General features: G+C 32.2%; 10 protein-coding genes and 4 non-coding genes across 26 annotated transcripts in view; 7 read left to right on the top strand and 7 right to left on the bottom strand.

Moving 5' to 3' along the window:
* LOC115891636 overlaps nt 1–19,054 on the top strand; it is a 78,977-nt gene extending 59,923 nt beyond the window's left edge. The window contains exons 2-3 of the mRNA XM_030912160.1: nt 16,976–17,184; nt 18,193–19,054. Of these exons, the coding sequence (XP_030768020.1) occupies nt 16,976–17,184; nt 18,193–18,825 (842 nt within the window). The 3' untranslated portion in view covers nt 18,826–19,054. The remainder of the gene's footprint in view (nt 1–16,975; nt 17,185–18,192) is intronic.
* Nucleotides 19,055–25,302: 6,248 nt separating this feature from the next.
* LOC115891635 (NAD kinase-like) lies at nt 25,303–61,074 on the bottom strand. Of its 7 annotated transcripts, none has more exons than XM_030912154.1 (9): nt 60,876–61,074; nt 56,520–56,725; nt 50,016–50,099; nt 32,791–32,920; nt 31,859–32,156; nt 31,069–31,317; nt 30,080–30,213; nt 29,893–29,975; nt 25,645–25,849 (listed from the first exon to the last, which is right to left on the bottom strand). In XM_030912154.1, the coding sequence occupies exons 2-9, from the start codon at nt 56,651–56,653 to the stop codon at nt 25,645–25,647; spliced, it is 1,317 nt and encodes a 438-aa protein (XP_030768014.1). In that variant the 5' UTR covers nt 56,654–56,725; nt 60,876–61,074. The 7 variants fall into 7 exon arrangements, with proteins under 7 accessions (XP_030768012.1, XP_030768019.1, XP_030768017.1 ...); XM_030912156.1 differs by lacking the exon at nt 60,876–61,074 and adding an exon at nt 60,544–60,764; XM_030912155.1 differs by lacking the exon at nt 60,876–61,074 and adding an exon at nt 57,291–57,371.
* Nucleotides 51,006–60,073, top strand: LOC115891634 (5-aminolevulinate synthase, erythroid-specific, mitochondrial-like). 3 transcript variants are annotated; one of them, XM_030912150.1, is made up of 7 exons: nt 51,062–51,087; nt 57,688–57,998; nt 58,055–58,180; nt 58,270–58,483; nt 58,544–59,106; nt 59,217–59,677; nt 59,873–60,073. In XM_030912150.1, the coding sequence occupies exons 2-7, from the start codon at nt 57,860–57,862 to the stop codon at nt 59,969–59,971; spliced, it is 1,602 nt and encodes a 533-aa protein (XP_030768010.1). In that variant the 5' UTR covers nt 51,062–51,087; nt 57,688–57,859; the 3' UTR covers nt 59,972–60,073. The 3 variants fall into 3 exon arrangements, with proteins under 3 accessions (XP_030768011.1, XP_030768010.1, XP_030768009.1); XM_030912149.1 differs by lacking the exon at nt 51,062–51,087 and having other exon boundaries at nt 57,584–57,998; XM_030912151.1 differs by lacking the exons at nt 57,688–57,998; nt 58,055–58,180 and having other exon boundaries at nt 51,006–51,087.
* Nucleotides 52,569–52,640, bottom strand: Trnae-uuc. Its single transcript has one exon. It is a non-coding gene; the product is annotated as a tRNA-Glu (tRNA).
* Trnae-cuc lies at nt 55,669–55,740 on the top strand. The gene has a single exon. It is a non-coding gene; the product is annotated as a tRNA-Glu (tRNA).
* Nucleotides 55,982–56,052, bottom strand: Trnag-ccc. The gene has a single exon. It is a non-coding gene; the product is annotated as a tRNA-Gly (tRNA).
* Trnak-uuu lies at nt 56,384–56,456 on the bottom strand. The gene has a single exon. It is a non-coding gene; the product is annotated as a tRNA-Lys (tRNA).
* A 305-nt stretch (nt 61,075–61,379) lies between the features above and the next one.
* On the top strand, nt 61,380–73,899 carry LOC115891633 (ralBP1-associated Eps domain-containing protein 1). The gene is made up of 9 exons (XM_030912148.1): nt 61,380–61,598; nt 61,879–62,263; nt 62,323–62,491; nt 62,610–62,712; nt 67,097–67,439; nt 69,606–69,864; nt 70,135–70,322; nt 72,313–72,415; nt 72,472–73,899. Exons 1-9 carry the CDS (start codon nt 61,449–61,451, stop codon nt 72,680–72,682), a joined length of 1,911 nt encoding a protein of 636 aa, XP_030768008.1. The 5' UTR covers nt 61,380–61,448; the 3' UTR covers nt 72,683–73,899.
* A 10,225-nt stretch (nt 73,900–84,124) lies between these two features.
* LOC115891632 lies at nt 84,125–94,201 on the bottom strand. Its single transcript, XM_030912147.1, has 3 exons — nt 94,023–94,201; nt 84,357–84,502; nt 84,125–84,292 (listed from the first exon to the last, which is right to left on the bottom strand). The coding sequence occupies exons 1-3, from the start codon at nt 94,086–94,088 to the stop codon at nt 84,211–84,213; spliced, it is 294 nt and encodes a 97-aa protein (XP_030768007.1). The 5' UTR covers nt 94,089–94,201; the 3' UTR covers nt 84,125–84,210.
* LOC115891629 (DNA damage-regulated autophagy modulator protein 1-like) lies at nt 85,276–92,811 on the top strand. Its single transcript, XM_030912143.1, has 5 exons — nt 85,276–85,830; nt 88,423–88,547; nt 88,716–88,939; nt 90,587–90,725; nt 92,572–92,811. The coding sequence occupies exons 1-5, from the start codon at nt 85,715–85,717 to the stop codon at nt 92,796–92,798; spliced, it is 831 nt and encodes a 276-aa protein (XP_030768003.1). The 5' UTR covers nt 85,276–85,714; the 3' UTR covers nt 92,799–92,811.
* A 3,493-nt stretch (nt 94,202–97,694) lies between the features above and the next one.
* Nucleotides 97,695–98,579, top strand: LOC115891630 (elongation factor 1-beta'-like). The gene is given in 3 exon segments (XM_030912145.1): nt 97,695–97,869; nt 97,943–98,306; nt 98,308–98,579. Coding segments are annotated over 3 exon segments (651 nt in total). The 5' UTR covers nt 97,695–97,789; the 3' UTR covers nt 98,515–98,579.
* Nucleotides 98,484–99,351, bottom strand: LOC115891631. Its single transcript, XM_030912146.1, has 2 exons — nt 98,945–99,351; nt 98,484–98,896 (listed from the first exon to the last, which is right to left on the bottom strand). The coding sequence occupies exons 1-2, from the start codon at nt 99,233–99,235 to the stop codon at nt 98,609–98,611; spliced, it is 579 nt and encodes a 192-aa protein (XP_030768006.1). The 5' UTR covers nt 99,236–99,351; the 3' UTR covers nt 98,484–98,608.
* Nucleotides 99,352–99,626: 275 nt separating this feature from the next.
* Nucleotides 99,627–104,632, top strand: LOC115891627 (myeloid leukemia factor). 3 transcript variants are annotated; one of them, XM_030912141.1, is made up of 6 exons: nt 99,627–99,799; nt 99,880–100,357; nt 100,432–100,574; nt 101,096–101,191; nt 101,905–101,944; nt 104,152–104,290. In XM_030912141.1, exons 1-5 carry the CDS (start codon nt 99,741–99,743, stop codon nt 101,921–101,923), a joined length of 795 nt encoding a protein of 264 aa, XP_030768001.1. In that variant the 5' UTR covers nt 99,627–99,740; the 3' UTR covers nt 101,924–101,944; nt 104,152–104,290. The 3 variants fall into 3 exon arrangements, with proteins under 3 accessions (XP_030768001.1, XP_030768000.1, XP_030768002.1); XM_030912140.1 differs by lacking the exon at nt 101,905–101,944 and having other exon boundaries at nt 104,152–104,632; XM_030912142.1 differs by lacking the exons at nt 101,096–101,191; nt 101,905–101,944 and having other exon boundaries at nt 104,152–104,632.
* Nucleotides 104,633–106,583: 1,951 nt separating this feature from the next.
* LOC115891622 (thioredoxin domain-containing protein 17-like) lies at nt 106,584–110,721 on the bottom strand. 3 transcript variants are annotated; one of them, XR_004051885.1, is made up of 4 exons: nt 110,622–110,721; nt 110,285–110,465; nt 110,002–110,108; nt 106,584–106,766 (listed from the first exon to the last, which is right to left on the bottom strand). XR_004051885.1 is itself a non-coding variant. In XM_030912137.1 (3 exons), exons 1-3 carry the CDS (start codon nt 110,516–110,518, stop codon nt 106,634–106,636), a joined length of 420 nt encoding a protein of 139 aa, XP_030767997.1. In that variant the 5' UTR covers nt 110,519–110,592; the 3' UTR covers nt 106,584–106,633. The 3 variants fall into 3 exon arrangements, 2 of the variants coding, with proteins under 2 accessions (XP_030767997.1, XP_030767996.1); XM_030912137.1 differs by lacking the exon at nt 110,622–110,721 and having other exon boundaries at nt 110,002–110,050; nt 110,281–110,592; XM_030912136.1 differs by lacking the exon at nt 110,622–110,721 and having other exon boundaries at nt 110,285–110,592.
* Between the last annotated feature and the right edge of the window lie 33,458 nt (nt 110,722–144,179).

Raw genomic sequence — 144,179 nt, 5'->3', positions numbered from 1 at the left:
CACGCTAGTTAGATACTACGGATCAATTATGTTGTAGAATACATGGAAAACATAATTATTCCTCGTATATGTAATTTTTTGGATTATATTCGACACTATTTTTTTCATATGACACAACACTGATGAAGGCTATAAACGTTAGCTATAAAGTTTTTTTTAAACCAAAAAAAAATAATGAAAAACCAAATGAAAACTTAATCAGCGTTTGTCCCGAACCTAAATCCCAAGAAAATCAAAAATTTTAGAATAATTTTACATATAAAATGACAGCGATCTTTATTTCATAGCCATCGCTGACGCCTTTTTTTCTATGATATTGTATTATTTGCAAATATAATTTTTCGAACATTGATGCTTGCAAAATATACATATAAATTTTGTGAATGCAAATAACAATATATCACTATTAGTAGATATTGAATGTTTTTTGTTAAATTAGATCGATTTTCAAACCCCAAAATTTAAAATATTTTACATTTCACCTATTATCTTATGTACCTATTCATTATTTGTATATTGTAAAACATTTGCTGCATTTGTATGGTTCATACTTTATTTGCCAAAGTATTTATTACTATAAATAGGTATATATATTGTATTTATTAACTGTATATTATGTATATTTCATGTAAACTATATCATTTTTAAAATACAAACCAAAAATACGAGGAATAATTATGTTTTCCATGTATTCTACAACATATTTATTAATTCGTGGTATCTAACTAGCGTGACGTCATAAATCTCGCTCCGTAGCTGTTCTATTAGAGACGGCATTCGTCTGATACTTAGAAATGTCAAAGACTGATGACATTTTACTACATTTTACTTTTGTCAATTATGACATTTCGCGTTGATTTTTGCAAGAAGAGGAAGAACTGTCACTTGTTTTATTAATTTCCTTTTCTATTTCACGAAAGTAAAAAGAGTTACCTATCTGATTCGTTCAGGCACTCATTTTAAAGAATATCAGTAACTTTTTGGATAGAGGGATTTTATATTTGCCATGTTGGTAAAAAATAACGGTCAAAATTCAAAGTTATTCATTTTATAGACTAGTCTGTGAAACGAATAACTTTGAATTTGACAGTTCCCGCGGGCTTTTCTAGTGTTAATTTTATTAGGTTAGCAAGTTGCGGCCATGCTGACGCAATGCCGTCTCTAATAGAACAGCCCTGGAGCGAGATTTTTGACGTCACGCTAGTTAGATACTACGGATTAATAAATATGTATTAATTAATAAATATATATGTTACTCTAAATGTCCCAAATGCGGCAAAAAACCTAGGATAAGCGCGCTAAACCTAGGATTTATCAAAAACATTAACTAATTAGGTTAGCCCGGTTATTTGGAGGGTGTTAATGCATTGGTTAGCCTGGTTATTTGGGGGTGTTAATGCATTGGTTAGGTGGTTATTTGGTGGGGTTGGTTGGTTTTTACTACCACTTGCTTTTGGTAAATCCTAGGTTTTACCGCATTTCGGACATTTACAGTAACATATATATTTAGTATATTTTATATGTAATTTTAATCATAACACTGATGAAGGCTATAATGTTAGCCGAAACCAAATGAAAAAAAAAATGAAAAACCAAATGAAAACTTAATCAGCGTTTTTCCCGAACCTAAATCCCAAGAAAATCAAAAATTTTAGAATAATTTTACATATAAAATGACAGCGATCTATATTTCATAGCCATCGCTGACGCCTTTTTTTCTATGATATTGTATTATTTGCAAATATAATTTTTCGAACATTGATACTTGCAAAATATGCATATAAATTTTGTGAATGTAAATAATAATACTATTAGTAGATGTTGAATGTTTTTTGTTAAATTAGATCGATTTTCAAACCCTCAAAATTAAAATATATTTTACATTTTACCCAATATCTGTATGGTTCATAGTTTATTTGCCAAAGTATTTATTACTATAAATAGGTATATATTTTATATTGTATTTATTAACTGTATATTAAGAATATTTTATGTAAACTATATCGTTTTTAAAATACAAACCAAAAATGCGAGGAATAAGTATGTTTCCATGTATTCTCCAAAATATTTATTAATCCGTATTATCTAACTATGTTTTCCATGTATTCCACAACATATTTATTGATTCGTAGTATCTAACTAGCGTGACGTCATAAATCTCGCTCCGAGGCTGTTCTATTAGAGACGGCATTGGTCTGATATTTAGAAATGTCAAAAGCTGATGACATTTTACTTTTGACAATTATGTCATTTCGAGTTGATTTTTGCAAGAAGAGGAAGAACTGTCACTTGTTTTATTATTTTCCTTTTCTATTTCACAAAAGTAAAAAGAGTTACCTATCTGATTCGTTCAGGCACTCAATTTAAAGAATATCAGTAACTTTTTTGACAGAGGGATTTTATATTTGCCATGTTGGTAAAAAATAACAGTCAAAATTCAAAGTTATTCATTTTATAGACTATATGCAATATAAGCTTTTCTCGTTTTCCTGTTATTACCGATTCTGAACCGTCCTAGAATTGTGATGCGTATGCGCAGAAGGAAATATGAAGACATTATTTCATTTGCGCATGCGCTGCAGAGTTCTAGGACGATTCAAAATCGGTAATAACAGGAAAACGAAAAAAGCTATAGATGTACGTTTTGTTTTATTGTAAATAATAAATAGCACTGAGACTGAGATGTCATTTAGATAAATCGCGATTTTTTAACGATAACATAGTGAATTATCAACCAGCAAGTCAGATTTTAAAGAAAAATCATTCAGAAAGATCTTCGGCAAGAAATTATTAACCAGGCAGAGGCGGCTACAGCACAAATACTGCCAGAAAAGTCTTGTGGCGTATATGATAGTGAATTCAAACAGACTAGTTTGTTATAACTTCAAAAACTCACGCGTGTGTTATTATTTATTTTATATGCATGTATACATGTGAGTAACGTCTGTAATATAAGTACACTGAAAAAAAGGATCTCTCAGTCGAAATGAATATGACTTTGACCCAAAAGATTGGCGCTTTTCAATAGGGCCAAGAACGACGTTTCTTTGCCCAAAGCATTAACTATCTTTTCATAAGCTTTAAAAAATTACTTTAGAGAATAGAAGAATCTATCAGTCCAAAGTATTTCACTCTTGACCCAAAATGAATATGCAAAGAAGTTCTTGCTACAAGAACAATAGTCTCTGTGATTCATGCAAAAATTCTTGATTGAAAAGGGACATTTCTTGATTAAAGAGACACTTTTCTTAAACCAATAGCGAATACTATTGACTCGACTAAAATTTATTATGATCTAAGAGAAGTCTATACATCATATACAGGCATATTACGAGGTATATTATTTTCTGATAAATTTAGGTTTTCTTGGTCTGTAGTAAGTAAAGTGATATTATTTTCCTCGATAGTAATTATTTCTGCTTCTTCACTCCTTGGTATTTTTTGGGGTGGTTCATCACTCTACAAATTACAAAGAAATTTTATATCACGATTAATCAAAGTAAAGCAAATAAATTATTACAATTATAAGCTTTGGTCACATTTTGAATTTTTTAATACGACGACTTGAAATTCTAAAATTTTTGTAATTATTTGCATAAAAAAATCGATACCTATATTCTTATTCTATCTATAGTCACACATGCATTATCTAAACAGGTGCATTAGGTAAATGTCTCTTACCTTCAAATATAGCAAATAAATGCTCTAATTTCCATTTTTTCAGAAACTCCTTTAAAGAATCCATATATCCTAAAATTTGTCCAAATAACAAATGCATATTAAAAAGCAAATTATGCAAAATTCCAAGTGGAAAATTCCAAGCAACAAAACCCGTGCGTACTATGTTGTACGACTGATCGGACTGCCGATGCCGACTGATTGTATATACCGTCCTTCGTCATCGTCTTTGCGTGTCGTTATTATTTTTCATCAAAAGAGTATTTAGCTATTGGAAAAATAGCCATGTTTCTTGAATGAAGTACTTCCTAGCGAATTTTTCTTATTATCTTAAAACAAAGTAACTTGCACTTGGTTGAATGAAAATAGATTCAAGAGAAATTTTCGAATTTTTCAAGAGAACCAGTTTTCTTGAGTTAAGAGAGTTTTTCTTCAGGCAAAATATTTTCTTTTACGCTAAAATAAATTCCCTTGTCACTATTTTTTTTTTCAAGAACGATGACGGCTTTAGTTCAAGTCTATCTTTTTTATCAGTGTATGGTGGCTGTTGGATAAAAATAGTTACTTCTTATAATTCAAACTTCTAAAATATTTTAGCTTGCTTAAAGAACACTCTGTGTATAGGTTGCATATCATTATCACCTGTAAAAAACTTTAACAATAATAATAACGTAATAACCCAAGAAAAATACCTACTCTTCACAGGCGTTGTTTAGCTATATAATTAATATTTGTTTAGATTTAAACAACGTACGTATGAAGTATGAAAATGTACGTAATGCGGAAGGCGATTCTTATTGTTCGTTGCGTCTTATTGTCTTGCGATTTGCTTGGAAGACAATGTGGCGAAAATAATTGAGGACGATCGTGCATTATTATCATCTCTGTTAATGTTAATGTTCGAGCTAATGCGCCAAGATTATAAATGATCCTTGATGCTATCTCGGAGAAGACATACGAATGACCTTTGGCGCAAAACATACGTCAATTAGGACAAATAAACATTTTTTTAATTAATTTTTAAAACAATGTATTATTTTTTATTTACAGTTTTTTTTTATCTTAGATAGGAACTGTCGAAACAAAAAATAACCATTTTATCCGATAGTCAAGCAGCACTGAAACTATCCATTCGAAGTTGGTCAGAGAAAATAAAGAAATAAAGTCCTCCTACTCTGGGTGCCTGCTCACCAAGGGATAGAAGATTGAATTATGATAGAATTATGATGAGTTATAACTCGCTATAACTCAAGAAAGTACTAACTGTAAACTACAGTAACGTAAACTACAACTACTGTATTACATTGTTTTAATTCCTTTATTTAGTACCTATATTTTTATCATTATACTGCATTTAAAGTACACACAATTCAAAATAGCTTTATCTAGGCTTGAATTTCAACAAAGTTTTTGTTTTAAAGTGTTTTATTTTTACTTAAGATAACAAATAGGATAACAATGTTTATACAGGCATTTAAAATTACCTTTTATCTTGGGTATTAGAAAAATCTATATTTAGTGGTACTCGTTATTTTTATTTTCTAATTATTTGTTTTCATTAAAAACATAACATTTTAACGAGTTTAAAATTATTGTAAATTGTTTAAAATCAGAACTCTAGTACTTATCATGGTTCTGTCTACTGAGTTTAAATTGTCTTTAAAATAGTTAATTTTTATACATTTTAATTTGTTTTTTCCTTTATTTTTAATTACTTCACAAAAATATTAATTTTTGACATGATTGGCAATATAAGAAAGTCATTTTAACGCCTAGGCATAAAAGTAGGAAAATATATTATTAAACTGACATAAAGTGTCAAATTCAACGAGCGTAACCATATTTTCTCAATATATAATTACATACAAGATATTACTTTTAAATATTTTTATAATATTTGGAATGTTTGAAATTTTTTAAAAAATATTTGTGGCGTTTGAAAAAAAAATAGCATGTTCTATTTTGAGTAAAAATTACTTTTTGTGGCTCGCCTGTATGTCAAATGTACAGCCTCACAACAAAAAGTCTAATTTTTACTCCTAATAAAACAATACCGGGTGCATCTCAAAAGTGGTTCACCCCTATAACTTTTTTATTTTTTCAGTTAAAAAAACGAGATTTGGTTTGTTAGTATATGACATAAATTAGGATTGATTGACGTATTCAATTTTTTTCGGTCACTTCCTGTTTCACCGGAAGTGACTACAACTTTTGGTTTTTAAATGGTACCTCCTGCATTTTTTACTTTATTCGATAGAAAATAACACTCCGAATAGAATGATATGTCAACTTTTGATATTTTCGCATATGGTATATTTGAAATCATAACTTACGGTTCGTAACGAAAATTTGACTCAATACCAAGTGTGTAGTATCAAATTATTCGTAAAAAAATGCTTTTTCCAAATATGCTAATGAGCCACCCTCGTTCCATTTGAAAAAATTGAGATATGATTAAAAATACAATTTGAGCATTTTCTAACTGGCCAGGACAAAACACTAAAAACATTAGACGATCAAATATATTATTCCAAGGCTCCTTGATTAAGAATTAGTGTTTTTAACATATAGCCATAGGCACTCTAGATTGAATTTTAAAATACATTTTTTTATTAAGCGAGAATATCAAAATTTGACATGTGATATGTCATTCTATTCAGAATGTCATTTTCTATCGAATAAAGTAAAAAAAATACCAAGGGTGCCATTTAAAAATCGAAAGTTGTAGTCGTTTCCGCTGAAACAGGAAGTGACCAAAAACAATTGAATACGTCAATCAATCCTAATTTATGTCATATACTAACATACCAAATCTCGTTTCTTTATTTAAAAAAAAACAAAAGAGTTATAGGGGTGAGCCACTTTTGAGACGCACCCTATTTACTATTATTTAAAAAAAAATATATGTCAAATGTCAACGTCAGCATTTATCATTATTGAGAATTTTTGAATGAAAAAAGCACATAATATTACTGATATATTCTTTGACAATATCCTCCTATGGTATAGTCTGTCTAACGAGCCCGAGAAGGTTTGGACAAACAACATTCAAAAAATGACAGAAATGACAATTTGCCTATGAATTAAAATGGCAGAAAGAAATAGTTTCGTTGCCTGTGAAAAAGAAACTGTCTCTGCTTTTATTCTTTTAACCTTTGAATAAGAAGACTAAGGAAGGAGCATAATGCTATCCATGTATTCATGCATGGTGGGCGGAAAAGCCACCATAAAAGCTCTCTAGGGTGGGGATCCTTGACAGTTCTGTTTGACGATTCATTTGACACATATGAATTTGATTTGAAATTTTGTGGATTTGTCAGTCTTTACGGAGCTTATTTTATGTTATTTATTATTTATTCTACTACTGATAGTTGTATAAAGGTAGTAAATCTAGATGGAAATTGTGGCAGAACTTAAATTAACACTGACACTATCGCGATTTATCGAAAAAGACTCTAAAATAGTTGGTTGTGTAGCGTGCGGTAGATCTCGGCAAAAATTGAGTGAAATAATGGAACAACTTTTCGCTAGTAAGTGACTATATAATATACATACGTGTAGTAAACCGATCATTTATGAAATTCACTTAAATTAACTAACTTATATATTTTTCTTGCATTTTAGCTTTTATTTATTACTTGTCAAAGATTAGATGTCAAAGAATTTAGATACGTTAATTTGACTTACCTGCTTCAGTAGCGTATCGGATGTTTGTGTTAATAAATACTTATTATAACTTATCTATTTTTATTAGAATTATATATTTTTATAACAATTTTAATAACTACCAACATTTATTCACAACGTAAAATAAAACAACAAATTATTGAGTCTACCCCACGTCTACCCTACATCATAGTTTTACATTTTTTAAATAAAATTAGAACGACACTGATAAACCGGAATTTAAGTCGGCCATATTTGAGGCCCACCGCGGTGTACCTAAGATTTTTGATATGCTCCTTCCTTAGTCTTCTTATTCAAAGCTTTTAACCATAGTAATAAGACAAGCGGGTTCGTTCAAACAATTCAAATTAACCCTATTTAAAATTCAAGAGACGCCTTTTATAGGCGTAAAAAATGTTGTGGTCGATTTGTATTCCGGGACAATCTAATTTTGGTCTCCGTCGTCTCGACCTTGACTTTGAGATCTTGTAACGTCGGTTTCACTGACAACTATATACAAGAAAAAAAATGTGAAACCACTTAGAAAACCAGCAATTTGCAGTGAATCACCGTGACCGTACCTGCAATTTAGTCTGTTTTTACTTTTATTATGGGGTAATTATAACAACAACAAAAAATGTCTAACCAGAAAAGAATAAATTATTTTCATGTTTTTAATCTGGGATGGATTGAACACTGCTCAAGTAAAATATTTTTGAAAATTATCCCTTTTTAAGATTCATAAAACAATTTCGCTGTAATTCAAGTGCTTTTTACAATTTTTAACACACTTTCTGTTTTTATCCTAGATCATATACAGGGTGGTCCGAACTGTATTCCGCAAACTTCGGCAGCATATTCTGCAGATAAAAATAAGTAAAAGTTCGTATAAATGTATGTCCTAAAATGCTTAGTTTCGAAGATACAGAGTGTAGAAATTTCATTTTTATTTCGATTTTTTCTAAATAATTTCTGAAGTAACGGCAATATTTGGATAAAAATTGGTGTATAGGAGTTTTTTTTGACATGATAAATATGATTTTGGTGTCAATATGATTCCCATTTGTAGGTGGCGCCACCTACATGTGTTTTAACTGTTTTGAAAAGTAATAACTTTTTGTCCGTACCTGTATAAAGGGTACTGAGTGAAAAATTATACATTTCCGTGACTTTTTACGTAAAAAATGTCTCTTGGTCAAAATCTCTACGAGTAACCGTTCTCAAGATATTTAGAATGGAAATAGTCAATACATGTCATTATTGACATGTATTGAAAAAATAAACAAGTTGAGTAGGTAGTTATTTGACTGAAGAAATAAATTCGGGCAATTTTTATTTTTAAAATTAATCCTAAATTTTTCTGCGAAAAAATGAAGATAAAACAGTTTCTGTTGAACTTTTGACACAAAAATATTTAAAATTTATGATTTTAGTCTAATAACTATTTAGTCAACATGTTTAATTTATGTCAATGATGACAAGTATTGATAGTTTCGATTCCAAATATCTCGAGAACCATAGACCTTGCTAGCCAATTTACTGTATGATTTAGGCCAATAACGTTTCCGTTAAAACTATTGTCTAAATATTCCCGAACAGCCAGGGTACTATATGTGCTGGGCAGCCATCCATTTGGTACCAAACTTCCTGATTTTCCTTAGCGGCATCATGTAAAGCACGTAAAATATGATTTTCGAATAGTTCCAGATAATATTCTGCATTTAAATTTCGTGTAAGTAATAATGGCCCGATAATATTGTGTCCGAATATCCCTGCCCAAACATTTACTTTCTGTGGATATTGCGTCCTTGTTTCGACAAACCTGTGTTGGTTTTCTTTGTTCCAATATCGATAATTTTGAACATTAGGTTCATTATTTAAGGTAAACGTGCATTCGTCAGTAAAACATATGTTTTTTTAAAAATTCCCTATCCGTGTTTGCTCTTTCCATCATATCAAAACAAAACGCCTGCCGCCGTATTTCGTCCCCATCTCGTACCTCTTGGTGCTTTTCATATTTGAAGGCATAGTATTTATGTCGTTTCAAAATTCGAAACGCTGTAGTGTGATCTATTGCTATTTCATCCTCAAGTTTCCTTGTGCTGATCTTTCCATCGTTCTCTTCCATGCACAATAAAACTTCCAAGTCGGTATCATTTCTTGCATCTTCTCTTTGTTCCTGCCTTGCTTCACATCTGTAGTTATTTATTAGGGTACCTTTGGTCTCAAATCTCTGGATATTCCTTGCGATTGTAGATTTTTGAGGTATCGGTCTATTCGGATACAGAGCAGCAAACATGTCCGACACCTTTTGATAATTATTTCCTTGATAATACCATTTAATTATCAATACTTTTTCTTCGGTAGTGTAATTCATGGCTAATATTTTCGATGTAGGTATGAGTTTTTAATAATAATAATAAAGCACTAAATAGATAAAATTCTCTGCTGCTCATAAGTAAATACAGGGTCATAGGAAAAGAGAAATATTTAAAGAGAAATCGGCGATAACTCGTAAACGGGCTAATCAAAAATATATAAAGTTATTCTTTTGAATGTGGGTTTTAGTGCTCTTCAATAAACCTAAATAGAATTATTCTCTAAAATAATTAGGGAAGCCAATAATTAACTCCATTAAAATTTACATGGGATTTCCTATGTCCCGCTCGACGATGGTATATAATGCTGTTTTAATATAAATATCATTTTCAATTTATTTCTGTAATCTATACATTTTCTGTTTCCTCAATAGCTTGCAAATTTTGTGGAATACCACTCAAAACATATACTTTTATGCAAATGCCTAATAATATTAACGCTTAAATTTATTTAAGAAGAGAAAACATTTTGAACCTAACCAACAATTCGTATTTATAGTGGTTTACAGTAATTTTGTTAAATTATACGAATATTCTCGTTGATTTTTGGTTTGAAATTAATATAATAATAATGTCCTCCAATGAAAATGCGAGTAGCTTAACTCAAATAATACTTCTCCATGCTTTTTAGGATAATTTCAAATAAATGAAAGTAACGATTTTAAATGAAATATTATAGATATAAAATCTCAAACTATCTCTGACAAAAAAAGAATACATATTAATTTCTATAGTGAAAGGGAAGAAATTTTCAAGACAGATGTCTGTCTATACGGTTTTAATTGATCTTGTGTTTTAAAGTATTGCATTTAATGAAGACCGTTCAAATACCTTAAGTGAATTCGCTAAACTAATAAGAACTTTAATTAAAATTTTTAACGAAATGTTTTACGATTTATCTCGTTTCTTCGTAGTAGCAAAAAACAAACAATAATTGTTTTAATTGTATTATACCGTTGCTAATTCCGCTAGGATCTTTGTACTTTTTATTATCAGAGATACGTCAAAAAACTGTTCTTTTCTCTGACGCCGCAATGGACACACTTACCTGAATTTTGTACGGACTTTGCATGTCTCGTGAGTACGTGTGAACAGTATCATAGTGTGCGAACACAGTGCAAGCAGGTTTGCCGCTTACTGGTAGTCAGCGCCAATCTGGGCACCTATTCTTGACATCGTTCGCAACTTTGCGTATACGCATCACGTGTATTGTTATAAACAGGGTATCCCAGAAATAAGTGCAAGTATTTTAAAGGGTGGTAGATCTCGATAAAAGAAACTCTTTATCGTTTTTCAAATAAGTTCAAAATAATGGAGTTATTTTACTTTGAAAATTTCCAAAAAAAAAATATTTTTTGCTAAAATTTTGAGACTCTTCTTCTTCATGTGACTTCTCCTCATCGGAGGTTGGCGACCATCAATTGGAATTCCTCCCTGTCTTGAGCCAAACGGATAATTGCACTGGCCTCTCCTATATTAAACCACTGGCGCAAATTCCGCAACCAGGAAAACCGTTTACGCCCGATGCCTCGTCGTCCTTCAATCTTTCCCTCAACGATCAGCTGTAGGAAACTCTATTTGTTATTTTGAAAAATATGACCAAAATATGCTGCTTTCCGTCGTTTTATTGTAGTCAATAGTTCTTGGTCCTTACACATTCTTTCCAATACTTCGAGATTTGTTTGACCACTGGATCTTTTCTGGATTTTCTTTCTTGTAAATTTGATCTACTACCTATGTTGCCATATTATCAAGAAATTATTTTTTTTTAAATAAAAACTAAAAAAAATTGCAAAAAAATTCCAAAAATATTTTCAAAAAATTCCGAATTTTCAAAAAAAAATTATTTAGAAAAAAACCTCATAGGCGTGTTTCTGGGGTTGAACTATACTACCAGTTAAGTTAAAATACTTGCATTTATTTCTGGGACACCCTGTATATGGTTACATAGTAGCGCCGCGCCGCGCCGCCTCGCGCTTATAACCTTGAAAAATTAAAGCGTGTTATCAAATCGGCTAGTTCACAGTGAAAGCAGGTAGGCGCCGTCAACCAGCGTTCATCGGCGTTCTCGCTTTTACCGGAACGAAAATTTATTTATTTCTGCTTTTGCACGCGCCGACGGCGCACAGAGGGTATTAAGAACTAAAAGTTGGCCAAAATTATGTTTTATGATTTTTTTGCTTTTTTGCTAGTAATATTAATTAGAGGAGGGGGTGCTAATATGGAACCCCATTTTGTTTTTCCTACACAATATTTTTTCCTCTACTCTGAAACCCGTTCCACCGATCAAATAGGGTCATTCTGTGCAAAGCCAAGCAATTGGATGAGGATGCTAGAACAAGAAAGTAATTTGTATATTATAGACGATATTTGAGCGAGGATGGGTGTTATAGGGTAAAGACTAATTCCTTTAAGAATCTATTTAAATCAATGTTTTTTTTGGCAGTGGCAAATATTGGCAAGATTTTTGTACATATTCCAAAGCTGGAGACTTTAAGCATTGAACGGATACTAATTTCCATGCGGAATATTGCCGAATAGTTTTACACCTTATAAAAAGCCTCTGATTTTTTAAATATAAAACATTATAAAGAAATAGAATAGAAGGAAACGTTTCAAAATAAAAATATGGCATAAACAGGACTTGCCAGCTGGCTCTGTATCCATCATGACAGTTATTATAAACAATTTGCAAAAAGCACTACAAACAATTCCACTTATTTTATACTTAGAAATATTCAGAATACACTCAAGATAATTCATACTTATAATTGAAATATATTATTTATTTGATAGTCAACTTACGACTTAAAAAAAGCTAATAAATGCGCTTACATTTAGTATTTATAGATTTGTATTCAGTTAAGATAAAAAATGAAAATAAAAATATTTCACTTTTGGCCAGGTTTATAGATCAAATACCCCTATGTGTGTAACCTATGAATATGGTTAGGTAAGGTTAGGTTAGTTAATCAGGTAAATTTCCTCTTAATTAACTACTTCCGAACCCTGCTCGCATCTCCGAAAAAGCCATTTAACAATACACGGCATATACGCAAAGTTACGCATCACGTGTATTGTTATATCGCTTTTTCGGAGATGCGAGATGCGAGCGATATTTGAAGATGCTAGTGGTCAAGAATAGGTCCCCAGAGACGGCGCTGGTTGCCGGAAAGCAGAAACCTGCCTCCACTATGTTCGTACCCATACGTGCAGGTCGCTTATTAGGAAACTAGCATGGGCGCCGGACAGGGGGGGGCAAGAGGGGGCATTTGCCCCCCCCCTCGGATCACTGAACCAATAAAAATAAAAGCTTCTTCTTACATCCATCTGTTACATCCATCTTCTTACATCCATCTGTAAAAAAAAATAATCATTATTATGAAATTGTTAGGTGTTGCCTGTAAAATTATAAAAAATGTGGTAATTATTGGGAAAACTGGAAATCGTCCGATTTTCACCAAAATTGGTATACACACTATTTTGAGGTCGTAGATTACGAATCTATTTTTTTCTTGGCGGTCTCTTACCGTTTTTCAGAAAAACGGAAAATTATTTCAACATTGAATTTTTCTTTATTTCGGCCCTATAAAGTAATAATTTCACTATATTTTCATTATATTATAGTTTATCTAAAAGCCACACTTGATTGGGGATAGAAAAGTGTCCAACATTTTACTGAAAAACACTTTTCTTAACAAAATAGCAAAGAAAATTGAGACCAGATGGAAGTTTGACATTTGATATATCCTTCTTTCTCTCTCCTATGTAATAAGAGAGACAAATATATTCTAGACCTAATCTAGAAATTTGAAAATTTACAACGTTGCCATATCTTCTATTTTTTCGGGTGATTAGGGATTTTAAATAAATTACCTATTATGAGATCGACAATAATTAAATATACACCTATATCCACAAAATTACGCGGAAGAGTTTTGATTGCATTGGTTTTAACTTCTTTGCGGAGGGGGTTAATCTTTTTTTAGTTAATCTAATAATATAACAACAAAAGATTAACACCCTCTGCATGGAAGTTGTAACCAATGCAATCAAAACTCTTTCGTGCAACTTCGTGGGTATAAATAGTCAGATCTCGTTGGTAAAATAGCAGTTATGGGAAGGAGCCGTTCTTCTGGCGACCGCCTTTCGTAATTCCAGAATGAGCGAAAAAAACACGCTAAATTTAGGTTTAGCATTGGCAACGTTGCTTTAAATGCCAGAAACACATAAACTTACTTCGGGTTTCTCTTATTACCGATTCTGAACCGTCCTAGAACTGTGATGCGTATGCGCAGAAGGAAATATGAAGACATTATTTCATTTGCGCATGCGCTGCAGAGTTCTTGGACGGTTCAGAATCGGTAATAACAAGAACCCGAACAAAGCTATAATCTAACATTTTCAGATTGTTTACAAATTTATTTTAGCAAATTTTCTCTATTATGCATAGAATTGGTTAAAAAAGTAACAGAAAATAGCAAAAACATTATTGATTATTGAATACCTAACAAAATATGTGCTAGAAAACCTTAAAAATATGAGAAATTAAGAAAAATTCGATATTGAAATTATTTTCCGTTTTTCTGAAAAACGGTAAGAGACCGCCAAGAAAAAAGATTCGCAACGTTCAGATTTGTAATCTACGACTTCAAAATAGGGTGTATACCAATTTTGGTGAAAATCGGACGATTTCCAGTTTTCCCAATAATTACCAAAAATGTCAATTTTTTATTCATTTTTACCTTGCCCCCCCCGTAAATTTCATTCTTCCGGCGCCCATGGAAACTAGTACTACCAGGGATGGGTAATGTAACAGAATAATTGTATTTTGTTACGTTTATTACGTGACAAATGTATTAAATTGTCCTAAACACAACATGTTCATATCAAATAAACTTTTAGTCACATGATTAAGCTTGACCGACACAGCGTTGCCCACTTTTACATATTTTCTTTTAATCAAAATATTTTAGGAAACAAAAATAAATTAATTATAAAATTATTATTTACATCATACTCACCTTCTTAACAGCACTGGAGGGACATAGAGAGGACTTAAGGGACGTAGATAATTCCTAAATTCTTTAGGTGTAAAAATAATCACTTTTCACGATAGCTGATTGTTCTACTGGGTGATTCACAATGAAACCTTAATATAAAGTTTATTTATTTGAATCTGTCCATATATGTGGCATTTGTAAATACATTTTTGGGGTCAAGGATCGGTATTTTAAATATTAGTATTATAACGAATAACGCTTTAAATGAAACTGTAAGCTTTATGATTTATCATTAATATTAAAATAAGTCATTGTTATTTAATTTTTGTATTAAAATAAATGATAGCATAATTACGATCTAAAACACTGAAATCTAAAAAATTTTAAACGGAATCTGATTTAAAAATTTGGACTTGTTTAATAATTTAATTTTTTTAACAACAAAATAGCTAAAAGGAAATAGCTACGTAGAATAAAATTGTGTTCTGGCCTTGGGAGGCTAACCAAAAACCGTTAACAATCTTTGACAATGAAATAAAATAAATATTTCCTACAAATTCAGAGTCCAAACGATTTTGATAAAAATGTAATAATTTTATCTTCCTATGTCTAATTTTAAATATATTTTATGGTGGTCCGCAACTATTAATACTTTTTAATTTTTTATATTTTATTCTAAAACTTTTACATTTTAGTTAAATATACCGTATGATCGAAAAAAAAACGGCGTCAGCGAGGGCTATGAAATGAAGATCGCTGTCATTTTATATGTAGAATGAGTGAGAGGGGGGTCAATTACTGCGATCTTAAAGATCTATTGTGCCCCCCTTCCTTGAGTTATAACTCATCATACCCATCATCATATAACCCATCTTTATATTAACCATTTTATATGGGAAATGTCATCGATCGTCATTTCCTAGCCAACTGGACGCCGTTTTTTTTCGATCATACGGTATTTAATTGTTTTTTTTTTCAACTAAATGAAGTCAAAAGTTTAAAAAAATGGGTCTTTTGTAATTATCTTCAAAAATAATGGTATTTAATAAATACTATATAAAATAATCGGACTTATGTTGATATAGAAAAAATCTTATTTTTACGTGAGAAATATCCCCACGAGAGACGACACATATTTTTCGAAAGACCCTGTATAAATCAAAAATACTATCTATCCTCATGTAACGACTCAAACGACTGTAATGCGTATGGTTCATTGAATTTGGACTATATATCCCTGCAGCAATGGTATTAATCTGCCAAGTACTTTCTCCACTAATAGGTACTTTCAGCACTAGTTCGATATCAAGTACGTTTTCCTTTATAAATCACCTAACCCAGTATTAAAACATAATTATCATTTGAATCAATATTATATCGTAATTTTCCTCTAATGATGTAACTGAAATTTAATTATTTTTTAATTATTGTACCTGCATTTCGAAGTACTGAGTAGTACGTCTAGCTCGAAGGTGAAACGTGGGACTTGTAGCTGCCAAATATGAACTGTGCTGATTTGGTGTTGGCTAACAGTACTACAATACCAAATTTTTAAAAAAGTATGTCAAAATTTGGTACAGTTTCTTTTTATCTTGAAGGAATAATAGATAGGTATAAGCCTAACTGGTACAAAACCAACGTATGATTTTATAGACATAGGTATAGACATTTCTTTTATATGATAATTTCTTTAATATGATAATTATTATAATATCCATCTAGTTATTGTAAATGACAAATAGTTCTCATATGATCGCAAATAGGTAACAAAAAACGACCCCAAAACGTTTAATGATACTCTCAATAGCGGTCCATTACCTTGACAAAGCTGTAGCAAAGGGGAAGACTGGAAAATATTATTCTTGTAGCGGTCACTATTACAAAATAGGGGTGCCGTTGCAGACGTAGAAGTTTAAATACGAGAAAAAATGTGCTATTATTATAGGGGACGTGTTATAATGGCTAGACAAGGCAGATCCTTTGTGTCTCGTCTTCCAGACGGTTGGCCGATTACCTAGGGGGCGCCACCATAGGTGGTGCCCCTTTCTACATCCCTGTCCTTATATCTCAAGGGATCCTTGAACAAACTACTTATTTCCTGTTTTACCATAACCGTTTTTCATTTTTAATATTAGTTATAGATTATAGAATAGACAAGATTTTAAAAAATATATTCTTTAAATGTATGTATTATAGGATCTTTTTAATTTTTGAATATACAACTAATTTTAGATATTATATTGGTTCCAGCTGAGCTGCTAGTAAAATGCAACACCGAAAAAAACTGGTACCACAGGCGAGTCCAGATACGAGGTGGTCTTCTATACGTATCCTCAACTCCAGGAGAACAAACTTCGACTGCTATGAGACTGCCTTTGAGGCATCTCAGCCTCCAGGCTGGACCCCAACCAAACAGCATAGCCATATGCAGAGGATCCAACATTGTTTTAACTTTACAGGTAAAGTTTTACACCGAATCAGATGCACAATTAAATTGTGCATCTGATTCACGTAAAATATACAGGGTGTTCCATTTAATATAACAAGTTATTGTCGTTTAAAGCTAGTAATTATTTAATATAAATTTTTAGGCACTCTGTATAAGGTAGTATAATTGTATCACCAGCGTTTTTTATCTTTTGATTGGTTTTCTAAAAATGCCTTTCTTCAAAATAGAAAAAACGCTGCGAAGAGTATCAAAATGTTGATTTATAATAACACTTTGACGTTTATACTATTACGTCAAAAGCAACTTTTTTCCAAAGCCTACCATGACTTCACTGAGGCGTCGTTTCTTATTCACTGTCATTGATATCTTAATTATTAAATATTAATACATCTCGTATTATGGTTTTCTGGTATATTATGTTGTCGATTTTAGAAAAAAGCTTATCTTTTCTATTTTATTTTTTATTAGAATGGTCATAATCAAGAGTGCTACTGTAACCGTGTTATATAAATAAGGTAATTAAGGGCTTATTTTTTCGCATTTATTATAATTTTGCTAATATCTTCGGTTTGAAAGACGATATCATTATGCGGTTTTTGCTGAATTTTTAAGCTTTTATTACTCTTTACTATCAGCTAAAATTACATATACTATCGCATTTATATTTTTTTTGAAAAAACGCGCAGTGTTTTCTAAATTGTAAGACAGCGCCCCCTAGCGTCTACATTCAAAAGCTTATTATTATTGTTTATACGGTATGATATAGAGTAAGAAACGCTCTTTTAAACGAGCCTCCGTTTGTTGGATTCCGTTCGTCCAGTCCGGAGGTATTAATATTTAAATAAAAGCAGATCTAACCTTCCTCCACCACTTTACTTTGGCAGATAGAGGAAAATGGTTCTAACAAAAAATATTCAAAATTTACTGAAGATTATGAAGCTATTATATATAGTACCGCTTATCTAGGCAAAATTTTGTAAAAATCAGTAACTTATACTTTGTCTTCTTTTGATTCTAGACCGTTGACAAGAAATCCTTCGACCAATGGGTGAAGATCCTAGCCATTGAACTGATCCGCCAAACTCCATTGGACGCTATCAAATACCTGGACATCCTCACCCTGGCCGAGTGCTGGACCAAGACTGCCGACCCTTGCCCAAAAGACTGGAACTTCAACAACATCACCCAAACCAAAACATCTCCCTCTATCAGCTACGACGTCCCCGATTCACCAAGGCGTTCAACCCGGATTCCTGACTGGCCTGAATCGCCTGCTGTTTCACCAGTAAAATCACCATCACAATCTTCGGAAAACACTGAGGAGGTTATAGAGACTTTACTGAAGAAATGTCAGAACGTTGAGACCTACGTGCCTGTCAAAGAAAAACTGTTTCTTTTTGAGTCGCTGTGTAAGATGGGGAGGAAGGTTAGGAGTTCAGAGGACGTGTCCTCTAGGGTGGACACGACTGCTATAACTAAAAGAGCGAAGTCTTGCCACGATCTGAGCAATATTCAGACTCATATCGCTGTGAGGGAGATATGTAAATACTTTGAGCATAGAGGTGGCGATGAGAAAGATAGGAGTATAACAGAGCAAAAAAATATTGGAGGACTGAGGCATTTGAGGTTTCAAAAATCAGTTACGACTTAAAATTTTTAGTGATATTTTTTTGTTAATATTCTCTAAAACGCAAGAAAATAACTTTTGAAACACTAGATTAAAATATTCTGGTTTTTAATATTTAAATTTTTTAGTGTTTCATTTTTAATTTATCCAGGGAAATATTCAGTTCTTTTGTAGAAGATGTTTAAAAAATCAATTAAAAAACGTCTGTATAATGCCATAGCCTAATCACCATTAGATCTTTTAAACAAAAAAATTAGACAGTCATTACTTTTGACACACTTAATCTCTATTACATGACAAGTAGATGACAAAATCACAGTCTCGCTCAATGATTAAAGAATTGTATTCTTTAGTCATTGGTCTTGCTCGTATACCGTACGATCGAGAAAAAGACGGCGTCCAGTTGGCATGGGAACGGTGACATTCCCAGGCCAACTGGATTTTATAACCATCACTGACGCCGTTTTTTAACCGTAAACCGTTTTAGCCCTAAGGTGATTGGACTATATCTTATTTTAACTATGAAATATAGCAAAAAAAGCTACTATAATAGGATCAGTAGTTTATACACTTATACAAGGTGAATGATTAAATAAGTGCAAATATTTTAACTGATAGTAACACAATTTAGGTTTTTAGCACAGGTTTTAGGTTACTCAGAGGTTTTTAGCAAAATGAAGGTACAAAATTTTCTATTTTTCTTGACATTTTGAAGGAAAATTAAAAGAAATCGTGCTGCAGGTTTATTTAGTATATTTCAACAGCCTAGACAAGCCTATGAATTTATTTAAGAAAAATGTTATTGAAATATTTGTATTTTTCTTTAATTTTTCAGTATATTTTGAAAATCTTTTAGAGCTGCAGGTTCAGCTGAAATTTTCTCAAAAATATTTCCTTAACCGTATAATAAAGGCATGCAATGTTGTCATTTCGTACATTACTTTGTATATACCCCTTTTGTATTTGAGGTGTGAAATTTAAAAAAAATAGTTAGATAACATACTTTCATGTAAATATGGCAACATAGATAGCCAATTTAATGTAGAAAAGAAAACAAACATGAATAAATCGGCGGCTCCCAAAATGTAAAGATTTTTTGTTTGTTTTTCACTTAAATAAGTTGAGTATTTTGGCCATAATTAAAACATGGAATATAGACATTTTTCTTATAGACAATATAGTTCTTTTATCAAGATTTGCACTTATTTAAGAAACATTGCTATTGCTCCCACTTAAAATCTGTCTCCTGATGACGTAATATCGGTTAATTTAATTTTTTTTCTGGCACCTGTGAGAATTCTACAAAAGAACTGCATCTATAAATAGATATTTATAAATTTTTACAGAAAAAAAAACATTTTAAATTGTTTAAATTTGTGATATTGTTCACAAGAACGTATTTTTTAAAATATCAAAAATATGAGTTTTCATCAGTAACCAAAACGGTCACAACGCCTGCTTCAATTTAAAATATTTTAGAAAATTAGGCGACCTAAAAATATTTAACAAAAAGTAACACAGGTTACACAAAATTTTCATCTAAATTTACCTTTGTTTCCGTCATTTTATGATTCGAAAATTAAGCAAGTTATTCACTAAATTTTTCATAACATTCAAAAAGACAAAAAATGACATATTCGATATACGGCCGTTAATATTAGAGACTAGATTCATGTTATTTAAGGATAAGTTACCATTTTTGAATTTTTATGCCATTTGTTACAAAATTTTAACGGATATAAGACGTTATGTGATATAAAATAAACCAATCGTAGATTATTAAGGTATCGTAATTACGAGTTATAAAGCGTTTATAATTTTTTATAATCTATTTGTTATACGAATAAGTATTTGTTATGATGTTTATCAGAATATAGAAAACTTTAATAAAAAGGTATGTTGTTTAATTAATATCTATTGCTTACTCATTTTTGAATTAAGAGCATTTTTTTTGTTCCTATTTATTATGCTTTAATACAGTATGCAACCAGCAATATGTTTAGTCCTAAACATAGTTCTATTTGATTCTCGACCTTATGTCACCTATTCTTAACGCTGAAATTAGATGAGCAGGTAGAGAGGGAATATCCTTAGGATGTAGTGTAATGTGAGTTGCATACATTAGGGCTTGATATCTAAATATTGCACTATATCGCTAGCCAGGAATAGAAATTGAAGCCAAATTTTTGAGATGGAGCTATACAAAATCCACATAAGTCGGTCCTTTTCGTTCAACAGCTTTGAACTACGCAAGCGTGAGTTTTGAGAGACGACGGGACGCGACAAGTCGGCAGCTTAGCTTAGTACTCATTTGGAATGTAGGCAGTGTTGCCATTCTGTTCCCCTATAAGTAACTGTCGAGTTAACAATCTGTATACAGACAGTTACTTATAGGGGAAAGAATGGCAACACTGACTATTGAGTAATACAGTATGCACTTATAGAATTTTCTACCGACTCGTCCCGTCGCGTCGTCTATCGACGAGCGGGCTGAGGTTGCCATATTTCAACCATAAAGCTCTTGCCGCGAGTAATAAACAAATTAACAACCTGTATATGGCTTCATGTATTATTTGATCACAAAGGCTAAAGAGTATAAAAAAACTTAAGCATTAAAAACATAAATAGTTTTATTTCAAAAATGAAAAACAATTATCTTTATCTATATGGTATATAAAAAAATTGTGTAGTTGGCACTTATTGCGTTAGCTCTATTGGTCGTTTGCCTAAAAATTACTTAAAACGGAGTGACCCATGCCAATACTTATTGTAATCTAAACCTTAACCACAACCGAGCTCTATATAAAAACAATTATAATAATTTATCTAAAATTGTATCACGGTAAAAGGCCAGAACAAAACAACCTCTAATATTATCTCACCTCAGATTAAAAACTCATAATCAACACGTATAAATAGATAAAAATAGTTTAAGTAAAATATTCTCAAGGAGATTAAATATTTATTTATTCGAAATAAAAAAACGTCCAGTGTCTAAAAAAACTCCACATAAAATAGGATTTTTTTAGTATTATGTTAGGCACAAATATAATCAGAGAACACAGATAGTTTTTGCTTATTTAAACACTCAAATTTGATATTCTTTATTAAAAATGTTGAAACGTGCTCTTATTTGTTAAAATTTTGAAAAATGTTGCAGTTTTGCATTCATTATCTACCTTCTAAATTTCGTCACCCTGTGATAATTTCTATTTTTGGTCAATATTATGAATATTTTGACTAGTCCCTGTATATTAACTTTTAATTTGAGAAAAGGCAAAAAAGTATTTTCAGATAACGCCTGCTTTTTGCTGTTAATGCTAATGTGGACGAGGCCTACTTTGTTTACCCGGAGTCCGAACTACGGTCTACAGCTATATCATCGTCAATGGCCTACCGACTTCGCGAGTATCGACTCTTATAGAAAGTCCTCTCTCAAATAGATGAATATAATATTTGTTAATCTGATGTATTAATCACTATTTCGCAAATACTTTGACTACAAACTGTTTATTATGCTTCAAAGTTTTATTTTTGTATCCATAGGTAAAAGTGAATATACAGGGATTGATCAAAATAATTAAAAAAATTATAAAAAATAGGAAATTATCGTATAAAATTTTAATAAAAAATTGGCACTTTTTGATATTTTTAATAAGAAATGTCAAAGTTGACAGAAAACTAAGTCGCTCAACTATCTCATACCATACTAAATTTTTGATTATAGAAAAGCAAAAACTTTACCTAACTTAATCTGTTTTTTAATCCCACTTTATGCAGATTTTTTAGAGACCCTGTATACATATTTTTATATTATTGCATTGCTTTTTGCTCTACTTGACAGTAGGATCAAAATAATGGAATATATGAAAACGAGTTTCGCATAATTTTTTATTCTTGATAAAAAAAGTCTCTGGACTCAGCAAACTGTTAATAAAGCAGTAAAAATTTGTTGTTTCTTATACAGGGGAACTTCGAAAAGTAAACACCACCAAAATATACCAAACAATATTTTGTTCATTGGCAGTTTGCTCATTTGTGAAGACTTTTATCAAGAGAAACTCAAAAGAAATAAAAATAATAATTTTTTTCATATACCCAAAAATATTTTGAATCTACTGTACAGTATGTCCCCGAATTGTCTTTACAAGAGGAAAAAAAACTTTTTTATTATTGACATTTTGAGAAATATTGTTCTATAATGTTAATCCCGTTCATACTTTTTCAAATATTCATACCGTTTTAGAGAAAATTGAAAAAAACGTGAAAATATGGTTGATTTGGTCCTAAAAACCAAATTTTTTAAAACGCGTTTCTATGGTAATATAAATTCGTTTTCGTCGATTGTTATTGATAGAATTAAAATTAACGTCATATTTTTTGTTGTTTTAAAATGTCAAAGAGCACAACATTATTTAGTTCAATATGACGTTAATCAAAATTAATATTAATCATCTATCAAAGAATGAAATCGAAATTATATTACCATAAAACCGCCTTTTAATTTTTAGGACCTAGAAAAAAAATCAACCATTTTTTCACGTTTTTTTTCAATTTCCTCTAAAACGGTATGGAAATTTGGAAAAGTATAAAAAAAAGTATAAAGTATATTAATCATTTTAGAACAAGCAAAAATTTTTGTGAAGAATGCACTTTTCTCAAAATCTCAATAATAAAAAAAGTTTTTTTTTCCTCCTGTAAAGGCAATCCGGGGACATACTGTATATTTAAGAAATTCCTAAAGTTTTATTTTAAATAAAATATAAATATTATTTGTACTAACAAATTAGAGGATTTTTTTGTCTGGCATTATCCATCTAACAAAATAATTTTCAAACCGATTATTTTTAAAATAACCGTCAAAAAAACTTTTTAACATAAATTATCTAATAACTTTTCGGTTTTCTTTGGTAGTTCTTGTTTTGCTAAAAAAAAGTAGTGTGATAGAAAGAGAGAGCAAATATAGAAAAACAGTCGCAAAAAAGACACTTGATGAAAACCGTTTAATCACAGTTGTATGTTTGTCTAACCAGTTGTGTTATTTTTTAAAATACTCGTAACTATCAAAAAAGAAACAGAATTTAAAAAAACCTGATTGGAAAAAAATTTAGGTTAAAATTCTCTGTCCAAAAAAATCCTATATCTGTGGGTATTTCGCCACTGCAAGAAAATCTACAAAATAAAATAGTTATTTTTTGTAAACACTGCTGTGTTAGGCGCAAAACATAGTGGAGCGACGAGGAGAGAGGCGAGCAAGCAGCGCTACGTCGCGTCCAAAACAAACCTGTGAAGACAAGTACGCGTGAACATAGTAAAGCGATCGTCGCGTCGGCAGCAAAAAAAATACAAAGAATAAAGAAAAAATTATTTAAAATATTTAAATTCAACTATTCGAGAACACTTTAGTTTTTTAAAACATATAGGTCTACAAAAATCGTTGCCGTTCTGTTAAAATGACATTATATCCAAGTTAAACTTCAAAATTAACAATTACTACCTGATAACAATTACTAAATAAGGTAAAACCAAAAAGCCCCAAACTTTCTATATGATTATTTTTTATTTTTACGTATGTTATGTTTATTTATGTTATGTTCTTTAAAATCAAAGAAGCGATTGCCATACATTACTAACATCTACAGATGCATGAGCAATACATTTAGTTTTATTAGATTATATTAAAATAATTGCCTCTTTTATTTTTATTTTAGAGGCTTTTATTTTTTTTGGGGGCTTTTTTAACGTCAAAATTATAATGAAAGAAGCTATAGTCTCTAATAAGAGAGGCTTTTTTAATACAATCTAATAAAAATAAAAAATGTATTGCTCATGCATCTGTAGATGTTAGTAATGTATGGCAATCGCTTCTTTGATTTTAAAGAACATAACATAAATAAACATAACATACTTAAAAAATAAAAATAATCATACAGAAAGTTTGGGGCTTTTTGGTTTTACCTGACTAAGTAATTGTTATCAGGTAGTAATTGTTAATTAACTTTTAACAGAACGTCAACGGTTTTTGTAGACGTATCTATTTTAAAAAACTAAAGTCTCGAATAGTTGAATTTAAATATTTTAAATAGTGTTGCGGACCCGTGTGGACTCGACCTAACCTAACTATATGTCCCGCCCTCAGATGACCTTAACATCGCATTAAAGAATAGACACCGTAATTCATTCGAAGTTTCGAGAAGAATCGAGTTCCACTGGAATGGAGTAGTACATACAAGAACATTCGAAACCTTCTCTATATGTATGCACCTAACGATCTATGGACTATTCGAGAAATCTTTAGCTGTGGGTATAAAAGCCGGCGGCTGGGGCCTGTAGAGGATGCAAAATTCAAAATAAATTCTTTCTAGATAAATAGTTGTAAATCGTTTGTAAATAGTTCTTTAAGTCTTTTATCGTTATTGTTTTTGTTAATTAGTGTTAAATAAATTGTGACCTTCTATCTACACAGAACCGACGAAAAACGTAACAATAGTTTTTTTTCTTTATTCTTTGCATTTTTTTTGCTTCCGACGACGGAAAGAGATAAATTTTCCGAAACGTTAAGCATTTTTTGTTCGTTAGGCAAATTTGTATATCTGTAAACCTAACTAGTAGTTTCCGATCGGATTGGAACGCAGCAGTGTCTATAAAAAATAACTATTTTATTTTGTAGATTTTCTTGCAGTGGCGAAATATCCATATAGGATTTTTTGGAGAGATGAATCCGCCACATAGGTATAGACATTTTTTAAAATTCTCTGGTTAAAAACTGGTTAGACGCGTACACTCTGTCACCGTATTGTAATAAATAAATTGCTGTTGTGTATTCGTTTTCAAAATGTATTTTTATTCTTTTTCGTTCAATTCCCTGTCGAGCGAGTCGAGCGTGTCGTTGGAACTGGAATGAGTGAGATCGGTGAGTTCGTCCAGGTGTTTCTGTCGTTTTCTGACGTTCCAGTGAAGGCACTCGGCTAGGGAGTCGAACCAATCGGTGATTTGGTCGTGCGCGCAGATGCTCGGCACGGGGTAGATAGACGTCGTGACTCGTAAACTGTCAAAGAATGAATATAATCAATATCATTGAAGAAAAAGACTAAGGAAAGAGTATACCGGGTGCGTATCAAAAGTGGCTCATTCATATAACTATTGTGCTTTTTCAGATAAAAAAAAACGAGATTTTGTATGTTAGTACAGTACATGACATAAATTAGGATTTCACCGGAAATGACTATAACTTTTGATTTTTAAATGTCAACCTTGGTATATTTTTACTTTATTCGATAGAAAAGTACACTCCGAATAGAATGACATAGCATATGTCAACTTTTGACATTTTCGCTTTAAAAAATAGTATTTTAAATTTCAATCTAGAGGTGGGAATTCTAGTTCCTTGGGAGGAACTAGTTCCTTAGTTCTAGTTCCTCCAGAGGAATAGTTCCTTGTACTAGGTCTTTAGTTCACAATAGTTCCCGACAAACATTGACATTCCCGTTGCTTGCTAATGGGTTTCGTTGTCAGTCAAAACTATTCACAGTATGATCTGTATAATTTTGATAATGTACGAAATATAACGAGACGTTGTAATTGCGTGTGTTAAAAACGTATAGGTAAGTTTTATTGCTGATAAAAAAATAAAAAGAAATTCAAATTAGAGTTTAAAAAACTGTACCATAAATCAATTGGAGCAAATAATACGAAAATTTTTTCAAGCTTTTTTTTTCATTTTTTGTATTCAGAATATCTAGTTCGTTTTATAAGATATTTCTTAATTTTAGGGACCTAAAGTGAAACATTCCGATAAAATATTCAAAGAACAAACTAAAATGAAAGACAGTATCCACGACAACTTTCAGGGGTAATTACACTGGTTGTGGAAACAGACAAGGCCGAATCCATGGTCGTCACCTTGTATTTTAATTAGTTCCTCTAGTTCCTCTCGGTCCGAGACAGGTAACATACGGCTGGCATTCCACTCCCGTCTAGCATCGCTACTATCGCGCTGACCGATTCGTACGTACACTAGTTTTTTATTTAGTTCCTCTAGGTCCGGATCCGGTAACATACGGCTGGCAGTCTCCACTCCTGCCTAGCATCGGGCTACGATCGCGCTGGCCGATCCGTCGCATATAATTATACCGTATGATCGAAAAAAAATGGCGTCCAGTTGGCTTGGAAATGATCATCGATGACATTTCCAATATAATTATATATATAAAATGACAGCGATCTTCATTTCATAGCCATCGCTGACGCCGTTTTATTCGATCATACGGTATTATCGGTCACAGTTTCGATCCCGGAATAAGTCCTGAGCATAGACAAACTAACAAAAGCAAGACGCGTCAACGCTGTACTGCAAAACGGTAACAAGTTTGATAAGAGTTTATTACCGCGCTTGCGTCAACTGGCCTTTTAGACGAGGAGGGTTTACTTATGGATTGTGTATTTTGTAGTAGCCTTTTAGACAAGGATGTTTAATTAAAAAGCGTTTATTAAAATCAAATAAATGTATTTCCATCGGTAAAATAAACAATAATTTCTGGACATAACAGATTAGTTATAAATTATCAGTTAAATAAACGAAAACGTATTCCTCTTATTAAAAAACTGATAAAAAAACAACAGTTATGGTAAACGAAATAAAAGCATTATTCTTCAAAAGGTACAAAAAATAATTATGTATGTTATAATATTAATAATAGGAACAATAATAAACATCTTAAAAATATACAACTTTTTCAAATATAAAACAGAAACATAAACTTCACATTTTCACAAGAATTTGCAAAAATATTAACATTTCGAGTCTAATATAAAATATAAAGCACGAAAATTCAAATCATAAAAAGATTAAAAAGATAAAGATTCTTATAACTTACAGTCAATTTGTAGGACCTTCGTTTTGTCTACGTTAGCGATGTAATCACAATAATATGTATAATCACAGTAATTATTATGTTCTTCATAAATGTAAAATGTATTAAATTATTTGTTTTCGTTTTGTACGCTAATAAAATAATAGTAATAAGCAAACAAAACGCAAAATCAGGAATTCAACAGTTCGTTCAAGGATGGTTCAAGGCAAAAACGTTTTTCGTTTTATTTATACTCTGTTTTTTTTCTCAGGTAAGATTTCGACAGACGATGACAGAAGAAAAGCAGATGACGTCCCATACCAATCTATTTATTTTACTAAAAAAAGTTTCTAATAATTTTTAAGTTATCTATGGATGGGTTTAAATATAAATCCGTCATGCGTCGTGTCTTGTTGTTTTTAACCAGTTTTATTGGTTTATTTAAAAAATGACAGATCGTATTTCAATTTTATTGGTTTGACGGAACGATGAACGACAAACGGACGCCGATGCGTATGAACTCGCCTTTAGATTTTTGTCATTTTTGACGTTTGTCAAAGTCTTGCCAAATCATAGGTTATAATTTTGTGTCAACTTTTGTTAAATACCCTGCGTTTTGGAAGATGATGCATTTTGATTCGTATTATTACGCGTGTTTTGTGTCTTTTGAAGTCAAGTGGAGGAAAAATCGAGTGAAAATTAACTGTAGACCCAGAGCACAGTTTATGGTTAATACTCGCCAGGCAGAAAGTCTTATACACCAATGAAGTTGCCATCGATAAAGTTTGTATACCATTTCGTCGTAGATAAGTGCATCTCGTATATGGTAGAAGGATCAAACTAAACACATACTAAAAACTGGAGCAGCTGTAAAATATCGACATCACACGATAGGTAAATAATGGATTTTAGTACTGCAGAAAAATAATGTCAAAAGGTAGGTACTGGTTTAAAAAAAATTAAGATTAAAGTTAATTAATCAACCTTTAAGGTATAAAATTTGGTAGGTGTTATTAATAAAATAGTTTGTTTTATTTACCTATGTTTTTTTATTTATTCCTGTGGAATATTACAAATTTGTATTTGTACATAAGTTATATTGATAAATATAATCATAAATGCGGGTAGTTTCATAAAGCTTGAAAGTAAATAATAGTTCTTTTTATATTTTTTGGTATGTAGTGTCTTGTTCTTGTTTGTTTTGTATTAACACATACCGTTTTTATTAAATAAAATAACTCGATTACATTTTTTCAGTTTTATACAGTTTTTTCACAATATTTTGAAGTAATCACTTGTCATCTTGTCAATCAAATTTTAAATATTTCCTGCTATGCGTTCCAGTTGTACCAACTTATTTCTTTGTAAAATAAAATAAACTACTTTGAAATTAAAATGACAGACACATCTATCACTGTCAAGGATCTTCTCGTTGGACAGACTATAGGTTAGGTTTGACGAGAGCGACTGCGCGATGATTTCTGACTCAACTGGCCAGCGCAAAAACAATAATTCGACTTCCTCAATGCTTTGAAAAGTCTTGCTTTTGTTAGTTTGTCTATGGTCCTGAGGAACTAGTTCTTTGAGAAACCGGGAACTAGTTCATTTCGGGGTCGGATAGTTCATTGGAACTAGTTCATTCACGAACTATACACACCTCTATTTCAATCTAGACTGGTTGTGTTAAAAATAAAAATGTTTATTAGGAGTCTTGGTTTTTCGTATCTCGTCCTGGCCGGTTAAAAGATGCCCAAATCGTATTTTTAATCATATCCTAATTTTTTCAAAGGAATGAGGGTGGCTCATTAGCATAATTTGGAAAAGCATTTTTTACGAATTTGGTACCACACACTTTGTATTTCGAGTCAAATTATCGTTATGAACCGCATGTTACAATTTCAAATAAACCATATGAGAAAATGTCAAAAGTTGACATATGATAAAGATATGTCATTCTATTCAGAGTATCATTTTCTATTGAGGGAAGTAAAAAAATACTGACGGTGTCATTTAAAAGTCAAAAGTTGTAGTCATTTCCGGTAAAACAGGAAGTGACCTAAAACAATTGAATACGTCAATCAATCCTAATTTATGTCATGTACTAACATACCAAATCTAATTTTTTTATGACAAAATAAAAAAGTTATAGGGGGTGAGCCGCTTTTGAGAGATATGTTAAAAATTTAACACACAGCAATATTAACGGTTATTTATGCAAAATATAAGGGAAAATACATACCTGTCACCGTGAACGAGTTCCTGCCGATTTCTGCCGTCAAAAGAAACCCACGACGTATTTCTACTTTCGGGAGAAACTGAAATCTGTAACAAAAAAATTCTCTAATAAACATATATTCGAAATTTTCAAGATATTGTACCCTAGCTTGGAAGAAAAATGTTATTAAATATATTAAAAGTATGTGTACCTTTAATTCGACTCCCGCAGGTACAACTATAGGCCTAAAACTTAAAGAATGGGGACAAATGGGGGTAACCATGATAGCTGGAACACTGGGGTGGATCATAGAGGCACCAGCAGCCACAGCATAGGCTGTACTTCCTGAAAAAAAATGAATTGCTTAAGATTCAGGGTTAAAAAACATGTTATGGTTTGAAAGACTTATTTTCATAGCAACTGTTAAAATTGCCTTTGATCTATCAAAAATATTAGATAAAATAGAACTTTAACCGCAAGGGTAGATTAAATGATAGTTTAACAGCGAGGATAAGTTAAAAACTTTATTTCTTCTCGCACGTTTTTTAATTGCTTCCATTTTTGAAAATTTTTGTATTCATTTTCATAAGTTATTCGGGATTTAAATGGAAGTAGTTTGGATATGGCGTTTGTCGCCTCAGCCTGAATATCTGTTGGTAATTTACTTATTTCGTTTTGAGCCATTTCTGACTTCAATTCAATCAGCAATCGACACGAAAGATAATTAAAAAATATTGACTCAAAACTGACAACTAAAGAGACTGCTTTATTTATTTGTCAAATTACATAGAAACCAACGCCAACCCAGCACAATATTTTTTCTACTCTTAATAAATTCCTTGAAATAATAATTTCTGAATATTTTTTAAAACGTAACTCGCTATGGAAAAAAATATTGTTTTACACACGACGATAAAATTGCATTATCGTCTCCCGAAATTAATTCACTCGCGATTTCATCGCTCGTAAATTAATCTTTTCGGTCAACGATAAAATACCATTTTATCGTCTTGTATAAAAAATAACTATTAAATTGTTTTAAACACTTTTTAACCCCACAGCTGGGATTATTCTTAAAATAGGTTTAAAACACTTGTTTTAAACTATGTTTTAAAATATAATACTGATATTATTGGTTATGAAATAAATTTGTTAAATACTTATTTCTAAAAAATATAGTATGATTGATTGGCTCCTCACCTGTGGGCGTGCTTACTATTAAGCCATCTCCTTGGACAGAAGTGATATGTTTCCCGTCCAAAAACAAATCGATGTTGGACAGATACGGAGACGGTCCCCTATCCACGACCACTTCGTTGAGCACCAGAAAACTCGAAGGCTTTTCTCTACAACATTCATCCTCGATTTTGCTAGAATTTTCCGTCTTGGAGTCGGATTTCTTCATCACAGTACACCTTAATCTACTTCTTAACGTTAAAGCCGCATGTCCTGATCAATACAATGAAAAAATGCGTTAGTAAATAATCGTTCAGCATTTAAAGTTTCATATAAAACTGATTAGGTATTTTTACACAAATAAAGTAGGAAATTAATGATAAAGGATTATACTATATCCGTATTGTAGCACATTTGTAGACAATTTCTTTATTTTTAAGATTTTGATGGTCAAACATCAAAAAAATATTCCTTATGTTTGGACTAAATTTTCTCGAAAATAAAGACACAATTTACAATTCCGCTACAATACGGAAATAGATTGAAGTTTTGTGATTACAGTGATATATAATTTATATGGTTTTGTAACAAATTGCTTTGCAAACCTTAATCAAGCCTTAATCAAAGCACGTGTGTTTGGAATTTTAGGTGTGGCTTAACACGACAGGATCGGGCTAAGCCTTAAGCAGATTTCTGAGTATAATATATATTTCCTTCGGCCACACACCCGCTTTACCCGACCTGGACAGTACAGCGTAATAGGCTCTTAAAACATAAATCTAGACGATTTAATAAAATTAAAAATCGTAGGTACCTTCAAGGACATTGTTCACTTGTTCCTGGAAATTGTCGAACCTAAAAGGCGTAAGGAACCCCAACGAACCCAGATGGAAAGCCATCACGGGCGGCACTGATTGCTGGAACAACTGACTGGCGTACAGCAGAGTTCCGTCTCCGCCCAAGCACACGATAAAGTCGATTTTGTCTGTCAGATCGTCCTTGCCTAGTCTGAACGTCATCAGGCGGTCTTTGAAGGTGGTGAACGACCCGATTTGGTCCAGGTGTGGGTCGTCCATGACGGCAGCCTCCACGAAAACCACCATTCGTTTTTCCTGGAAGAAAATACTAATTAGACTGGAGGCTAGCCCACATACGAGTGAAATTATTGAAATACTATTGTAATTATCTGTGTTCTTTAATTATGATAAAGATTTGGCGCCCAACGTGGGGCCTAATGTATCTATTTCTCTCTTGTTTGTCTTTCTTTCATATGTAGTCATGAAATCGCCCACTTTCTTTGTCGTTTGTGAATTTACATTTCTATTTGGTAATTGTTAAGATTTTCATGATTTGTTGATTAAAGTATTTTTTGACAAATCATGGTAGTTATGTCTGACAAAACAAATTTTCCTTTTTCCCAGTAGGACAAACTAAAGCCGTCGATTTTATAACTACAAATAAAATAAAGAGGCAAAAATAAGAAAGATATACATTGAGCCCCACGTTGGGCGCCAAATCCTACGATCTCTCCGTATTGCTGGTTGCGGCCCTGCACAACCGATTTCAAAGATTTTCATAGGATAGGGATAAACTCGTCATCATTAAGCGACATAGAAAGTTACAAAAGTATTTCAATAATTCGAATTAAATAGTTATTAAAAATAAAAAATAGTATACTAAAATACGGGTAAGTAAGAAATGGGCCTTATAATACGATTGACTAAAGTTTTAGTAATTACTTTTTACCTCTATGAGCCATTGAACCAACTGCACAAAAGGAAGGTACACTGCAGCATCTCTAACCTTCTTTATTACAAGAACTGTCAACGGAGGTTTGTACCATGTCAGTCTTTGGCTAGCCGGATCCTGTATCGTCCTGTAACATAATAATTGCTATTAAAACAAGTAAACAAGTACAACTAAAGTATAAAACTTGGTGTTACTTTGTCTATGTAGTTATGATTTCGTCAGAAGGCATCTAAAGAAAAAAACAACAGAACAAAGAAACATCTGTTTGTGAATCTCTATTTGTCACGCTTTTGTATACTTTGTAGATTTTATTTTAAAATGTTTACAATGTTAACTTAACTGTCATGACAGAAAAATCATATATAACACCTCTAGTATTATGAGATGTTTGCAATGTTAAATGGTTTCAATTTCAACCTTCAATAAGCAGAGTTCATGATTTAACATCATGATGTAAAAAAGTTATGACATGTGATGATTTGCAAAATTTTTGAATTGTCAAATTAAAAATATTTAAACAAATTTTACGCTTTTCATATTTTTTCATATTTTTACGCTTTTCATATTTGGTTTTGCCAATGGTATTAGCACTGGATATTTAAACTATGTTATTAGTGTCACAAGGTAACAAATGTTATTAGAAAATGATCCTTAAAATATTTTTATTTAATATATTTGGGGTTATATTACTTAAATATAACCCCACTATCAAGATATATGAGGGTACTTAATAATTATTATTATTAATCATAATATAAATAATTATATGACAACCAACTAAGAGTAATGAATTTTTTCCAAAATATTTCCATAATTCTCAGTAAATACGGGCAGATTAACACGAAAAACTCATATCAAACAAAAATGTTTACATTTTTTCTTAAATTACATAAAATAAAAAGAATTTTAGTCTTTATATCACATCAATTCTTAGAAATTATAAAAAGATCGACATGAAGAAGTGATATGGAGTAAAATTATTCTTTATAATATTTTTTCTTAAATTATATTATGATAAAGAAAAAAGTTTTAAATTACCATCACGTGAATTAAGACAAGAAAAATTATGCTATGTTCGTTTTTAGTAATGATAAACATTTTATCATTATTATTATAAATTATACAGTAATAGATCATTTTAATCGATAGAAACATAATATATTTATGTATCAAATGGCGATGTCATAAAAAACAAACAAGTTCTTTTATAAAACCGAGGCACCTAATTTAGTTATTTATAAAAAAAATTATCCATTATTACGACCATACATGCTTTCTTTTTCAATTTAATGGCGCTAATGACTTAATGACACATTTTTTAAATAAAAACATAAGTATCATAATAATTGATCAACAACGATGGAAATAGTTGGCAGTACTGTGTTTAGAGGAGTTTACGGCTCAACTTTCGTTTAGCTGCTTCCCCTAGGAGATGCAAGACCTTGTCGTTGGTGGGGAAGCTCCTGGTCAGGTGCTGGGGGGAATCCCCCCTAGCACTTGCCTTGGTCTAAGAAGCATCTCACTCATCGTCTTGTCCCTGACTGTAGTGTCGTGGCCAGGGAATCGCACCAAGACATATAACGATACCGCGCGGGGCTACGGACAGCCTCAACCTTGGGGCACCGGGGGCACCATTGTATTTACCCCTTACTTCTACATGCGGGGCTCTGTAGAAGTGGACCGACTTGTCCCCTAGCGACTCATGGGAACACTATGAGATCTAGTAATAATAGTAATAAAAACATCACCGGTGAAGCTGTGGGAAACCCCTAGCAACACTGGGAACAGTAACAATGAAAGTTCCAAGGGCCAAACCCAAAGAGAACTACAGGAGAGGTGGCTGACACTTGTGTGAGACCACCCTCCGCAAGTGGCATACTGAGTTACCACCTCCTCCAGGGTCGGGAGCCTACCTCCTACCTCTAAACCCAACAGGCGACATAAGCTACCGTTTCGTCTACCCGGCCTGGGTCGTAGCCCCTCGACTGTGAAGGACACGGGTCTCCGTAGGAAGTCCTGGGACTGTATGATGAGTTATAACTCAAGAAAGGAGGACACAATAGATCTCTAAGGTCGCAGAGATTAACCCCCCTCCGACTTATTCTAATTCGTTTAGCTGAAATCTGTTATATAAAAAATGACTTTATATATGCGTTCTAGAAGGCGTTAGGAGTACAAATATACAAAAATTTTCGTGCGGAAATGCGTCATTTTCATTTTTCGGACTTTAGTATAGCCGAAATCTGTTACATCAAAACTAGTCTTCGGGGTGTGTTTTAGACATTTTTTTAAACATAAAAACACAAAAAAGTTTTGGCGGAAATTTTTTATTTTTATTTTACATAAAAAAATGATTTGACTTTAGAATAACCGAAATCAGTTACATGAAAAATGGACTTATATACTTGTTTTATACGAGCCTTTACGAGCAAAGAAATACAAAAAAATTCCTATAAGTACCTCGGACTCGGAATGTTGCACTTATTCTTGTTTTTTATTAAAGCTTTACGTAAATAGGGCTGATTCAAAACAAAAAATCATTGGATCATGCAGTTTTCTTTTATATTTTAATAATTAACTGTGATTTTGCAAAAATATTAGATTGGTTAGCATTTGGGTGGCTTTGGTTAGCTTTTCTTTGTGGAGGGTGTTAAGCTGTGGTTTTTATATTTTAATAATTAACTGTGATTTTGTAAAAATATTATTAGATTTATTATTAGATTGGTTAGCATTTTACACACTTTTAAATTAGTTTTTTTTTGGTTCAAAAGTGATAAAAAGGTTTTTTTTTTATGTATTTATGCTTACAAAAATGGAAAATAAAAATGAAGCATTTCCGCAGGAAATTTTTTATTTTCCTGAGTTTGTAAACGCTTCTAAAAGGCAAAAATATATTTATTTTTTATATAACTGATTTCAGCTATTCTAAACTCTATTAAATGTTCTCAGAAAATGGATACAGTTTATTTCCACAGCAAAATTGTTATTTTCCTCAATTCGTGAATGCTTCTAAAAGGCAAAAATATATTTATTTTTTATATAACTGATTTCAGCTATTCTAAAGTCTAATAAATTTCCTTAGAAAATGAAAACAGCTTATTTCCGCAGGAAAATTTTTGTGTTTATATGTTCAGAAAAATATTAAAAATTAAACGCAAAATGTATTTTTTTATAGCAGATTTCAGTTATTCTAAAGTGCTTTTTTTTGTAATAACTGATTTCGGCTAAACGAAAATTGACCCTAATTTACGACTAGTGATTGGTACTGTTGCTAAAATAAATTATCGATCGACAAATTTTAGCAAACTATGCCAACTGAAGTCAATTTTTTTGGCTTTTATATATGTAGATATTTTTAACTGTGAAAATCAAAGCTCCATAGGCCGTACAGTACCACTAGCTTCTCTGTCGACGGTACTGTTCCAAGTCACACCTCAAAATAAACATTTAGAAAAACTTGTTATTATACACTCTCCCAAATGATCTAAAGTTCAACCACGCACATAATTATTTTTATTTAATAATTTATTCCGATATTGCTAACCTTTTCTGACCTTGGAATCGACAGATGATTACACAATAGAAAAAACTAGAAAATTGGAAAAAATTGAGGACGTAACCGCATAGGTTGAACGAATTTGAAAAATTACGCTGCCGTATGTAACGATGCGCCAATGGCGTACACTTGTGTGGTTAATTATAATTATTTTAATTACACTGCTTGACGAAAACGAGGGTGCAATCAACGTAACGTGTCCCCTTGTTTGTTTTTTCATAATAATCCCAATGTTCCAGTGCCTGTTTTGACGTCATCTGTTTTACACCAGGGGGGTGACAATGAAATAGGAAAATTGGAAACAGTCATTAATGTCATTCCTGTCATTTCCTGACGACAAGTATGGCCGCCGAGACAAGAACAGCAATATTTATTAACTATTGTCTATAACTTTACAGTTTAGAATTGACAGATTTGTTCTAGAACAAATTTCAAAAAGCGGTAGTAATGTTAAGAAGGTGTTTTGTTGATGTAAATAATAACTGTTTATACAGGGTGTTTCAAAACAAATGCGAAAAACTTCAGGGGGTGATTCCTTGTTCAAAATAAAGGGTAGTTTGCTTTATAAACGTTGGGTCAAAAGTCAACCATTAGGGAGATATCGCGGTACAAAGATGGCGGAAAATAATGTTTTTATTTTTTATCTTGAAAACGAAAAGAGATAGACTAATGAAATTTTATGGAAGCATTACTGTTATGAAAACACACTTTCAGGTAATTTTTTTACTTTTTTAAAATGATGTGGAAGGGGTTGAAATAAACACCCCTATCATTCCTGTTAATGAAATTTAAAAGAAAAATCTTAAGAAACTTTTTATCTCTTGTGTTTTTTGATAAAACTCACCGATTTGAAATTAAAAAATAAAATGTAAAGCATTACATGTCAGGACAAAAAACATTTTTAGATAAAAAGAATCTAGTCGGCCGCTGTCACTTTTTTTTAGGATGTTTCTAATATTGTTTTATTTGACATTACCCTACTGCAATACGTTATTATCTAGATTTTATTATTATTATCATTATTCACTAGATTCTTAATCTAAAAATATTTTTAGTCCTGACATGTAATGCTTTACATTTTATTTTTAATTTCAAATCGGTGAGTTTTATAAAAAAAAATACAAGAGATAAAAAAGTTTCTAAACAAACTAAACTATCCAAATTAAAGCATTTGCATGTATTTGATAAGATTTTCTTTGAATTTCGTTAACAAGAATGATAGGGGTAGTTTATTTCAACCTTCCACTCATTTTAAAGTGAAAAATTACCAGAAAGTGCTTTCATAACAGTGATGCTTCCATAAAATTTAGTGGTCTCTACCTTTCGTTTTCAATATTAAAATTAGAACATTTCTGTTTCCGCCATCTTTTGTTTACTGCGATATCTCCCTAATGGTTGACGCTGTGACGGTTACGTTTATGAACATGACTAAAGGTTTTTTGAACATGAATCACCCCCTGTATTTATTTTATTTGTTTCGAAACACCCTGTATATATTTATAATTAATATATTTCTGTTTCCTAAAATATTTTGTTTAAAGGACTATTAGAGCTACAATTTAAAAATATTTTTAAAAAATACAGAGTGTCGTAAATAAATAAAAAATATCAAAGTTGTATTTTTTAAATGGAACACCCTGAATATTATTACATTTTTAGTTTCTACGATTAAAGTAAAGGTAAATTTGATTAAGGTTTATTACACTTAAACCTTACCGTTTTTTAAATATTTTCAATTTTGTGAAATTGCAGTAAAAAATTTAAGGCTTCATTTCTCCAAGGGTATCAAAGTTTTTAACACTAAATATTTACTGAAGTCTATTTATTGATCAGTCATTGTGTCGCAATAATAAAAATAATACTACCTCATACAGAGTGTCTAAAAAATTATTTTAAATCATTTCTAGCTTTAAACGGCAATAACTTGTTTAATTTAAATGAAACGCCCTGTATATTTTAGGAGAATCAGATGCATAATTTAATTGTCTATCAAATTGTATTATACCACTGTTTACCTATCCCTTCAAGTTTTCGTAAAAAATGCATTTTCTTATAATTTAGACCTCATTTATCAATATACCCATGGAATATCGACATTTTAGATTGTTTTTAAAGCAACAAATGTACAAAATGTACAGGCTAGTAATATTATCGTTTTTAGCAAAATGATAATATTACTAACCCATATGTATGCAAAAAGAAAACTATTTAAATCTTTATAAAACCTAAACCCAAAACTTACAATTTGTAAAAATCTAATCGTTTAGCTACAATACTCCGTGTCGTATGTGGTGAACAACCCTGTATAAAAGCGCATCTATGTTTACTAATTTCTCTGAATTTATTTTATTCATTTATTGCGAGCAGTGTACATACGTTCTGGTACTTAGCCAGGCAGAACATTTTTACCGGCTCAAGGTAATTATTTTTTTTCACCTAAATAAACATAAAATTTTTAATTTTAACAATAACATTCTAAAATTACCAAAAAAAAACAATAACGATAGGGGTCATTCGAATATCACGCTGTACGCTGATGAATCAAATTTATTGATAAAAACAAAATCGATATTAATTAAGAACATTACAAAATAAAGCACTTAATTTTAAATTTATTAAATTTCGCGGCTTTGTAATTATTCATGATGAGAAGACATTTTTTATTTATTGAAATTTGGATAATATAATTAAAAAAAAATTGTGTTATTAACACCTCATAAAAGTAAAATATTTTTATACTTTGTTTTATGACTCTGACTCTTTGACTGACTTTTAAATTTGGACAGACGAAGACAGAAAAAAAGGATGGCGTCCATACCAATCCATTTATTTCACTAAAAAAAATATTCTAATATTTTTTAAGTTGACTATGAATACAGGGTTGTTCACCACATACGACGCGGAGTATTGTAGCTAAACTATTAGATTTTTGCAAATTGTAAGTTTTGGGTTCGTTGCAGGACTATTAGAGCTACAATTTAAAAATATTTTTACAAGATACAGAGTGTCCCAAATAAATAAAAAATATCAAAGTTGTCTTTTTTTAAACGGAACACCCTGTATATTATTACATTTTTAGTTTCTACGATTAAAATAAAGGTAAATTTGATTAAGGTTTAAAGCATTTTAATCTTACCGTTTTTGAAATATTTAGGTTTTTGTCAAAATACAGTAATAATTTTAATGCTTTATTTCTCTAGGCGTATTTAAGTTTTTAAAACCAAATATGGTACTGAAGTATTTCTATTTACCTATTTTTTGGTGTTGTAATAATAAAAATTATACTACCTTATACAGAGTGTCTAAAAATTTATTTTAAATAATAACTAGCTTTAAACGGCAATAACTTGTTTAATTTAAATGGAACACCCTGTATATTTTAGGAGAATCAAATGCACAATTTAATTGTCTATCAAATTATTTATATCAGTTTTTACAAATGTCTTCAGGTTTTCGTAGAAAATGCATTTTCTTTTAATTTAGACCTAAATTATCAATATACCCATGGGATATTGATATTTTTGATTATTTTTAAAGATATAACAAATATTTAAAGGGTACAGATACTAATATTGTCGATATAGTTCGTTTATGTCATTAAAAAATAAAAAATAATTGTTTAAATATTTATAAAAGAGGACCAATTAATATGATTCCAGTATTCAAACTACATTAATTGACTGTTTGCGTTGATTAATAAGAATTGCTCCAAATACTAAAAAACTAAATTTTGTATCTGTATTAGACAGTCTGGTAAAAAGTAACACCTTAAAAATTTTATTTCATTTTTTGACAAATACTTATTTATAACAACAGAGACGTTCATTTTCATAACTTATTATTATATTGATTTCTGATTCCAAATCCACATTTATTTAGAATAATCTATTAATTAACACCCTGTACATAAGTTATATTCAGAAATACAGGGTGAGTCTTAAATAAGCGCAAATATTTTCAGGGCTGGCAGATCTCGATAAAAGACACATATTATCACTTTATCGTTTTTCAAATAAGTCCAAAATAACCAAATTATCTTACTTCGAAAATATCCAAAAAAATATGTTTTGCTTAAATTTTGAAAACCACTAGATCTTGGAGATTTTCTTTCTTGTAAATTTAATCTACTACCTATGTTGCCATGCCATATTATCGAGAAATTATGGTTTTTAACTAAAAACTAACAAAATTTCCAAAAAATTCAAATTTTTTTTCGCGAAAATACCTCATAAGCGTTTTTCTGGGGTCAAAATATACCACCCCTAAAAATATTTACACTTATTGAAGACTCACCCTGTATAATAATAAATGCAGAGTGTTTCTTGAAGTTTGAAAGTAAGAAATAGTTTTTGTTATAGATTTTTTGTATGTAGTTTTTTATATTAACACATACCCTAAAATATTTTATTTTGTGAAAAAAGTCGAAGAAAACAATATCAATTAAACTTATCCAGATTTTTTTAGGTTCATCAAAATATTTTTTTCAAATACAACAACCAGACATACAAAGGTTTATTTACAGAAAATCGGGACACAAAAACGTTACGACACAACATACCTATAACGAAAAACATTACTGCAACAGTCTCTATTCTCCAGCAAAATCCCGTTCTTCACTATCACCCCTTCTCTGTCATACGTGACGTTATTGTTCACTTCCGATTGGGCCATTTTCCTCACATACTTCCCCTCCTCATCGCTGTGGCTCTCTTGTAAACATATTATATCACCCTCGGCTACCATGACGACTGTTTTAATATGTGTACACAAACAAAACCCGCGGTTTCTCACACAAAACTCACTCGGAAAATGCGATTTTGTATCGCTTTCAATTAACTTTTATTGTTTCATTTTAATCACTTGGGTCGGTGTATAATGATGGATATTAAAAGTCATTGTTTGAGTGAAAAAATCGGCATTTTTTTTGGTGCGAAAAACGCGAGTAGATGTGGACTTGACCGAGAAGTCCGCACAACTGAAATAATGTTCGATAAAAATTATTAACATTCGTGTGTTCATATGAGAACAGCGCACGAGTTTAGTGGGAACGAACTAGGACCGCTCGGTGCTTGAAATAGATAAAATTATCAAGAGATACAGGGTGGAGCTTCTCCTACGACGAGGAGGTTCCACGGAGAATTTGTATTGAAATGAAAACACACACTGATAAAAAAGATAGACTTGAACTAAAGTCGTCATCGTTCTTGAAAAAAAAAATTAGTGGCAAGAGAATTTATTTTAGCGTAAAAGAAAATATTTTGCCTGAAGAAAAACTCTCTTAACTCAAGAAAACTGGTTCTCTTGAAAAATTAAAAATTTCTCTTGAATCTATTTTCATTCAACCAAGTGCAAGTTACTTTGTTTTAAGATAATAAGAAAAATACGCTAGGAAGTACTTCATTCAAGAAACATGGCCATTTTTCCAACAGCTCCAATACTCTTTCCAATACTCTTTTGATGAAAAATAATAACGATAAGCAAAGACGATAACGAAGGTATATACAATCAGTCGGCAGTCCGATCAGTCGTACGTCGCATTTCATAGATCGCACATCATAGTACGCACGGGTTTTGTTGCTTGGAATTTTCCACTTGGAATTTTGCATAATTTGCTTTTTAAACGCATATCGTATAACAAATTAGTGATCGTTACTAACATGCATTTGCCATTTTTTATGGACAAATTTTAGGATATATGGATTCTTTAAAGGAGTTTCTGAAAAAATGGAAATTAGAGCATTTATTTGCTATATTTGAAGGTAAGAGACATTTACCTAATGCACATGTTTAGATCATGCATGCATGATTATAGATAGTATAAGAATATAGGTATCGATTTTTTTAAGCAAATAATTACAAAAATTTTAGAATTTCATTTCGTCGTATTAAAAAATTCAAAATGTGACCAAAGCTTATAATTTTAATGATTTATTTGCTTTACTTTTATTAATCGTGATGTAACATTTTTTTATAATTTGTAGAATGATGAACCACCCCAAAAAATACCAAGTAGGTAGTGAAGAAGCAGAAATAACTACTATCGAGGAAAATAATATCACTTTACTTACTACAGACTAGGAAAACCTAAAGTTATCAGAAAATAATATACCTCGTAATATGCCTGATATGATGTATAGACTTCTCTTAGTTCAAAATAAATTTTAGTTGAGTCAATAGTATTCGCTATTGATTTAAGAAAAGTGTCTCTTTAATCAAGAAATGTCCCTTTTCAATCAAGAATTTTTGCATGAATCAAAGAGACTATTGTTCTTGTAGCAAGAAGTCCTTTGCATATTAATTTTGGGTCAAGAGTGAAATACTTTAGACAGATAGATTATTCTATTCTCTAAAGTAATTTTTTAAAGCTTATGAAAAGATAGTTAATGCTTTGGGCAAAGAAACGTCGTTCTTGGCCCTATTGAAAAGCGCCAATCTTTTGGGTCAAAGTCATATTCATTTCGACTGAGAGATCCTTTTTTTCAGTGCAGCCACACAAAAAAAAAGAAAAGTGGTCTATGCTTTTCACCAGACCATCATATCCTTTAGTATTTTTCGACGCTGAGGACTATCACATCTCATTTTTTTCTAACCTCAAAAACTTGGTGAAAATCCGTAAAAATTCAATAAAACGTAGTAGGAAAAAATCGAAAAAAAAATGTTATGTCTAACACTATAAGCTAATGTAAATGGGTCGGATAAACTCAAAACACCCATCAGAATTGCGCTAGCATGTCTCATATTTTTCTAACCTCAAAAAACCTACCACAAATCATGATTTTAGGAAATCGCACGAATCTTAACCAAAACCGCCGTAGGGTTTTTTTTTGGGTCGATGATCATGAATCTGACGTCGGACGGAGAGAATTCAAAATGGCGGATCCAATATGGCCGATGCCAATTTCAAAAATCGCACGGATCTTAACCAAAACCGCCATAGGGTTCTTTTTTGGATCGCTGATCATGAATTTGACGTCGGATTCGCAAAATTTAAAATGGCGGATCCCATATGGCCGACCCCAAGAACGAAGTGGGTTCGATTCGAATCGGTCCCGCGCCCACTGGGTATATATCCCTATTCTAGGGATCCGCCATCTTAAATTTTGCCAATCCGACGTCAGATTCGCGATCAATGACCCATTTGACTTCAGATTCGCGATCAGCGACCCAAAAAACTCCCATATACTGATTTTGTTCGGATCGGTGTTTTTTTTTAAATTCGCGTCCGAAAAAAATATTTGATCCGCCATTTTGAATTTTGCGAATCCGACGTCAGATTCATGATCAGCGACCCAAAAAACCGCCATATGGCGGTGGTTTTGGTTAAGATCCGTGCGATTTTTTAAATTCGCATCGGCCATATTGGATCCGCTATTTTGAATTATCCCAATCATTAAAAAAATACAGGGTGGTCCGAACTGTTACTCGGGAAACTTCCACAGCATATTCTACAGGTAAAAATAACTAAAAGAGTTCAAATTTATACCCTAAAATGCTTCGTTTCGGAGATACAGGGTGTAAAAGTTTCATTGTACATATTTCAATTTTTTCTAAATCATTTCTGAACTAATGTCAATATTTGGATGAAAATTAGTGTCTGGGTGTTTTTTGACATGATAAATTTGATTTCGATGTCAATATGACTCCTACTTGTAGGGAGCTAAACCTACATACTTTTAACTAGTTTGAAGAGTAGTAACTTTTCGTCTGTACCTGTATAAAAGAACTGAGTGAAAAACTATGCGTTTCCGTTATTTTTTACGTAAAAAAGGCCTCTTGGTAAACATAGCTACGACTAAACAAGATACAATATACAAGACGTTCTCAAGATATTTGCCATATTAAAATGTAAAATATGTGTAATACATTTGACGAAAATATCTTTGGATGAAAAATCCGCGTTTATGTATTGAAAATTAATTCGTGCTAAACATAGAATAAACAACAAAAATAAAATTCCTTTTATAGGTACTGAATATGTCGTATGATCGAAAAAAATCGTTTAGTTGGCTTGAAACGCCGTTCTTTGTTTAATAATATAATATTATATTAAATTGTTTAACGATACAAAATCCGTATTATTTACGTACTGTACCCAAAATCCGTAAATCTACGGATTAATCAGTACTTCTGGCAACAATGTCTCCGGCAACCACTCACTCTGTCGACTGAAAGCAGAACTACGGTACATTATTCTTTATCCGCTGCTCTGTAAACGACTATCAGTGCGCAGCGGCGCGGCGCAGAGCTAAACTAAATCTCGGAATTCTCGGACAGGCTGACGGTAACGCCAACTACATCTCGGACAGATTTTATGCCACGAAATCGCCCATAAGGTTGCGCATCTTCTTATTTCTTCAATGAATGATGGTGGTTAAAATGGCACTATAATTCCTTTTTATTATTTTCGCACGTACGGTATATTTTAGAAACCACAAGAACCAATACACACATATTATGTATAATGGGACAAAAAAAGCAATTACACCCGCAATTTAAGAAAAGATAATAAACAATGTCTGTAACATTTGTTTACATTGAAACAAAGTCTTTAATTAATTTTCGAGATCAAATTAAATATTATCTATGTATATGTACATCCTGACAAATTATTATCAATCAGTTATCAAGGCCATTGAATCGTATCGATTTTTTATCGATAAACGTGTATACTCAGGTGCGTAACAGAAAACTATACTTCTACAAAAACTTATAAAGATTTAAACAATTTTAAAGAAAAATTTGGTATTAGCAAAAAAATGTATATACTATATACACATATTTTTTTAGTGATATTTTTTGAGCACCCTGTACGATACTAAAAAAAGTAAATTCAAATTTCTGGATATTGAATTTACGCACGTTGATTCCGAAACAATAAAATATATTTTTTGTTTGTAGACATTTTCAAAGAAAATCTGAAGAAAAACAGGTTAAATATGTATGTAGTTATAAACAAAACACCTTCAAGAAATAATGTATTCTTTAAACACCACAATACCTATAAAATCGGCAAGAAAGTACGTTTAAAACTAAGCACAATAACAAAAAAGTTATGTTAAATCTACCATTCCTTTAAATAGATTTGCCATTTTTAAAATACGACAAATTGTTTATAAATAGTTTGCTATTTTTGTAACAAGTAAGATATAGTCACATGGGAATTTAAGTCATTTATGCTAAAACCATACGATCGAGAAAAAAACGGCATCAATGAGGAACGACTATCGATAATTTTGGCGAAGTCAAGCCCTACTTGGCCCACACTCTTCTTTTTTTTAATGGCTCTTGCTGCCAGTTGGCCGTAAGAAGGTAATAATTTATTTTTACATTGAGTAAAAAAGATTTTTTTTCCATAGCTGTATCTATCAAAAATAGTACTTTAACCACAAGGGTAGATTAAATGATAGGAAATGCGAGGATAGGTTAAAAACTTTATTTCTTCTGGCACGGTTTTTAATTGCTTCCATTTCTGAAAATAAAATACCATTTTATCGTCTTGTATAAAAAATAACTATTAAATGGTGTAATTTAAAATTCGAGAAAAAATATTTTTTTTTAGGAATAGATTATTTAACGATTAGACCACACTGTATACTATAAGGTTCAAGAACCCACGAATTCTTTTTACTTATAGAGAATTATCATTCTAATTTTTCCTAACACCTTATAACAAACAAAAAAATAATAAATACACTAATTTTTCAGGCTTTGAAAACAGAAAACTTTTTAGTATATTTCCAGTACAAATTAATGTTTATATTGAAATATTTCCACCTTTATTTTTACTCTATGATACACATATAATTAAAAAAAATCACCAGGAAAACCACTTTAGGTAAAATATTCCCTTTATAAACATCATTAACAAAATAAAACTCCTTTTAAAGAGAAAATAATTCTCCAAAGAATCTAGCATAATTTTCATAATAAAATCACAACAGCTGTAAAAGCCAAGGCAAAAACAAATGAACGTTACATCATAGATGTTAAAAAACCATCTCTATTTCTGAATATGACTCAGCAATCCTATAGACAAATCTGCCATCTGATTACCGCATTTAGAAGGAACGTTAATTTGTAATCAATTTTCATTATTAAGTACAGTGAAATGGCGTCAGATCAAAAAGAACGGCGTCAAAGAAACCTCTGATATAATTTTAAACATCCTACTTTTTTACAAAGTTTAATTCTATTTATTATTTAAAAAAAAATACATAAATTGAAGACAGTCCTGTCCTGGCTAAATTAGTAAATATTAGAAACCTTGTCGGATCCGTAAAACAGAAATTTAATGCTACATGACTTGTAATTTATTTGACTGCATAAATACATAATTATGCTCGTCATATATGCATTACATTTGTATGGTAAATAAGTACATATTGTGGACAGTATATCAAGTACATACAACATACACATATCCATTATAATGTCTATTTAATTATTTAAAATTGTTTTTTTTAATTTTATTAACTAGTTAAATTCTGATTGCTTTCCAAATCATTTATTTGTTTACAATGTTTCAATACCGTAAAAAAATCTTTTGGCAAGCACTGTATATCGATTTTTTTAAATCATCGATATCAGTAATATCGATATTTTGAAATTATCGATATTTTAAAATTATAGGTAATTTTGAATATCGACACTTTTGATATAAATATTTCAAATTGTCCGTATTTTAAATAAACGATGTTTTAATATATCGATAGTTTTACACATTCCTACTTTCCATTAAAAAATCTCTGCCGTTGATAAACACGGGCGCTCATTATATCAAACGTCTTGGCGAGCGCTGTATATCGATTTTTTTTAAATCATCGATATCAGTAATATCGATATTTTGAAATTATCGATATTAATAAGATAGGTTTACACATTCCATAATCGATAGGTTTACACATTCCTACTTTCCATTAAAAATATCTGCGGTCGATAAACACAGGCACTCATTATATCAAACTTCTTGGCGAGCACTGTAAATACGACAAATTGTTTATAAATAGTTTGCTATTTTTGTAACAAGTAAGATATAGTCACATGGGAATTTAAGTCATTTATGCTAAAACCATACGATCGAGAAAAAAACGGCGTCAATGAGGAATGACTATCGATAATAATTTTGGCGAGGTCAAGCCCTACTTGGACCACACTCTTCTTTTTTTTAATGGCCCTTGCTGCCAGTTGGCCGTAAGAAGGTAATAATTTATTTTTACATTGAGTAAAAAATACTTTTTTTCCATAGATGTATCTATCAAAAATAGTACTTTAACCACAAGGGTAGATTAAATGATAGCCTTGTATATATATTTTGATAGGAAATGCAAGGATAGGTTAAAAACTTTATTTCTTCTCGCACGTTTTTTAATTGCTTCCATTTCTGAAAATAAAATTCCATTTTATCGTCTTGTATAAAAAATAACTAAAAACTTTTTAGGAATAGATTATTTAACGATTAGACCACACTGTATACTATAAGGTTCAAGAACCCACGAATTCTTTTAACTTATAGAGAATTATCATTCTAATTTTTCCTAACACCTTATAACAAACAAAAAAAATAATAAATACACTAATTTTTCAGGCTTTGAAAACAGAAAACTTTTTAGTATATTTCCAGTACAAATTAATGTTTATATTGAAATATTTCCACCTTTATTTTTACTCTATGATACACATATAATTAAAAAAAATCACCAGGAAAACCACTTTAGGTAAAATATTCCCTTTATAAACATCATTAACAAAATAAAACTCCTTTTAAAGAGAAAATAATTCTCCAAAGAATCTAGCATAATTTTCATAATAAAATCACAACAGCTGTAAAAGCCAAGGCAAAAACAAATGAACGTTACATCATAGATGTTAAAAAACCATCTCTATTTCTGAATGTGACTCAGCAATCCTATAGACAAATCTGCCACCTGATTATCTCATTTAGAAGGTACGTTAATTTGTAATCAATTTTCATTATTAAGTACACACAGTAAAATGGCATCAGATCAAAAAGAACGGCGTCAAAGAAGCCTCTAATATAATTTTTAACATACTACTTTTTTACAAAGTTTTATTCTATTTATTACTAAAAAAAATACATAAATAGAAGACAGTCCTGTCCTGACTAAACTAGTAAATATTAGAAACCTTGTCGGATCCGTAAAACAGAAATTTTATGCTACATGACTTGTAATTTATTTGACTGCATAAATACATAATTACGCTCGTCATATATGCATTACATTTGTATGGTAAATAAGTACATATGTATATTGTGTACAGTAAATCAAGTACATACACATATTCATTATAATGTCTATTTAATTATTTAAAATTGTTTTTTTTAATTTTATTAACTAGTTAAATTCTGATTGCTTTCCAAATCATTTATTTGTTTACAATGTTTCAATACCGTAAAAAAATCTTTTGGCAAGCACTCTATATAGCGATTTTTTTAAATCATCGATATCAGTAATATCGATATTTTGAAATTATCGATATTTTAAAATTATAGGTAATTTTGAATATCTATACTTTTGATATAAATATTTCAAATTGTCCGTATTTTAAATAAACGATGTTTTAATATATCGATAGTTTTACACATTCCTACTTTCCATTAAAAAATCTCTGCCGTTGATAAACACGGGCGCTCATTATATCAAACGTCTTGGCGAGCGCTGTATATCGATTTTTTTTAAATCATCGTTATCAGTAATATCGATATTTTGAAATTATCGATATTAATAAGATCGATATTTTAAAATTATAGGTAATTTTGAATATCGATACTTTAGATAAAAATATTTCAGATTGTCCGCATTTTAAATTAACGATATTTTAATATATCGATAGGTTTACACATTCCTAATTTCCATTAAAAAATCTCTGCCGTTGATAAACACGGGCGCTCATTATATCAAACTTCTTGGCGAGCTAATAAGATCGATATTTTAAAATTATAGGTAATTTTGAATATCGATACTTTTGATATAAATATTTCAAATTGTCCGTATTTTAAATAAACGATGTTTTAATATATCGACAGTTTTACACATTCCTACTTTCCATTAAAAATATCTGCGGTCGATAAACACAGGCACTCATTATATCAAACTTCTTGGCGAGCACTGTATATCGATTTTTAAATCATCGATATTTTCAAATTATCGATATTTCCAAATATCGATATAAAACTATCGACATTTTAAATTATCGATATTAACCATATCGATATTTTAAAATATCGATAGTTTTGCACATACCTATTTTAGTATCTCAAAATATCTATATTTTCAAATTATCGACATTTCTGAATATCGATATCAAACTATCGACATTTTAAAGTATCGATATTATACGTATCGATATTTTAAAATATCGATAGTTTTGCACATACCTATTTTAGTATCTCAAAATATCTATATTTTCAAATCATCGACATTTCTGAATATCGATATATCAAACTATCGACATTTTAAATTATCGATATCCGTCATATCGATATTTTAAAATATCGGTAGTTTTGCACATTCCTACTTTCTATTAAAAATTCTCTGACGTCGATAAAAACACGAGCTCATTATATAAAGTCAAAGGTTTAGTACGAAAATATCGCACATTGCGATTAGATTGCACACAAATGCATGCATATAAAAATAATACTTACATGACCATGGCCGAATTTTTCATTATGCGTCCGCATGGTCCGAAATGTTGGACTGGAGACGGCGCGTTCAGTGATCTAGTCCGTCTAGAACAAAAAAAAATAATCATATATAAGTTCAAAATATAGTTTATCCAGTAAGTAAATACGTAATTTTCTTGATAGACTACATTCAAAAAAAAAAACAGCAAAAATCTACTTATTGAACTAAAATGTTGAAACAACAACTGTTACTTCCTCTACAATAAAAAAAATACTGTACCCAGTGGAGAATAGATAGATAAAATAATACAAGTGTGAAATATAGTTCATCTAGTGAGATAATATATTATGGTTTTAACAGACGACGTCAAAAAATGACAGAAAAACACGCTATAGTTAAAATATAAACAACTGTCATTGTCATATCTTCTTTTGCTGAACAAACTATATCCATTTTAACGTATTTTCACACAACAAAAAATAATTTAAGTTTAAGATATGTTTAGAGTTCATTGTCACATCGAGTACATACCTAAAGTCTCACAGAAATAAGTAAACAGAGAGCACCTCAAAGGTATAAATAACATTAGTTTGTAGTCAACTTTCACTATAATCGCTATATTAAAATGAGATAAAAGACAACAGGAAAAAGATTTAGAAAACTGAACAAAATTCATAAATTCTATTTGGCAACCAAACAAAATTTACTTAGCAACAATGTTGCCAGATCGATAAGCAATAGGTACTACAATTATTATTATTATCTATAAACTAACTTCTCTTTAGGTTAACTTAATTCTCTGGACTTTAAACTATCCACTTTAAAGTATTTCCAGACAAAACACAACCCTAGTTACCTGTCAATTTCCTCCCTGTCCATCATACTAACGCATCGAGAAAACCCAGCACTGTTATTATTATTATTTGACTGCATTTCGAACGACGATTTTTTTCTAAAACAGCCGGTTGTTGGCAAAAGCGACTGCTATTGCACGAGAATATCGTGTTAAGCTCATGATGTGTAAACAAAGTAAAATAAAAATAGAGTTGTTTACGTTAGTACATGACATGAGTCTCGAGAGAGTGTTTAGCAGTAAGTATTTTTTTTAATCCTTTTAATTCGAGCGGTATTTAATATACAGGGTGGTCCGGAAACTTCGGCAGCATATTTTGCAGATAAAAATGAAAAATCAGTAAAAAAGTTCGTATAAACTTATGTCCTAAAATGCTTCGTTTTGGAGATACAGGGTGTAGAAGTTTTATTGTTATTTCGATTTTTTTCCTAATAAATTTTTGAACTAAATTCGATATTTGGATGAAAATTAGTATCTGGGTTCTGTTTTTTTTACATGAAAAATTTGATTTCGATGTGAATATAATTCCTACTTGTAGGGAACGCCAATTACATTTTTTAACTCTTTTGAAGAGTAATAACTTTTCGTCCGTCCCTGTATTACACTCCTGAGTGAAAAAAATATACATTTGTACCTTTTTCTACGTAAAAAATGCACCCTGTATCTCCGAAACGAAGCATTTTAAGACGTAAGTTTATACGAACTTTTTTACGTGCAGAATATGCTGTCCAAGTTTCCGGAATACCATTCGGACCACCCTGTATATATTTTAAGATAAAACTTTATAAAGAGTCTTATAAAAATATACAGGATGGTCAAATAATAATACTTTAACCGAGATATTGACCATTGGTCGCTTTTAAGGATGTTAGTATCTTATTTTGATTGGGACACCCATTATATTTTTTGGGTATTTCATGCAAAAATCATGTGTGTTCAAAATACTATGGATACTATTAAGGTTGTCTATACAGGGTGAGTCTTAAATAAGTGCAAATATTTTCAGGGATGGTATATTTCAACCCCAGGAACACGTCTATGAGGTTTTTTTCGCAAGAAAAAGATGTTGAAAATCATGCATTTTCTTTTAAATTTCACAGTATATTTTTCGAAAACTTTTTAGAACTGCCTGTTCACCGCAAATTTTCCCATGGTATAATTTCTTAACCTCTGATATTACCATAGTTACGGCTTTACTCTATTGTTACGGCACTAACAGAAAAAATCCGGTGGCTTTCAAATTTTTTTCAAAAAAAAATCATTTTTTTTTATTTTCCAAACTTAAATAACTCGGTTATTTTGGACTTATCTGAAAAATGGTAAAGAAAAAATATATTTCTTTTATCGAGATCTACCAGCCCTGAAAATATTTGCATTTATTTATGACTCACCCTGTATATCAATCAAAAAACAATGTTTCAACTTTCAAAATTGCTAAGATATTAAAAGTGGACTAGAGCATGTACGAACACCCTTTATACTGTTTATGACATATCCTAATAATCAACATATGTAGCTAAAAACGTCACATGATTAATGACAACCATAGACAAAATTTCAGTTGTTTTAGCATAAACTGTTTAAAAAATGTCGATGTGTTAAACACAAGTTATTTCTTTATTTACTAAGTAAAATAAATAAATTTTATTTTTTAATTTATATTCCATACCCTGTATATTATATTTAAGAGCTTTTTTAGAAAAAAAAAATAAAAAAGTTATTCCGGTACCGGGAATCGAACCCGAGCCTCCTGGGTGAAAGCCAGGTATCCTAGCCACTAGACCATACCGGAGTACGCTAAACATATTTACTGAACGTATTTAAAGACCTGAAAGATTTTTCACTGAACGAATAACAAATAATTAAGAATTAACTATTTAATTACATACAGCACTATTATAAATTCTATAATTCTATATCTCACACACGTTCAATCGAAAGTTCCTTTCAACCCAATCTATGCCTCGTAAAGCGTTTAAAATGAGGTCAGTGAAAAAATCGTTGACCTCCATCAAAAGCAGAATGAAAAAGCGCAACTTACGGCCAAGTTCCCGGTCTCCTGTGATGCGTGAGCTCTTCCCGGTCGATCTCGTCCAGTTTCGCCTCGAATTTCGCTATGTAGTGTTCACTGTGAGTCTTTTTGTTCACCAGACATGATAGGCGAAATTCTTGCTTCTCCGCCGACCTACATTTGTGCAGAGTTGGTAAATCGATGTCCGAGCCAACCCATAGCGTCGACATTTTTACATTTATTCAAATTTACCCAACATTCACATGAAAATTACAACATTTACTTCTTTTGTAACGAAAACGCGACTAGGTTATGTTTTGACGTTTCGGTTGAAACAGGTCAGCAGTGTTGCCACTACCAAAATTTTATTTTTCATAAATAACCCCGTCAAAAGTCTTTTTGGAGTATAAAAAGATACTTGAAACATGCAAACAACACAAGTCTTTATTAAACAGGATTTAACTACTAAATAAATTAATAAATATCGTTTATTAGTCTCAAAAAATAAAAATTTGATATTCAATAATGGAATAATACCGTGTGATCGAAAAAAATTGGTCAAGTGCGAGTCGGTACAACGTCATAGCATAGTACCGTATGATCAAAAAAAAACGGAGTCCAGTTGGCTTGGAAATGAACATCAATGACATTCCCCATTTAATTTTACATACAAAATGACAGCGATCTTCATTTCATAGCCATCGCTGACGCCGTTTTTATTCGATCATACGGTATAAGGAAACGTTTAATTTCCTTAAACTATAGTCATAGCAGCGTAAAGTCCTAACGCTTTAAACCACGCGGCCACCGAGGACTTGAAAGATTCTATGTAAAATTCTTACTTAAAAGATAATGTTTAGTGAAAGTATAGTCTGTCCAACGAGAAGATCCTTGACAGTGATAGATGTGTCTGTCATTTTAATTTCAAAGTAGTTTATTTTATTTTACAAAGAAATAAGTTGGTACAACTGGAACGCATAGCAGGAAATATTTAAAATTTGATTGACAAGATGACAAGTGATTACTTCAAAATATTGTGAAAAAAACTGTATAAAACTGAAAAAATGTAATCGAGTTATTTTATTTAATAAAAACGGTATGTGTTAAAACAAACAAGAACAAGACACTACATACCAAAAAAATATAAAAAAGAACTATTATTTACTTTCCAGCTTTATGAAACTACCCGCATTTGATTATATTTATCAATATAACTTATGTACAAATACAAATTTGTAATATTCCACAGGAATAAATAAAACAACATAGGTAAATAAAACAAACTATTTTATTAATAATAACACCTACCAAATTTTATACCTTAAAGGTTGATTAATTAACTTTAATCTTAATTTTTTTAAACCAGTACCTTTTGACATTATTTTTCTGCAGTACTAAAATCCATTATTTACCTATCGTGTGATGTCGATATTTTACAGCTACTCCAGTTTTTAGTATGTGTTTTGTTTGATCCTTCTACCATATACGAGATGCACTTATCTACGACGAAATGGTATACAAACTTTATCGATGGCAACTTCATTGGTGTATAAGACTTTCTGCCTGGGCAGCGAATATTAACCATAAACTGTGCTCTGGGTCTACAGTTAATTTTCACTCGATTTTCCTCCACTTGACTTCAAAAGACACAAAACACACGTAATAATACGAATCAAAATGCATCATCTTCCAAAACGCAGGGTATTTAACAAAAACAAAAGTTGACACAAAATTATAACCTATAATTTGGCAAGACTTTGACAAGCGTCAAAAATGACAAAAATCTAAAGGCGAGTTCCAAGGGCGAGTTCATACGCATCGGCGTCCGTTTGTCGTTCATCGTTCCGTCAAACCAATAAAATTGAAATACGATCTGTCATTTTTTAAATAAACCAATAAAACTGGTTAAAAACAATAAGACACGACGCATGACGGATTTATATTTAAACCCATCCATAGATAACTTAAAAATTATTAGAAACTTTTTTTAGTAAAATAAATAGATTGGTATGGGGCGTCATCTGCTTTTCTTCTGTCATCGTCTGTCGAAATCTTACCTGAGAAAAAAAACAGAGTATACTTTTTTATTTATAAACATTTATTTAATTCTGTTTTTAGTATTTGTTCTTATGCGGCAACATAGATACATTATCTGTAAAAATTTCAACTGTCTAGCTATAACGGTTCATAAGATAGACCTGTGTGACAGACAGACGGACAGCGAAGTCTTAGTAATAGGGTTCCCGTTTTTGCCCTTTGGGTATGGAACCCTAAAAACAGCGTCCAGTTGGCTGCGAAATGACGATAGCTCACGGAAGCTCACAAGAAAAAAACGTAACCTTTATACCTATATGTTGTCTGTCAAGACCTTTTATGAAAGCATGAAAATCGGTAGTATGAAAAGCATGAAAATCGGTAGAGTATTTTCGGTAGATCTACTGAAAAATCGTTAGAAGTGGCATCACCGCAGGTCAGGTGTGGATATCTATCTTTTTCTAGTTTATACAAAAGTGTGCCAAAAAAAGCAAAGAAAAAACATACCAAGATTAAATTTATTTAAAATATAACAGGTAATCCAATAAAGCTCACAATTTCAGTTTAAAGTAAATATTTACATTATTATTTATTTTTTTTATTTCGTATATGTATGATTTAATTATTGTATAATTTCGTCAACTAGTTCATTATGGTAATTTAGTTTTGGCATACCGTATTTTTTACAATTGATGAAATAATATGTAGAAGGAATAGAAAAATAATAATACACATCGTTCAGCTCTTTACTCAGTATTTCAGAAGTGTAAATATATCCGGTATGGTCTAGTGGCTAGGATACCTGGCTCTCACCCAGGAGGCTCGGGTTCGATTCCCGGTACCGGAATAACTTTTTTTAATTTTTTTTAATTAAAATTAAAAATTCACTTTTAAAAACCATTTTTGTTTTTAATTATTTTGCATAAAAATAAACTCAAAACGCGTAAAATAGTTGTATTTATCAAAATTTACAAAATTAGTAGTAAAAAAAGTATTTTAGTGAAATTAAAAGTTTCCTCCAATGAAAAATATAATTTCCATACATACAAAAATAAAAAAACGAAAATATTAATTTATGAAAAACTTAATGCACTGCCCGGGAATCGAACCCGGGTCGCAAGAATGGGAATCTTGCATGATACCACTACACCAGCAGTGCTTCAAGAGTAAAATTTGTGTAGCCCTTGTTAAACAAAATACACTTTGGCAACAAAAAAAAGATATTTTTTGTTATAATTTTTGCATTATATTATATTTTTTCGAATAACAAAAACAAAACAAATGGTATTTTGAAATAATCAGTCCTTTATTTAATCAAAACAATTTAACAAATTCAGAAATGTTTTTAAAAAAAATTGGTGGTTTATTATTTATTCTAGCTAGATGTTTCGAGTAACTCTAACTTGTTTAAATTCTATAAAAAATATACAGAAAATAATTAAAAACCGGTATTAAAATTACAATTGATTAAAAAAAAATAAAAAAAAGTCCGCCCGAGCAGGGACTTGAACCCTGGACCCTTGGATTAAAAGTCCAATGCTCTACCGACTGAGCTACCCGGGCGATGGAAATAACTTTCCTAAAAGACGTTTTTCAAATGAAAAGGTACTAGTTGTTTAAACTTACCTGAAAAGCTTTTGTTTTTCCGATAGGTTTTTCTTCAGAGGAAGTGGACTACCATCTGGTGAATTGTTACTCGAGTTTCTGAGACTTTCTTCAGCCACTATAGCCCTAGCTAACTGAAGATCGCATTCGTTCATTGTTGTTAACAGATTGTTTTTAATAACAATAACCGTTAACAATTAAGGGCTTTTTCGCTTCAGCTTCTTTACCTATTTAGAAAGTGCATTAATTATTAATCAATCTATAAAATGCAATAGGTATATTGTTTTAAATCTGTCTCTCTTGTAGGTACATTTTACAAATTTGGGTCATGGTATATTTCAAAATGCATTATGACCAATTTTTCAGTTGTTTTACCTTGATCATAGATGCCTTGATCTTACAAGAATAATATAACAGACGAGAGGTGTAGGATAGATATCAAGCTTTAACTCTGCTTTAAAACTAGTTTTTCATTATCTTGATTCATAATTTGCTTCAAATACTTTTAATTTATAGGTACCTACACCTACCTAGATATAGGTACTTCTTTATGGATGATTAGGTACAAATAAGCACAGAATACCAATTATAAGTACCGATATGGCTTTTAAAAAATGCAAAAAACAATCATGTATTTTTAATTTTTTTAATGACTCGGAAATCTTTTGTTGTTTAACCAGTTTTTTGAATTTTAAACTTATACCATCCTCTTCTTACCCACGGGTGACAAGTCTTCGGTTAATGAAATATGAAATTAAATATAAATAAAATAACATAAATAAAAGAACTTACGGAACATTTATTGTGTAGGTACTTTATATCCATTAGTACAACTTGAAGGAAGTTGATTTTATTGAACAAAAGTTGTTTTTTACACACTCTAACAATTCATACTGATTCAAAAAGTTGTTGGAAAGGATACAGTATCAAGTATTTGACCATGAGTGTTGGTTTTCTATATTGCACTTACTCAGTAATCGGTTTGTTGATTTAATATGGCAAAGGGCTTTTAATTAATCCTTATAATAACTTTTGTTATTAACTACAACACAAATATCGACTCTTTTTTCATTAAAATACATAGAGCTTCATAAAAACGTTTACGTGATATTACGATTTTAATAGAATATCTGTAATTAAGTTGTCTTTTTAATAATATTTAGTGCTAAAAAATTAATTTTAATTTTAGGGAAATTCAAATCAGTTAGAAATTATCACTTTTTATACAACCAGAAATACACGCATCATGAAATAGTATACAACCCAAAACACAGAGTATTGCAAATTGCAAATCTGAGGTTAGAAATAGAAAGTTTTGTTTGGATTTTTCTCAGACTTTTCCTTTCCTGAAAATTTCCAAAATGTCTTGCCCGTTTTTATCGAGATTTAACCAATCTTACGTGAAAAATTATGCACCAATTCTAATAAAAACGTACGGAAGCCAATGCCCGGTTATCTCCAGATCCATGAACCATATAGCTGGCGAAAACGAATCGCAAGGTATTCCTGTGTTTATATCGCTTTATTTATTTGAATTTCGATAATTTTTTATGCAGAGAAATTATCAACGGCATCAAAATGTCCTTTTTTAAAAAAAGTTCCCAATGCTGTTAAGGAAATAAAAACGGATGAGGTAATAGAGGTAAATCAAGAAAGGAAACCTACAAAACCTACTACTGATCGTAAGTAGTGAATCAATTCCATTACTACTTCTTAAAGATAAAAGGTAAATACTTATTGCGTTAGGTACTAAATCCGTTTTATTCTTTAGAAAACTTCGCGTACAACGAATTTTTCCAAGAACAGATTTTGAAAAAGAAAAAGGAGCATTCCTATAGGATTTTCAAAAAAGTTAATCGACTGGCCGGAGATGGACAATTTCCCAAAGCACTCGAGTACACTTCTGGAGAGAAACTAATTACTGTATGGTGTTCAAATGATTACTTAGGCATGTCTTGTCATCCTAGTGTTAAAAATGAAGTCAGGTAAACCACATTTAATTGCTGTTATAATCCCAGGTAACTAATTTAATATAATTTTGTTAGAAATGCTTTGGAGAAATTTGGTTGTGGCGCAGGAGGCACAAGGAATATTGCTGGAAACTCCATTCTACATGAAAACCTAGAAAAAACATTAGCAGGGCTCCATAAAAAAGAAGGGGCTCTGTTATTTACTTCGTGCTTTGTTGCAAACGACACAACCCTATTCACATTAGCAAAAGCCTTGCCAGGTTGCCACATTTTTTCCGATGCTGGTAACCACGCATCCATGATTCAAGGGATAAGAAATAGTCAGGTTCCGAAGCATATTTTTCGACATAACGATCCAGAACATTTGGAAGAGTTGCTTAAAAATGTCGATAAAGATGTTCCAAAAATAGTGGCTTTCGAAACGGTTCATTCAATGTCAGGGGCAGTGTGCCCTCTCGAAGAATTGTGTGATGTAACTCACAAATACGGGGGTTTGGCTTTTATTGATGAAGTCCATTCTATTGGGTTGTACGGTGAGCATGGAGCAGGTATTGGAGAAAGAGATGGTGTAATGCACAAGATGGATATAATATCGGGAACTTTAGGGAAAGCATTTGGCAACATTGGGGGATATATTGGTATAATATTTAAACAATGACTAAAGAATACAAGGACACTGGTTCCTTGTATTCTTTAGTCATTATATTTAAACCTCTATTAAAATGAAGTTTAAAATAATATTTTTCAGCTGCAGACTCAATTTTAATCGACACAGTTAGGTCTTACGGTGCTGGATTTATTTTTACCACCTCATTACCACCAACTGTCCTGGCTGGTGCTAAAAAAGCTGTTGAAATCCTCGCTTCTGATGAGGGAAGGATGTTGCGAAAAACACATCAAGAAAATGTGAAATATCTCAGAGAAAAACTGCTGGAATATGGGTTTCCTATTGAGCACACTCCAAGTCATATTATACCAATAAAAATAGGCGATCCTAAAAAATGTTCTGCAGTGAGCGATACCCTTTTAAGTGAAAAAGGTCATTATATTCAGGCAATTAACTATCCAACTGTCTCAAGAGGTCAGGAGAGATTAAGATTCGCCCCTACGCCTCACCATACGAAAGAAATGATGGATTTACTTGTGTCTGACTTGAAAGTAGTTTGGGAAAAATTGGAACTGCCATTCACCGGACTACAATGTAGAAAGGTTAGACTTTTTCTCTAAATATAGTCTCTCTAGAACGAGAATATATGACATTGACAGTTGTCTGTCTTTAAATCATAAGTAGATTGCCTTTTTTTTTGATTTTTTTATGTTCCCTGTCAAAATTTTATATTCTCTTGCTGGACAAATCGTAGATTATTCTTTGAGCTCTATATTTAAAGTGTGTTTTTTTTGTAGGAATGTCAGTTCTGTCAGAAACCGATTCTGTTTGATTACTACGAGTCTCGAGAAAAATGTACTATTCCAAACTGCCCAAATATCGCTTCAGCTGCGTAAACATATCTTTATATTATTACAGTTCAATTTACAAGCCTTAATAGAATTTGAATAGATAACTCATATTTAAAATATGTATTTGAATTAAAGGATTTAATTGTTGCTTGTTCTTTTTCTTGCTGGTGTTTTAATAAAGAATTCATTTTCATTTTATTTACATTAAATGATTTGTCAAATTGTTTTTTGTAGTTTTACAATAGTTGTTTGTTAATCTTTTTGTTTTAATGGTAATTAAAAGGTTTAAATCCTTTGTGATTATTATTTATTTATAACGATAGATGGTATTATTCAATTTCTTTAGTTCATGGATTTAAATATTTAAATTTTTATTGTTTATCTGGTTGCATATATGTAAAATTACAAAAAGAAGATAACGATAATTGGTAATTTTCATTGATCGTCAATAGATGACGCAAGTGCATTAAAAACAACAGGTGGAAATTTATGTTATTATTTTTCTAAAACAAATATTAAATAATACAGGATAATAGGATTATTGATAACTAAATATCAAATTTAAACATGGAACTAAGACTAAAATTACTTACAGGTACATATAAAAATACACTGACCTTAACCTTTATAATAGAAGAATAAAATTCCTATTATAGGCGTGTATCCACATTTTACTTCGATATTTTTGCCAGATTTCAATCATTTGATTTATATTTATTCTTTATGGATGTAACAAAATTCAAGAAATACACCCATTACGTTCTGTTTTGTTTTAAATTAAGAAAGAAATTCACCTGAATTTTTATCTTTAATAAACACGGAACTATACTGTAGTTTAACCAGTTTTCCGAATATTATACTCATTGACAACCTGCCTTATCTTTTGTGACAACTTTGTAGAGAAATCTGATGTAAATATAAATAAATTAACATAAATAAAGTCACTTACCGAACACCTGTTGCGTATTTTTCAATGTTGAATTATTACGATACTATTACAACTTTAAGGAAGCTTGATTTTATTACAACTGTAGTATTTTGTGCACCATTGCAAACGATACTGAATCAAGTCTTATTGGAAAGGACGATTTTAAGTATTTGACCATGAATATTTCTCTTCTATATTGTTTTTACTGGGGGATTGTGTGTGTGGTTTGCCGGCTTAACAGGTTTTGAATGGAAAAGGGTTTATATAGTTTTTGGTTTAATCGCTTCATGTTAAGTTAACATTCTTTTCTCTTTAAAATAATGCATTTTCCTTCTTTAAATTACATAAAATTCTAGAAAATCCTTAATGCGATTTTAATACTACACTATAATTTCAGTATTTCAGTTATTTATAATATTTTTCAGAGTTAAAAAAATTAATTTAAATTTTGAAGAAAAACTAGTAATTTTATTTCAAATCGTGAGAAATTGATTATACAACCCAAAATACAGTTACCTGTCAAAACTGCATTCTTTAATATAACCTCATTGTGCAAACATAAGAAAAAAACGTCAGACAACAAAAATGTAAAAAATGGATGAGTTACATCTGTCAGACACTTTCCAGCGATATTTTTCCGATATATTCCTTTGCTGCGACGAGGAAAAATCGGGAAAAGCGTCCCTCACAAGAACCATCGAACTGGTAAAGTCAGGAAATATCCCGGATGATGTGATTGCACAGGTAATTCACGTCCACTTGGCTAGTGTTATTGTTATCGTTTTTGCTATTTGGTATGATTATTTAATAGTTATTTAAATTATATTATAATTGACAGGATAAACCGTTTAAATTATAATTAGATTTGGATCAGTTTATAACGAAATATTACTGTTTTGAGTGCATTTTCAGTATGAACTTAATTGGCAAGTTAATTAATTCTGCAAACAGGTTGATAAAAAAGTATTTTGTTTGTTTTATTTTGGTATCACGTAAAAGGTCAAATTATTTTGTTTTCTCGTAGATAGCTGAGATATGCTGGACTCCTGGAACAAACTACTTAAACAAGAAACAGTTTTTTTCTGCCTTGAAACTTGTAGCCGCTTACCAGTCGAATCTTCCCATTCGCAATAACTTGATCAATAGCAAACTAGATCTGCCACTACCGCGATTTACTTGGGGCTCTTTCGATGCAGAAACTCCCATTCCAGATCTTATCGAATTGAGAAACGAACCAGAGTATAATACTGATTCAATTAGTACAGATTCCGAGGCAGATAGTGAGACTGTGAGATGTTCTCCAAACACTTCCAGTCCTGCATCTGACAGTCCAACACCGACAAATAGTGTGCAGGATCGAAATTGGGCTTGGCAAGGGCTGGTTTCAGAAGAACAACGACAGTTGTTAGGTAAATAAAAAACGTAGTGTTTTTTTATTGATTTTTTTTGTTATGTTTGTGTTTTTTAGAAGAAGAATCTTCGGATAGGCATAGCAGTGACGAGGATACAGATATTGCTAATGAAGTATGGGTAATAACTCCTGAACAAAAGGAATATTATACAAAACAGTTCAAACAACTACAAGAGAACACAAATGCTCTACTTGCTGGTCCAATTGCAAGAACGTTTTTTGAAAGGTAAACTGAATGACTTTTATTAAATGACAGAGAGAACTGTCACTGTCCTATATTCTCTTGTGGAATAGACTATAGTTATTTCAGGACTAATTATTAATGGGTTTTTATTTTGTTGTAGATCTCAATTACCGGTCCATGAGCTGAGAAAAATTTGGCAGCTAGCTGATGTGACCAAAGATGGAGCTCTGTCTTTGCAAGAATTCTGTACAGCTATGCATTTGGTTGGTATCAATTCGTCCAGAGAAATAAGTAATCCTAGAGGGTTCTAAAATATTTTTATACATCTTGTCATGTTATTATTGACCTTTTGCAGAGTTGATTCGTATTTCACATGAATACAGTTGAATATATGTTTATAATAAGCATAACAGAATTTTAAGAAAAAGAAATTAATTATATTTTTGCGGTTTAATTATCGTTTACAGGGTTCATTCACTAACTATAATAAAATAGTATTTTTCATCTGTCTGCCAACATTGTTAGGGGTGTTGGTTTAGGGGCTTTATTGAGATTTCTTTCTAAAATCAATATATTAACTGCAATTATAGGAAGGTTCGCTGGGTAAGAAAAGAAAAAATGGTCGTTTTTTTCTTTTTTGTTTTGTTAGGTTAGGACAGTTAAATGCCCATCCTTGATTATATCTTTTGGCCATCTCTTTTTATCCATTGTAATCGCTTATGAAATTTTATTTAACATTGTATTTTTTTTATTTTGTATGTATTAAATTTAGTTAAAAATATAACCTCACACAAATACCAGGTTTATTAAAAAATATTTTTTCGCTGTATTTAAAATTTTCTTCTGTAGTGAAGTTACAATTGATTTTAAACATGTTAGACAGTGCTACAGACAGCTTAATGGAAAATCAATTGTATTAAAAAGAGATAAACGTTTGGTTGATACATTTCTTCTATGCGGTATTGCCGGATTTTGCATCAAAATTTTAAACCGCACAAGTAGGCGTTTATGAAAAATGTTGCATCTAGGGTTGGAACTTTATTTTTCACAATTATTTACTCATTTTACTACAGATGTAATAGATTAAACCAGGGGGAATTTTAGTATACAAACGTAAGGAATTGCAGGGCAATTTTGAGGGAATTTAGAGAAATTGAGGGGTATTTCAAAGGAATTTGCAAACTTTTTGGTGTATTTCGGTGAATTTCAGAGATTTTTAGGTAATTTTTTCCGAAAGGGAATTTCATTGTACAAATTTTGGCAGTCGAGAGTATATTTAGCTAGTTGTTAGGTATATTACCTTCAGTGGCGGTTTCTTAATAAGAGCTGCAGAGCTGCAGCACTGGCTGAAAACACCGCCACAATTTTCTTTTCTAATAGATACCTAATTTTCTGATTCATACTTAAACTACCTATATAATTTTTATTTATCTTGAAATTCTTGAATAGTTCTCTGTATATTCAAACTCGTTGGCTTTGTCCATACGTCGATTATACCACCCTCTATCGCCCGACTACGGAATCAGCAAATCAGCTCCGCTCGACACGCGTCATAGGCTCGTTCACAGCCGATAGTCCTACGTCACACTTACGAAAAATAATGGGAGCACATGCAAATTTGGCCTTGAGTTGACCAATCGGAGAAGCAGAAACTATTAAATTCGTGCTGCACTTTTCGGGGTCCGGGTGATGTATTCTTGAACATAGGTTAATTTTTTCACTCAAGACAACACAAATAGTTCACTCAAGAATACTTTGGCGAATTAATTGATGAATTCACCCCCTAAAAATATTTGTTTCTGGACTTAGTCCTTAGCGAACGTGTGACAGTTACAGGTTATAAGTGCATAAAGTTTTGTTTGAAATCGATTCCAAATTAAATTATGGAAATTCCTATAAAATATAAAGACTTTTCGCGTTTGTCGATGGACGAAAAATTAGAAATTAAAGAAACTGGACGTCCAAAACCGGAATTAAATATAGAGTGTTCTTCGAAAAGCCGCGGCAAAACCTACATTAGAAAATTTAACGTAAACATTTATTCTAAGTACAATTGGATTTGCGGTTGTGACATTAAACATAAATTATTTTGTTTTACTTGTGTACTGTTTGGTGGTGATGTGCATTGGACAAGCCATGGTGTTAGTGACTTAACGCATTTAAGTGAAAAGGCTAAGGCTCATGAAAATTCAAAACAACACATAAGTAATGAGATTGCGTTTTGCCTTGTTAGGAAAAGTTAATATACAAGAACAACTTGACACGGCATTCTGGCAAAATATAGCTGTTCATAATGAAAAAGTTGCAAAAAAACAGGTTAGTGCTTTCAAAAATTTTAGATGCTATAAAATTTTGCGGCATGTTTGAGCTTGGATTAAGAGGCCACGATGAACGTGAAACTTCAAAAAATCCTGGAATTTTTCTAGGTCTTATCAATTATACTGCTGAACTGGATAAAACATTAAAAGAACATTTAGAATCCTCTACTGTTTTTAAAGGAACATCGAAAGAAATCCAGAACGATTTACTAGACTGCATTTTCGAAGTTTATCGAGAAACAGTTACCAGGGAAATACATGATGCGGATTTCTTGGGGGTTATGGCCGACGAAACCACCGACGTTTCTTCAAAACTTCAAACAGTTCTGGTTTTTCGTTATATTAAAGGAAGCACAGCAGTTGAGCGATTTTGGGGCTTTTTTACCAGCGCTCAACAAACAGCTGATTCGCTTAGCTCCCTCATTTTAAATGAACTCCAACCCTTGGTAGGGCAAAATCCAAATAAAATGATTGCTCAATCGTACGATGGTGCAGCAGTAATGAGCGGGAGACATGGAGGAGTTCAGGCTAAAATTAAGGCAAAATATCCCTTAGCTCATTTTGTGCATTGTTATGCACACAAGTTAAATTTAATAATGACACAAGCAGCCTCTCAAAACAGTGATGTTCGGATATTCTTTGGAAACCTCTCTGAAATACCAATATTTTTTTCTAACTCTAGTCAACGAGTCCATTTTTTGAATAAAGTAGTTGGGCGTAGAATTCCAAGATCTGTGCCCACTAGATGGAATTTTAAAAGCCGCACAGTAAATGTTGTTTTTGAATATAGGGAAGATTTGATAGAATGTATGGAAGAAATCGAAGAAACATCTGGTATTAATACTACGACAAAAAATCAGGCAGGAGCAATAAGAAGACTATTGCAAGAAAGATCGTTTGTCTTTTGGCTTACCCTATTTCACTACATTATGCCTCATGTAGATATTTTGTATAACGAACTACAAAAAAAGAATTATAGACTCCGTTGAAATCAGTCGCTGCTTGAAATTATTTAAGGAAAATATAACCACAATCAGAAACCAGAAAATGCATGAAATTATGGAAAAAGCAAAATCGTTTGAAAATATCATCGATACGAAAAGATTAAAATTTAATGATGAGACTTGGAAAATATCAGCTACTGAGGTTTGTGATGTTATAACTAATGTTGCCGAAGACCGATTTCAATATACTGACCAACTAAATGCTGCAAACCTGTTGATTTGCGAAAAATTTGAATGGTATGATTTGACCTTCCCCCAAGACAATTTCACAGAAACCATGAAATCATACCCCTTTTTAGAAAAGCAGAGGCTAAAAACAGAATTAACTGTTTTATACTCCAGTGAAGAATATAGAAACTTTTCGTCATGTGCTGTGCTACTTAACTTTCTAGTTAGTAACAATCTTCAAGAGGTATTTAGAGAAGTAATAAAATTATTAAAAATTCTTGTTACTATGCCAATGACTACCGTAGAGGCCGAGAGAGACTTCTCTACATTAAATCGTATTAAAACGTTTTTAAGAAGTACGATGTGCCAAGAGAGACTAAATGCTTTAGCATGCCTCACAATCGAGCAAAGACTAATTCGGTCCATATCAGACTTTAATGAACGTGTGATTGACAAGTTTGCCAAACAAAAGGACAGACGGATCGAGTTAATTTTTAAGAAAACGAGAAATAACTAATATTTGTGCGTCTTATTATTAAACTGTTATTTTGTTAATAGTGACTTTTGTGCTAAATCTCATTCATCTATACCAAGAACATTATTTTATTCTACTAGCTAAGCCGTTTGGGAATTCATCACTCGGTAAGTCTTTAAACTTGATAAAATCTTGATATTTATTTTTTGCAATTATGCAGCACTGTCTAGTGTAAAGGTCACGAGCCGCCACTGATTACCTTCATTTCAGTAGTATACGTGAAAGTTTTTAAAATAGTTTATTTTTTCTACACACATTTTCCTACAAACGTAAAAACCGGCAACACTGTATACCGCTTTTTATTTTGTCTCTCTGTCTGGCAACCGGTCATTTATATTTATCTCTGTCGCAACCATTAAAATACAGAGCACGCAGATGAAGTGACCAGACCTAGCATGCATTATTTATGTTAGCGATGTCTCTATCACTGGAAAAGTACTTGGAAGAAAATTATAATAAATCGAAAAAATATTAAGACTTTAACACCCTGTAGCTACGAAACAAAGCAGAATCCGACCTATGTTGATATGTAAAATAAATTTTATTTTTACGTGGGGAATCTCCCCACGAGAGATGGTACATGTTTTTTGAAACACCCTGTATATATTTCAATCTCTTTCAGGTTGTTCTTAGGAAACACAAAATCTCCATCCCCGACACGCTTCCATCCAGCCTCGTTCCCCAAAACGACCCTCTGCCCGTCATAAAAGCACCCCCCACTCCTCCCGAGCCAGAACCAATCCCCTCCCCCACCGCCAAGCCAACGAAAGAGACTGCCAAGGAATGGACGAAATTCGTGGACAGCCCCACCAGACCCGTATCTCCCGTCAATTTCGACTTTCAGATCGATCAGAACGATCCGGACCTGAGACACCCTGTGCCGAGAAGACTGACGCCCGAAATGGTGGCCGCAGCCAATGCGGCGCATGGTTGTCCGAATAGCGACGATGTACCCGATGCCATAGGTATATTCATACATACATTAGGGTGTCTGTTATTTCCCAAGTTGATTTTTTTTGCTGCCCCCCTCTGAAATTTTATTTTTTGGTCTAAAAAAATGATCCAACGTAAACAAGCTCTTAATTTTTAGGGTCCGGAACCAGGGTAAAAACGGGAACCCTATTACTAAGACTTCGCTGTCCGTCCGTCTGTCTGTCACAAAGGTTTATCTTATGAACCGTTATAGCTAGACAGTTGAAATTTTTACAGATAATGTATCTATGTTGCCGCATAAGAACAAATACTAAAAACAGAATTAAATAAATGTTTATAAATAAAAAAGTACTTTCACTGAACATTATATTTTAAGTAAGAATTTTACATAGAATCTTTCAAGTCCTCAGTGGCCGCGTGGTTTAAAGCGTTAGGACTTTACGCTGCTGTGACGTTGGAACCGTAGTAAGGGAGGTTCGAATCATAGTCTAGGTGACTTTTTTAATCGTTTTTTTATAATTTTTACTTATTTTTACATATTTATTATTGATTAATACAATTTTTAGTAATGTGTTTCTTCATTTTTTTAAATTACTTATACGCGCTTTAAAAATTTCAGATAAATCGGAAAAAAGTTTATAATAATATACTGTCTAATGTTGTATAGATAATGAATGGTACGGAACCCGTCGTGCGCGAGTCCGACTCGCACTTGACCAATTTTTAATTTAAACCGTTCCAGAATCATGACACTTTTCCTCTTTAAAAAATAACATGGGATTTTCTGACCTTTTGCATTTAATTAATTTTTTATCTCCAAAGCAAATGAACCTACAGCTTCGCCAAAGACATATTCTAATACAAAATTTTACGCTCTACAAAAAAGGTCTCTTTGGTTTTTTTCATAACTCAAAGGAATAAAAGTTATTCGCGATCAAAGTTATGCACATAGTTTCTAATCAAATTGTTCGATCATTCACTGCAAATTTTAATTGCGCCTTTTGATTTTGACTAAAAAGCATCCAGAGCCATACTTTTTTCAGTAAAACAATATTTATTTATCAACTTTAATATGGAAAACTAATACATATTGCGCCATCTATGATCAATTGATCGAAACTATAATTTAAGGATATTCTTTCGTTGCCTTTAAGTTGCCTTTCAGTGTTTGTAAATATGTGTGAATTGTGTGTGTCAATTGAAAAGAATGAACAAATTTCGAGTGGTTTTTATCTTAAATATTACTTATATCGAATTAATTAAATTAATTTAATTAATTAATAATTTAATCTTATCTTTTTAATCGTTTATTTTTATCTTAAATATTACTTGTATCGAATTAATTAAATTTAATTAATTAATAATTAATTTAATTAATTAATAGTTCATTTAATTAATTAATAATTACTTTAATTAATTAATAATTAATCTGCTTAATTAATAATTTAATTTAATTAATTCGAAACAAGTAATATTTAAGAGTCTATTACGCTGTACTGTTCGGGTCGCTCTCAGTCTCAGGGTCGGGTAAAGCGGGTCTGTGGCCGAAGGAAATACAAATTATATTTCAGAAATTCTTAGCCCGATCCTATCGTGTTAAGCTTCATTTTCATGCGTCCGTTATCCGTTGATACGATGGTCCGATATTAATTTTATTGGTTGACTTTAAAGACTTCAATTGGTTAGAAACGGTTATTCAATCAAAGTCTTTAAATTCAACCAATAAAATTAATATCGTATCATCGTATCGTCGGACAACCGATGCATGAAAATCAAGCTTTAAGCCACAACCAAAATTCCAAACACACGTGCTTTGATTAAGGCTTGATTACGCTTTGCAGAGCTTCAGCATTTGCCGTAAAATAGCGAGCAATTCGTTAGAAAACCTTATAAATTATATATCACTGTAATCACAAAACTTCAATCTATTTCCGTATTGTAACGGAATTTTAAATTATGTCTCTATTTTCGAGAAAATTTAGTCCAAACATAGGAATATTTTGTTGATGTTTGATCATCAAAATCTTAGAAATAGAGAAGTTGTCTAAAAATGTGCTACAATACGGATATAGTATAATCCTTTATCTTTAATTTCCTTCTTCTTTTGTGTAAAAATTAGTTACAGTTTTACATAAACTAGAATTTTTATAGCTTTCAGTTTCCTTCTTTGTATTAAAAAGTTATTATTATTATTACAGATCTACATAGTCCTAGAAAATCGGAAGGGATTCCCGGTTTCCAGTCGTTGTCTTCGAATAATCAACAACATAGTGCAATCCAGAGGCCCCAGCCTAAGAAGATTAATGCCAGGGGGCCGGGGGCTATACCTCCGCCTCCTGAGGAAGGCGGGCCTGTCAGTTTGCCGGCGTTTCCCCCCGTCAAGAAGGAGAAACCTCCGCCTCCGCCGCCAAGAACCTTTAAAACTCATGGAAGGAGTTCTTCGTTGGACCTTAATAGGTTTGCCATATTCTGTTTATTTATTCTACATAGAGAATAAAAAAACTTAGGATCATAAAATGTAGTTCGTGGATAAAACTATGTCACGCGTTATTACAGCCAACTTTGTTTCTATGAGTATACAGATTGTCCCAGAGGCTGTTTTTTCGTCCAAAAATTAAAAAAAAATCCCAAAAACGGTTAATGTATGAAAGTAACGTGAAAAAAAAATTATTAAGAACTTTTTAGGTGGATTATGTATGTTGTATTGTTTAATAATTTGTGTCTTAGGCTTACCAAACCTTCCGCACCTCCTATGGTACCCCCCAGGATAAGCCCAAGCGGTCAGATTAAGAAACTGCCCAATCAGAGATCAGAAGGAGATGGCGTGCCTTCTTTAGAAGGTACTGACGCATCTTTTGCTGATTTTAACAGATTTGAAAAGTACGAAAATGTCCAGGATGAACCAATATTTCCTGGTAAATATGCTTATTAAAATAAAAATAAAAATCTGAATTTCCATTTAAAATAGTTGACTTTTTATAGTTTTTTTTGAATGACATATTATACAGGGTTGTTCACCACATACGACACGGAGTATTGTAGCTAAACGATTATATTTTTACAAATTTCAAGTTTTGGGTTCGATGAAGGACTATTAGAGGTACAATTTAAAAATAATTTGACAAGATACAGAGTGTCCCAAATAAGTAAAAAATATCAAAGTTGTATTTTTTTAAATGGAACACCCTGTATATTATTACATTTTTAGTTTCTGCGATTAAAATAAAGGTATATTTGATTAAGGTTTATTATACTTAAACCTTACCGTTTTTGAAATATTTTCAATTTTGGGAAATTGCAGTAAAAATTTCAAGGCTTCATTTCTCCAAGGGTATCAAAGTTTTTAATACTAAATATTTACTGAAGTTTATTTATTGATCAGTTATTGTGTTGCAATAATAAAAATAATACTACCTTATACAGAGTGTCTAAAAATTTATTTTAAATAATTTCTAGCTTTAAACGCCAATAACTTCTTTAATTTAAATAGAACGCCCTGTATATTTTAGGAGAATCAGATGCACAATTTAATTGTCTATCAAATTGTATTATACTATTTTTTTACCTATCCCTTCAAGTTTTCGTAGAAAATGCATTTCATTATAATTTAGACCCTATTTATCAATATACCCATGGAATATTGACATTTTAGATTGTTTTTAAAGCAACAAATGTACAAAATGTACAGGCTAGTAATATTATCGTTTTTAGCAAAACGATAATATTACTAACCCATTTGTATGCAAAAAGAAAACTGTTTAAATCTTTATAAAAGAGTATACCATTAATTAAATATAACACCATTATTTCCGCCCATATACTAATTAATTACATACTTAATTGTGTTCGTTAATAAATTATTCTAAATAAATGTGGATTTGAGTCAGAAATCAATATAATAATAAGTTATCAAAATTAAAGTCTCTGTTGTTATAAATAAGTATTTATTAAAAATGAAATATCATTTTTAAGGTGTTTCTTTTATCACACTGTCTAATACCCATACAAAATTCAGTTTTTTAGTATTTGGAGCAATTATTATTAATCAACGCAAACAGTCAGTTAATGTAGTTTGAATACTGGAATCATATTAATTGGTCCCCTTTAACAAATATTTAAACAGTTTTTTTTTATTTTTTAATAAAATAAACAAATTGTATCGACAATATTAGTATCTGTACTCTTTAAAAATTTGGTACATCTTTAAAAATAATCTAAAATGTCAATATTCCATGGGTATATTGATAAATAAGTTCTAAATTACAAGAAAATGCATTTTCTATGGAAACTTAAAAAGATAGGTAAAAAATGGTATAATATAATTTGATAGACAATTAAATTGTGCATCTGATTCTCGTAAAATATACAAGGTGTTCCGTTTAAATGAAACAAGTTATTGCCATTTGAAGCTAATAATTATTTAAAATAAATTTTTAGGCACTCTGTATAAGGTAGTATTATTTTTATTATTGCAACAAAATAACTGATCAATAAATAAACTTCAGTAAATATTTAGTATTAAAAACTTTGATACCCTTGGAGAAATGAAGCCTTAAAATTTTTACTGCAATTTCACAAAATTGAAAATATTTCAAAAACGGTAAGGTTTAAGTATAATAAACCTTAATCAAATTTACCTTTATTTTAATCGTAGAAACTAAAAATGAAATAATATATAGGGTGTTGCATTTAAAAAAATACAACTTTGATATTTTTTACTTATTTGGGACACTCTGTATCTTGTAAAATTATTTTTAAATTGTACCTCTAATAGTCCTTAATCGAACCCAAAACTTACAATTTGTAAAAATCTCATCGTTTAGCTACAATACTCCGTGTCGTTTGTGGTGAACAACCCTGTATATTTTTATGAACACCCTGTATAATTTTTTTTTTATTTTTTAGGCGATCTGTACGAGGCAGAACGTAAAAAACTGTTTGCACAACTCTTTGCACAAGAACCAATCGAAGAACCTCCTAGGAAACATGGCGCTTTTGAAGTTTACAGGTACATACAATTTTTTTTATTTATTATAAAATTATTTAATTCCTAATAATTTACAGAAAACCTGGCAAGAGTGTATCCGGAGAAAAATCACCTTTGGACGCGCTGGAAGAAGAACAATGGCAAGAATTCGAGAGGTTACAAATCGAAAACACCGCACTCTTGCGGACGTGCCAGGAACTAAGCCAACAGTTGGCAGACCTGAAAGAGGACAAGATGAAACTGAAGGTTAAGCTGGAACAGTTGGAAGCGCTGCAAAACGGCGGATAGTTTTGAATATCGTGTTATACAGGATGTTATCGTAAACGTAATCTTGTAATTTTTCGGAAAAAAATGGGTTTTTATTGTCAATTCAATATTTTACCTTTTGTTTTAAATCAGCAGTATTTAAAAACCTCCAAACCTCCAAGTTCTTGTTTAAACTCAAAAAAAAATCTTGCTTAACTAGTCATAACTAAAAAAAAATATATTATGATGTTATGTAAATGAAGAATATCAACGTAAATCAAAATTTTTATTATTTTAAAATTATTAAATATAAAAAAAATGTGAACGAATTGAAAATTTTAACTAATGTTGAAAGTAACAAAAATATTAAATGTGATATAATAATTATTCTATTTTAGAAAAAGATGACATGTTGTAGGTCTGTATATTATTGATATCTTTTAAGTTTTTATTCATTAACTTTATACCTATAGCAAAGCCAAACAAAGTTGAATTGACGTTATCATTGGCAAGGCCAGTGCCACTTTGTTTGGATTATACTATATATACGTATATTTAGGTTGCCTAACCACACTTGTTATTAAGTATTAAATTTTGTATGCTTATTTTTATATCTCAGTATTTTACAAACATATACATTTTTTTTTCACAGAGTTTTACTTGTATAATACAGGGTGTTGTGAATTCGACTCTGATTTCTCATTATTTTGACTTTTTTTAATACTATTTCAACTCAAAAATAGCCCAAACAAATAATATGGGTGTCAAGAATTTTTAAAAATTGAAATTGTACAGTAATGGACAAAACTATGTACGTTTTTGAGGCAGGTCAAAATGGTGGTGCCTTAGTGGGAAGTTTATATAAATTTGCTTTCCGAAAAAGATTTTGACTGTTCTTGTACAATATGGAGGAATATTTTATGACGATGGTTGTCATTTTATATTGCAAAGCAAAGAAAATCATACAGTGGGTCAATTGAGTAAAATAAGTAAGTACTATTATTTCTTAAAAATTTAGTGTTTACTGTATATTAAATAATAACACAGGAAATTTTACTTTATTTACAAAAGAAAGCCTCAAATATACAGTGTGTTAACCTCAGAATTTTACTTCAAAATCAATCAAAAATTTTTCAAATAATAGTAATTTTCTTATTCAATTTTCCCAAATGATTTTATTAAAAACCTATTAAATAATTGTTATTAAATCATATAACAAATATATGTAAGATCTAAATGTTTCAATCCTCGAGTATATTAAAAAAAACATAGGCGTAGGTGAAGAGGTATTTTTTGTTATTTTTCAAAATATCACATAAAATGAATTTATGTTTCTTTTTTTGAAGTTATTATCACTACGCCCATGTGTGAACAGCTGTTAAATTTTCTAAGTTTATGGTCTCGTTGAATCTAGACTTTATTTAGTTTGAATATTGTATAAACATTGTATTTTAAAAATGAAATATACAGTCGGTACCTAAATAAATTTGATTTATTTCATAAAACTTATAGTTATTTGTAAATATATTTTAAAATGGCATAGAAAACATTACACATGAATTGACTAGATTAAATATAATATTGCAAATTTAGTTTTAAACTTAAAATACATTTAAATATTTGTTGACGTAGATTAGACACTTTTATTGGCTTATATTATTGCTGTAATGGTATATTTTGGTTTATTTGATCCTGAGAGGTACTTTGATGATTTGGAACTTGCTTTGAGTACTTCAAATCACAACCCATATAAGCCTTCAGTAAAATACTTTTGATTTCTTCTGTGGTTACGTTTTTTCTTGCAACTAATTCTAAGTTTTTGGAAAATTCCTCGTGAGCCAACATCCTGAAACAAAAAAAAATGTTCATAAAAATCTAATAACAATAAGATTATATTTAACTAGCATGTACCCGCGACTTCGTTCGCGTCGAATTAATCATTTGTAATGGTGATATGATAAAGCAAAGCAAGAATTTCCATTAACATACAAACTGGAGCAGAATCGTGGTTAATCAATTGCCCAACTTTTTGGAACACCCTGTATGATTTTTTAAAAAATTTCAAAATATGTAAAAAACAAAATAAATTATACGTGTCCAAGCGTTTTCCCGAAAGACTAACCGTTTTTTAAATAACAAATATTGTAATATTTGAGGGGCGTTTTCATCCTCTTGGAATTTGAGATTCGAGAAACCCTTCCTTATCGAACCTCTACACTCCACAGTCAATCCGTTTGCCAAAATCAGCATTAAACGTCAAGCAGCTTAAGCAGAATCGTGATTACTCAATGGTCATATTTTATGAAACACCCTGTATAAATTTTTAAAAAATCTTAAAATATGTAAAATAACAAAATAAAATATACGTGTTTAAGAATTTTTCCGAAAAACTCACCGGATTTTAAATAAAAAATATTTTAATATTTGAGGGATAGTTTCACCCCCTTAGAATTCCAGTTTCGAAAAATCCTTCCTTATCGAACCTGTGCACCCTAAAGTCAGTCTGTTTTCCAAAAATTAGCTTTTTACGTCAAGCGCTTTAAGCAGGATCGTGATTAATCAATGACCAGATTTTTCGAAACACTGTATACATTTTTAAAAAGTCTTAAAATATGTAAAAAACAAAATAAAATATACGTGGTCAAGCGTTTTTTCGGAAACTTGATCGTTTTTTAAATAAAAAATATGGTAATACTTGAGAGGTGGTTTCACCCTCTTGGAACTGGGATTTCGAAAAATCCCTTCTTATCGAACCACTACACCCTAGAATCAACCTGTATGCCAAAATTGAGCTTCTTACGTTGAGTGGTTTGAGCAGGAAGTGATTAATCAGTGAGTCACTTAAGAATTTTATATATTAGTATAGATTATTTGAGGGGCGTTTTCACCCTCTTGGAATTTGAGATTCGAGAAACCCCTCCTTATCGAACCTCTACACCACACAGTCAATCCGTTTGCCCAAAATCAGCTTTAAACGTCAAGCAGTTTAAGCAGAATCGTGATTACTCAATGGCCATATTTTATGAAACACCCTGTATAAATTTTTAAAAAATCTTAAAATATGTAAAACAACAAAATAAAATATACGTGTTTAAGAGTTTTTCCGAAAAACTCACCGGTTTTTAAATAAAAAATATTCTAATATTTAAGGGGTTGTTTCACCCCCTTAGAATTCGAGTTTCGAAAAATCCCTTCTTATCGAACCTCTACACCCTAAAGTCAATCCGTTTTCCAAATATCAGCTTTTTATGTCAAGCGCTTTAAGCAGGATCGTGATTAATCAATGATCAGATTTTTCGAAACATCCTGTATACATTTTTAAAAAATCTTAAAATATCTAAAAAAAGAAAATAAAATATACATGTTTAAGCGTTTTTTCGGAAACTTAACCGTTTTTTAAATAAAAAATATTCTAATATTCCACCCCTCTTTTTACCCCCTTAGGGGATGAATTTTAAAAAATCCTTTCTTATCTCACGTAAACATCATAAAAGGAACCCCTGTGCAAAATTTCAGCTTTCTAGGGTGAAGGGTTTGGTCTGGGCGTTGATGAGTCAGTGATCAGTCAGGACTTAGAGATTTATAGATATATATATATATATATCTACTGACTCTCAATTATATAAATGAAAGTATCTAGAAAAGAGTTTGATAGGTAAGCAACCTTAAAAATATCATACAATCGAGAAAAAAAACGGCGTCACAGACGGCTCGGGCATGATAGTCGAAAATAATTTTGACGAGGTCAAGCCCTAGCCGTCATTACTTGGCCCATACTCTTCTTTATTTTTTTAAGGCGTTTACTGCCACTTGGCCTTAAGAGTAAAAATTATTTTTAAATGGTGTAGTTTAAGAAAATACTAAAGAAAAAAATTGTTTCTAAGGTTTTTCTTTATACACATATATTTCTTTTTAAATACAGAATGACCCTGAATATCATTTAAGCGAATTATTTTTCAACTATACAGGGTGAGTCTTAAATAACTGCAATTATTTTCGGATCTACCAGTCTCGACAAAAGAAACATAATATTTTCTCTGCCGTTTTTCAAATAAATAAGTAAGTCCAAAATAACCAAGTTATTTTAGTTTGAAAATAAAAAAGATATTTTTTGGATAAATTTTGAGAACCACTAGATTTTTTCTGGATTTTATTTCATATAAATTTAATCTGCTGTCCGTGTTGCCATATTATCAAGATACTATGTTTTTTTAACAAAAAGAATTTAAAAAATCCAGAATTTTCTAGGAAAAAATACAAAATTTTCAATTTTTTTGAGGGAAAAACTCGAAGGCGTGTTTCTAGGGTATATTTGCACTTATTTAAGGTTCACACTGTATAGTGTAATTTAAAAAGTACAATAATATCATTTTTAAATTAGAAAAACGTTTTACATATTTGTTATTTTAATTTGCTCGCTACTTTTTTGGCCATCCTGTATATTATTCAATAATAGAAAAGATACTCAAATAAGTTTCGAGCATACGCATAGTATTCCTTTATGAGAATAAAACATGTTTTCGTTTTATTTAAAATATTTGTTGTTGTTAATATACATATTATACAGGGTGGTTCGAACTGTTTTCGCGAAACTTCGGCAGCATATTCTGCAGAATAAAATAAGTAAAAAAGTTCGTTTAAATATATACATAGTAAAAGTACTACCATTGCACGCAGGCCGCTATCTCCCGTTGGGGAGTTAATATCTAACCGACACATTCCGACAAGTCGGAATTAATTATCTCTGCGCTGGTGGTTGTCATTTTGTGGATCTGCCCAAGCTCACCTGATGATGGAGTAGGGCTCCGAAACCCGTAGTGAGAGCTGGTTGATCCACATTATGACAAACACAGCGTAGAATTAAATTTCTATATCAGCAGTTAAGTGGCAAGAATCCTGATATAATTTTATTAAATAATAATGTCTATAAACTAATGGCGATTTTGAAAATAGTTACTAACTGTCACTAGCAACAGTGTTACCAACTCCGGGATTTTATCCCTAAATTTGGGGAGAAAAAATCTATATGGGGATTTTTTTAGGGAGTAAAATTTTTTGGGGATATTTTTAGGGATAAAATTTCAATGGAATTTTACCGATACCAAAGAGGAGATAAGACCGCTACTGCTATTTTTGAAAATTAATAGGAAAGTATAAATAAAACAAAATAATTTATTTGTTTTAATCACCGAATCTTGGATAACAGTTGTGGGGATTTTAGTTGTTTGGATTTAAGAAGGTTTGATATTGCTTTAATGGAAAGTTTCGAACAGTTGGCTACATTGCTGTGATCAGACGTTTCAAGGTCAACCACTAAGAACACAAAAAACTGTTTATTTATTATTATTTATATTTTTTTTTCGGGATATTTTTTTTAGTTTTTTAGGGATATTTTGGGGATTTTTGATGCGAGCGTTTTAGATTTTTAGGGAGATAAATTTTTGAGAGTTGGGAACACTGACTAGCAAATTTCCATGGCTATAACAGCCATTTTGATTGCCATTTTATTTAAAAATCGCTTTTTATTCAAAATCTGAGATAGATAGGTATAGGAAACCCTAATATAGTTTGACAGAGCATTTGAATCTGCTTCGATTTATTTAAAAAAATACAGGGTGTTGTATTTGAAATAACAAAGTTTTTATGTAAAATAAATCCTTAAAATAGATCACCAATTTTTGGTACCCCTGTGTAAATATAAGGAAGCAATAACATTTTTCAGTAAAGTTTATTTCTTTACCTTTATAGCCAGCAAAAGAATTAATTGTGAAAAGAAATACACAGGGTGTAAAAAATCAATTCTTTTGTAGCATGCATATTTAAATATCTTTAAATATCTCAAAAACAAAAGATTTTAAACATATATAATATATTATAATAAATGTCTTATTTTGGGCCCAAGAAATTAAATAAAACACCGGGTGTGTTCCATAAGAAAAAATATAACTTTGGTATAGATCTTAGTTCTGAGACACGCTGTATATTTCAAAATAATTTTAAATTGTGCACATTGCCTCCCCACATATACCCATAAAATCTTTTGTTTCTACATCTTTCCGTTTTCGGATAATCAACCGAGGCGAATGAGGTGCGCCACCCTGTATAAACAAAACTGTGAGTTATTTCTACTATATCACTCAGTTATCTTCAAAGTTTGAAAGTTAGGTAGGTATAATAATATAATCTCCTTTTATTGGATAGCATTCGTATGTAATTATTTTTTATGGAAAAAATATTTTTCTTTTTTATTATTTTGGATGAATTTACAGCTAAATACTTTTTTTAAATAAACAATAATATTACCTGTGCTTCCCCTCAACATCTCCCTCTAAAACAATCTGACTTTGCCCATCTTCAATCGATGCATTTTGCACAATATCTTCATCTTGAGGTATCATTTTCAATAAAAAAAACACACGCACAAAGGGCAAGCCACCAAATATAAATTACACTCTATAAACCCAATTTAATCACTGACATGTTCTCGTTGATCTCATTAAAGGAAGTTACAGGACTTATCGCGTATGTTATATTATTTTTTATCGATCTCTAGCCATATGGAAGTTATTATTAGACTGAAACCAAACGGGATAAACAAAACTCCACTTTGTCGAGAGAGTTGCGACTAGAATAGACGCATATAGTATATGCGGAGGATAATAATGGGCTGAAAATGCTCTGGGCAAAGATGTAATTAAAATCAAAGGGGGATAGGTTTGGCGTGTATGGGGGTTGTTGATGCATCTGGCTCTCAGCTGTTCTCTGTACGTGCTAGAGTGGTCTGTAGATTTTTTGTGAGGGGTGGTTGGTTACAGATGAGTGATTTAACACACGCAAGGGTTTGAAAAGGATCTAGGATTTGTTTTATATGTAGTTTTATTTCATGTGTATGCTTTTGGTCAAGATCTAGCTATATCAATACATTTAGTTGTTATAAAATTTAATTTATAAGTATCTTCTTAATTTTATTAATTATTGTGATTAATAAAAATTGCGTTTATCTCATCAAGGTGATCGAAATCGAAAAAATATTAAGATACCACTTTTAATCGGCATTAAATAGTCTACACAATTTAGCTAAGAGAAAAAAGTCAGTGGTGAACATGTTTTTTTGTTAGAAAAATATTCCAGTGATAACATATAGGTATGCACGTCCCTGGTAAATCTGTCGACACTTTTTTAGCATTAAAATACCGGGTGCGTCTCGAAAGTGGCCCACCCCTATAACTTTTTTATTTTTTTAGATAAAAAAACGAGATTTGGTATGCATATGCAAATATCTTTAAAATAACAGTATTGTAGTTCGTTACAAACCTTATTCATGGTTATACCGGGTGCGTCTCGAAAGTGGCTGACCCCTATAACTTTTTATAACGAGATTTGGTATGTTAGTATATGACATATATTAAGATTGATAGACGTATTGAATTGTTTTTGATCACTTCCTGTTTCATCGGAAGTTGAAATGACACTCTGTATAGAATGACAGATTATATATGTCAACTTTTGACATTTATGTTTAAAAAAAATCGTATTTAAATTTCAATCTAGAGTGCCATGGTTATGTTAAAAACACTCATTTTTTCAAGGAGCCTTGGAAAATAGTTTTGTTCGTCTAATGTTTTCCGTGTCTTGTCCTAACCTGTTAAAATATGCCTAAATCGTATTTTTAATCATATCTCAATTTTTTTTTAAATGGAACAAGGGTGGCTCATTAGAATATTTGGAAAAAGCATTTTTTATGAATAATTTGGTACCACACACTTGGTATTTCGAGTCAGATTGTCAATGTACCCCGTGTTATTACAATTTCAAATAAACCATATACAAAAATGTCAAAAGTTGACATGTGATATGTCATTCTATTCAGAGTATCATTTTCTATCGAATAAAATAGAAATATACCGAGGGTGCCATTTAAAAATCAAAAGTTGTAGTCATTTCCGGTGAAACAGGAAGTGACCAAAACCAATTGAATACATCAATCAATCCTAATTTATGTCATATACTAACAAATCAAATTTCGTTTTTTTATCTGAAAAAATTTAAATGTTATAGGGGTAAGCCACTTTTGAGACGCACCCGGTATGCGCTTATAGTAACTTTTATCCCAAAAATTTCATTTGTATCACTAAAAACACTTGGAAAAAAATTATAATAAATCGAAAAATTAAAGACTTAACCTCATGTAGGTATACGAAACAAAGCAGAATCTGAGGACCTATGTTGATATAGAAAATAAATCTTATTTTTACGTGCGGATCGAATCTCCCAACGAGAGATAGTACATGCTTTTTAAGACATCCTGTATAACCATATTAATAATAATAGACACAAATAAAATACTAATATTACAGAATCATGATTTATTTAGTACCAAAATAGATAAAATATATAAATAGTAAAAAATGACTAGAGTTTACACAATGACTAGAATTTTTCACTTAAAATCTACTTAGCTTAATTATTAATAAATATAAAATTATTACGCTACTATAATTATCCTAAAAGTTTCATTGTATTACTACTTATTACATTCCTATTTATATGGACTAGATAACCCTTTCATCTAAAACACCCTGTATTGGAATATTCTGTCCTTAATTTAGGCTGCCCTGTACAAGTTATGAACAGAACTTAATAATAACATTTTTTTTATTTTATAATCGTCTGTTCAAATTTCCTGTTTAATTATTAATTTACAAAGTGCAGAACCGTATCTTACATTTCTAATTTCTACAAGAGTAAAAAAAAATATTTTTTATATTTTCTAATACGATCTGAATTTAAATAAACAGATCTTTGGAATGGAAAAATATTAAATTTATTTTGATTGCTATAATTTCAGTTAAAAATAAAAAAAAAATAATCAACCTGATATAAAATTAGAATAATTACAATGTACAATTAATTGCATTTTTTTGTATTATTTTTTCCATACGAAATCATTAAAAAAAGTGTATGTTTAATTTTTTATCTAACGGAACTAAGTTTACTTGGAATTTGAACAGACAAATGAGATACAAAAAATATACACAAGTCGTACAACTAGAAAATACTATACAGGGTGTCTCTGAAATAAGTGCAAGTACACATACCGGAAAAATCTAGGGATATCATTTTATTAAAGTTAAAAATAAATGTTTTGAATAAACAATCACATATTTGTAGGCCGATTCTTTCTACTTCGATTGAACCGAAGTAGTCACACTAGTTATTTCTAAATTTGGGATATTTGCAGAAGTGTGTGTTGTGTGTGCATTTTTTGTCAAATGTATAAAAAGCACCTAGCATCAATTGTTCGAATTTAACCTGTACTGGCTATGTTTTTATGATAACTGGCAAGAATTCATTCAAATAACTCTGTTTAGTATTAAACGACATTATGGAGCGTAGACATCTTAACAGAGACGAAATGCTAAGGGTCATGGGTATGCTGGAAGCTGGAATGCGCCAAATCGACGTAGCTAGAGCATTAAATACAACGCAAAGTGTAATATCGCGATTAAGTGCACGCTACCGTGAAAGTGGTGATGTTGCTGAAAGGTACACAGGGCGACATCGCATTACTACCACTCAGCAAGATCATTTTTTACAATTAAGTGCTCGACGCCGACCGACTCTTACAGCACCAGAGCTTAGTTTAATTCTCCAGGAAACACATAATGTAACCGTTAGTCCTGACACTGTTCGCAATAGATTATGAGAGGTCAACTTAAGAAGCAGACGCCCCTGAAAAGCTCAACCCTTAACGAGAGGAAATCGAGAGGTACGATATTTGTGGGCTCAAGATCATGTTCAGTGGTCGAATGAACAATGGGCCAATGTTCTCTTCACGGATGAGTCACGCTTTGGAATTCATCCGGATTCGAGAAGGCTTAGGGTATGGAGAGAAACGGGAAATCTTATTCGGTTGGATCATGTTCAGGAAGTGCACCCTTATGAAGGTGGAACAGTTATGGTCTGGGGAGGAGTCCAGTTAGGCCGAAAAACCGATCTCGTTTTTCTTGAAAGGTTTCTAACAGGAATCACATATTGTGATTTAATTCTTGAGCCTGTCGTGTTACCATATGCCAATGATTTTGGGAGAAACTTCATTCTCATGCATGACAATGCACGGCCTCATACAGCCAGAGTGGTAAGTGAGTTTATCAATGTTCATCAATTAAACATCTTACCCTGGCCGGCACAATCTCCTGACCTCAACCCCATCGAGCACGTATGGGACGAGGTCCAAAGAAGAATTTTGAGAATGGGTATGCCTCGTGAAACTCGTAGGGATCTGGTTCGGGCCGTGAATGCAGCGTGGCAGGCTGTACCTCAAGAAGAGATCGACAACCTGATCAGGAGCATGGAGAGACGATGTAGGGCTGTAATGAACAGTAGAGGAGGCTATACCCTTTATTAAGTAAAAATGGTTTTATCTTTTTTTTAATTCACAGTTTAGAATAGAAAAAATGTGTGTATTTTTTTGAGTTCAATAAAAATCAAGGTAAATTTGAAAAATTCGGTAAATTTCGCATTTTTATTTCCATTACGTCCTGTAAACTATTTGTTTATTTTAATTTTATTATATCAGAAATGCAAATAATAAAATTACTGACGATGGCTGGATAAAATTGTAATATCCCTAGACTTTTCCCGTGTGTGTATATTGAGGAGTGGTAGATCTGATAAAATGACACATATTTTCTATTTAACAATTTAAAAATAAATTGAAAATAACCGTGTTATATAACTTTAAAAATTAAAAAAATAATGTTTACATTTTGAGAACCACCGGCATCCAATGGTAATCAGCCGACGCCCCAGCTGTGTTGCCACATGGACAAAAAAGTCTAGTGATTGAAAAATTGAGAAAAAAGATGTTGAAAATCGTGCGTTTTTTTTTAATTTTCCTGTATATTTTAGAAAACTTTTTTGTCCATGGCAAATTTTCCCACGGTATAATTTCTTAATCTCTAGGGATGCAAATACAGAAAAAATTCGGTGGCTCTCAAAATTTTTTAAAAATACTTAAATCATTTTTTTTAATGTTCAAGCTTGAATAACTCAGTTATTTTGGACTTATTTGAAAAACGGCAAAAAGAAAATAGGTCTCTTTTATCAAGATCTACCAATGAATTGAAAATAATTGCACTTATTTAAGACTCACCCTGTAAGTTTAGTAAATACCCTGTATTTACTAAACGTCCCAGAAATAAGTGCGATATATAACTCGATAAAAGAAACATATTTTCTCTTTATCGTTTTTCAAATAAGTCCAAAATAACGAAGTTATTTTACTTTGAAAATTTCCAGAAAAATGATTTTCTGCTAAAATTTTGAGAACCACTGGATCTTTTCTAGATTTTCTTTCTTGTAAATTTAATCTAATACCTATGTTGCCATATTATCAAGAAATTATGTTTTTTGGCTAAAAACTAAAAAAACTTCCAAAAAATTTTTTTTTGCGAAAAAAACCTCATAGGCGTGTTTCTGGGTTTAAACTATACCTACTACCAGTTAAAATACTTGCACTTATTTCTGGGGTACCCTGTATAATCTAGGGATATTAAGCTTTTTCATTGTCAGTCTCTGTTTCGAAGCAGTCTATCTGTCAAAGCCCTGACGACAGGATGGTCAGGTGACATTCCCTGAGCTGTCAGAAACCTGTTAAACATCGGAAACACATAACTGACCAAGTACGATGTTCTGAAAGTGTCTGGATTTTTACCTGAGTGTTTCCATGGCACACGCTGTATATCCTTCAGCCTCTGGATCATGGACTTCTTCATCTACTTGGTTCATCTCGGCTTGCAGCTCGCAGATCCTCTGGAGACAGAGCTTCAGCATTTCTGTGACGCGGTCAGGCTCTCGCGTCTGAAATAATAATGAATTTTGTGTAATCAAAGTTGAACACCCTATATATTTATTTGAAATTGTAACATGCGGTTCAAAAGGACAATTTGACTCGAAATACCAAGTGTGTGGTACCAAATTATTTGTAATAAACTGCTTTTTCCAAATATGCTAATGAACCGCCCTTGTTCCATTTGGAAAAATTTAGATATGATTAAAAATACGATTCAGGCATATTTTAACAGGTCAGGACAAGACACGAAAAACATTAGACGATCAAATCTATTTTTCCAGGCTCCTTGATTAAAAATTAGTATTTTTAACACAGTCATGGCCCTCCAGATTGTAATTTAAAGTACGATTTGTTTTGTCAAACAAAAATGTCAAAAGTTGACATATGGTATGTCATTCATTTTCTATCGATTAAAGTAAAAATATACCGAGGGTGCCATTTAAAAATCAAAAGTTGTAGTCATTTCCGGTGAAACAGGAAGTGATCAAAAACAATTGAATACGTCAATCAATCCTAATTTATGTCACATACTAACATACCAAATCTTGTTTCTTTATCTGAAAAAATAAAAAAGTTATAATACGACAACCGTTTGAATGACAAAAAAATGACTTTTTTTATCACCTCCTAAAATTTACCCTTTCATTTTTAAACACCCTGTATATAAAATACCTGTTAACAGAGATAACTAAATATATATAACTAAAGCTGACCTTGTTGTTAATAAAAATTTTTGTATTTTGTCAATTCCAAAATTTCAAAGTAACATTTCCTGACATATGACATTATAAACTTTAATGACATTTATTGACTTTATTTTAAGCACAATGGGCATTACAATTAAAAACCGTATAATCAATTAATTCTTATTGTTTTGTAAACAAGTTCATTAGTTAAACAGTGTTTTCCGAATACCTTACTAACTTTAATTCAAATGTAGTAGTGAAAATAACAATATAGTATATAAAACTACTTGCAGGATATATTCATATTTTGATAATTTATAGGAAAATATTACTTAATAGGAATATAGAAAAATAATAATTACAGTATAACCTTCCTAGCTTCAAAGTTCAAAGGACAAGCTATGGTTTGGCGAAATGAAAATGTTACATATTGTTGGTGAGTGAGCTGTAATAAAAGTGTCTAGTAAATTGAAGAGTTGGGAAAGAGATGTCAACTTAATACACATCCACATCATATCCAGATATTTTGTTTCTATGAAAAAAGAAAAAGAGGTACAGAAAAATACAAGTATGTGGAACAAGTTCGGGTCTAATTTGCAGATTCTTCCCATTGTTATCGCGGTTTTGATGGTAGGAGGTATCTCTGTAACGTAAGTCCAATTATATATATTATATAGTAATAATTATTATTTTTTCGTTCCGGTTTTTTATTAAGTTCCGGCAATAGAGCATCGGGTATCTGTAGCTCCTAGAAAAAAAAACTTGTGATTTTTGTTTAAGAGTCCATTTCACTTCGGCATTTAACGTTTTATGTAAATCTGGCTAGGTATTTTTACACAAATGAAGAAGGAAATTAAAGATAAATGATTATACCATATCCGTATTGTAGCACAATTTTTAGACAACTTCTTTGTTTTTAAGATTTTGATGGTCAAACATCAACAAAATATTCCTTATGTTTGGACTAAATTTTCTCGAAAATAAAGACATAATTTAAAATTCCGTTACAATACGGAAATAGATTGAAGTTTTGTGATTAGAGTGATATATAATTTATATGGTTTTGTAACAAATTGGTCGCTATTTTATGGCAAATTCTGAAGCTCTGCAAACCTTAATCAAAGCACGTGTGTTTGGAATTTTGGGTGTGGATTAACACGACAGGATCAGTTTATCAAGCTTTAGTTAGATTTCTGATATATAATATCGTGGCTAACGTCATATTTAAGGCCTGACTGTTTTGACAGTTCTACCGAAGTGCTCCAGAATTAGTAGTCGTAAACAAACCAATTGTTTTCATTAGTTTCGCAACAAATCTGTGTTTTTTACGCATTTCTATGCTAATAAAATTATACTAAATAATTTTGAGTGATTAGTGAACTATCTAGATCCGATTCATAACATCGTACCCGCGAAAAAACCATATTTTCGGTAAAAATTATAGTAACACCGGCGATGCCGGCTGTGTGTCCGGACTAGGAAAAAGTTGGGGAATTTATATAAAAAACATAATTAATAGCGTTAGTGTTAGTGTATAGTGTTAAACCAACGTAAGTGACGTGTATTTTTATGTAAAACAGTTTTCGTTTCTTTATTTTTTCTTTGTGAAATAAAAAATTCCGCGACATTGTCCTGTGCCTGTGCCTTGTAGCAACAATTATAATAAGTCCTCAGGCTCTGTCTACATTCTCTTTCCCAACAATATTAACTGTAACTAGGTCACGTCCAAAACCTACAGAACATGCTGTGCCTACAATTTTTCCAAATCAACCCTCTTATGGACCCTCTGTGCATGTTCCCATAAAGAGAAAACGTCCCGATGAAAGAAAACAAGATTTGGAAATTCAGGATGAAATAAATATTGAAAAGTATTATTATTATTATGAAATGGCAATATATTTTAAAGAAATTAAATGAATTTGTACTTTATTTCAGTATTTTATATAAAAAAAAATGATATCTTTATCTTTTTATTTACGAATAATGGAGATGGTTACTTGATGAACATCGAACTACAAATTACTTAATGTTAATAGTTAATTCTATCTGATATCCACATTTTTTAAATATATTAGGCAAATTTTTACAATTATTTTTAATTAAACTTTAAAATGTATTCTGCCGTTATCATATACAATACATTTTCTTAACTTGTCGATAAACGTATAGTTTTCAAATTTTTTAATATTTGGAAACTTTTTATCACAGGTATATTATTACTAGTTGATAAATACTCGCTAACGCAATTTTAGGACATGCTTTTTATTATCTAGATTTTATTTTGTTCATCTTATGCTGTAGTTTATTTCATATTAATATTCGTGCTTTAGATCTAAATTTTAATGCTATTCAATTACTTTAACGCGATAAAAAGTTAATGTTATTTTTTAATACCTTTCTGTATAATATTTTTCATATTTATATCTGGCAAAACTATCAATAAATACTATTATCTATGCAAAACCTATATGCAGTACCATATTGCAGAATACAAAAGCCGGACTAGTGCGGTGACGTCACAAATCGATGTCTCTGGCCTGTCTGTCATGTTGGTCATGATAATATATATTTCCTTCGGCCACATACCCGCTTTACCCGACCCCTGACACCTGACAGCGATCCGAACAGTACAGCGTAATAGACGTTTATATTATGTTTATTTCTTGCAAGGGTGTCTTTTTAATGACAAAATTTTTTCTACTCACTTTTTTAACTAAACAAAAATATAAGTTAGTTAAAAGAAGATTTTAGAAAAAGAAATTAGTTTTTAATTTTTTTCATATTGTTCTACCACTTAAAAAAATTCTAAAAAATTCCTGAGTGTAAAGAAGTAAAAAAAATATTTTCTGATTTCTAGTGAGTGACACATTTCACAAAGGTTAAAAAAATGAAGATTTTAATTTTCTTTCCTCGGCTAAAATCGGTTTTTCGTCTAAAATTCACGATCATATTATTTTTTCATGTCTTAGACTTTTAAGAATTAGAAAAAAAATATTATTATTTTTAAATTTTACTATAAAAATAAAAATAAAATTGAAAAAACGGTTTTTTTTTGGAAATCTTGAAAACCGTTTAAGTTAAAGAGCTAAAACTTTAGGCGAATTATTTTGATTCGATACCAAATCCATCCCCTGAGTGCGAGTCCAAAAAGCCGCGGGGCCAGATTTCCCATAATAATCCGGCTATACCCTTTTTGCTTTATTTGTTATTGTAAATTTTAATATTACAAATTTAATTTTTAGATTTTATCTGGCCTATATCCATTTTAAACACGTGACATACCTCCTGCCTTATATCAGCGATACAGGAACCATTCCACCAGAAAGCTGCATTTTTGGATTTGTTCTAAATATTTTATCATTTTTACGTAAGTTTTTTTCTTCACTTTCATCACTTACTTAATCTACCACAGTACAGCCTATCCATAACCAGCGTGCTATGTAAATCTGAAAAGAGGCAAAAATGACCAGCTGGTTCTGAATAAGCTGTCATTTTACTGTTGGAAAATATTTTATGATTTTCTTCATATTTTTAGTTGGTGTAGCTGTTTATATTAAGTATCTCCACGTAGAGGAAATATGTAAAAAGCATCACATAAGCAAAAATTGTAGTTATAACAAAGTAGCTATTTTTGTGGGTGGGCTTACCGTTCTAGGTATCAATCTAGTTGCTAACTTTCAAGAAACGAATGCTCCCGTTGTTCACTGGTCTGGGGCAATTCTGTGTTTCGTAGCCGGATCCTTGTATCTAAGCGCACAAGTAAGTTATGATATGATTGTATTTATTATTTTAGTACAGTACGTGTGCTGGATCTGTGTCTATGAAAGGAATGTGGACAAAAACATTTAAATAAACAGCAATATATTTTATACGTCGACTTGACGAGTACGTCACCGCAAATCGCTCCGCCCACTCATTTTATTGGCCACTTGCAAATTTATCGAATTTTTATTGATGGGACCCGTGCGTCGTCTATTCTTTTACGAAAAACATCGAGAGAATATCGTTTCCCCTCTCACGGTTACCCCGTAGCTACAGAACGGACAGACGTACTGTAATTTTACTGTTGTGAAACATACGTTTTTTCCATTAAAATTATTCGACATTATTTATTAAGAATAGCCAAGTGTTCTTGAATAGTCTTACTTCCATTACACCCTGTATATACAGGGTATCCCAGAAATAAGTGCAAATATTTTAACTGGTAGTATATTTCGGACGCAAAAACACGCCTATAAGGTTTTTTTGCAAAAAAAAAATGTTAAAAATTTTATATTTTTCTTGACATTTTCCGGGCAATTTTTAGTTATTTTTTATACAAGACGATAAAATAGTATTCGCGAGTGAATTAATTTCGGGAGACGATAATGCAATTTTATCGTCGTGTATAAAACAATATTTTTTTCCATAGCAAGTTACGTTTTAAAAATATTCATAAATTATTATTTCAAGGAATTTATTACGAGTAGAAAAAATATTGTGCTGGGTTGGCGTTGGTTTCTATGTAAGTTGACAAATAAAAAATAAAGCTGTCTCTTTAGTTGTCAGTTTTGAGTCAATATTTTTTAATTCAATTTCGTGTCGATTGCTGATTGAATTGGAGCCAGAAATGGCTCAAAACGAAATAAGTCAATTACCAACAGATATTCAGGCTGAGGCGACAAACGCCATATCCAAACTAAAATACTTCCATTTAAATCCCGAATAATTTATGAAAAGGAATACAAACATTTTCAAAAATGGAAGCAATTAAAAAACGTGCGAGAAGAAATAAAGTTTTTAACCTGTCCTCGCTGTTAAAGTATCATTTAATCAACCCTTGCGGTGAAAGTACTATTTTATCCACTATTTTTGATAGATATAAGCCTATAAGGCTCCGCGCGCACTGCATCGGATCGGACCGACCAGCAAAAGCGACTGCGACCATCGTACATATAGACGGCGCAGGCGTCCACTAAAACATTTCGGCCTGTAGAGGCCAGATTCCTACCTCTACCTATTTACGATAGTCGAGTAACCGCCTTCGCCGTTTCTCGCCGGACTGGTACCGATTCAGTGCGCGTACACCTTAAGGCAATTTTAACAGTTGCTATGGTAAAAATAACTTTTTAGTGCCACTTGTTTATTCACCTGAGGCGTCAGATAAGCTGAAAAAAGCCTTAATAGCCCGTTATCGCCAGCGGTCCTCAAAATGTTGCCATTATTTTTTAAAATTTTCAAAGTTGAATAACTCGGTTATTTTCAGTTTATTTTAAAAATGGTAAAGAGAAAAGATGTTTCTTTTAACCAGATCTAACCGCCCCTTAAAATACCTGCACTTATTTCTGAGACACCCTGTATAGCTAAAAATAATGTTATGGAAAATAGTTACCGCATTTTAAATACAGTGATAACAATAATTTTTAGACTTACATATACATAAAAATATCACCGGTGTTGGGCCAGAGAAAAACAACCATGTTTAGGATATTTCTCTCAATTGTGGCTGTTTCGACATCTGTCATCTGCGTCGGCACAGGCCTGAAGGCTCTTTCCGAGTTCACAGGTAATTATTTAAAAAATTAACAAGTAAAGAAAATGTACCTCAAAATAATAGTTTCTATTATACAGGGTGGTCCGAATTTTATTCCGGGAAACTTAGAAAGCATATATTCTACCGGTAAAAAAGTTCGTATAAAATGTACGTCCTAAAATTCGATTTCTAAGGTAATATGATTCCTACTTGTAGAGGGCGGCACCTACATATTTTTTAACTGGTTTCAAGAGTACCTAATAACTTAAACACATGGCCAAAATTACTGCATATATCGTTTAAAAATATACGGAAAAGAATTTAAAGAATCTTTTTTTATACATAGCTTTGATAATCTGTCATAATTTTTTTTTTTATTAAAATGGATATGGTAAACAATGTTTATCGTTCAGATCCAATATTATTACAAATTCTTGCACATTTCGAATTGTGGTCTCTGGGGTTTCAGAAGAAATTTGACCATTGTTTTGACCTTAAAATGCCTAGAAACATTATTTCACAGTTTAATAGAGTTAGAATAGTAACAGTGTCTCAACAGGGCTACCGACAAGTTGCAATAGATGAAATTGTAGGAGTTAACCAAAGCGATGTTTCGCAAATATTAAAAAATTCAGGGAGACAAACGAGGTTACAGACCGGTCTGGAAGTGGTAGAAAGAGAGTTACTACTGCTGTGCAAGACCATAAAATATCCCTAATTGCACGACGCAATCCCCTGCTTTCTAGTACTGCTATTAAAAATGTGTTAGCTCGCCTTGAAGAAGCAAATGTTTCAATAAAGACCATAGCAAGAAGACTCCATGGCAAAGGATTACATTTAAGGAGGCCTCTACGTGTTCCGAAGCTTAATTTACAGCACAAAATTACGCGACTACAATGGGCTGAGGAGATGAGAGCAAATGGACCTAATTGGAATTTCGTCATGTTTAGTGTTGAAACTAGAATAGGCCTAGTGTCAGACTCGCGACGAACTAGGAGAGCATCTGAAGACGAGCACGCTTGAATGCAGCTCAACCCCGTGTCCCGTTTCAAGGGGGAAGGAAGCATTATGGTATGGGCAGGTATAATGCACGGAGCTCGAACTCCTCTTGTTTTTATTGATGGCACAATGACAGGTGCCTCATATCTTAGAGACGTTTTAGAGCCTATTGTGCGTCCATTTCGAGGGGCAATGGGGGATGAATTTGTTTACATGGACGATAATGCTCCTCCCCGTCGCACTTTAGCGGTTCACGAATTTTGTGAGGAAGAAGGTATAAGAAAACTGTGGTGGCCACCGATGTCTCCAGATATGAATGTGATTGAGCATGCTTGGGGCATGCTAAAACGCCATATTGCCAAAAGGAATGATCCCCCCGTATCTTCTGGACAACTTAATTGAGAGCATGCCACGTCGTCTCACAGCTTGCATTGAGGCTCGAGGAGGCAATACAAACTATTAGTTGTGAGAAATAATTAAAATTGTTTTCAATATTTTCTGTTTAAAATGAAATTTGTTTTTGTTGATTTTCACTCATTATGAAATAAAATTATAATAGCCTAGTTGCACTTAGATTTTTAATTTTATATTAGTTAGTCGTGTAGTAAGCCAATAAGTCCAAAAATATAAAAAGAATCATAGTAGGTCCAAAATAAAATAAAAATATCGTTATATGCAATAATTTTGGCCATGTGTGTATCTTCCGTACCTGTATAAAACTACCGAGTGAAAAAATATACATTTACGACGTTTTCTAAGTAACAATAATGGTCTCTTTCAAAACCTAATCTTTAATAACTAGAATTAGCTTATGTTTATTTTGTACAGTTTGGTTCATTAGTCACACAATGAATTTAATGTATTTTTGTGATGTTTTCAGGTGAGGACGTCACAAAATGGCAAGCTGACGATGGAGGGGCAAAGCTGCACCAGATCAGCACCAATTCGGAGTGGATCTGTGCCACGGCACTGTTAATATACATTTTGTTATTTTATAAGGAGTTTAAAGACATTGTGTGGGAAGGGCCTAAAATAATCTTAGTCGAACGTATAACGGCACTCGGTAGTCCTAATATAACGGCAGGAAGTAGTCCTAAATTACCGTAAAATATACCAAAAATGTGTTTCATTTCAACACCACAGTTCCTATAATACCATGCGATCGAAAAAAACGGCGTCAAAGACGGTTAAGAAATGACAATCGATGAAATAATTTTAGCGAGGTCAAACCCTAGACTTCATTATTTGGCTCTAACTCTACTTTATTGATTAAAAATTATTTTTAAATGGTGTAGTTTAAATTTCGAGAAAAAATATTTTTTTGGAAATAAATTTGAGTGTCTGGAAACGTTCTACAGGATGTTCCGAACTGTATTCCGGAAACTTGGCAGCATATTCTGCACATTAAAATAAGTAAAAAAGTTCGTATAAATGTATGTCCTAAAATGCTTAGTTTCGGAGATACAGGGTGTAGAAGTTTCATTTTTATTTCGATTTTTTTCCAAATAATTTTTGAAGCAACAGTCAATATTTGGATAAAAATTGGTGCCCGGAAGTTTTTTGACATGAGAAATTTGATTTTGATGTCAATATGACTCCTACTTTTAGAGTGCGCTACCTACCTATTTTTTAACTGATTTAAAGAGTAATATAACTTTTCGTCCGTTCCTGTATAAAACTACTGAGTGAAAAGATATACATTTAAGATGTCTTTTACGTAGAAAATGTCTCTTGATAAAAATCGTTACGAGTAATGGTTCTCGAGATGTTTGGAATGGAAATTATCAATACCTGTCATCATTGACATAAATTAAACATGTTGACTAAATAGTTATTAGACTGAAATCATAAATTTGAAATGTTTTTGTGTCGGAAGTTCAAGAGAAACTGTTTTATCATTATTTTTTCGCAGAAAAATTTATGATTAATTTTAACTCAGTTCGGACCACCCTGTATTCCTATTCCTTTTTAAAATTTCTTTAATTAGTGTTAATTTTGACAAGTTCTATGTCAATTTTTAGTAAATGACGTGTAGAGATTGACCTCGCCAAAATTATCATCGAATTTCATTCCCCAGCACACTTTGACGTCGTTTTTTTTTCAATCATACGGAACATCTAAGGTATTTTCAAACAAAAATCGATATTTATTCGTTAATTTCGATTTTTTTAAATATAAAAATACAAAATTCTAATCCTATTTCGATTTATTTCATAGAAGAATATTTTTTAGAAAAAAAAATAACAAATAAAGGTTACTGCAACTGAAAATGGTCTTTTAAAACCATTAAAATGAGATATATTAACTGAATACGGTCCTGTTGTTACTTACCCTGTGTCTAATGACTCGCCTATCCCCTGATTTTGCCGATTTATTTTCAAATTTTTCTCTCTTCATTTTACCCGAACAATAAATAATAATAAATTAAAAATACTTTAAATACAGATATATCTGTAGATTACACCGCACTTGGCAATATTTGACACACTCTCCGTGAAGCTACAACATGATTTGAGCCTATCCGGCATGTGCTTCAAAAATCACATATGCCATGAGGGTGATGTACACTTCAATTTCCAAGTAACGACAGCACAATATTCTGCCCACCAAATCTTTTAATATTTATTTAACCACTATAAAAATTTAATGTAAAAGAAAAGATACTATAAACAATCATAAAAAGATTTTAGAAAAATCACTGGAGAAACGAGCTTTTATGAAAAAATACGCTTAAAAATTATCTGATTACTTTTCGATTCGATAGTACCAGCCCTAAACCTCAAGGTGTCTGTTCGTACTACAATTTGTAGGGAGCGGCATGGGAACTGGGCCAGTTTTTCAAAGGGAGGATTGGACGTCTGCGTTTGCCGCTTCGTTGAAAATGCAATCGGCAGCTGCGCGGCGACAGATGTAAAGCTAGCTTTTAATTTAATGCGGTGCAGTGGAGGCCGTTTTGCGTAAAATAATTTTTGGGGGGTGGTATTTGTTGTTAAACGCACAGGACAAATCTTACTTATAAAAAAAATTGTTGTGAGACAATTAAAAGTTAATTGAGGGTCCGTTCGTCTTTACGGACAGTAGAATTAAAAAAAAATTGTCCTGAAAAGTACGCGTTTTTGTAGGTAATTTAAGACATTTTTAAAGCACGCATAATAAGAGAACACATTACATTAGCAAAACGGCATCCAGTTGGCTTGGAAATTAACATTAATGACGTTCCCCATATAATTTTACATATAAAATGACAGCGATCTTCATTTCATAGCCATCGCTCACGCCGTTATTTTTCGATATTGTAGGCTGATGGTACGTCCTCGCATGTGATATCGTATCTTTAAAATATTATTGTTGATCCTTTAATCAACGATGTTGAATGATGTTATGTTAAAACCACTGGCGGCTTAACCATGAGGTCAAATGGTCAATACCCCCCCAAAAAATCAGGAGAAAATTAGAAAAACTTATTTAAATTATACTTTTTGTAAATCACCTAAAATATTCAAAACTATTCCCAATTTGTACAATTTTCGCTTGAAAACATTTTATTTTACCCATTTTCTCTACTGCCGGTCAAAATTTCATTTTGTCCTTCGTTCCCGCTATGTTTTACACGTATTAAACTCCAACTGCCGCTGCTCGTGACAAGGTCCAACAAGGTCGTAAGGTATACTACGTATAGAAAATATAATGGGTTAAGGTGCGATAGATATAGTTTATATTGGCCATTGACCGCGTCATTCATAAAAGGATTTTTAAGGTAGGCAACTTTATATACACTTGTATTTGGTAGTTTACTGACAGACCATGGCTGGGAAACTTAAATGGAAATGACAGTTCATTAAAAATAGTTTTTCCTCCAAGATGCAGAGGCGCAAAATATTAAAACTGTCAATATTAACAATGCAAATGTCAAAATCTGACAATAACAAAATTTGATTTTTAACTGTCACTCAGAGACGCTTTTGTTGTGATTTTACGGTTTGATTTCGTGTTGATTAGTCGAATTATTGTAAAATTAAATTCCTTCAAATGTTTTGCCAGTATTCTGTTTTAGACAAAGTTTTTTAAAAATGGTAGGACAATTTGTGTTTTGTATAGACTCTTAATTATTTTTTATCTTGGAGTTTAATTGTTGTACACCTGGTTTCCGAAGGATACAATGGTAAGTAAATTAAACATATGTACTTACAGTTATAGATTTTTTAAATTAGTACTGCTAATAAATGCTACTTGCTGAGCAGTTATTTAATTTTTTTTACGGTGCATGTAAGGAATTAAGGACGCGCGTTTTATATTAGCATGATCAGCAGATGATTACATCTAATTTAATTTGTTTTTATTATTTCAGGTCCCAAACGGAAACAAACTGGGAATCTTGCCTACACCAAAATTATATAGCCTTTCCAATTCAGTTCAAAGGGAGGAAAATTATGTAAAACTGCCTGCTATTTGCTGAAAACCGCCAAAGATTAAATTATAACTGTAACAACTTAATATATACTATTTCTAGTCTTTTTAATATATTTTTTAATTAATATCCGACATATAAGAACACTTTGTATGCTTTTAATTAAGTTGATTTATCGTTTATAATATGTTCGACCTAATTAAAAGCACATAAGGTGTTCTTACATGTATGTCTAAATTTATTTTAAATTAACTAAAACCAACTAAAACAACCCCCCTTCCCCGCACCCACGTCTACACTACATCATAGTTTTACATTTTTTAAATAAAATTAGAACGACACTGATAAACCGGAATTTAAGTCGGCCATATTTGAGGCCCATCGCGGTGTACCTAAGATTTTTGATATGCTCCTTCCTTAGTCTTCTTATTCAAAGGGTAGTTTACTGACAGACGATATAAAAAGTGGCGGTTTTTGTCTTTGTCAAGAAACGAGCGTATTATTATTGTAATTTGTAATATTGTTTATTAGTTGAGAATCAATGTAGTTGATTAAGAAATATCGAGTGCATTATTTCTATATAAATATATTACAGGATTTCAGTCATATCGCTGGAAAAAATTCGCCGTTTGGGCAGTTTGTGTGTTTATAATAACTCAAATTATAAAACCTAGGTTTTTGTATCGTTTATCAATATTTAAATTTTTAAATATTGAAAAAAAATAGTTTTAGTTGCCGTAGCTTGATCGTAGCCGAGGCGAGGGTTTGAGATCCAGCGCGAAATTTGTGTAGGTAATAATTCATAATTTTCTGGTTCTGGATAAATGATGAACTCTTGTTGACTGATTCTGGAATAGATATTTTCAAATAGACAATATAAATATGGTGTTTGGTTTGGTTAAAAAAAAACGTTTAGAGAAAGAATTGACTTAAAATATAAAAAAAATGTAAAATAAAACTTTTAGAAATGTGTATGTGTATTTATATTTTTGTGACATTATTATTTAAGTGTCTTTTAAATCCTACCTTGGAAAATTTATGTAAAGAACATTGACTGATGGATTTTTAGTGAAATGGCACGACTAGACCACCTGTTTAAAAATGTAAGGGTAGGTTTCATTTTAACATAATTTGTATTTATTTTTAGATTTATTTTCCTTTAACTAAACGTACAAGTACCTTGTAAGAAACCAATTAAATTTGGTCGCGTCTTAAAAAAATCGACGGAATATTTTTAGATATTGACCACCCTACAATAATAACCACGAGCCGCCACTGGGTAAAAACTCTTTTCTGAAAGAAGGCAATAAACGCACTATATATTAACAATTTAAATATTTAACAAATATGTTACAGCTTCAGTTATCGATCGATGACGGCACTTGAATAGTATACAAACACAAAAAATAATAAGTTAAGAATATTTACAAACATTCTTAACCGAAAGTTTGCCAGTTTTGTTATTTCTTCTGCTTTTTTCAAAAAAAAAATTTAAGTGGTGTACTAAATTTAATAATTTTGTACTAAATTCAGTACAATTGTACTGAAGCGGTAACACTTGATAATGACATTTCTTGTCATCTGTCATCCACAACTCACAACTGTCATCTGTCCTTTTTCAAGATCACCAGCTGTCAAAGCCGATCTCGTAACTTTTCGTAGGGCGAAAAATTAAATAAAAACATTAAAAATGGCCTTTGGAGATCTTAAAACTGAGAAAGGAGTCAACGAACTCAACAAGTTCTTAGAGGACAAAAGTTACGTTAGCGGGTAAGTTATTTTTACAGCAAAATTCCTTTCTCTTTGAGGTTACTTAAACGTGGCTTGTCCTCTATAATTTTAGATACACCCTATCCCAAGCCGATATTGACACAATCAACCAGCTAGCCAAGGCCCCATCAGCAAATCAACCGCACGCCCTACGTTGGTACAACCATGTTAAGTCTTTCTCGGCTGAAGAACTGAAAGGTATCGGGGCCTCTCCGTTGAAGGCCGGTACCACCACAACTGCTCCAGCGGCCGATGATGATGACGATGTTGATTTGTTTGCATCAGACGACGAAGAAGAAGATGCAGAGGCCGCTAGAATTCGCGAAGAGCGCGTTAAGGCTTACGCAGAAAAGAAATCGAAGAAACCCGAACTCATTGCCAAATCTAGTGTTGTGTTAGATGTGAAACCTTGGGACGATGAAACTGACATGAAGGCGATTGGAATCTAGTGTTAGAACAATCCAAATGGAAGGTTTGGTTTGGGGAGCTTCAAAATTTGTTCCAGTCGGTTATGGAATCAATAAGTTACAAATTATGTGCGTTGTTGAAGACGCGAAGGTGTCTATTGATGAGCTCACAGAAAAGATTCAAGAATTCGAAGATTTTGTTCAGTCTGTCGATGTTGCAGCCTTTAATAAGATTTAAACAGCCATATTTTTCAATTATTTCTATGTGTAAAACACTTTAAAAATATATTTTCATAAAATTAAGTTATTTTTTTTCCTTATACATTTAATAATTAATCGCAATGATTTTCATTAATTTGAATAGTTTTATATAAGTTTAATCCATTGGTTACTGAAACATAGTCCTTGGCATTACGCTGTTGTCTGTTGAAGGGAGGTAAGTAGTAATGTGAAGGTACTTTGCGAGGCTCCAAATAATTCTCTAATACTGGTTCTGGGTCTCTTTGATATACTGGATTTCTTGCGACTAAAAGGGTTTGAGGCTTTTTGTCTTTGGTGCACAAAGGTATCAAGTCTTTATAAACTGATTTAGTATAGGGAAAATTCACTTTTCTAGATACCTAAAAATAACCTGGTAACTACATTTCCTTACAGTACTAATCAATTACTTTTTCATCCAATGCAAGTTTCTTTTTGTCAACATCCAATGCACTGCTTGTTTTTCTTGGTTTTACAATATCGTCAATAACTTTCGATAATTTAAGGGTGCTTTGCATTTCTGGTACACGAAAATCAACCGATTGGCTTTTTGAAGAAGGGCATTTCGAGGGTAGAAAAGTTTTTAGACTGGTTTTACTTTCTACTGGTTTTTTGGACAACTTTGGATCATTTTTGGGAATGGTAAGTTCAGTATTTCGCTTTAAGACTTTTTTTGCTTCTGCATTTTTTAAGTTACTCATTTTAGAAATATTAACACAAAGTCACTACCTAATCATTTAAATAACTGAAAATTCGTTTGAAACAATTTGAAAACAACAAATATTTCAAATTTGAATCACAATCACAAGCAGGTTATAAAAATTGTAATTTCAACAATTTAGGCAACCAATAATACATCGGGTTTTAATAAAAAAATAATAAAAATACACTAAAAATACGTTTTTCTTGGTATTTTTGAGTCTAAATTTATATTTAAGTTAAATTGTTATATTTAATATAATATTTATTGTTTTTATCCCAAAAAATTAAGAAAATAATTGTTGCGTTTATTTTACTAGAAGTTTTCTTTTTAGAAATAATTTAGTTACTACAGCTTAGTGTAGGTGGCCAATCAACAAAGTCTAATTTATTTTTGACATATTGGCATATGTCATTTATCATTTATCAAGTAATTTTGCGCCTGTTTTCTAATCGTTTTTTCTCGAATATATCAATTAACTTTTGAGTAAAACAAACATTTCCATCATGAGTATGTCGTTGTTCGGCTCATTAATGGGCAACATGGACGAAGACCCCTTCTTTGGGTAAGATATTCACTTTCTTTGTACTCCACTTTTATTACCCTATGTTTTCATTGTATTACCTGATGTTTTCGCGTTGCTAGGTCTGCAATGAGGCAAATGCGTTCGATGGACCACATGATGAGCTCGATGGGTATGTTTCAAGACGGTTTCGGAATGGGAGGAATGTTCCGCGATTTCGGTAATACCAGAGCTGTTGGAATGCACCATTCCCTTATGTCCCCATTTGGAATGTTATCAAACTTTAACCGTTTGATGGGTAGTCCTATGGACCCCATGGCAGGTCCCGTCAGCAATTGTAATTATAGTAGCTCCAGTACAGTTATCAGTATGACTTCTGGTCCTGACGGACAACCACAAGTATACAAAGCAACGTCTAGTACAAAAGTAGGTCCGGGAGGTGTAAAGGAAACTCAAAGAACAGTAACCGACACGGTATCGGGTACTAAAAAAATGGCTATCGGTCACCATATTGGAGAAAGGGCTCATATTATCGAAAAGGAACAAAATATGCACACTGGTGATAGAGAGGAACGTCAAGATTTCATAAATCTGGATGAAGTAAGTTTAATTTATTATTTAGGTTAATTTATTATTTAGGTTAATTTATTTTATATTTTCCTTGTAATTTAAAGGATGATGCAGATGAATTCAATAGAGAATGGGAAACTAAAACAAGATGTGTCTCGGAAATCCCTAGAATTACATCAGGCTCCGCTAGAAATCGCCATGCGTATGGCGGATATCCTGCGATTCCGGCCATTACAGCAGGTTCTAGGTAAGATTTTATTATTTAGTATTATTATCACATTTAACAAGTGTGAAACAAATTATCAATATTAAATTAACTTAACTTTTTGAGGGATAAACACAATGCTTTCACTATCTTCTTTCGATAATTTATTGGTTACTTCTGAATATTTGTTTCTACTTGGTTAAATTTGCGATTATTTAAACCTGAGAATGTATTAAATAGCATATAAAGAAAAATGGCGTCACAGTAGCCTTAGAAATCACAATTATTGTTGATAATTTCTGTTAAGCTGACCCCTATAATACAAGTACATATGTTATTTTGCCAGTTTTTTTTAAGTGACAGAAATTATTAGTCTTTGTCATTCCAAAGGCTTCTTTGACGGCGTTTTTTTCTTTTCTTATTGGATCTATATAATTTTTTATTTTTTTTTATAAAAACTTATTGTTAGCTGTAGTTAGAACGCTTTTTTCTTGTATTATTATTTTCTTGTAATATTTCTGTGCTTAATTCCTTTAAACTCATTATTGCTATGCATGCTGTAGCCGGCTACAAAGAGAACGGTCTTCCACGCCACTGGTTTCCGCTAGAAGAAGTATACGTCCGTCAAAATTGCCACAACCAAGTGCCAGTTCAACTAGGTAGGTTTCCAGATCAAAATTTTAAGTTCTACGAAGGTTTATATAGGAAAATCAGTAAAATTTGGCGTGTATGTCATCAAAATGCTTGAAGAATGCACGTTGCCATATTGCCACAGCTTTTTTTACTTTGATTTTTGACAGTTTGCTTTTTGACAAGTGTCAAATAAAATAGTGTTATACAGAGGTGTTATAGTTTGTAATTTCGAGTGGTGACAACTTGCCTCACTTTCAGCTGCCGTGTTATCTGTCTCCTTGTCTAAGAATTTTTGACACTCAAAAAAAAATTATAAACGACAGTTTTAAAAAGAAAAATCTCATGACTTTTCTCAACCTAAAGCCTTTTTTATTGGTCAGTTCATTTACTTGATGAGGCTTTTTAACCAGGGTATATAATTATAAGAGAAAGAAGAAATTATGCTCTAAGTTTCAAACGAATTTTTATTAGAACACGCCAATTCTTATCGATTTCTCTATATTTTTCAAGCTCATTTTGTCATACCGAGTGTGTTTGCTTGTGTCATATAACAAGAAAAAATTAACAGACTTGAAAGAGGTTATCATAAAGAACTTCTAACCATATAATTTGCTATTTAACCATCACAAAAAGGAAAAAAAATGAGACTCGTTCGAAGAGTTAACCTAGCTTTTTACAGAGTGAACTCTACCTTTAATGTTATGGTTTTTGGTTGGTTGTAGATATATTTATCTTACAGGTTGTCTAGACGCTTTTAAAATAGGCCTTCACGTAGGCGAGTAAGTAGATATTCGAATGGCTTTATATGGTTGTAGAGTTGTACAGTTGATTTTTTATATATTTTTTTTGGTTATTGGCTTTTTGTGTCAGTTTGTGGTGTATAATAATGGCTCAAAAATATTTAACGTTTCTATAAAATTTACGTTTTAGTTTGAGAAATTAAATTTTAAAAATTATTAGTTACTGCATTTATACAAAATTGTGTAAATACTCCGTGCAGTCTTTAATCAGTACAATTGTAACGATCTGTTCCGATTAGCGAACATGTACAGGGTGGGTCAAATTCGACGCTTTTAAATGGAAACACCCTTTTCTATAGGAGATAGACGAAAACTAATATCGGTGTCTGGAGCTCAATTTTCATCAAAAACATGATGGTGAAAACCGCACATCAATATCTGTTACCGTTTCGGAGTTACGGGGTGTTTTTCAAAAATATGCATTTTTAACAAATCACTGTAACTTTATTGCCATTGAAAATTTTGTATTTCTATGAAAACATTTCCAAAGCACCTTTTTACCTAGAATTTAATGGTTTGAGTATATTTTTTTTAAAATTAATAATTTAAGAGTTATCAACAGAAAAATTGATTTTATATTTGGGACACCCTCTATATTTTTAATTGACCGAAAAGAATTTAAAATTACCTTTCCAAAAATATAGCACACTTGATATTTTGTTATAATCCCCTTCAAAATACAGAATTTTTAAAAGTTCGCCACTTTTAACTAGTAGGCTTTGGACCCGTTATTGAAGATATGCCCTTAATGGAACTCGAAAGCATATTTTTCCAGCAAGACGACGCACCGCCTCTGAACGCTGAAGTTATCAGTAAATTTTTGCAGCCAATTTCAAGAATAATTGAATAGCTAACCAAGATCCCAGACGTTGGCCGTCGAGGCCGCCTGACTTAGTGCCCATGGATCTAATCCTATGGATATATTTGCGGAAGAATAAAGGTTCCTTATTCTTCCGTATAATCTAGACAAGAATTAGAAATACTTAGCAGTTATGAGAGGGTATCTTTCACCCCCACTGAGTTAATGAATTCCGCGAGAAATGTTCAAAAAATGCCCCGTCTGTCCATAACAGAAGACGGTCGATATGTCGAACACCTGTAGCAAAATCTCATGTCTTGTTTTGCTATTTAGTTTTATTGTTATTAGATATAGTTTAAATGTGTTGATGTTGGCTAAATATATTTTAAATGGTTATAAAATTCTGCATCTCTCATAGCAAATATTATTTTCGTTTTAATTGATGCCCACAGATAGATTTTTTTTACATTACAGCCGGTACCGTTCAAAGCCTACTTATTTAAAGCGGGCGAATTTTTATATACTCTATATCTCGAAGAGGAATCGAGCAAAATATCAAGTGTGTTATATTTTTGGAAAGGTAATTTTAAATTCTTTTCAATAAATTAAAAATATACAGGCTGTCCCATATAAAAAAATAAATTTTCTGTTGATAATTCTTAAATTATTAATTTAAAAAAAAATATACTTAAACCATTAAATTCTACGTAAAAAGGTGCTTTGGAAATGTTTTCATAAAAATACAAAATATTCCATAGCAAAAAAGTTACAGCGATTTGAAACACCCCGTAATTCCGAAACGGTAACAGATATCGATATGCGGTTTTCACCATCATGTTTTTGATAAAAATTGAGCTCCATATTCCGATATTAGTTTTTGTCTTATCTCATAGAAAAGGGTGTTTCCATTTAAAAGCGTCGAATTTGACCCACCCTGTACAGGGTATCCCATTTTCGTGTGTTTTACAGAGTTTCTTTCTTATGAGTACAGGCACAAAGATGCGGTTTTCACAGCACCTTTGTACTTTTTCATGAAAATAAAGATGCTATACATAGTTAATATCAAATACATTTTTAGTCACCTGATTAAGCCGGCACAGCGTTACCCACTTTTACTTATTTTTAAAATAAAAATGTTTTAAAGTAAAATACTTATTTCACTTTTTTTATGCGTTTTTTTTGTGAAAACCGCATCTTTGTATCTATACTTATAAACGAGAAACTCTTTAGAACATACGAAAATGAGAGACCCTGTATAGTGTTGTCTCAGAGAAAACTGATTTAGTTTTGAGAATTGGTCTATTCAAGAAAATATTTTTAAGTCATTTTATATTTTTCTATTTTTATCGAAACACATTATTAAAATCGAATTAAAACTGTTTTCCAGTTCCCAGAGGACCCCGTATAGCGCTCCCGGCCAAGAAAAACCGAGAAAGTCCAAAAACGTCAAAATAGTATCAGGGTCTCCCCAGGATAAGTAATTTTCTCTTTGGAATGTTGCTAAATATGTTTTTTTACATTTTTTCGAAAATCGGGGAAAATTTTTTCTCATATTATGATGTACTTTCAATTAGCAGTGTACTTTTTCAATACATTTTTGTCCTGATCCAATTTTTAAATTCGCTATTCTCAAAATATTTTCAAGAAAAAAAAGGTGTCATGGTGTCCTTCGAAATGACGATCTCTTATTATTCGACGATATTGATATCAACGTAATGTTTTATATTGGATTAGGACAAAATTGTGACAATAAATACTCATTTTCTTTTTAAAATCATAGGGAATAGTAGAAAATAACGTTTTTTTTTGTCTGTTTTTTTGTATCCCGCTCTGTAAGTGAAACTCTGTAAACGAAAAAATTCCCGCTACTGTATTGTAATATTGTCGGTGTTGTATTCTGTGAATAATTTACATGGCTATAGGTTTAGAAGAAAGGTTATTACTTTTATTTTTAATTTGTACGCGCGGTTAATAAGTTTTTTCATTCCTACTGTAGTATTTCGTGTTTTTCTGGATGCAGAAGTTTCGGTACCAGAAAAATAAAGGAAGATTCGTTCGGAAACTTTCGTTTCTTTTTCTGATTGTAGTCAAATCGAAACTTTTGCGCGTATTTTTTTATGTTAGTGTTACTGAAATATATTCGATTATAATAAAAATTAAATATATCAACACAAAATTTGTTTTATTTTTATCCACCATACTACCGAAAAAATTTTGGCGAGATCAATGCCTTAAGCAGATTGTATTTCATTTTGATATTGAGTAAAAATTATTTTTTAATGATGTAGTTAAACATTCTATCCTTTTTTAATCTATACTAATATACAGGGTGATTTTTAACCTATATGCATAAACTTGGGAAATTGTTGCTGATGACTAATAATGAAACAAAAGTTAGTAAAATATTTTTAGATTCTGAAATAATTTGAGTTTTTTTTCACAAAAATGTATCAACTTTATCAGTAAACGCACATTCGATTTAATGGAATTTACGTTTTTTGTTTTTATTTCAAATAGTTTGTTATCTCCGTAAATAAAAATATTTTACTTACTTTTTTTTCATTATTAGTCATTATTTGTCATCAGCAATAATTTCCCAAGTTTATGCCTATAGGTTAAAAATCACCCTGTATAAAATCCTTAAGTGACTGATTAATCACGATCCTGCTCAAATCACTCAACGTAAGAAGCTCAATTTTGGCATACAGGTTGATTCTAGGGTGTAGAGGTTCGATAATAAGGGATTTTTCGAAATTCCAGTTCCAAGGGGGTGAAACCACCACTCAAATATTACCATATTTTTTATTTAAAAAATGATCAAGTTCGCGGAAAAACGCTTAAACACGTATATTTTATTTTGTTTTTTACATATTTTAAGATTTTTTAAAAATGTATACAGGGTGTTTCGAAAAATCTGGTCATTGAAAAATCACGAACCTGCTTAAAACAAGAGATTTTTGGAAAACGGATTGACTTTAGGGTGTAGATATTCGATAAGAAGGGATTTTTCGAAACTCGATTTCTAAGGGGGTGAAACCACCCCTCAAATATTAGAATATTGTTTTATTTAAAAACCGGTGAGTTTTTCGGGAAAACTGCTAAACACGTATATTATTTTTTGTTGTTTTACATATTTTAAGATTTTTAAAAAATTATACAGGGTGTTTCATAAAATATGACCATTGAGTAACACGATTCTGCTTAAACTGCTTGACGTTTAAAGCTGATTTTTGGCAAACGGATTGACTGTCGGGTGTAGAGGTTCGATAAGGAGGGGTTTCTCGAATCTTAAATTCCAAAAGGGTGAAAACGCCCCTCAAATATTACAATATTTGTTATTTAAAAAACGGTTAGTCTTTCGGGAAAACGTTTGTTCGCGGGTACACGCTAGTACTTTTATAATGATTATAGTTTATTTTTTCTCAAGTTTGATGTCAATTTTTAGTAAATTACGTCTAAAGATTGATCTCGTCAAAATTATCATTGATTGTCATTCATTAGACGTCTTTAACGCCTGTATTTTTTCTATTATACGGTTTGTGACGGTTTGATCAATATGTATTTTAAAACCTCTCTAAATTCACTTATTTCTTTGAATTTAGTTAATTTTAAATAATATCTTGGGAATAAATTGCTGAGAATTTTTTTCGCAACATCCGATTGTGAAGATTACTATTAATAGATCCCCGGTAGGTATTGTTTTGCATTACTAACTATCTTACCCTCGTATATTTATCACAAAAATGTCGATATTTTTTTTTGGTATGTACTAAATAATGTTTCTTTTATATTTTAACAACTTTTTTTGTGATATTTAGTATTTATTTTCGTAATTTATTAATTAATTTATTATTTAGTTCTATAAAAGGTTAAAAACTACAATTGTCTTCGAATAAAAGCTGTACCAATTCTGCTTTAGCACAGTAGTCTCCTTCCAGTCTTCGGTGACTATTCCATTTCATAAACGTTGGTACTACTTTTAAATTTAAATTCGGATGGGACCTAAAACGTATAAAATATATACATACAGGCAGGGGCGGATCCAGGATTCGGAAAAAGGGATGGCTACACACAAAACTTTACGAAAAGTATACATATACTCTAGAGTCGTTTTGAGACAAAATAAATTAGTAATATCACAGATTAGGTATCCTGTAAATATACAGATAAAAATATTGTCCCAAATTTGTGGTACGAAAATTGTATTTTATGACGATGAGCAAACGAGTAGAATTTCCTGTGCGCAAAAATAAACTGGGCCGGTCAGGCGCTGTGCACAATTTTAGAGACCATAAGTGGGCGTGCTTGTGCGCAAACTAGTAACCCAAAAATTGGAACCACGAAAAACAATGCGATAAGTTTATAATCTGTATAATCTGTGTTAATCATATTACTTGGCCGAACACAAGGCTTGAAACCCCGAAGACCCCCGTGGATCCGCCACTGCATATAGGGACCCAAGCAGCATTTGGACGTCGGGACAACGTTGTGTCACGCGACAAACGTCGGGGCGCAACGTCGGCACAACCTCGTGCCAACCCTAGTCTGCACTAGTTTGGAGAATAATTTTTGGGTCGAAACGACGTTGGATACCGACGTTGGCTAGAAGCCTAATTTAGTACAAACTGCAACGTTGTTTAAAATCCTAATTCACAGAAATACAAAACTAATATGGCGTCTAAGTCGCGTTTTATCCTAAATTGGGATAATTATAGTAAAAATATTATTTTTATGATTTAGTTAGAGACATATGTCAGATGGCAGTGAAGGAAAACAAAACAAAAGTATTTAAGTGTGGAGGATGTTTGAAGATCATAATTATTGAAACACTTTAACCGACTCTGTAACTCGTTACCCAAGGCAAAAAAGTTAAACGCAAACAACTTTATTGATAAATGTATTGTTTCTACTTTGAAAAATACTAATGGGCCTTAAAATTAAAGAAATTTTAAAAATTTTCTTGAATTTTTTTTTTAGAGTAAAATGAGAATCATTTATTCGCAGTCGAAAAAATTGTTTCCGCGTGTTTTTTTAGGGTCAAATATTTCAAGTTAATGTATTCAAAAAGCAGGAATTGTTATTTTAGGAACGAAACATTTCCTTATTTAACAACATGGCGGGTTTCCCTTTGTTGTTTTGGAGATTAAGATGGAGTAGTTCGAGTAGTCGCTTACTGGACTAATAAAGTCGCAGTTCGGCCTTAACAGGTAGTATACTAGTCGCAAGATTGCCTAATTTAGTCATCCTAGAGTCTAGCTTGTGCCGCCCTCTATAACCTAAATTAACGAGGGAGTGGATAAACATCGGTAATATAGTATGTCGATGTATATTTAAATTTAGTTTTATATGTACCTTTCTTATGTCCCATTTTAATTAAGTTTTTTTTATAAAAACAAAAACAGCACTGAACTGTCTGACTGAACAGAACAATGAAGTGAAAATTTAAGATTTAAGGTTATGGTTCAATACAGTTGCAAAAAGGTAGTGACTCGACGTTCTACCAACGTAAGAATAAGGAAATCTAAACAACGTTGGAATTAGTAAAACAGACGACGTTTGCATAACGTTGGAATAGGTTCTGAAACTGACGTCGGAAAACTCTATATTGTTCAACGTTGTAACTGCGTTGTCCGAATCACCTAAATATCATTTAAGCAAAAAAGGTTACAAGACAACGTTTATTCGACGTCGCAGAAGCTTCTACTTTGCTGTAGTACTAGTCCAACGTCGGCACAACGTTATAAAAACGTTAAAATTTATTTTAATATCCAAGGTAGGGAGCTAACTATTTTTTGTAACTAATCGAACGTTGTGTTTAGTAAACATGTGGTCGCAAGTCGTGAAAATGCTACTTGGGGAGGGGGTTACTAAAGAGGAAGTGGAAACCTCCACCGATCTATGGAGAGTGCAATGAAACACTAATTCACTACAATATACCAAAATACAATATGATAAAAAAAACGACGTCAGCGATGGCTATAAAATGAACATCGCTGTCATTTTATAATGTAAAATTATATGGGGAATGTCATCGTTCGTCATTTCAGTATCATAACGGTATTTTACTTTTAACACTGGATATGTTAGCATTATCAATAGCATTTATTAAAACTACAAGTAAATCTTATTGAACTTGTTAATTGTATTAAAGCCATATGCCAACACATTATAACAAAAAAAATTATCAAAAAACTGTAAACATAGATTATACAGATTATAAACTTTGTTTTTTCTTTATTGTTTTTCGTGGTTCCAATTTTCGGAATCGGGCACTAGTTAGGTTACTAGTTTGCGCACATAGCACGCCCACTTATGGCCTCTAAAATTGTGCACAGCGCCTGACCGGCACAGTTATTAGAGAGATATCGGAAAATCGAATAGCGTCATGCAGTATTTACGCGTACCTTATCATGGTTACGATATGCGCGAGTCAATTTTTAACGCAACACCCGCTAATAACGTTACCGCCTGACGTAATTTGCGGATCGATTACACCAAGCGCTGTTTCTAAATAACGTTTAAAAATTGCTTAAATGGGCATGCGCGGGTATTTGACAACCGGGGCCGGCCGGCGAGATCTTTTATTTTAGGTTATGTTTTGAATTATTACTTTAGTTTTATTAGGTAATTTGATATTTAAGTAGTTGGGATTAGTTTTAATTAAATAAATATGGCCCAAAATATGGATTCCACCTTTTCCAATATTAAAGAACCTATAAAGAGGCTTAGGTTTACAGCAGATGACGGCTTAGCCCTTCTAAGAGAATTTGTTGCTTGTTGCCCTAAACCTACTGGCAGACGTTGAACAATAAAGCACTTTAGCCCTTTAGTTTTAAAATACCTAAATTCAAAGTTAGGTTAAGTTTAAATAGCGGACACGACGCGAACAGAATTCTTTCCGATCCGATAACTATAAATGAAGAGAGTTAATACCACCTCACGTAAAGGAAATAACACCTGGCCTTATTAACGTCCATGCACGCTATTCGGTTTAGCGACATCTCTCTATTACGCTGTTTATTGTTATTTTACGCGAGTTTATTTTTGCGCACAGGAAATTTTACTCGTTTGCACATCGTCATAAAAAACAATTTTCGTACCACGAATTAGGGACAAGATTTTTATCTGTAGGTATACTTATAGGATACATAACCTGTGCTGTAAGTTAGTCTGGGTGTTTAGTATTTTGTAAACTGATATAGATATAATTATTTCCAGATAATCACAAATTTCTTACCTATATGGATTTTCTTTGCATTGCCATTGTTCTTCGTTTCCTACTTCAACTAAAAAGAAAACCACGTTGCAAGCATTATCTATCTCCTGTTCTATTATAGGTAATGCCTTAGAAAACAAAAAATGACTAAAAGTTATTATATAAAATTAACATGTTTGTGATTTAATTGCAGTAATTTAGGTATTTTTTTAGATAAACCTTTATTATGGTTGAACTAAAACCAAAATTTTTATTTTATTGAGTTGTATACGGTAAAAAACGGGAAGAAACAGTTAGTACCTACTTCACTGCACTCGGGACACCAATCATAACCATCCTTACTGAGCTCTGAACCGGTGAAGTACAGAAAAAGGAAACCTAAGTGTCCGTACTTGTCCAGAGAGGTCTGGAATTCATCGTAAGTGTTAATACGGAACTTCTGGATTTTTCCTTTGCTCTCGGAAAGGGTACGCTCCCTGCTTACACTATTTTCGTTAGATGATACATCCAGAGATACATGTAGAGATACATCTGACATTATTATTTGACGTGTGTTGCGATCATATTGCGACCATAAAGCAATCAATTTTGAAAGCCACTGACGAAACTATATTTTTTTTAAGGTGTATTTCGTTGCTTACCTTAGTTATGGTTTTATGTCCCGTTTCTATCGGTTTCCTGAAAGTTTTCTTATTACGGAACACGGTTCCTGAAAAATTCAGTTATAACTGTCACCAAATTAACCACCGCGACAGGGCTGGTTTTTCTGGTTTTGTTTGTCAATCAATGTCATTTATGTGACAGAAATCAAGCAAATATTGGAAGTTCGAGTGACATTCTCCTTTAATTTCTAAAATTTGTAATAATATTTTGTATTTATATCCAAAAGCAATGGAGGTAGGCAGTAAAGGTAAATAAATTTCATTAACTAAATAGAATGACTTTTTAGGACCATTTAAACTCAAAGTTTAAACTTATCATGCAGCCATTGTTTCTTAAAGTTAGGAACATTTAAAAAAAACATGAAAAACAAAACAACAAGTAATCGTGAATGTTTTGTAAGCTATAAAAATATAGATAATGATTAGATTTGTTTATTTATTATTGATCTGTTTTAATATTGGACCTGCAAATCTTCACTTGAGCTGTCTAACGAGTTTTAACCGTTTATTAATAAAGTACTTTTCAATATTAAACTCCATAGAAAAGAAGAAGAAAACGTAAAAGCAGAGAATAGGTACATTAAAAATCCATAAAAGATAAATTTTGTAATACACTTGCGTGCATAGAAATCGGCCCAAGGCAAACTTTTGAAGTTAACTATATATTTTTTAGAATATATTTGTCAGATTAAGAAAAAATATGTACTGTTTGAAAGACAATTTTATATTCTTTGAAAAGAGTTTAGAGATATTAATTTGTATTTCGGTTTCTTTGGATTAAAATTATTAAATTAATGCATGAAACAAATTATGGTTTTTATTACTAAGATGTATGCCATTATTTATTTATTTATTGATTGACAATTAACTAAAATAAATTTTCAATAAAGTGTATGACACCCTCTTGCTCTTACAACATCTCTCATACAGTTTGGCATAGATTCAATCAAGTTTGATATTGTTGCTTTCGGTATGTAAAGCCACTCTTCTTATACTGCAACAATGAGCTCTGGGATAGAGGTTGGGGCTCTTTGTCTAGTACGAATCCTTACGTGTTTGACGATGAGCTGGGGTAAGTTTTGGACTAATTGCGAGTGTTTTGGGGGTCATGTTACTTTCCTTCAATCTTCGTCTTACTAACAGTCACTCCTTCTGTTTCACGGAGCTGTTGTTGCACCTGAATAGCATTAAGATGCCGATTTCTTAATATTGTTGACACAATAAAGCGGTCATCACGATCCGTTGTATATCTCTTTCCACCAGTTCCAGGTCGCCTACGAAAGGATCGACTCTCCTCATATCGTTCACACACTCTTCGAACCGCTCCGCGTGTCATATGCAGTTGCCGAGCTACAGCTCTCTGTTTAAGTCCATTTTCAATTAAAGCGATTACTTTGGCAGTTTTTTTCCGTGATGTATGCATTAAATTGAAACACTAATCAAACAATGAAACACAACAAATCAAACAATGAAAGAACAATGTGCAAATTTCGATTACAAAGTAACAGTAAAGTAGTAATTGCAATATTTGATAACTTTTTTATTCTTATTGTCACCACAACACAAATGCTTTTCATTTGTTTACCCGTTGCTACGCATATAAACGATAAGTACTTTGGATAAATTTATACTCATACTAAAGCATGTTAAATTGTCTTTGAAACAGCTCATATTTTTTTCTTGGTCTGATAAATAGATTCTAAAAGACACAGTTAAAGTCCCAAGTTTACAGTGGGCCGATTTCTATGCACGCAAGTTTAGAGGTATTGAAATTTAGAAAACGTCAACATTTGACGTTCCCAATATTTTACCAAACTGTTCTTTAACCACTCTTAACTCTTAAATTCTTACACCCTATTACTATGCATCCGAAGACTAAATAAACCAACTCCCGCAGCTCCAATTTTCGATTAAAACCCTATCGAAGGGCCCTATATAGGGCTGCTTGAGTATTAAGTTGCACGAGACAAGAACCTCTAAGCCGGGCCCGCTCTAATTAAAGGTGGATTAGGGGGCAATTTGCCTCAGAAATTGATGCCTCGTTAATCAATAATTGCCGTGCCGATAGTTTAACGGTTTAATGATGGACGGCGGCGAATCAAAGGGGTGGGGGTGGGAGTTTGTTAATTCTCGTTAGAGGGAAAGGGTACAAGGGTACAAGTTCCTCAATTTGAGAGTGGCTGGAAGTAAAGTGTTTTCAAAGGAAGGAGTTTACAGGGTGGCCCATCGAAAACGTTCCGCAAGGCATAACGGCCAGGATATTTTTTTTTCAATAAATCCAAAAACACGTCAATTTTGTTTGTGAGGGGGACAACTGTTGCCCCAAAAATGATTGCAAAATCTTCAACGCTCTAAGCGGGGGCGTCATCCCGCAACTTTTTTCAAATGGGAAGGGTGGTCAAGTGGTACCGCAATGAAAAGGGCTTTTTATTCTCTATACTTTCCCGCTTCGTTTTTGAAAATCGGTCGAGTCATTGAGAAAATATGAAGGATTGAAATTTGAAAAGTTTATTTAAACATTTATCAGAGTAAATGATAAGGATAAATTCCTTCGACCAATTAGCTGTTTTTTCTTATTTCTAGATGTTTACGCATTTTTTCACTTGCCACAAGGTTGAACGATCAAGGACGGTAGTTGCTAGATAGCTGTTCTGTGACTTGTGCGTTGAAGTTCTTCTCAATATCGTTAAACTGACCTAAAATAGAATTTCCAAACATACCAGCCCACACGTTCAATTTCTGAGGGTTTTGTGTGTGCACCTCGTGAAAAAACCCTCAGCCCAGTACTGACAGTTATGCCGATTAACTACACCGTTAAAGGAAAGTACACTCATCCGAAAAACACACATTAAATAGGAAATTATTATCATTCGCCAGGTTGGTTTGAGGTCCATTTTGTGTGTTTCGATTTTTGCTTAGAATGGAAGGAAGAATTGAAATTTGTAATAATATACAGGGGGTTCTATTTAAAAAAATAAAACTTTGATATGCCACGACTTTATGACCGACCCTGTACACTAGTGATGGGCAAAACTGTTATTTTTAGATAACAGTTGAAACTGTTATAGTTATTTATAAAAAACAGCTTAAAATAACAGCTTAAAAATAACAGGTTTCTTTATTTTACTGCTAAATATCTGAAAGAGTATGAGGCGGTCACCGCCAGGCGTATTAACGCAGTTGCAAGTTGCAATGACGTGCTCGGTGGTAGTATTTCCAGGGTGTCAAAACATTTCTAAATACCGATTGTTATCTAAAATACCTCTCTAAAAACGGTGGTTGTTTACAAATAAGCGCTGTTTACAAATTGCGATATAAAAAAAGCCAAAATTCTGCCACTCGTCTATACCTATACATTCCGATCTACCTACGCCCTGCCCCTCGATCCGGGTAGATCCTGAATTGCGTAGCAGTGTACAGGGTGCATCTCACTCGACGGGCGAGAAGCTCTTAGTTATGATTTTAACATTGGCGGTCAAAAAATAGCAATATAAGAAAATGTGTAGTATATTTTTCATAAGTAAACCAACTACACACTAGAGTTCGAATTAATTTTACACTTAAACTAGCGTGTACCCGCGACTTCGTTCGCGTCGAATTAATAATTTCTAATGGTGATGATAAAGCAAAACAAGAATTTCCATAACATACAAACTGGATAAAAAATTTTCTCACATTTGCCAAAAAATAAGCTTTCTAACGTCGAGCAGTTTAAGCAGAATCGTGGTTAATCAATTACTCAACTTTTAGAACACCCTGTATGATTTTTTAAAAATTTCAAAATATGTAAAAAAAAACAAAATAAATTATGCGTATTCAGGCGTTTTCCCGAAAGACTAACCGTTTTTTAAATAACAAATATTGTAATATTAGAGGGGCGTTTTCACCCTGTTGGAATTTGAGATTCGATTGAGTACCCCTCCTTATCGAACCTAAACCCCACAGTCAATCCGTTTGCCAAAAATCAGCTTTAAACATCAATCAGTTTAAGCAGAATAGTGATTACTCAATGGTCATATTTTATGAAACACCCTGTATATATTTTTAAAAAATCTTAAAATATGTAAAACAACATAATAAAATATACATGTTTTAAGAGTTTTTCCGAAAAACTCACCGGTTTTTAAATAAAAAATATTCTAATATTTGAGAGTAGTTTCACCCCCTTAGAATTCGAAAAATCCCTTCTTATCGAACCTCTACACACTAAAGTCAATCCGTTTTCCAAAAGTCAGCTTTTTACGTCAAGGGCTTTAAGCAGGATCGTGATTAATCAATGACCAGATTTTTCAAAACACCCTGTATACATTTTTAAAAAATCTTAAAATATTATTCCTAAATAAATACCTAAATATTGAAACTTAATAAGTAAGTACTGAAACATACAGCGCCATAATATCTCGACCTCCGTCCGTTATGCTCGTAACAGGTTGAAACAGAATGTATCTAAAACAAGTGATGGCGTTATTCCCCAACCTGTTTCAAACCTCCATCACTCCGATTATCTTAACCGCCGCCCTGTTATGCTCATAACAGGTTGAAAAACAACATATCTAAAATGACTGCTTCTCCAACCCGTTGCGAGCCTCCATCGACAATCGATCGATGCAGCAGCGTTTCTTTCCCACTCCTGTTATCTCGACCGCCCAGGCGTTATGCCCGCAACTGTTTCAAAAAACCTGCTTCTTTTATACCCTATTATTTTTAAGCTGTTGCAAACCCAATACGACCATCGACGGTTTCGACCGAAGCAGCTACGTTCGCCGTAGCGCTTTCCCCACTCCGTTGTCCGTTGTCTCGCCGCCTGTATAGGAGGGTCCACATTTAGTAACATGTTATATAACATTGCTATTTAACAAGCTACATGTAACACGTTAAAAAACCGGGGGCCGTCCACATTATAGTTTTCGTAGTCATGAATCGTTTTGGCGAGAAAGAGGTTCAGCTCGCAGCAGCGGCGTGCGTAATTATTTTTGAACTAAGGGAAAGAAAGTCGAGAAAAAAAGCGGTTTTGAGTTCGCCATAGCCTACCAGCAAGATCTAGATACAGTTGAACTCAATTAGCTTATCTTTTCAATACTTGCCTCGGCTGTTTCTCGTGGTGTGTTTCTGTCTTTTAAAAACATTAATAATTTACAGTACGTCTCGTCTGCTGGATCTGCGTCTATGAAAGGAATGCAGACAAAAAACATTTAAATAAACAGCAATATATTCTATACGTCGATTTGACGAGTGCGTCACCGCAAATCGCTCCGCCCACTCATTTTATTAGCTACTTGCAAATTTGTGGAATTTTTATTGATGGGACGCGTCGTCTATTTTTTACGAAAAACATCGAGAGAATATCGTTTCCCCTCTCACGGATACCCCGTAGCTACAGAACGGACAGACGTACTGTAAAAGCAAAAGCAAACCATTTTGAATTATCCACTTCATCTAAACCATGCAGTTCCTGATTTGCATTTTTTTTGTTCCCGCTGGAACTGGCCTATTAGATTACGCATTATTTCTCAACTTTTTCTGTTTCCAAATACATACTATGAAATGAAAATCGCTGTCATTTTATATGGAAAATTATATGGGGAATGTCATCGATCGTCATGTCCAAGCCAACTGGACGGGAGGCCGACGGGACGCAGTTTTTTTTCGATCATACGGTATTATTGACCAGTAAATAAACAAACCCAAGAACAGTTAACCTAAACAAACCAATATCAGCTCACCACACTAAGATTCTGTCGCGCACGTCCCTGAAAATATGAGCGGCTAAACTAGAAATTTAGCAAGTGTGGACGCATTGTTTCATGTTACAATAGCAATGTTGCACAACATCTTTTGATCTTTACCGACTACAAATGGATAACATCTAGCAAGTTATATAGCATCGAAATTTGCTAAATATAACTAAAAAATATGTAACATGTTATATAACTTTGCTATATAGCAGTGTTATATAGCAAGTGTGGACCGTCCTTATCGATGGTTGACGAAATAACATGTTTTCCATCCATACTAGTTGTTTTTTGGAATTGCTTCGAGCAGCATAGAATTTCGTGGTGGTGTAGAGCGGCGACTTCGTTTTTCGTTTCACGAGCGGCCGATCTCTACGTGTCGTTATTTTATATCTGTTATTTTTTAGAAGTAGTAACGGTTGCGTTATGTTATTTATAAATAATTGTTATAAAATAACAGATAGTTAAATAACAACCCATCACTACTGTACACATGAATTTATTACTCGCCAATAGACATTTAAAAACGCTATAATTTTTGTATTTAACTTTTAGTAATAACTTTAAAATTTATGATTAAAAACTGAAAAAAACGTGACACGCTATTTTTGGTGTATAAAATTGTTAAATTTTACTTGTGTGTTTTCGCTTGTAATTCAACTAAACACTAACAAGACAATAACCTTAAACGACTGTCCGTCTTTGTATGGAACTTCAGCCCAATAACCCGGCACTATCATCACCGAATGCATCCCTTGCCCTTAATAACACGCTGAGTATGTTAACACCCTGTCGTTTAAAGCGAGCAGGGTGCCAAAAAGGGTCAGACATTGTTGTTTATCGTTTTAATTAAAAGTCAGAAGTTAGCGGGGAGGCTCATAAACTCGAGAAGACGCTCCGGAGGTAAGGAACAACGTCTAGGTTATGAGAGGACTAAGTGCTATATCGTTTGCAGTGATGTAGGTTAAATAGTGTGTTGTACTGTATACAGGGTGCTACAAATTCGGGGTACGAGCATTGGTATCTCGGTAACCGTAATAGATACGAACATGGTTAATTTGGTGCAAAGTTGCGCTTTGGGATGTTCACCAAGATGCCATCAAAAAAATTTTAAAAATTTCAAGGGTTGCTCAGTTTTTTGGAAAAAACGGATTTTTTTTAAAACCAATTTTATTTTTTCCTATCGTTAATTTTTAGAAAATCATAAAACTAATTGCACCTTCTCATAGCCACTTGATTAGGGCTATCTGATAGTATTTTTAGATTTTCAAATTCGCAAATAACTTGTGAGATACAGAGGCTAACTTAATTTTTTTAAATACGGACCTGCAACTTTTATTTCAGGTTTTGAAAGAACTTGGTCTCCCGAGTAAAATGATATGCCACACTTAATAATTTTTTTTTTGTTTTGGACATTTAATGACAATTTATTTAAACTAACTTCAAGTCCGGCTCTTACAACACCTTTTTACAATCTGAAATAAAATATGCAGGTCCGTATTTAAAAAAAATGGCACCGGGAGGCACGTATAGCCGCCCATACTAAAATATGTCAATAAAAAGTTGGTAGGCAGTTCTTTTAGTTTCAAAGTAAAGGAATTTTTCCATTTTTTTTTAACTCAAAAACTGCGACTTTGACTGATTTTGAAGTTATTACAAATTTTGTTGCAAATATTATTCCTAATCTTAAATTAAAAACCGCGTTTCGCTAACTACTGTAATTTTGGAGTTACGAATTTTTAAAATTTTTAACCCCCTCTCATACCCCCTTACCAACCCCCCACCCCCACCAAAAAAACTAATTGCCAGATTCTCGATGGTCACAGTATTTTGGTGCCAAATTTGGTTAAAATCGGTTTTTGAGTTATCGTGTTACAGACAGACAGACAGACAGACAGATTGACAGACAGCATGAAAATATTTTGTATTTAGGTCATTTTTATGACCCAAATACCTCATTTTGAGTGAAATTAAAATTTTTTTTTATTACAGTTGAGGGTTGGAACCTTTGGTGTTACACTGCAAAATAAAACACTAAATCACCACAATACACCAAAACACTTTTACTTTTACACTGGACGCGCGTTTCGCTAACCATGTTAGCATCATCAGCAGATGATTATGAACTATAAACTGAAAACTATAAATTGAGTTTATAGTTTATAATCATCTGCTGATGATCCTAACATGATTATTGAAACGCGTGTCCAGTGTAAGAGTAAAAGCGTTTTTTGGTGTATTGTGGTGATTTAGTGTTTTATTGTTATTTTGTTAATTTTTTTTTGTCGATCTTAATACCATACCTGTTGGTATAGTCAGCTAAAAATTAAGTGGGCCTCTGTATTTCACAAATTATCAGCTAATTTGAAAATCTAAAAATACTATGAGATAGCCCTAATAAAGTGGCTATGAGAATATGCAATTATTTTTTTAATTTTCTAAAAAGTACCGACAGGAAAAAATAAAATTGATTTTCAAAAAAATCCACGTTTTCCAAAAAACTCAGCAATCCTTGAAATTTTTAAAACTTTTTTGATGGCATCTTGGTGAACATACCAAAGCGGCCACTTTCCCCCAATCTAATCATGTCCGTATCTATTATGGTTACCGAGATACCAATGCTCGTACCTCGAATTTGTAGCACCCTGTATAGACGGGACTAAGACCCGGTTTTCCTTTTTATCTGACCAGTAAAACGTTACGTGTAGACGGAGCTTTAAGGTCTATACGAAACTCTCCTCTCCCTCCTTTTTTTGTCCAATTCACCGCACATTTCCCCCAAATTTTACTTTTTCCAACTTCTCCATTCTTTCTCCATTGAGCCGGCCTTTTCATTTCCAACCCTACGTGCCGTTTCCCTTTCCGTTACAATTGTGTATAAACAATGTTAACTTTGCCATATTTCACTTAATCCCTTTGCTTTCTGTTAATGGTGGATTTTGGGATTCCAGATTGGGCATGCCGGACAAAGGAAACACCTTTGGAATTTCGAATAACTGCCCGCGCATGGAATTAATGGAGAGCAATGGACAGAAGCGTGGATTTAGGAAATTACGGCTGCGTTTGTTGTAAAGGGATGCTTATAGGTTTAGTTACATGTACAGGGTGGGTCAAATTCGACGCTTTTAAATGGAAACACCCTTTTCTATAGCAGATAGACGAAAACTAATATGGTGTCTGGAGCTCAATTTTCATCAAAAACATGATGGTGAAAACCGCACATCAATATCTGATACCGTTTAGGAGTTACGGGGTGTTTTTCAAAAATGTGCATTTTTAACAAACCGCTGTAACTTTTTTGCAATGGAAAATTTTGTATTTCTATGAAAACATTTCCAAAGCACCTTTTTACGTAGAATTTAACGGTATAAGTATAATTTTTTTAAAATTAATAATTTAAGAGTTATCAACAGAAAGCTTTTTTATTTGGGACACCCTCTATATTTTTAATTGGTTGACGTGGTTGACCCGGCCCGGGTAGACTTGTGTCGCTTATTGGGTCTAGAGGTAAGCTCCCGACCCTTGCTGGAGAAGGTGATAGCTTGTGTGCCACTTGTAGAGGATGATCCCAAGCAAGTGTCAGCCGCCCCTCTTGTAGTTTCCTTTGGATTTGGTCCCTTGGAATTTTCATTTGTAATGTTCCCAGTGTCGCTAGGGGGCTTCCCCACAGCTTCACCGGTGTTGTTTTTAGTACTAGGTCTCATAGTGTTCCCACGAGTCGCTAGTGATAGTCGGTCCATTTCTACAGAGCCCCGCAGGTAGAAGTAAGAGATAAATACAATGGGGTGCCCCCTGATGCCCCAAGGTTGAGGCCAGTAATGGCTAGTCCTCTATCTAGCCACGCATCCCTTTGACCTGGTCCCGCCATCGTAGGATTTAGGTTTTTGGTGAGGTTGTCTTCTCTTGGTCCAGGCGGTTAAGCCAAGACCCCTCCCCACACCTTCTACCCGCGAGACATGACCACAGTCAGTAGAAGGTGCCTGGTATGACGGACAGGGGTAGCCCCGTCCGGCATCGTTATATGTCTTGGTGTAATTCCCTGGCCACTACACTACAGCCAGGAACAAGACGATGAGTGAGATGCTTGTTAGACCAAACCAAGCGCTAGGGGGATTCCTCCCGGCACCTGACCAGGAGCTTCCCCACCAACAACAAGATCTTGCATCTCTTAGGGGAAGTACTACCAGATAAAATAGTTTTTTTTAATCATGTGTCTTCTTAAAATAAAAATTAAATCATCATACGATGAACAAACAAAGCAGTTTTGCATAGAGGTAAATTGTGTTTAATTAACTTATTATAATTCCAAAAATACAGAGTAGTTTTATGTCTACATTTAATATTGGGACACCTTTATTAAACCTTCTTTATAACACTTTATAAACAAAACTAATAACTCAAAACGAATAATACAGGCCCTCATAAATAATAAAAATTCAATTTCTAACCACAAAACTACCCTCGTTACAATAGCCCTTACTCTCGCAGTTTTTCCTCCACGTCAACGGATTAATCTTTTAGCCCCGATATCGCTGAAAATTTAATTTTAATCAGAGCAAGAACCTCCAATTAGTTTGTTAAAAGCGTTGTTCATTAAAATTGAACGAAGAGTTTTAGGCAGAGACAGTCGTTAAATGTCTGTTATTGGTCGACAAGGTACCTCATAAAAAGAATCTGAAATACAAGTTTCAAGATACTTCTTACAAAATTCGTAAAATTAAAATAAAATACTTTGATATGATAATATAAATATTGATATTTTGTGATGATATAATAAATATTGGCACTTTACATCTACTTAACAATCAAAAAAGGATCGTTTCTGCAAAATTAATGTTACAAAATAAAATTAAGCATTAGAATCACAAAATGGGGTATTAAATTGAGGATTTCTCTGAGTGTAGAGATCTCCAATTTAAACCGTAGCTCCAGGAATTCTCTTTAATAACAAAATAAATTCCGAATGATCCCGAACGCATTATTCCAAATCCCCGAACGCTTCAAATCATTAAACTCAACCCAAAGCCTTCTAAATTAATTCAGTGGCAGGCTTGTCGTACCGAGTTCCCTTTCCGTTTTGTCAGGAAAAAAGAACTAAAACGTTTGATCTGTGGATTTTGCGTTATTTCAAAAGAAAGACATCACTTTCTCGTTCAGTCTAAGCAAATATATCGATTTTATTGGTAAGTAAAGTAACATCACTTATTTAGCATACAGGGTACGTTTTCACTCTGAATAGAATGACATATTATATATGCCAATTTTTGACATTTCGCATATCTGGTTTATTTGAAATTGTAACATGCGGTTCATAACGACAACTTGACTCGAAATACCAAGTATATGTGGTACCCCCACATTATTCGTAAAAAAAAATTCTCCAAATATGCTAATGAGCCACCTTTGTTTCATTTGAAAAAATTGAGATATGATTAAAAATACGATATAGTACGAATATGGCGCCGAAAATGATGACGAAAGTTCCAAACTTCGTGAATTCTAGTATATATATTTTGTGACGCACCGGGTATTGAAGAACGAAAGCAGGAAAGAATACATCGTTCATTTGCCATCTTCACAGACAGCAAAAAAACCGCTAAAAGCACCGAGTCCAGGGAGGCCAATTCCAGACTAGTATGGGATTGTTAGTGTGCTCTAAATACATATTGTGTGAACGTAGCAATCACAAAATGCGTATGCAATCACAGAAAAAAACTTAAGTTAAATTTGAGGTTTTTAGCAAATATTGTTGCGACTTTCGTTTATGGTTTCGACTAGGGATGCTTAGGTATCTGGGTTCTCATTCCATTAAATCAGCCGAATATACAGGGTGGTCCTAACTGTATTCCGGAAACTTCGGCAGCATATTCTACAGATAAAATTAAGTAAAAGAGTTTGTATAAATGAAATTTCACTTTTATTTCGATTTTTTCCAAATAATTTCTTAAGTAACGTCAATATTTTAATGAAAATTTGTGTCCGGGAATGTTTTGACATGAGAAATTTGATTTTGATTGCAATATGACTCTTATTTATAGGGGGCGCCACTTACATGTGTTTTAACTGTTTTGAAGAATAATAACTTTTGGTCCGTACCTGTATAAAACTACTGAGTAAAAAAATATACATTTCCATGATTTTTTACGTAAAAAATGTCTCTTGGTAAAAATTGCTACGAGCAACCCTTCTCAAGATACTTAGAATAGAAATAATCAATACATATCATTATTGACAAAAAATAAACATGTTGAGTTAGATAGATAGTTATTTGACTGAAATGATACATTTATGAACTTTGTATTTTTTTAAATTAATCAAATTTTTCTTTGAAAAAATGGTGATTAAACAGTTTCTGTTGAACTTTTGGCACAAATGTCTATTTTGTCAACAATGTCGATGATGACAGGTATTGATAATTAAGATTTCAAATATCCTAAGAACTTACTCGTAGCGGTTTTTACCAGGAGACCCTTTTTGCGTAAAAAACGTCGTAAATTTATATTTTTTATACAGGTACAGACGAAAAGTTATTACTCTTAAAACCAGTTAAAAATATATGCGTGACGCCCTCTACAAGTAGGAGTTATATTGACATCAAAATCAAATTTTCCATGTCAAAAAACTTCTATATACCAATTTTCATACAAATATTGACGTTACTTCAGAAATTATTAGGAAAAAATCGAAATAAAAATAAAATTTCTACACTCTGTATCTCCAAAACTAAGCATTTTAGAACATACATTTATACGAACTTTTTTAGTTATTTTTATCTGCAGAATATGCTGCCGAAGTTTCCAGAATACAACCCTGTATAACAAATCGTTTTTGAAATAAAAAGAATCAATTAAATAATGATAAAATTAATTTTAGGTTTTTTCTCCGAGAAGAGGTTTTAGATTTGTGAGTTCACTTGCACAAGTGCTCTTTTTTATTGAGTCACCATCATTGATCTACCATATATTAATATTTGGTACGGAAAAGACAAGTTGAAGTAATAACAAAATTACGACTGACAATTACGTCACAAACAGAGCAACGATAAACGGAAAATAATCTAGCGGGCCTGACCTTCTGGATCTCTGGAAAATGCCGACGAAGCCTGGAAACGTAAGTTATTAGGCGTTACGGCGGCCATTTGTAGGAATTATGTCGCGCCCCCTAGCGGCAGATAACGATAAAACGCCGGTGATAGTCGGACGCGACTCCATTAGAAACGTGAAGGAGTCCGCTCTTCTTGGAGACCATCAACGATGTTCTCTAAAAAACGAGTTTTGAGAAGAGGAGCGTACATTAGAAATTTCTAGAGAACTACAATATCTAGATTGGAGATTTTTTGCATATCATTGTTTCACAATGAGATCTATCCGTTAAAAATATTTTCAATATGGCGGCGCTTCCGGAAGTACCGGAAGTTGACAGCAACTTTCTTATTTTAAATGGGTACCTCCATTTTTTATTACATACTTAAATTCTTTGTAAAATTTTATGAATTTTGATATCAAACACTCTATACCTAACATTGACCGTTTTTGAGAAAAAAAATATTTAAAATTTTTTGACGAGAAAAAGTGCCTGTCAAAAAAATTTGTATAGCCAAAACGTCAAAATTGGTGATTACTATAGCCGCTGTGACATAAAGAGCAGACATGTGGCTATCTATTTCACAAATGAAATTGTTTGAATGTCATATAATATGGGCCGTAGCTGTCATGGAACTGAGAGATTAAAAAACAATCATAAATCAAAGGAAGCTAGATAAAATCGAGAAAAAAATACGCTTTAAACCAAATCTTAAATAACTTAAAAACGATTTATTTTAGGTATATGAACATGTATAATCAAAAAGTAATGAATTGAAAACCCTTTTCACTAGTGTAATAAAAAAAGTGGGTTTCCATTTGTCACATGAATGTCCTAAAATGCTTAGTTTCGGAGATACAGGGTGTTTGGATTCATTTTTATTTCGATTTTTTCCAAATAATTTCTGAAGTAACGTCAATATTTGGATGAAAATGGGTATCTGGGAGTTTTTTGATATGAGAAATTTGATTTTGATGTCAATATGACTCCTACTTGTAGAGGGCGCCACCTACATATTTGTTAACTAGTTTAAAGAGCAATAACTTTTAGTCTGTACCTGTATAAAACTACTGAGTAAAAAAATATACATTTACGACGTTTATTACATAAAAAAGGTTTCTTGGTAAAAATCGCCACGAGTAATGGTTCCCGAGATATTTGGAATCGAAATTATCAATACCTGTCATCATTGACACAAATTAACGACTGAAATCAAAAATTTGAAATGTTTTTGTGCCAAAAGTTCAACAGAAACTGTTTTATCCTTATTTATTCGAAGAAAAATTTATGATTAATTTAAAAAAATAAAATGTTTTCAAATTAATCATTTCATTCAAATAACTATCTACTCCTATCTACTCAACATGTTTATTCTTTGTCAATAATGACATGTATTGACTATTGCCCATCAAAATATCTTGAGGACGGTTGCTAGTAGCGATTTTTACCAAAGAAAGATTTTTTACGTAAAAACTCACGGAAATGTATATGTTTTCATTCAGTAGTTTTATGCAGGTGGTGCCCCCTACAAATAGGAGTCAAATTGGCATCAAAATCAAATTTCTCATGTGAAAAAACTCACAGACACCAATTTTCATCAAAATATTGACGTTCCTTCAGAAATTATTTGATTAAAAAATCGAAATAAAAATGAAACTTCTACACCCTCTTACTCCCAAACTAAGCGTTTTAGAACATATATTTATACGAACTTTTTTACTTGTTTTTATTTGTAGAATTCGCACCACCCCTGTATATTTCTCTAAACTCAATACCCAATAATATACGATAAAATTCAAAGAAACCAAACGAAATAAAAGAGGAAACTGCAGAAACTTAAGGTACTCTAGAGATCTGAATTCTTGGAGCGGTGGGTGACTTATGGATCATTATGTTCCAGAACCGTTTTCTTCGCCATTCAAAACACGTACGACGAGTATTTAACTTCTCGTCCGACGGACGTTCTACCTGGAATATTGAGCCACTTCATTGCCAGCCAGGAGAACGTCTTGGAATCGATATAGTTCCTTTAAGAACGTCTGATTTTCTCCTAGTTTGCATAAGGAGACAAAGAAGTAGTGAAAACTTTATAGAAATTGACAGTAACTTGTTTTGAGCTTCTGTAAAATACCGAATATTTAGAAAATGTTAAAGAAAATAGTCTCTATTTATATTAAACGAATTTCAAACTTCAAATTTCAATTTCAATAAGACTGATATGGGATTGAAAGATGAAGCCATGCGCAGATTTTGTCAATTTGAGGAAGTACCGTTCTGTTACCCAAGTGGAAACCTGGATTGGGAATCCTCCAACGGTCTAAAGGTGCGTCCAGTCCTGTCGAGGCGAGAGCGAGGCGAGCGCGACAATTCCAAATTTGCTAAGTGTAGACGGGTCTCGTGAGAGTCCCTATAATAGGGTATTCCCAATTAAAAAATATATGTTACATACAGGGTCCGGCAATAGTGCGTAAGGCATCTGTAGCTCCTAGAATAAAAAACTTGAGAATTTTGTTTAAGTGCAAACCTAAAGTATGTACCAGGATGTATTTCAGGAAAATATTTTAACTTCTATAGGGTGGTTCAAAAAAGTGTGAGTGGACCTGGATGATTTTTTTTAAATGGAACACCCTGTATATAATTGCATTTTTGGCTTCCTTTCAGATCACTTTACATAACCCTAAGATATGATAGTTTTACATAACCCTATATATTTCGATACTTACCCTACTTACCCTATACTTTACACAATCCTAATATATTTCGATAGTTTCAGAGATATTAAAAAATAAATAAAAAATATGTGTTTTTCAGCCCTTCTTAAAAAAATTATTAAAAATACAAGAACTGTTCTGAAATCAAAACTATATTAGGTATTTACTTTAGATAGTCTGTTCTTAGTTTGTTATAAATATGGTAATCGTATATCATAGAGGATGTTCAATATTCTACGCCAAACTTTCTAAAATATAAAATAATTTTTCTTTGTTATTTTAAATGGAACACCCTGTATATTATTTTTTTATTAGATGGAGAGTTAAAAAGTGAACATTTTTTGTATTTAGAGTATTTCAAAATTTTGAACGGTGTCGCAGATACGTGCAGTATTATTTTCATATGGCGCTTTCAATGGTAAAATACGAGAGAAAAATCATTGGGTGGCTTTGATAAAAATTTACTGTGGAAAATTCCATATGAAATATAAAACCGCAAATATCTGCGAAACCGTTAAAAATTTTGAAATACTCTAAATACTTTATATTTATTACAATAATTTTAAAATGTGTTTTTTAACCTTCCCTGTAACTTTTTTATTTAAAGTTTTGTTCTAAAAAACGTTAAAAAAAGTATTTTGTAAAAGACGTCGTGTCACGAAAGAAATGAAGGGTTAAAGGGGGAAACAACCAAAAGAGAAAAAACCGAAGATGAATAAAATACGAAGAATCAAATACCATGTTAAAGATACCAAAATTTATTACTCTATCCGTTATTATTTGGCCATCGTTTGTTATATGCCATTACAAATTAATATGTGTTTGGGTTTCTTTCAGTATGTTCTAACTCGCTCGTCTTGCTCCTGTCTCGCTCCTGCCTCGCTCTCGTCTCGTCAGTTTGGACGCACCTTAAGACACTCGAATATATTTTTCCAGAACTTACGACCGAGAAATATCGAAGATTTTCCTTCATTTAAGTAAGAACACTCTTCGGATTGTCACAGGGTTTTTAACCCGACACTGTCTCCTTAATGAACACTTCAATGGATTGAAGCTAAAGCCAGCATCCCACGACGCGGGACTTGGCGAATTTCGGCTTGGCAAGCCAGTTCGCCAAGTGGCGAGTCAGCGAGAGTGGTTGTTTCCCACGGCGCGGTGCGTGGCGAGTGCAAATTTGCGCGCCACCGTCGACTGGGCTTGTCAAGTTGCATAGTAGTGAAAACAGTGCACTGTATATTTGTTTATGGCAGTGTGTAGTCAACATCGTTGCCATCAATGCTTCTTTCTTCTATTTAAATTCCGCCACCGTGCATTTGACACTTAAATTAGTTTCAATTCATTTCCAACTATCATGAACAATATTTCTATTTTTGTGGTTTGGGTCCTTTGGATTCCAAATTGCTGGTTCTCCTTCGTAAAGTTCCAAAAATTCTATATCCATTTCATTTGACCACCCCATTCTTCAAAAAATAAATAAATGAGAAACTTAACTTGCAAAAAATACACCTATCTCAACGATTATTCTGCGACGATATGAAGAACGCTATTGAGGCTGCAAAACATTTTTGTTTAATACAAGCCTACGTGGGAATGGTAGGAAATGATTCAACAAGTTCAGACAAGTCAAGCCTGCGTTGCTCGTTCATCCTTTGACTTGTGCCACATTTACCGACACAAAACACATACACAAGAAGTGCGAGCGCCTTGCTAAATTTTGGAAAGTGAAATTGACGTTTAAATTTGACACTGTTGGCAAGTCTACTGCTAGTAGCGCCCCCAATTTCGCTTGTAGGAACTAGGGACTAAATTGTCATGCATGGCGGGAAGTTTAATAAAATAGAAAATTTTATTTCTTCATTTATTTTTAATTATGACATGCAAACACAAAAAATACACCATTTTTTAAAAATATGTTTAATATCAATATCAAATATACAACAGAAATTAATTTCACCACAATAAATTAATAAAATTAAAAGAATAATGTTACAAGTAGATCAAGAGACAAAATTAATTATAACAAAACTGAAAAAAATGGCGTCATAGATGGCTTAGATAAAAAAAAAAGATATATCATAATTTTGAAAGTAAAATTATATGGGAAATTTCTACGATCATCATTTTTAAGTCAACTGGACGATTATTTCAAACATACAAGCTGAGTTCGTTCATAGTGCTCTGAGAAATCTAGATAAACAAAGAATAATAAATTAAAAGTATTCCAGGGGAAAAGAGAGGAAAAACATGTATCGTCTCTGATATCTGTCAGGGTATTGTTGAAAGTGTCATCTTTTTGCTCGAAGTTTTCAGGTCGATCAAAAAGATGACATTTACAACAATACTTTGCTGTAACTTTCACAAATATCAGAGAGAGTACATACAGGTATTGCCTCTCTTTTCCTCTGGGATGCTTTATATCTGTTGTTCTTTGTTTATCTATATTTCTCAGAGCATAATGCCGAACACGACTACAGTATATAATAATTTCAATATCCGAAGTGGAAAGAAAAAAGATCACCTTTCTGTTTTGTACTATGGTCCCTTTCTTCCGATGGCTCATCTCGTTGATATTTAGGAAGGATAAATAGGAAGGAAAATATAAAATTCAATTTGATTTGATGATCCTTTTCTGTCACCTAAAATCAGGAGAACGACAATGAGCATGTTAAGATGAAAAAAAAATTATCAACACTTACCTACACGTTAGTCCGAGGAGTTTTATTAAAAACCTATATATTTGCCTAAATAATTTATGTATTAAATTTGCAAAGCAAAATGCAGCGTGTAAACAAAAGAAATAAAATGGCGACAAGTCAACGTCAACGACCCGACAAGGAGAAAAGTGGTGTTCGAATAACAAATTATGGGTCACCAAAAATTGTTTTTGTCTCCTTTCAACGCACACTTTAGAAAGAAAAAGAGATGAACTGGAATACTGAAAGAACGTCAAGGTTTTATCTGTCACTCTTGTCAATAATTTATCGGTAAGGAAGATTCCTAGAAAATCGCTTGTAGTCAAGTTTTCAACCATTGCCAGTTCTCCCTTAAGAAGTGTCATCCACCTGTTTACCGACAACTGCCCGGAAGACCGCGCCGAACCGAGCCGCTCGTCGCATCGACGAGCGCTCTCATTCCCACGACGTGTGGCTCGGCAAATCGCACGCCAAACTCGCCAAGTCCCACGTCGTGGGATGCCGGCTTAAGAAAAAACGGTGAACGAAGATTCTATGGGGAAAATTGGAAAAATACAAGAACACCACATCACTGAGTGCGCCGAGGCTACACTTCTACCTCTCAAACCTTATTAATTTTTTCTATTCTCACTTCTTCTCTTGTAACGTCTTAAAACTTCATTAAATTCTTTTCTCGGGCCCTTTAATTGAATATCAAAACGACTGTCACCGTAGACCCGCAGCGTTTATATGAATTTCGTCTCACTGCTCCTGGCTGAAAAACGATTACGCCAAGCTTTATTACATTTTTATTTTATGCAATTCCAGCGCTCTTTTTGCTGGAAAAGCACTGCCGAGATTTTATTAGATATTTTAGTATTTATTTACTCAGTTTTAAAAAGATAAAAAAACGAGTTCCATGCAATAGGAATAATATTTTTTTTAATGGGATTTTTTCGTATGAACTTAAGCAGACTTATATATTATAGGATGTTGGGAGGTAGTACGTAAGCTAGTATCTGAGACGGTTTAACAGAGGTTAGTTCTACATCTTCGATATCAGTTTATGGCCAAACCATAGATTTAGGAAGAACAGATATCACATTTTGCATTTTAACCCGATCAATCAATCGGAGGTTGACTACGTACTGTAAAAACCAACTGAGATAGAGAAGGCGACATTGCCACATTTCAAATTTGCGCCTATCTACTTAGTTTGATTTGCAGAAAAGGTGACTTTAAAACTTTCACCGGATATCAATAAATCTCAATTTCTTAATTAGATTAATAGTTTATTTTTAAAGAAGCATACGTAATAATATGTTATTAACTAGAGGATATATGCGTTACTATTAAAGGACATGTTTACTGTTTAATGTGCTGAAACGTCTAAAACTATTGGCACCGTCGCTGCTAGTCTTCCAGAATGAAATGAGCCGTCCGTCCCACCAGCCCTCGCGACGGCCTTTGGTCCGTTATAGCGTACTACGTTTAGCTTACGGTGTGTTTGAAGTCGGAATCAAGTCCGAAGTGAACTTTTCAGTGTTTTTCAGTAGTTTTTGCTTTTGTTTAACGTACTTTTGAATCTGCGAATTTTCAATATGGTACGACAGTGTCAAATGTGTGGAAAAATAAGCTCAAATTACCCGAATTTGTCTTTTCACAGGTGGGTATTGTTTCAGCCGCGCCGTAATCGCCGTACATAGGCGTCCCACAAGGGAGCCTCTCACAATTAAAATAATTTCTAATATTTGTTGAATTTTGAGCTATTAAAACAAGAACGTAGTAGCCGGTAATTGAATTATAATTCGTCTCAATTACTACTTAACTGTTGTAGATCATAACAAATTTGAATATAAACGTTGCATTTGAAACTTTATTATAAGCCAGAAAGTGACATTTTTTTTCTTAAAATTGCGTCATATTTTGGTCATTATATACGATATTCTAAAGGAATTTTGCTCAACAAATAAACAAAGGTGTTTACCCGCCCTTTTTTACATTTTATTGCATTATTATATCTGCCCCTTTGGCTTCGTTTAAACAATTTTTTACCACCGTACAAATACCTCTTCCTAGAGTTATTTGTACGGTGTGTTTACCTTTTTTTTAGAATGGGACGAACTGTAAATAATTCTTAAATAACTGTAAATAATTCTTAAAACCTAAATTATCATTTAAGATTAAACGGGAAGTTCTAAATAATGTTGTCTATTCTAAACAAGAAAAATTTATTTATAAGTTTTATAACATCTCTAATTAAATTTGAACGAAAATAATATTTCTGTTTGCTGTAGGTAATTTCCTCTGGGAAAATACGTAAATAAAAATTACTTTTTAAGTCAAAAAAAGTCAAAAGGACAAGTTATTCCAAAAAAGGACTGTCCTTTTCAAAAAAGGACAGGTGGCAACCCTAGGTATTTCTTGAATGGAAATTTAATGACAAATCTACAACTTTAGTTTGAAAATATGTTCCGGCCACCTATGTTTACAAAAATGTCTAAAATGTGCTTTACCATTGCCTCCATATTCTGAAAAAAAAATTGAAAGAAAAGTCACCAACCACAAACCTAATATAGAACAGTTTCGGAAGCCTGAGTCACCCTGTAAATATTCAAAAGTAACTGAAAGTTTATATAGAATTAACTGAAAGTTTAAATTGAAAATCGACGTTGGAACGTTTCAACATAAGTATATGTGGGATATTAATTATAGTATTATATTAGACCTTATAACAAAACTCATCTGACGAAAAAGTGTTAAAGTAGTATATTAATATGGAGTAAACATTTTACTAATTACTTTACTTTTACTTTACTAATTAAATTCGTTCCAAAAAACGATACGCCACTGACCATTAGAACAATCCAAATGCGCCTAGTTGCCGGGGTCGGAAATTTTAAACTTCTCTGCCTCTTCTGTCCTTGTTTGACACATTGGAATGTTTGATACACTACCAACGAGTATTTATGAATGAGATGTTCGGTCTATATTTATAATGTCTTTGGGCCAAACTTTATGGCACGAATTGTTGTCGTTTCGGTGCACTCAGTGATCAGGTTTCCTCTTTTTCCCCACAGAATCTGCATTCCTCTTTGTTCCTTAGCTTGAATCTACTTTTTTATTTACTACCATATATGTAATGCTGATATTACTGACTTTTAAAAAATTGAAAGTGTCAAACTATCTACATCTCTTCCCTCTTCTATTTCCCTCACTCGGTTTTTTTTATTTCTCGCCTCATTTAATTAAGCAAAATATTCTTGTAATATCTTTATTAAATACTTATCTAACATCAACAAAAATAAACAAGAAGATTAACTGTAATATAATAATAATTGAAAATTTTAAAATGCTAGACTCTTTAGGCTTAAAACCTACATTCTGGCGTTTTAAAAAAGCGACGAGTTTGTGATATTTTGATATGTCAGTCTTTTCCCTTAATACTAGCATTGTTCCTATCATGCTTTATATAGCCCAAAGAGTAGATGGCTTCTTCTGCCTTGCCACGTCGCTAAAATATGTCATCAGGACTGTCTCCGAAGCAATATTCTTAGCATTTCTTTCGGCGCACCATTTTTCGTATACTTTCAATGCTATTTCATATGGCCCCCTACCAGTAGCGTGGCAAATTCTCGCGGGCCCCCCCCCCCCCTAAGTATACTAAAAAATCCTTCAAATACATCATTATTGTGTTATCTACTTGAAACATATTTTTTAACAAGAGCCACAATGTGATATTTTTTGATATTTTGATAATTATTGTTTCAACATTAAAATTTCAAATTTTGAATAAATATTTTGCAATGCGTTATACCCTTAGGTTATACCTGATTCTAAACTGAGTTATTATTATATATCCAAACAAGCATAAACAATTATGACTTTTAAACGACTTTTAGGATTTTCAATGGGCTCATCAGCTGCTACTTCATCAAAAAAAAGGTTTGACTCTACGAACTCTTTTGTTTTTTAACTGAGGTTCAATATTCCAAGATTTCCCAATTGAAATTGATTAGAATTTAGAATAAGTGGGAGGGGGGTTAATCTCTGCGACCTTAGAGATCTATTGTGTCCCCCTTTCTTGAGTTATAACTCATCATACAGTCCCAGGACTTCCTACGGAGACCCGTGTCCTTCACAGTCGAGGGGCTACGACCCAGGCCGGGTAGACGAAACGGTAGCTTGTGTCGCCTGTTGGGTTTAGAGGTAGGAGGTAGGTAACTTATATGCCACTTGCGAAGGATGGTCTCACGCAAGTGTCAGCCACCTCTCCTGTAGTTCTCTTTGGGTTTGGCTCCTTGGAACTTTCATTGTTACTGTTCCCAGTGTTGCTAGGGGGTTTTTCCACAGCTTCACCGGTGATGTTTTTATTACTATTATTACCAGATCTTATAGTGTTCCCATGAGTCGCTAGGGACAGTCGGTCCACTTCTACAGAGCCCCGCATGTAGAAGTAAGAGGTAAAATACAATGGGGTGCTCCCCGGTGTCCCAAGGTTGAGACTGTCCGTAGCCCCGCCCGGTATCGTTATATGTCTTGGTGCAATTCCCTGGCCACGACACTACAGTCAGGGACAAGACGACGAGTGAGATGCTTCTTAGACCAAGCCAAGTGCTTGGAGGGATTCCCCCCAGCACCTGACCAGGAGCTTCCCCACCAACGACAACGTCTTGCATCTCCTAGGGGAAGAATTAAAATTGATAGCTCATACACACTTTCAAAATTGTTCCTAAGATTTTCTATTTTAACAAGAACTCCTGATATTAGATCTGTGGCCAGTCCTATGCCACTATAATTTTTTTTGTAAGCACTTTGAAAGCAAGTTAGTACCGTATGATCGAAAAAAAACGGCGTCCAGTCCATTAATGATGTGGTTGTAAATAAAATAGTATACAAACCTTGGAGATAAGTTTTTATTATTGTCTCGAGATTTAGTTAATCTCTCGACAGTAGTGAAACTTCTCTCCTCGGTATGTAATATACCGTATGATCGAATAAAAACGGCGTCAGCGATGGCTATGAAATGACGATTGATGACGATTAATTTCCCATATAATTTTACATATAAAATGAGAGAGATGTTCAATTCATAGCCATCGCTGACGCCGTTTTTATTCGATCATACGGTACTATTCCAATGTTTAACAGTGTTTTCAATTATATTAAATTATTTTCAGTGGATTATTAACAGTAAATAATAATTAAAATTAAAATATCATTTATTAAAGTTTTTTTTTGCATATTATATTCATTTTTATAATATAATAGTAAACCAATGGATGCATCAGGATTATACGTTAGAATAAATTGCTCACGACTTAATTTTCTACAAGGTGACTTTGAAAAAATGCATAAACCATATTTATGAGACGTGCAATATAAACGTTATATAGAATTTATTTTTGTATAAAAGGTAGTAATACGTGCTATAATTAAGACGCAGTAGTTCATCAGTTCATCACCACTAAATATTCATTCTATGCAATTTTTCCTTGTTTTTTTTTCATAAACATGCTATTGTTTATAATATTAAATAACAAGTATAATTGTTCCTTCTTTAATTAAAAGACAAAATGTAGAGATCAATACTATTATAATACCATAAGATCGAAGAAAAAGGCGTCAAAGACGGCTGAGAAATGAAAATCGATGATAATTTTGGCGAGGTTGTAGCGTTTTTATAAAACATTACCACTGCGAACGGCAGCTTTTCATCGGAGAGCAGTCGTGGATACGGTATTTCATTAGAGAGAAAACTAATCAATAACAATAAACAAAAAAATATAGATATTGGGCGCCAGGCCATGTACAGAGGAAGAAAACACAGTTGTTTATTACTTAAAACTAGTGACTATATTCATTTATGATGTATCCTGATGGTAAATAGCATTGTACAATTTTAATAATTATTATAGTGGTTATATGTCGAGTAAAAAAAGCTATGTATGTAAATAATATTAAATATGTTCTTAACAATCTAACCACTAAACAGAGTCTGTACGATATTACTTAAAATGTACGTTATTGTTTAAGACTGAAAATATAGAAAATCTAAAATATAAAAACTAGAACGTAAATCTACACTTAGCTGTTCTTTATGTAATCTTGCTTCAAACAGTAACAGCGTGACCTCACGCTGTTCTCGCTGGTCTCGCTGGTCTCGCATCTCTGTACTGTCTGTCGGCGATCATGTTGGCCAAAACAACAAAAGGGACCAGAATGAGGACACCATGAATCACTACAGCCGTAGCTACTGACTAGGCTTAGATATGGGAGCGAAGCAGCATGGGGCTTACGCTGTATCCATACTGTACCAATATGGGGACACTACCCGTACCTTGGAACACTCCTAGGACCTTGGATAATGTCCGTAACCTGGACCACAACCTTGGACCATAACCTTGGACCATAACCTTGGACACAGTCCGTCCATAAGATAACGGTACAAGGAAACTCTACCTGTACCTTGGACACAGTCCGTCCATAAGACAATGTACGTCCATAAGATAATGTACGTCCATAAGATAATGTACGTCCATAAGATAATGTACGTCCATAAGACAATGTGCGTCCATAAGACCCTCGAAATACTTCCGAGGGCTCAATAATAAATAAAGAAACTGTCCTTTCTTCCATGTAACATTCTGGAGGACAAAAGCAAAAGAACACCAATGTGCCAGCAAAATACAAATACGAGTTAAGGTGGGTCATTTCCCCTAGGAGATGCAAGACCTTGTCGTTGGTGGGGAAGCTCCTAGTCAGGTGCTGGGGGAATCCGCCCTAGCACTTGGCTTGGTCTAAGAAGCATCTCACTCATCGTCCTGTCTCTGACTGTAGTGTCGTGGCCAGGGAATTGTACCAAGACATATAACGATACCGGGCGGGGCTACGGACAGCCTCAACCTTGGGGCACCGGGGGGCACCCCATTGTATTTTACCCCTTACTTCTTAATGCGGGGCTCTGTAGAAGTGGACCGACTGTCCCTAGCGACTCATAGGAACACTATGAGATCTGGTAATAATAGTAATAAAAACATCACCGGTGAAGCTGTGGGGAAACCCCCTAGCGACACTGGGGACAGTAACAATGAAAGTTCCAAGGGGCCAAAGCCAAAGAGAACTACAGGAAAGGTGGCTGACACTTGCGTGAGACCATCCTCCGCAAGTGGCATACAAGCTACCACCTCCTCCAAGGGTCGGGAGCCTACCTCCTACCTCTAAACCCAACAGGCGACACAAGCTACCGTTTCGTCTACCTGACCTGGGTCGTAGCTCCTCGACTGTGAAAGACACGGATCTCCGTAGGAAGTCCTGGGACTGTATGATGAGTTATAACTCAAGAAAGGGGGACACAATAGATCTCTAAGGTCGCAGAGATTAACCCCCTTCCCACTTATTCTAAATTCTAAAAAATTCTAAGTTGGGTCAATCCAAAACTCTACCCTGTTGCTTCGAAATAGCAGCTGATTCAGATTATACAGCAAGATTTAAATAATTACCATTTCTAAAAGCCGAGATCGTTAGGTTAGGCTACAGAGCGCTAAAAGCATGTGAGTCCACAGCACAGAGAGTTGACAGAAGCGATGTTGACAGCGCCTCCACAGAGCGATAACAGGGTTGTGTCAAACGATAACAGGGTTGTGGACTAGAGAACGTAAAAATTACGCCAAGCGCGTCAAATAAATTATCCGCCCTGAACGATAGGGAATCCGGTGATGATACGTTAGACATCATATATCATAATCAAAGACATATAACGAACTAAAAACGTTACAAGGTAAAGCCATAAACGTCATTTACTTGGCCCGTACTCTATTTTTTAATAGCGCTTAATGTCAGTTGGCTTTAAAACGGTTGTAATTTATTTTTAATTGAGTAAAAATGATTTTTTTCCATAGCAACTGTTAAAATTGCCTTATATCTATCAAAAATAGTAGATATAAATAGTACTTTAACCGCAAGGGTAGATTAAATGATACTTTAACAGCGAGGATAGGTTAAAAACTTTATTTCTTCTGGCACGTTTTTTAATTGCTTCCATTTTTGAAAATGTTTGTATTCCTTTTCATAAGTTATTCGGGATTTAAATGGAAGTAGTTTGGAAATGGCGTTTGTCGCCTCAGCCTGAATATCTGTTGGTAATTTACTTATTTCATTTCGAGCCATTTTTGGCTCCAAATCAATCAGCAATCGACACGAAAGAGAATTAAAAAATATTGACTCAAAACTGACAACTAAAGAGACAGCTTTATTTATTTGTCAAATTACACAGAAACCAACGCCAACCCAGTACAATATTTTTTCTACTCGTAATAAATTCCTTGAAATAATAATTTCTGAATATTTTTTAAAACGTAACTCGTTTTGGAAAAAAATATTGTTTTATACACGACGATAAAATTGCATTATCGTTATAAAATACCATTTTATCGTCTTGTATAAAAAATAACTAATATTTACATTAATACAGACAGAAAAAAAAACGATTTCATTTTGTTTTGTATTTATTCCTCACAATAGGAAAAAAAAGTTGGAAGAAATAAAAATAGAAATGGAAATAATTTGGGAACAATAAAAACTTTTCAAAGACGATCCTTACGCAACAGGAATGATGTCATAAAGAGATTTTTTTCTTTTTTGGGTGAAAAGAAAAAAGAAGAGCTTTCAATCTAATAAACAGCTTATTATTCACTTATTTGCCGAGTTCGGCATCGACTTCTGAAGGCAATTTAAATTGGATTTTCTAGCTGAAGCGTATTTTCACACCCGACGACATTGGGGATGGCACTGAGTTTCGTCTTATTAGGAGTTGGATATTGTGCTATAAAAAAACGACAAAGCTAATTGGGTAGTTATAATTTATATCTATTTAATGACCTATAATACAAAAAGTGATATAGGTCATTAAAACTGATCAGATATCATTAGGTCAAAATTGATAATGATCAGTGATACATCTTATTGAAACGTTGTGTAAATTTTCAAAATTAAAAACAAGCAATGTAAAGTAACAGCCTGGATACCAGGGTACGAAGATCACAAAAGTAACGAAATGGGTGATAAAATAGCCATGCAAAAGCAATCACAGGAATGGCCACAAAACAGTAGGTGACAAACAAATTTCTAGACCATTCAAGAGAATATTCGGAAGATTAATCAAGTTTTCTGAAATGGTTTTTATTTCTAATTTGCCGCCAAATTTGTGACCCATATTTTTATGGGGGCTTGGAAAGCTCGTTCCCTTATTTTCTTTTTCCAATAAACAAGCAATAAAAGAAAAATCAAAGATTTTCCCCTGCCCAATCTGTATTATTTTGACAGAAAGGCTTTTTTCCGTCTTCATTGGCTGTCCGTATTTAATTCCTACTTAGATATCGAACTGGAAATCATCGTGGGGTGTGGTGTTGAAAGAAATCAAACAAAATGTATTAGTGATGTGTCGGTATTTGAGTAACGCGATTTTGGAGCGGTATTTTTTTGTAACGTCGTGTCGCTTTCCACAACGAATGGGGAACCTGTTACTGAAGAACGACAATCATAATGACGACAAAATTATAAATTATTTATAATTTGCAAATAAATTATTTATAATCGCTCTTGAAGTTAGCTTGAACCGTAGTAACCGCGTAGCGACGTGTTTAGCTCCAGCCAGAAACCAAACAGAAACAACCGAATTTTATTATCGCTATGTTGGTCACATTGCGCCGTTTTCAGCAAGGTTGTCGTTTATTATTTGACAATTATTCTAATGTCAGTCATTATTTTGTATAATATCGTGTTGTTGTTGAATCTTTGTCAGTAATTCTCGTTTTTTTTGCCTATTTTCATAGTCTTTTTTTTAAATTGTACTTTAAAAGCACAAACAGTTCTTTTAAAAACTAAATTCTTGTGTTTTTGTATTGCATTTGTTTGTTGAAAATATTAGCGATGGGAACTATCGAATGAATTAGACTATCGAATGGTTAATGAATGAATGATTTCAACTATCGAATGGTTTTATTCGAATAAAATCATTCATTCATTTGTAAACTAAAGCATATGTGACAACCTCGCCGTGCGACTAAATGGTTATCGTTGAGCCACGACTATCGAATGCTTTTGATAAATGAAATTTAGTATTCGTTTGGATCTTGTATGCGTCAGTGCATTATTGGTTCTTCCAAATTTTTATAACTTCGCCGTATAAATACTGTGCTATTTTTGCGTTTATTAAAATAGTTAAAATACTAAAATAGTAGTTATTTTTTAATTTTATTTATTGACGATTGTGTGCATGTGCAGGTGGTCAAAATTTTTCCGATAATTTGTGTGGTTTTCCGTAGTCCGATCTTTCAATTATTTCATTTTATATGGTATATGGTCTATTTTTTAATGGGAAATTTTGAGAAGTAGCAATTTTTAAGAGAGATGAGATGAACTTACAATTAATTTTAAAAATACATATTTGTATTTTAGATGTTTTAATAATACCTATGAATTAGTTGGAACTTAATAATTATATTTAAGTAATGTGGTTAAATAAATGGTTATCGAACTCAAACTATGGGGTGAGAAAATTAAAATGAAAATTTTACACGTGCCAATTTAAAAAAAAAGTTAACGATGTTTGTATTTTGTTTATGCTAATTCTCTTACATGTAGTTTTTTGCGAAGAAATATTTCATTTATTTTTTAAAGTAAATGCCAGTAAAAGTAAATATAATTTTTAAATAGTAATATAAAGCACCTAATATAAATAATTTTGATTTCTAATTTTTATTTATATTTTCCTTCCATTACACCGCTTGCTTAGAAAATTAATAAATGTTTATATTTCATGATTTTAAAATTTGTTGTTAATATAACAAATTAGTTCTGTAATTATTATTATTTAATAAACCAACGTTGCCAAAAAAAAATTAGAGACTATATTATTTTTAAATAGGATCTAATATAAATAATTTTGACATCTAATTTGTTGTTTATATTTTGCTACTACTTAAAAAAAATATTTATATTAAATGATTTTAAATTTTGTTGTTAATAGGTATAACAAATTATTACTGTTATTATTATTTATTAAACCAGTCTTTGCTTAAAAACATTAAAAATAATTTTCCTACATCCAAAATAACAAGTATTATTGCAGTGTAACAACAGAATATTAATAAAAAATGCAGAATATATAGACATACTATCCCTAACTAACTAAAGCCAAACAATAATATTCTTTGCTAATATCAACTAATACAAAAATATGGCAACAGCGCCCTTCATAATGTATTTTCTGTGTAAATACTAGCACCTCAATAAAAAAAAATAATGTGTCCTTATCTATATATGACTCCGCAAAAATTAAAGATGCCGGCTTCTTTCATAGCATTGCCACCGACCGCTTTCTCGGAAAAAAACCTACGTCGCCGGGCGACAACTAAAATTCAGTTAATATTTTATTATAATCGATCCTGACGAATAAATGAATTTCATAAATGAATGGATTTTATAAATGAATGAATTTTATAAATGAATGAATTTTATAAATGAATGAATTTTATAAATGAATGGTTTTTGCTGCCGAATTACTAGAATACAATATTTCAAGGCAGATGACGGATCTATTCGATAATTTTTAATCGAATAGTTTTCAACGAATGTTTTCTTACTAACTATCGAATTATTTGAATGTATTGCAACTATCGAATGTTTCGATAGTATTCATTCGATAGTTCCCACTACTAGAAAATATATATATGTAATATAATATGTAATAAATAAAATAAACTATAAAACAAATAAATCAATTAAGTCCTAAAATATTAGTTATTAAATTAAAAATAAAACGTGAAAATCTTTAAAAAATGATATAATAAATATATTGTTTGTCACTTTTAAATTAAGATTCATCTCATAAATCCATCACAATCTGGCAGCGCTGTCGGCAGACTTGGAAAATGACCCTGTATATTGATTTCCTGCGCAATTTTCCTCAATAAGAAAAAGCAAATTTTTATTAATTATACATACATACGCTGATTAAGCCCGAACAGCTGACTAATAATGAAATAGTTAATTCATTATTGATTTCTTGTCAGCCAGTTCTTTTTGCTGTCGTTCATGTGACGGAAAAATTCGTTGAACTTATTAATAAAAGAAATAGGCTCCAAGGATAAACGGCATTGTTGTTACACCGTACGTGTCGACTTGTTACAGATTTAATATGTGCTGTAATTTGAATTACAATTTTTTTTTGCTATGTATATACACATACAGGTACGCATGTGTATACAGGGTTGTTCACCACATACGACACGGAGTATTGTAGCTAAACGATGAGATTTTTACAAATTGTAACTTTTGGGTTCGATGAAGGACTATTAGAGATACAATTTAAAAATAATTTTACAAGATACAGAGTGTCCCAAATAAGTAAAAAATATCAAAGTTGTATTTTTTTATATGGAACACCCTGTATATTATTACATTTTTAGTTTCTACGATTAAAATAAAGGTAAATTTGATTAAGATTTATTATACTTAAACCTTACCGTTTTTGAAATATTTTCAATTTTGTGAAATTGCAGAAAAAATTTTAAGGCTTCATTTCTCCAAGGGTATCAAAGTTTTTAATACTAAATATTTACTGAAGTTTATTTACTGATCAGTTATTGTGTTGCAATAATAAAAATAATACTACCTTATACAGAGTGTCTAAAATTTATTTTAAATAATTATTAGCTTCAAACAGCAATAACTTGTTTAATTTAAATGGAACATCCTGTATATTTTACGAGAATCAGATGCACAATTTAATTGTCTATCAAATTATATTATACCATTTTTTACCTATCTCTTTAAGTTTCCGTAGAAAATGCATTTTCTTGTAATTTAGAACTTATTTATCCATGGACTATTGACATTTTAGATTATTTTTAAAGATGTACCAAATTTTTAAAGAGTACAGATACTAATATTGTCGATATAATTCGTTTATTTCATTAAAAAATTAAAAAAAATTGTTTAAATATTTGTTAAAGAGGACCAATTAATATGATTCCAGTATTCAAACTACATTAAATGACTGCTTGCTTTGATTAATAATAATTGCTCCAAATACTAAAAAACTGAATTTTGTATGGGCATTAGACAGTGTGATAAAAAGTAACACCTTAAAAATGATATTTCATTTTTTAATAAATGCTTATTTATAACTACAGAGACTTTAATTTGATAACTTATTATTATATTGATTTCTGACTCAAATCCACATTTATTTATAATAATTTAATAACGAACACAATTAAGTATGTAATTAATTAGTATATGGGCGCAAATAATGGTGTTATATTTAATTAATGGTATACTCTTTTATAAAGATTTAAATAGTTTTCTTTTTGCATACAAATGGGCTAGTAATATTATCGTTTTGCTAAAAACGATAATATTACTAGTCTGTACATTTTGTACATTTGTTGCTTTAAAAACAATCTAAAATGTCAATATTCCATTGATATATTGATAAATGAGGTCTAAATTATAAGAAAATGCATTTTATACGAAAACTTGAAGGGATAGGTAAAAAATGGTATAATACAATTTGATAGACAATTTAATTGTGCATCTGATTCTCCTAAAATATACAGGGCATTCCATTTAAATTAAAGAAGTTATTGCCGTTTGAAGCTAATAATTATTTAAAATAAATTTTAGACACTCTGTATAAGGTAGTATTATTTTTATTATTGCAACACAATAACTGATCAATAAATAAACTTCATTAAATATTTGTATTAAAAACATTGATACCCTTGGAGAAATGAAGCTTTAAAATTTTTACTGCAATTTCACAAAATTGAAAATATTTCAAAAACGGTAAGGTTTAAGTATAATAAACCTTAATCAAATTTACCTTTATTTTAATCGTAGAAACTAAAAATGTAATAATATACAGCGTGTTCCATTTAAAAAAATACAGCTTTGATATTTTTTATTTATTTGGGACACTCTGTATCTTGTAAAAATATTTTTAAATTGTAGCTCTAATAGACCTTCAACAAACCCCAAACTTACAATTTGTAAAAATCTCATCGTTTAGCTACAATACTCCGTGTCGTATGTGGTGAACAACCCTGTATAATGAGTTATGTAATTTGAAGTGATTGATTTGATCTTGGAGAACAACGGTTTGATTTAATTATTTTTTTGTCGTTTTTTTTTGTATTAAAGTTAGTCATTGTCACATGAACACTATAAGAAATAATATGCATTACCTACTAGATTGTAACACTGAATCTTTGCAATTTCCTAGTATACGCAGTGATCTATTAAAAACGACGTCACAGTTTCACAGTAATGATTATGAGTGCTTTATCAATATTATATACAGGGTGCTACAAATTCGAGGTACGAGCAATGGTATCTCGGAAACCGTAATAAATAAGAAGATGGTTAAATTAGGGCAAAGTTGTGCTTTGAGATGTTCACCAAGATGCCATCCAAAAAGTTTTAAAAATCTCAAAGATTGCTGACTTTTTTGGAAAAAACGGATTTTTTTTTGAAAATCAATTTTATTTTTTCCTGTCGTTGCTTTCTAGAAAATCAAAAAACTAATTGCACATTCTCATAGCCATTTTATTAGGGCTATCTGATTGTATTTTTAGATTTTCAAATTAGCTGATAATTTGCGAGATATAGAAGCCGACTTAATTTTTTTAAATACGGACCTGCATTTTTTATTTCAGATTTTGAAAGAACTCGATATCCTGAGTACAATGATATGCCACACTTAATTTTTTTTTGTTTCGGGCTTCTTCTTCTTAAAGTGCCTTCTCCATTCAGTGAAGATCGGCAACAACCATGGCAAATTCCTCTCTATTTTTCGCTCTTCTCAGCAAAGTATGTATCGTCGTGTATAAAACAATATTTTTTTCCATATAGCGAGTTACGTTTTGGAAAATGTTCAGAAATTATTATTTCAAGGAATTTGTTATTTGTCAGTTTTGAGTGAATATTTTTTAATTCTCTTTCATGTCGATTGCAGATTGAATTGCAGCCAGAAATGGCTCAAAACGAAATAAGTAAATTACCAACAGATATTCAGGCTGAGGCGACAAACGCCATATCGTCGGTGAAATGTGATAAACTGCTTCTTCTTAAAGTGCCTTCTCCATTCAGTGAAGATCGGCAACAACCATGGCAAATTCCTCTCTATTTTTCGCTCTTCTCAGCAAAGTATGTGAGTCCAGGCCTGTCCAATCTCTGATGTTCTTCAGCCAGGAGCATTGCCGTCGTCCGGGTCCGCGCTTTCCCTCAATTTTACCCTCGATGATGAGCTGAAGGAATTCATACTTGCTATGTCTC

Source organism: Sitophilus oryzae, unplaced genomic scaffold (assembly GCF_002938485.1).
Source record: "Sitophilus oryzae breed Bouriz unplaced genomic scaffold, Soryzae_2.0 scaffold_1189_pilon_pilon, whole genome shotgun sequence".
Classification (NCBI taxonomy): domain Eukaryota; kingdom Metazoa; phylum Arthropoda; class Insecta; order Coleoptera; family Curculionidae; genus Sitophilus; species Sitophilus oryzae.
Note: the sequence above shows the minus strand (reverse complement) of the source record. Positions and strands in the feature narration are given on the sequence as shown.

Coding starts and splice junctions, on each gene's coding strand:
- LOC115891632 (XM_030912147.1), bottom strand. CDS start 94,088: ATGAAGAGAGAAAAATTTGAAAATAAATCGGCAAAATCAGGGGATAGG. Junction 84,503..94,022: donor GGCGAGTCATTAGACACAGG/GTAAGTAACAAC, acceptor TTATTATTTCAG/ACGCGAGAGCCTGACCGCGT. Junction 84,293..84,356: donor TGTGCCATGGAAACACTCAG/GTAAAAATCCAG, acceptor GATGTTTAACAG/GTTTCTGACAGCTCAGGGAA.
- LOC115891633 (XM_030912148.1), top strand. CDS start 61,449: ATGGATGAGTTACATCTGTCAGACACTTTCCAGCGATATTTTTCCGAT. Junction 62,264..62,322: donor AGAACAACGACAGTTGTTAG/GTAAATAAAAAA, acceptor TGTGTTTTTTAG/AAGAAGAATCTTCGGATAGG. Junction 72,416..72,471: donor GGCGCTTTTGAAGTTTACAG/GTACATACAATT, acceptor AATAATTTACAG/AAAACCTGGCAAGAGTGTAT.
- LOC115891622 (XM_030912136.1), bottom strand. CDS start 110,518: ATGTCAGATGTATCTCTACATGTATCTCTGGATGTATCATCTAACGAA. Junction 110,109..110,284: donor GGTGTCCCGAGTGCAGTGAA/GTAGGTACTAAC, acceptor TTGTTTTCTAAG/GCATTACCTATAATAGAACA. Junction 106,767..110,001: donor TGCAAAGAAAATCCATATAG/GTAAGAAATTTG, acceptor TATACGTTTTAG/GTCCCATCCGAATTTAAATT.
- LOC115891635 (XM_030912152.1), bottom strand. CDS start 53,089: ATGTCGACGCTATGGGTTGGCTCGGACATCGATTTACCAACTCTGCAC. Junction 32,921..50,015: donor AAAAATTCGGCCATGGTCAT/GTAAGTATTATT, acceptor ATTATGTTACAG/GACGATACAGGATCCGGCTA. Junction 31,318..31,858: donor AGTGAACAATGTCCTTGAAG/GTACCTACGATT, acceptor TGTATTGATCAG/GACATGCGGCTTTAACGTTA.
- LOC115891631 (XM_030912146.1), bottom strand. CDS start 99,235: ATGAGTAACTTAAAAAATGCAGAAGCAAAAAAAGTCTTAAAGCGAAAT. Junction 98,897..98,944: donor AACTTGCATTGGATGAAAAA/GTAATTGATTAG, acceptor GGTTATTTTTAG/GTATCTAGAAAAGTGAATTT.
- LOC115891634 (XM_030912150.1), top strand. CDS start 57,860: ATGTCTTGCCCGTTTTTATCGAGATTTAACCAATCTTACGTGAAAAAT. Junction 58,484..58,543: donor AGTGTTAAAAATGAAGTCAG/GTAAACCACATT, acceptor TAATTTTGTTAG/AAATGCTTTGGAGAAATTTG. Junction 59,107..59,216: donor CAACATTGGGGGATATATTG/GTATAATATTTA, acceptor AATATTTTTCAG/CTGCAGACTCAATTTTAATC.
- LOC115891629 (XM_030912143.1), top strand. CDS start 85,715: ATGAAAAAAGAAAAAGAGGTACAGAAAAATACAAGTATGTGGAACAAG. Junction 88,940..90,586: donor CCTTGTATCTAAGCGCACAA/GTAAGTTATGAT, acceptor AATAATTTTTAG/ACTTACATATACATAAAAAT. Junction 90,726..92,571: donor GGCTCTTTCCGAGTTCACAG/GTAATTATTTAA, acceptor TGATGTTTTCAG/GTGAGGACGTCACAAAATGG.
- LOC115891627 (XM_030912140.1), top strand. CDS start 99,741: ATGAGTATGTCGTTGTTCGGCTCATTAATGGGCAACATGGACGAAGAC. Junction 100,575..101,095: donor GCCATTACAGCAGGTTCTAG/GTAAGATTTTAT, acceptor TGCATGCTGTAG/CCGGCTACAAAGAGAACGGT. Junction 101,192..104,151: donor CCAAGTGCCAGTTCAACTAG/GTAGGTTTCCAG, acceptor ACTGTTTTCCAG/TTCCCAGAGGACCCCGTATA.